At 41.2% G+C, this 143232-nt stretch overlaps 8 protein-coding genes, 1 long non-coding RNA gene and 1 other non-coding gene across 16 annotated transcripts; 5 read left to right on the top strand and 5 right to left on the bottom strand.

Moving 5' to 3' along the window:
• Positions 1-20322: 20322 nt before the first annotated feature.
• LOC135438465 (ras-interacting protein RIP3-like) lies at positions 20323-20893 on the bottom strand. Its single transcript, XM_064696792.1, has 2 exons — positions 20804-20893; positions 20323-20661 (listed from the first exon to the last, which is right to left on the bottom strand). Exons 1-2 carry the CDS (start codon positions 20891-20893, stop codon positions 20323-20325), a joined length of 429 nt encoding a protein of 142 aa, XP_064552862.1.
• Positions 20894-25436: 4543 nt separating this feature from the next.
• Positions 25437-26401, bottom strand: GILT3 (Gamma-interferon-inducible lysosomal thiol reductase 3). Its single transcript, XM_064696678.1, has 3 exons — positions 26070-26401; positions 25700-26008; positions 25437-25634 (listed from the first exon to the last, which is right to left on the bottom strand). The coding sequence occupies exons 1-3, from the start codon at positions 26346-26348 to the stop codon at positions 25530-25532; spliced, it is 693 nt and encodes a 230-aa protein (XP_064552748.1). The 5' UTR covers positions 26349-26401; the 3' UTR covers positions 25437-25529.
• Positions 26402-33980: 7579 nt separating this feature from the next.
• On the top strand, positions 33981-92373 carry LOC135438266 (uncharacterized). 2 transcript variants are annotated; one of them, XM_064696520.1, is made up of 16 exons: positions 33981-34135; positions 35410-35603; positions 48500-48529; positions 62114-62181; positions 64119-64265; positions 64618-65561; positions 69570-70382; positions 78185-78439; positions 83643-83767; positions 85012-85090; positions 85702-85794; positions 87192-87435; positions 89809-89889; positions 90244-90356; positions 90896-91036; positions 91114-92373. In XM_064696520.1, the coding sequence occupies exons 5-16, from the start codon at positions 64230-64232 to the stop codon at positions 91310-91312; spliced, it is 3123 nt and encodes a 1040-aa protein (XP_064552590.1). In that variant the 5' UTR covers positions 33981-34135; positions 35410-35603; positions 48500-48529; positions 62114-62181; positions 64119-64229; the 3' UTR covers positions 91313-92373. The 2 variants fall into 2 exon arrangements, with proteins under 2 accessions (XP_064552590.1, XP_064552591.1); XM_064696521.1 differs by lacking the exon at positions 33981-34135 and having other exon boundaries at positions 35281-35603.
• On the bottom strand, positions 71784-73122 carry LOC135438442 (putative odorant receptor 83c). The gene is made up of 4 exons (XM_064696770.1): positions 72356-73122; positions 72112-72301; positions 71896-72051; positions 71784-71840 (listed from the first exon to the last, which is right to left on the bottom strand). The coding sequence occupies exons 1-4, from the start codon at positions 73120-73122 to the stop codon at positions 71784-71786; spliced, it is 1170 nt and encodes a 389-aa protein (XP_064552840.1).
• LOC135438797 (putative odorant receptor 83c) lies at positions 74421-75759 on the bottom strand. The gene is made up of 4 exons (XM_064697289.1): positions 74993-75759; positions 74749-74938; positions 74533-74688; positions 74421-74477 (listed from the first exon to the last, which is right to left on the bottom strand). Exons 1-4 carry the CDS (start codon positions 75757-75759, stop codon positions 74421-74423), a joined length of 1170 nt encoding a protein of 389 aa, XP_064553359.1.
• A 2911-nt stretch (positions 92374-95284) lies between the features above and the next one.
• LOC135438315 (uncharacterized) lies at positions 95285-97795 on the top strand. Of its 2 annotated transcripts, none has more exons than XM_064696595.1 (6): positions 95285-95362; positions 95883-96102; positions 96602-96676; positions 96736-97141; positions 97203-97339; positions 97404-97795. In XM_064696595.1, exons 2-6 carry the CDS (start codon positions 95895-95897, stop codon positions 97715-97717), a joined length of 1140 nt encoding a protein of 379 aa, XP_064552665.1. In that variant the 5' UTR covers positions 95285-95362; positions 95883-95894; the 3' UTR covers positions 97718-97795. The 2 variants fall into 2 exon arrangements, with proteins under 2 accessions (XP_064552665.1, XP_064552666.1); XM_064696596.1 differs by lacking the exon at positions 95285-95362 and adding an exon at positions 95631-95641.
• A 1093-nt stretch (positions 97796-98888) lies between these two features.
• Positions 98889-99009, top strand: TRNAL-CAA (transfer RNA leucine (anticodon CAA)). Its single transcript has 2 exons — positions 98889-98926; positions 98965-99009. It is a non-coding gene; the product is annotated as a tRNA-Leu (tRNA).
• Positions 99010-106664: 7655 nt separating this feature from the next.
• beat-IV (beaten path IV) lies at positions 106665-123808 on the bottom strand. Of its 3 annotated transcripts, none has more exons than XM_064697007.1 (7): positions 123191-123808; positions 116646-117083; positions 111794-112443; positions 111605-111740; positions 110142-110275; positions 108087-108315; positions 106665-108021 (listed from the first exon to the last, which is right to left on the bottom strand). In XM_064697007.1, exons 2-7 carry the CDS (start codon positions 116698-116700, stop codon positions 107915-107917), a joined length of 1311 nt encoding a protein of 436 aa, XP_064553077.1. In that variant the 5' UTR covers positions 116701-117083; positions 123191-123808; the 3' UTR covers positions 106665-107914. The 3 variants fall into 3 exon arrangements, with proteins under 3 accessions (XP_064553077.1, XP_064553079.1, XP_064553078.1); XM_064697009.1 differs by having other exon boundaries at positions 111794-112440; positions 123191-123806; XM_064697008.1 differs by lacking the exon at positions 123191-123808 and adding an exon at positions 120555-120888.
• On the top strand, positions 113118-113714 carry LOC135438595 (uncharacterized). Its single transcript, XR_010437904.1, has 2 exons — positions 113118-113194; positions 113259-113714. It is a non-coding gene; the product is annotated as an uncharacterized LOC135438595 (long non-coding RNA).
• A 334-nt stretch (positions 123809-124142) lies between the features above and the next one.
• Positions 124143-126390, top strand: LOC135438591 (uncharacterized). 3 transcript variants are annotated; one of them, XM_064696957.1, is made up of 3 exons: positions 124143-124803; positions 124863-124950; positions 125022-126390. In XM_064696957.1, the coding sequence occupies exons 2-3, from the start codon at positions 124902-124904 to the stop codon at positions 126200-126202; spliced, it is 1230 nt and encodes a 409-aa protein (XP_064553027.1). In that variant the 5' UTR covers positions 124143-124803; positions 124863-124901; the 3' UTR covers positions 126203-126390. The 3 variants fall into 3 exon arrangements, with proteins under 3 accessions (XP_064553027.1, XP_064553029.1, XP_064553028.1); XM_064696959.1 differs by lacking the exon at positions 124863-124950 and having other exon boundaries at positions 124144-124803; positions 125008-126390; XM_064696958.1 differs by lacking the exon at positions 124863-124950 and having other exon boundaries at positions 124145-124803.
• The last annotated feature ends 16842 nt before the right edge of the window (positions 126391-143232 follow it).

Below are 143232 nucleotides of genomic sequence, written 5' to 3'. Positions count from 1 at the left end.
GAGTTTGATCTTCTCGAAATTAAACATCACTGAGAATTCTTTTATATACTTAGTCCTCGCCCGCAGGGTCTTTCAGGCATCGGTGTTGAATTTAATGAATTGCTGGGCGCACGTAGTAGCTGCTACCTTGAGTGGCATATAATGAAAATTTGTGCAACTGTAGCGTAACTTAAATTAGACATTTTATTTTGCGTATTTTAATGTCAGGCGCATGTCTCTACTCGGGATCGGACAAGAGGGGCATTTGTGGGGTCGGGTCAGCAATAGCTTGTTTACCTTATCACGAAATTCATAAATTTCAAGTAACTTTAACGCGTATTCAAGTTGGCTTGTTTGTCTTGGCCAGCGAGCCCTTCGCACTTTGCCCGCCGCTTGCCGTCTGCCTTCACAATATTTCTCCAGTTTGTGCAATAAATTTGTTTATTTGTATGAGGCTGTTGTTGTTGCTGGTGTTGTTGTTGGTGCGCCCTTTTTGTATTTGGTGTTTGTATTTTTTTTTGGTTTTTCTCTGGCTAAACATATTTCCCTGCAGCCAGGCGAGTGTCACACACCGAAACCTAAAGCCGTAAGCTGGAGCGCTGCGAGGCTGCGAGGCTGCGGCCATCGCCTCTCGACCGGCATCCTGTGCTGTTACGTTCCGTTCTGTTCTGTTCTGTCCTGTCCTGCGGTTGTTGCGCCTAAAAGTAGTCAAATTGTGCGGACTAATAAATTTTGTTGGCTGTTGTTGTGGCACTTGTTTCGCTTGCTTTTTGCCCACTCGCCGTCGCCGGCATCCACTCAATTTACGCTGCTGCTGCCCAGCGGCAATTGCTTATTGTTGTTGCTGTTGTTGTTATTATTATTGCTTTTGTTGCTGCTATTCATACGGCAAGCATCGCACATCCTGTGCGCGCTGGCTCACCTTGTTGCTCCAGCAGCACGTCTGTGCCCCGCTCCCTTCCACCGCCTCCATACACAACGCATGCCACAAGCTTTTACCTTTTTGAAATGACATTCATTGGCTTTTACGTGTTTATTTGGAATTTCATTAAAAATGATTAGAAGCTGTTTTGTTTTTTCGTGGGTTTTGTGGGCTGTGCTTCTTTTATGTGGTCCACTTCCATAAGGCCGACAAGGGAAGAAACACAGGGACAGCGTGCGAGCGAGAAAGAGCTCTCGAAACTGTGTCTGTCTGTCGTTCTGTCAGTATATAATGGCGCTTTCATGCTTGTGAATTTTATTTGAAAATTTTCTTGCTTTTGGGTTTTTTGGGCGGTTGTCGCTGTCGTTGCCGCTGTTTTGTTTTTCTATTTTTTTGCTTTTTTTTGGCCAGTATTTTAAATTGGTGCATACTTGTTGGCTTTGTTTGGCTGCAGGCGCGCCTTTTTGGTGGCGTGTCTGTTGTCTGGCCATAAATTTTTAATAGATAATATGCGCCAGGCATGTGAATTGGGCTATGCTGGACTCGTAAAGCTTTTAATCGTCGCTTATTGTTATGTAGATTGTTCTGCTAATACCGTTGCCACGATGGCGACCCAACTGCAGCTATTGTTAGCTGCCATTGACATAGCGCATAATAGCTCTCTCCTCTGTGTGTGTGTGTGTGTGCGCGCACGTGTGTGTGTGTGGGGGTATTTGATCACCTGCGTATGCACGCTTTTGGCCAGTTCTATTTATAACTGTTATGCATAAATTAGCAATGGCGAAGTCAAGGAGATTAGTGTAAGTGAATTTCTCGAAAAGCAATAAGCTGTTTTATCCGTGGGCAGGTTACGTGTGTAAGCATTTGCTCTTCTCTGTCTTTGTGCCTTGACAAATTCAGCTTAAATCCAACAGTCGCCTCATTAAGGAGTTGCATAAATTTGGCTGCAAAGTATGCTAGAGTTTTGAGCTCAATGCATGCGCCCACTTAACGCGTCTGTTGCGCAAATTTTCGATTGTTGAGTCGGCACTTCATATGCAAAACTGCACACGGTCTGGCTGATGTGCTGCTGCTGCTGCAACAACTGTGTTGCTGAAAATCTAGTATTTTTTTGTTTTTGGCTTTTTAGCTACGCTGGCAGCGCTGCAAAGTTTGAAGCGCACTTGGCAAGACATGAATGCGTAATAACCAAAAGCGGAAGCAAACAACCATAAAGCCAAGGCAGCCGCCACGCACTCCATCGCAGAGTCCAGACTCGAGACTAGAGACTCAGGGCCACAGTCAGAGCCACACAGAGCAAAATGAGAGTGAGTCGAAACACAGCAATGGATGGCAGCACATATGCATCAAAAGAGCTAGAAAAACAACAGCAAACAATGCAAATGTATTTAGCATAATGAGACAGGAGAAATGTGCAAAAATGCAAACATTTGCGGGCATTGGATGGGCATGGCCGTGGCAGCAGTTGAGGCAGAGGCAGAGGCAGCAGCCTTCGTATACTCGAATGTGTGAATGTTGCTTGCAAATGGCAACAACATTTCTCTTTTCTCTCTCTCTCTCTCTGTGTGTGTGTGTGTGTGTGTGTGCATTAGTGTGCGCGTTGGTTTTCAAAATGAAAGTCATATGCTAACTCATAACTCAACTTGTTGTTGCTGCCAGTTCAGCATGGCCGTGCCCAGGCGCAAGTTATTTCATTTGGTATTTCAAGTTTGTTGGCATTTGAATGAAGTCATTATGAAAGCGGTAGCAGGCAACCTGCCTGCAGTCACTGGTAACAACTAAATTCCCATTTTTTGTTCATACTGGCTCTTAGGTATGCGCTGCTTTTTGTGCTCTTTATTGCCACAGTCGAAGCAAACGCCTCTAAATAAGCATTGACATACACATACACAAAACGCACGCACTCACACACACACACACAAACACACACAGAGCTACACGCAAACACACCTGAAACAGAATGTAATTAAAGTTGAGTTGCAAACTTTTGCTTTTATTTTTATTAACTTTACTTATTTATTTATTTTTGGAATCTTCTGAGCTTGGCTGTGTGTGTGTAAGTGTGTGTGGGTGTGTGTGGCAGTGTGTATGTTTGCATTTGTGAGTGGGTGTGCAATGTACAGCCCGGCGACTTTAAAAGCACTTTCAACGGCTTGAACTTGGCACAGGCTTACGCACAAACCCATTAAAGCAGCTTAAGAACTTTTTTCTCGCACACGCAACCTGAAAAGTATGCAATGGAAACAAGGCTTCTCCGCCTGCGATCCTTGCGATGGCTGCGTTGCCTGCGTTGCCAGCGCTGCCTTCTTGTACTTGCATACATATAAGAAAAGTTTTACCGCAGAGCCAGACAAACAGACAACGTGCGACTAACAAATGCTGATGTGTGTGGTAGGGGCCATGTTCGGGGAGGCTGTGTGCTGTTAACTGGGCTGTGGGGCAGGCTCGGCTGCTGGGTGCGACATTAAGCTCCGTGCGTGCAAATACCATGAATCTGTTGGCATGTAAAACACTTTTGCTACGCCCAAAGCCGGCACAAAACCAGAAGGGAGATGAAAAAATTTTGTTGCAGCAATTTGTCAGACAGTTTGTTCAGTATTTCTTCGTGTATTTTTTTCATATTCTTCTTCTTTTTTGCTGTTTCTGTTGCTGCAGCAACTGACTTAAGTCGCATTTGAAAGTTGGCAAAAGTCATGCGCTGAGGGAGCAAAGTAATTGCGCTTATTTGTGCTGCAATTATACAAATTAAAAAAAAATTACAAGAAATCGAAACAAATAAAAGCAAACATGAAATGAGTGTTAAATAAATAAAAAGTATTTCATGTGTGTGTTTTTTATATAAAATTATTTGTTCAGGCGATGCAATCACAGTTACTAAAGCTATGGGCTACAGTCCGGGTGCCATTTAATTTATGCACCGCATCGAAATTTATCACTGGGCGAGCATCTTAATGGTTCATTAAATTCATTATTCGGACGACTGCAAAAAAAAAAATAAAAATAAAAAAAGAACAAGCGAACAAAAAATATAAAAATAAAACCAACAAACAAATGAAAGAAAATAATGCACACACAAATACACTGGTGTTTGTGTGCACATGTGTGGGTTCTTTGCGTAACACGTATTTCCTTGCGTCTGCCGCATTTTAATGAGTTTTTGCTTTACGTTAATTTATTTTCATTTGAATTCTTTCGCAAAATGGCTTCAAGGCGCGCACAAAAATGCAATTATGCATTCATTAAAGAAATTAATTGCAAACAATGTTCCGACAAAGAGCAATTCGCATGCGTGGCAATTCGCATTATTGAAAATTCGACAAATAGTAACCTGCAGCCAAAAAGTAAAGCAACAAGCTGACAGTATCTTAGCCTCTATCCCCTCTGCCTCTGCGTGTGCCCCTGACCCGTTTCTGTGCTGGCAGCCTTGTTGCGTCGTAAGTAGAACATTACCAAGGCTTTTATCGTAAATGCCAACATCTTTTGCTTGTAATTTTCTGTTACGTTCGCAACATTCTCACATCACATTCGCATTCACATTCACATTCACATTCTCATTCTCATTCAAATAATAATGGCTGCCTTTTACGTAGTTGTGCAATGATTACGTGATGCCTGCGCAAAAGCACACATATTCCCATTAGATATGAGATTTCAGTTGTTTCTGCTGGCTCTGGCTGCCCTCTTGCCATACTCTAATGTTGATGCGTGCATTTGGCTTTAACTTGAATGTCATACATTTTGACTCAAATTCACATTCATACTTACGTACCCGCACACGCCCACGCACACATTTGTTGTGTTATAACAATGCAATGGTCTTTATTCAGACATTCTTTTTCAGGTTTTTATACCCTTTGCTCATAAAATGGCTAAAAAGGTGTTTAGAGGGGAAGCATCTGAGATCCTTGAATGCATCGACTTTTTATTTTTGCATTTAACTTAAACTGTTTATACGCAAGTTCCTCTCTACCATATGCAGCATTATATTTTTATAATCTAATTACTTTAAATACATGTGTGAATGCAAATATATTGTTATTGAGTTGAGCCTTGAGACTGGCTAAACGGTGTCTCCCAGTCGAATATTTGTACTTTCTTCGTTTGGCTTGGAAGTGAGCAACAGCGACTGGAAAATAACAAACATTATAACGAAACAAGCGTATGATTGCGTAATAGAGTGTACTTTGCTTGTTGCATAGCTGGACGAGCGATGTCTAATACTTATACGTAATAGACCTCCGGAGATGCAACTATAGGGCTCTAAGAATAGGGAATTCGGTTCGCACACAACTGGCATTTAAGCTATGCAAATTGCATATGTAATTTGATTAACTCATATGTTTTAGCTAAAGACATAAATTGAAATAAAAATATTATGTTCTGGCAATACGTGCGACTGCCGAAAATTCAGTTTATACATTAACAGATAGCAGTTAATGGCTCATGGCCAGTTAATAATCCAAGCAATTTTTCTAAAAGGGTAAGCGGGAAGGCGCATTCAAGCAACTATTCTACAACAATTTCTCAGAACCGACTATCACAGCGACGTATTTGTGCCTGGTGAGTGCTACATGAAGCATATTATTACGTATACGGAGCATTGCGCATTAGTCGTGCATTAGTCAGCCGTATGATTGTGTCTGAGCGAGCGTCGCCGCCACTCTTGATCCAACTGCTCCAGTAAAACAATAAAATGCGCCACCGACTGTCACTGCCAGAGCTGCAGTTGCGGGCTGACGGCTGTTGCCACATCACAAACTGCTGTTGCTGCTGCTGTTGCGTGTGTTGTTGATGACGGTGATGAGTTTTGAATGCGTAACTGAAGCTGCAGTTGACGCTTCTGCTTTATAAGCAATACTTGTTTCTTCTTATCACACACACCTAAAACAACTGACACGCCCACACACACGGAGACATGCAGCTCCATATGTGTTCGACCAGCGTCTTTGTGTTAGCTGAGGGCATCTTTAGCCGCTTTGCTGGTTCGTTGAACGCATTTCTCATTTTCATGTCCATTTCCGCAAATCTATGCGAGTCACATTCATTTGAATGTATTTGTCAACGACAAAGCAACCGAAACAACAGAGCAGCAATATTAGAACGACAGAAGCAGCAGCAGCAGCAGCAGTAACGAGCATGACAAACAACCAACCAAATTAAAAGCAAAACGAGTTGGAAATGCTTCAACCAAATGTACTCAACTAGAAGATACCTTATATCCAGGTCTAATGTAATTTCGTTAAGAAGAAGGAGATAGTCACGAGACCCGCTCGATCTTTCTAAGTCTGGATAGCTTGTCTCGAATGAGCTGGACCTGCTCAAGAATACGTATTCTAAGAAGAATGGCCGATGCCAATGATGATCATACCTCAGCTAACACAAATCAGGGGTGCAGGGTATAAAAAAAACGACATGTTGCAAATATCTTAGGGGTATACTTAGTGCCTGATTTTTGTAGTGCGCTGCCTTTTGTCTCTGTTTGGCAACCGACGAGCTGCGCTTAAGTGGACACTAAGCTCTTCTGTACCCGCGTGTGCATGTCAGGGCTTGCAGCTGTGTGCGCTTGCTTTCTGGCTTTTGAATTTGCAGCTAGTACCAGAATTCGTCGGATATGATATGCGAGCTGCTGCTGGTTGTATTGTTGTTTTTGGTGTTATTAGTGATGTTATTTCAAGTTGTTGTTGTTGATATAAAAGTTGTTGTCTCGGCTAGGCGCTGCTGTTGCAGCGCGAGACCATAATAGTTTAGTAAGCTCTCTCTAGGGTATTCAACTGCACGAGATGACGTCTTTATTTCCCAAGGCAATCTTTTGCGACGAGTGTTTGTACACTTGTGTTTGCATCTCTCCCTCATTCTCTCTCTCTCTCTCTTTCTCTGTACGGTGGTATTTGTGCAAGTGAGGACAAAAGTTTGGTTGGCTTTGCAGCGGCAACAAGCAAACACAACCACACAGGCCGCCTGCTGAGTCCTATGCGTCGCTTACAGAGCCGAGAACAACAAAAGTATGCGCCGACAACGCTAACAACAGCGGCAGGTTGTTGATTTTGGTACTCGAATTCAAAACTTCTGAAACAATGTTGAAGCCGGCAGACTTAAAGGCCGCTGAAGCAGCCAGCGGCAGGGCTTTGCATGTTGGAGCGTCGTTAGGACAACGCTAAGTGCAACGATGTCGTTGTGCTGCATTCACTGATTTCACCTAGGTTTGAGCTTAGCTTAAAAATCGCATGCCTCGCCAAAGAATACCCAGAATATTGCAATCAGCAATTGGAAATCGAGATGCAGATGTATGGAAATATGAAAGCATTATGCAATGGCAAAATTATAGAGGATTGAACAAATTTAGGCAAGTGCTGTCACACACAAATAAATTTTCGGTTTAAGCTTATTACGATTAATTTGATAGCACTTGAATTGGTCTTGTAATACCTTGTTCACAGTGTGCTATGCTCCATAAGTTGTATGCTGAGTGCAGTATTTCACTTGCATTCAAACTGGTTTATGTATGCATGCAAAAGCAAGCAAATAGTTAATGATTCAACACTTAGGTGTTGAACTAAGTACTTGAGCCATAGTTATAGTTCTTTTATTGGGGGATTTCTCAGTCAGTGCCCTATTGAAAGTTGTTAAGCGCTACGCTGTGCTGCGCTGTGTCGCTATTGGCAATCTGACAATCTGGCAATGTGGGAACTGGCAACTGGCAACTGGCAACTGGTCTGGTTTTTGCTTTCTGTTTTCAGCTTTTGCATGATTGTTTATCTTTAAACTTGACTCGGCTGGCTCCACAGACTGTTAACGCTCAAGCTCGCTCCCCAGCGAGCGACTTGGGGCTGCACGTTAACTTTCAGTGGGCAATGGCAGCAGCAGACTCTCAGTTGTTTAAGTAGCTGCAATGGCAATGTAAAGCGTGCTACTTCACAGCAACTTTTATGGTCATCCAAAAAGTATGACAACTCAGGCTATTGCTCTTGTTGTTCTGATGCCACGCAGAGCAGACCAAGCCAACGCACACAACAGCCATACAATCGCACGCACACACACACACACACACACAGAGAGAGGGACACATACACATATACACATGTGGCATAATATGAACTGCTGCTGCTTCTCGCAGAGAAGAGTACCGTACTTATTTATATACTTATAGTTTACGGCGCTGCGGGACATATTGTGCTCGAATATATATTTTTGTTCTAATGAAAAAGTTATGACCATCAAATAAAGTATGCTGCTTGCTGTTTGCCGTTTGCTGCTTTCTGCTTGCCACCAACAACAAAAAACCCCAGCTCAAAAGTGAAGCAGCAGCAGCAGCAACAGCTACGCCATTAAGTGACCGACCGTAAGACCTGCAATCGTTGTTGCTTTTGTTGTTGTTGTTATTGTTGTCGCTGGTTGTTGGTGACCTCGTCGAAAGTTGACTCTATTGTGCTTCCTGTTTATGCTGCGCGTTCCCATTGTTGTTGTTGTTCTTATTGTTGTTGTAGCTGCTTTTTGTCTTGTGCGGATTGCTTGATATTGTTGTGTTTGTTTTTGTTGTTGTTGTTATTATCTTTAGCCTTACGCTGGCTATTGCTTTTGTGGTTCTCATTGCCCGGCTATTGTAGCGACTGCTTGCTCTTGTCTCTGTTGTTGTTGTTGCTGTTGTTGTTGTTGTTGTTATTATGGTCCCATTCGTAGTTCGTTTAATTCAGTTTTCATATATGTACACACATGCTTGTATGTGCATATAGAAGTACGCTGGCGAAACCTTTTGCCCACTGGGCGTATACTTTATCATACAATATTGTTTCGTTTTTATTACATGTCACTCATACGTGAACGACTCTAGCGTGTGTGTGTGTGTGTGTGTCTGTGTATGTTTGTGTTTGGCGGAGCGTGTAAAGTGCGTTCTTTGGTTTTATATGAATTTTTTAGAGTCTTTTATGCACTCAGCACGAAAATTTGTTCGCCAAGAGTTTTACCACAACAACAGCAACAAACAACAGCCACAAATTTCTTTTGCCACGTGCGTCGGTTGCTGAACTGAAAAGCTGCAAAGATTCTTCCAACGTTCTAATTTGGTTTCTGGGAACATACATAGACATCTACATACAGATACGAGCTTTATAAGCCAACTAACTACCCAAGTACATGCACACATATTTAAATATATATATATATATATATTTATATATATATACTTTACCCTGCTTGTTTATGTGCCGCTATTCATATATTTTTTAACGACTATTACCATAAAATTACATATGCAAATATACATATTCTAAACTGAACCTAGTACAGTCGGGTAATCAGGATGTTAGGCAGCCTGGCAACTAGGCAGAGATTTAGCTATTTGTCTGCCATGCGTACAAAATCTTCAGGCTGAGCACGTAATACGTGACAATTACTACATTTTAGGTAAAACATGCTCATTAAATCATTTGAGCTTAATTCCTTGGCAAAGGCAACTGCAACAGCAGCAGCAGCAGCAATAGCTACAGCTCTGGCGAAGGCAACATTAAAATGCAAAATCTGCGTACACTAACTAGACTCGACTCGACGAGCTATTGTTATGTTTTAGTCGCTCTATGCCGACAATGAAGATGGCGCTGTTGGCCATTGTATAAGCTACCTGAGTGCATGTGAAACTCAAAGTATTTGTCAGCAGTAGGCTAAGCCATAGTTACAGTAGAGCCGGCTAGGCCAAACCAACTAGTCTCGTTCTATATGTACATACGTGTAGGTAGTATAAACAATGGCGAGCTGGCGACCTGGCGAGCTGGCAAGCTGCAGGCTGATAACAATATACCGCCCTCCGCAAAAGGATTTAACGAGACGTGCTGACGAGGTCGAGAACAACAGCTCTGATGAGTGGTGATGGAGCCAGCAGGAGTGCAACAACTAAACGCTACAGCAGCTAAGGAATTTAGACCAACAAAGCCGACGGGCTGGTTGGCTGGTTGGCTGGCATGGCTGGCAAATGAACAGACAAGGCAGGTCGCCTGCTTGCCGCCACACAGCCAGGAAGTGTAGCATCAGCGACAGTATCCTGTAGTGTCCTTTTGGCGCACTTTGCTTGACGTTTAGCTGGCCCAAGTGGTGCACACCGCCGCCGCTGTCACCCTGCAGCACGTGCTGCTCACTTGAAAGCGTTGCCTACCTACATTACTTATTATGATTATTATTATTTAATGCAACAACAGCATAGACACAGACAACACCATAGCCAGTGCAGCAACAGTTTCTAGCATAAGTACAGCCAGTGTTGAGCACGTGACAGTCCGCTCACGCTCAGCCTAATATCTTTATAACGTGTGAGCTCCTACTCTAGACCAGGATATCATAGGCTCAGCTTTTAATACAAATTTTAATATTATTTTTAATGCGATTTAATCTATTGTGGAGCTGTGTACGACTAGGCAGAATTGTGCGTGCATTGCCATTTATTAAACTCTCACGATATGGTCACGTTGGCATCTGCTCTTTGATGGTGGTTTAGTCTCTCAGCTTCGTTTGTGGCATGCTGTCCATGGCGCGTCGTTCGCATTGTTTTGTGTTCTTTGTTTGGCTCACCTAGGCGGCTGCTCTTGTGGCCACTGGCCTGGCCGCTCCTTGGCTTGTTATTCTTTTGTTGCATGCACTTTTCGCAGTATTTCGTAATATTTGTTAAGTATGCTTTTGAAATTGTGGTCTTCCACCATTATGTCATTCATTCAAGTCGAGCGACAACAACGTAGACAACAAAAGCGCTGCAACAATAACCAAGTTGATGACCGAATCGCAGAGTTCTACTTCTGCTACAACTACCAGCAATAGTTGTAGTTGTAGTTGTAGTTGTTGTCTGTATTGTTATTGTTGCTGTTGCTGATGTCGTTAGACTCGTTATTGAAAGAGATAAAGAGCGGTTACTTAGGCGCACGCCAGTTTTATTGTTGTGGATGCTGATGCTGCTGCTGCTGCTGCTGCTTCTGTATGAACTGGGGCTAGTGCTCTTCCTCTTATTTGTAGTTGCCGTCAGTGTAATAATGTAACATAAATATTACTAATTTCATGAAATTTATTTAACTGTAGTTAAATTTAGTGCAGTTAGACGCTGCAGTATTCGGCGCACACATTGCGCATACGGCGTGTTGGACGGGCACAGCCCACAGCCCGGGGCGTGCTGACAGGCAGCATTTGCAGACAGGCCGGACATACAGAATGAGCCCAAGACAAAGTCCGCTCAAGCTTCGGCCAGCCGGCAAATTCATACTTGGTTACTCCTAAATTTGAAAATCTGCTGCTGGAGCTGGCGCTGGGAATGGGGAAATGGGGCTGAGCCTGACGGTCCATTGCATGTCGGCAAGCGTTCACAGCCGTTGGCCTGACGTTGTTTAAACGCACAGCATTTAGGCTTAAATTGCGGTCGCTTTGGCGTATATCCATGAATTTTACCCTCCATCTATCTCACTGGTTCTCTTCTAGCTGTGGCGTGCGTGTGCTGGTGGGCGTGTCATTAGACAGCGCCGAGCTAAAAGAGATAAATGGCGACAGCGACAGTCGTTGAACTTTTTGCTTTGTAAGTTGTTTATGCAATTCAAATGAGGCACAAGGAGAGAGGCAAATTGCGATGCAAAGGGAGATCAGGGTAATACATTTTATTTGCAATCTTAACCCTAATTTAGTTTGCGAGACTCTAGTGGCTTGACAGTTAGCCAGAGCGCTACAGAGAAAGCAACTGTCGTCTCAATGAAATGAAAATGCACAGCAGCAACAAAAGCAAAAGCAGCATCAGCAAAAAGCGCATCCATAAACATTCGCACACACACACACATAGAGTGTATGGTACGCAATGCGGCAGTGCCGCAATTTTCATTTTCTCAAAGAAGAAGTGCAAGAGGCTGCCAAAAGCTTTACAGGATGAAGCCAAAGTAGCGGCAGAAGGGCCCTTGTACTTTGAGCCAAAGGCCAATGAAAATGACTAATTTAGAGTTTAATTAAAATGCGCTAACGATTTGGCGCGCAAAACAGCAAATAAAACAACAGCAGCAGCAGCAAGAACAACAACAACAACGGCAACATTAGCAGTATCAGCAACAGCAACAGCAACGGAAATGCGAGTCTCGAGTTACAATTTAAGCTTGGCTGTCGCTCAAGAAAATAGCTAGCTGCCAAATAAATAAAGAGACGGAGCATTAAACAGACTGAAAATACAGTGAAATGAGGGCTCAATTGTAGGGAGCTAAGTGCAATCCTTTCAAATAAATATCTTAAGTAATTGCGAATGCAATGTTGTCGATCAGCGAGCTTAAAGATCCTTAAAGGTAGCTCTCCGCGATTTCCTTGGCCCTATTACTAAGCAACGTGCTCGCAAACGAATCGTTCATCAGCATTTATTTTAATCTATACACAATGATTGCTGAAAGTGTTATAGAGCATATGGCAGCCAGGCAACGCATAAATCCTGCAAGCCAGGACCCGCCTTAAGTCTGCAACCTCCAATTATGACTTGAAATGATGCTGGCAAAATGGGAAATAAAGCGATGTTAAATTGACAGCGTATTAAACCCGGGCCGACAATTTTAATACACTCCGAAACCTATTCGGGAGCAACAGCACAAACAACAGCTGCAAATTGCTGGCGCATTGTTGCTGCCGTTGACGTTGCTTAGTGCCCGTCAGTCGGTGTTATTAATCGCCAGGCATTCATAATTGTGGTTGCCATTATAATTGTCATTATGTGCAATACATAGATAGATAGTTGTCCCTGTCAAAATGTCGCTCGCTGTCTTAACGCCGCGACGACCATGCGATTCTTGTTGTGCGGTGTCTTGTGTGGTTTAAAGTGTGTGTGTGTGTGTGTGCTCGTCTCTTTCTCTCTCTCTCTCTCTATCGCTTTCTCACTTTGTATTGTGTCGCTGGGGCAATGTAATTGACTGTGAATAATAACCGCTATAATAATTTTCAGCCACAACACCAAGGATAGCAGATCCAGGCCCAAAAGGCGAGCGATGCCAGCAATGCCAGCAACGCTGACAGCAACAACGACGACAATGTTGTTGATGATGATGACGACGCGCAGACATGGAGCCGCGGCAACAGCGATTGGTTGGTTCGGTGACTGGAATACTCACAAAGCCCAGGCACAATTTGCGATTGACAATCCTATTAATAACAACAGCCACATCATCAGGAGCAGCATTACGAACAGCAGCAGCAGCAGCAGCCACAGCAGCCGCAACAGCAGGGCCTAAATTGCAGGCACACATAAACAATATGCATGAAGAAAGGCTATGCTGGCTTCGGCTCCCCGACCAGAGTCCAAGGATCAGTTCCAGGCAAGTGGCATAGCAATCACAAATGACATTGCTCAATTGCATTTGATTAAGTTAATTGTTTTTGGTCTTATGGCCGGGCGATTAACAATGAAGCTGCGCACAAATTTGACATGAAGTCGACGCCGCTGCTGCTGCTGCTGTTGTCATTAAGGTGGCTAATGGTGGGTGGCTTATCCTTGGTGTGGTGCGGTATGTGCCAAATGTCAGCAGCGTTGGCATTTCTGTATTGAATTATTGACATAATTTACAAAATCTGTGCCTAATGGGCCATGTGACTGCCTGGACTGGGCAGCTATACCGGATATACGCCTAAGTAAATGTGTGCTTGTATCGGTGTGTGTGTGTGTGCACTGCATGTCAAAATGAAATTTATACGGTTTACAGGCAGACAGGCGGGTGAACCATAGGCGGCAACAGGTTAATTTATATTGCCTTCAGTTTTATTGAATTATTATGGCTCATTAATGGCGCTGCCAAAATCCGATTTAGGGCCAAAATATGCATCTGAACCGGTAACTAAAAACTGAACCATTAGAGTGCGCGAATTTGGCTTCGGCCATTGTGCGTACATTGTTTTGGGATTTTCCTGTTGACATTTGCAGCATGTTAGTCAAATTGCTGTTTAGATGCAATAAATTAGTTATTTTTCATGGGCAACAAGCACACGCTGTGCATGTGTCCATGTGCATTGGATATTGGCTGGCCAAACCGCCAACAGACAACCGCAAGTGCCAATACCACTGGCCAGTACAAACAACAACAATGACAACAACAGCAGCAACAACAATAAGCCCATACAGATAACAGCAACAAGGGCAATGTGTACAGTGTAAACCATAAAACTAATCTTATTTGACAGATGAATTAATTAAAATCAGTGAAACGCATCTAGGTGACAACGCAGCCTGGTGCCACGTGACTGCTGACTGGCCAGCTCCGCCCCGGGCAATTGCTTGGCTGTGCATTTGAATTTACCTAGGCCAGGCCAGGACAGGGTAAAGGCAATGGCAATGGCAATGGAAATGGAAATGGAAATGGAAATGTAGATAGGAGTTGCAACTGGAGATGGCATAGCTGCATGTATTTTCAAATTAATTTAACACTGTCAATTTGTTGTCTAGCTTAGAACGGCGACAGGCAGTCGCTCACTTGGTCGGGTAGTTGCAATTGCCCCATTTGGTTGGTAAGCGTTAACTAATTCCATGGAAATGTTGTTGCTGGTGATGCTGCTGTTGCTGCGGTTGCTGCTACTATTTGCATTTGCAAGCCACAGCAGAAGTGGCAGCGGCAGCGGCAGATGCAGAGACAGAGACATAGACAGAGGTAGATACAGAGGCGGAACCATTCGGAGTGGTAGTTTACAGCCCGCAGCCATTGGCGGTGGTGGCGCAACTCTGAGTGACAGCAACAGTCAGTGACATTTAGCATGATTTAATGACACCGCTGCGGGGGCCGCTGTGTGTCCGAATCCAATGCAAGCCAAAGCTGGCTTTGCATTGTAAGATGCAAATCACAATGCGCAGCATGGCTAAAATGTTATTTGGATTTAACGCCAGCGAAAAGAATTGAAAGCATTGTCATGTAGCTGCATTGTCAATTGCAATGGCGCGGGAGGCAAGTGCAAATGCTAATGACTTTGTCTTGTTATCGATGTCAAAGTTTGCACTAATAATCAACTGCGACTACCCCACTCGCAGAAGTTAAACTAATTAAGCGACTTGCTTTTGTCAAACAGCACTAAAAACTGTCACTAGTCGGCGACCCCGTCGTCGTTCCACTCGCTCCTAAAGAGACCACCCGCCGGGCCAAAATAATTAATGAACTGCAGCAGGACTCGACACTACAGTTCAACGATAAGGCACACATGACGCAACCAAGTACTGCGGATACAGTTCCGCCTTTATTAGTCAACAATACTGACCAGCTTGAGGGGCAGGAAGCGTGGAAGCCGCTTGGCCATTTCTGCCCAGTCTTAATTGCCGAAAGAGGGTTACTTTATTTAATTTATAGATACATACTTAGCTGTGAAAATACTTTGCTGCTTCTGTTTGTTTTGCTGCTAACTGTTCATCCAAATGCCGATTAATAAATATTTGGCTAGTCACAGGAAGGCAGATGAGATGTGGATGCCATCAGACCATCAGATTATATATAGTTTGATTATAGTTTGTAAATATTATGGCATCTTTTAGTTGAGAATTCTTGGGTAATATTTATTTTAAAATACTTTTATTTCAGCATATTTATCGATCTACCCTCGAGCGGTTGTTGATGTACATATACTAGATGTGACGGAAGGCGTCAGTTAGACAAGCGTCTGAAAACTATTAAACAGCGACCAAAAGTTCACATAACTCCGGCGGAAAACATGGGCGGAAGGCGCGTGCTGTTGCCTGTCAGAGTTGGGCTGGTCCCGGCCAATTGTTGTTGTCGTCGTTGCTGTTGTTCTTGTTGTTTTTGTTTGGGCGATGGTCTATGGCAAACAAACTATGCAGGCTTTTAAGCATTTGTGTAACATTAATTAAATTTATATTCAAACAGCGAGCGACTTAATTTCTAATTTCCGCCTCAGCTTGTGACCTGAGAACGGTAAAGTTAAATTGGGTATGAGTGGGCATGGCGGGGTGTTGGTCGTGGCGTGCTTCGGCGGGAGGGGGGCTGCCTGGTGCGGCTATGGTTGCGGTTGCCTCAGGCCTGTGGCGGCCTTTGAGTGACTGGCACTTTAAGCCACCTTCCTGGGCGTCATTAACTTTAATGCGGCGCTTTATTTCACAGCAAACAAATGTCATAACAACAGCCCCAGCCCCAGCCCCGCTCGCACCATACACTACACAATAAGCAGTCAGCCCCCAACAAGATGCCCCAACCAGGACGAGAAGGAGTAGAAGAAGTCCCAAAAGCAGCCATCAGCACAAACAAGTGCAAAATTTATGCCAGCCATACTTTAGTCATAATTGTGGCCCTGTTGGACTGTTGTAGTATTTTTGTGCTCAACCTGAAAAGTGTTGACGGCTTTGAAATATGAGGCACATGCAAAAGGTAACAACCCTGGCGATGCCAACAACATAATCAGCAGCCAGGCCCACTCCCAGAAGTGCGTCATTGCGGCACACGTTGACAATATCTGCTGTCGGCTTATTTGCCAGCTCAGCTGCCACGTGAATGTGTGCTCAAGTGCCAGTGCCAGTGCCAGTGCCAGTGCCTGGTGCGCCCACATACCAATCCGCACCCGGGCCCAAGCAATTTCACTGGGTACTCGGGCACAGGCATCCTCAGTTCAGCTCTGCTCAGCTAACTCAGTTCAGTTCAGTTCAGTTCAGCTGGCCTTCGTTTACTAACTTCTTGGCCGGCTTCATTTTATGCTTGTTGAGTTAATAGTTGGCTGCCACCTCTCTGTTAGTGCGTACTTGGGCCCCCAGCTCACCCTATGGCTGTTATTGCTGCTGCTGCTGCTGCTGGTTCTGCTGGTAGTGGTAACTGCAAGTGTCGTAATTTGTAATTTCAGGCAAATGAATTTTTGGCTTTTGGGGGTTGCCGTGTCCTCTGCTGTCATGTAGTGCCGTGCCCTGCGCAGTGCTGTGCCATGCCGTGCCGTGCTGTTAATCGTTTTGACAGGCTTACTAGCGGCAGCTCCACACCAATTGCAGGTAGTATAGTGTTCAATTGACAAACGCTGGTGCCTGGGCTGGCGCCTTTATCGCTCCACTGACAGAGCAGCCAACATCACCCCACCCTGCAGCGGAGTTTTAAATAAACCATAAAACAAGACTATTCACTTCAGTTGCGTTGCGTTGCGTTGCGGTCATGGTAACATTTTTTGGAGCATTTGCTGTGTCTCCTCTATTAAAGCGTTTTATCTCGTTTTTATCGCTTCTTTAGTCCTGGCCCTAGTCGCGACGGCAATGAGCCGCTTGGCTGACTGCCCCGCACTGTCCCACTGCCTCTGCCTCTGCCTGGTTATTACTACTGTCAGTCATCCTCAATTTCATGGGACTTGTTACCGTGCTTGTCTGTGTTTTTTTTTTCGTTTTTGTTCTGCCTTTTAGGCCAGTGCCTATCAGGCCAGTCAGTTGGCGTGGTCACATAAAATAGACAGTAAAGTAAAATTGTCAGCTTTGACAATTGGCCAAAAATAGCCAGGACCGCTTACAGTCACACTAAACACGCCAAGGGACAGATGGCCAGATACAGTGAGTGCAAACCCGAGTGCTGCCTATAATTATAATTAATTTTATAGTTTAGCTTTCGGCAAGGCCTGGACAGTTTTTAAGTGCAAATCTAATGCAGATTATATTACAGCTACTGCTGTTGTTGCTGCTGCTGCTGCTTCCTCCCCTCTTGACGTTATTCTTATTACCCGATGTCTGTCAAGAGTTTTGTTTTCAAACGCGCTTATATTGGACAGTATTGGACAGAGGGTAAGTAAACCGTAGGGAGCGTGTGCAGCCCCAAAAGTCAATGACAGCGCCTGGCACAGCAGAGGCCGTCAACTCGAGTTGAATATAGCTCACGGTGGAAAATTTACTGCGAACTACTGCGAAAATTTCGCACATCAGCTATGATCAACTTAAGACTATCAGTATATAACTGGGATTAAAAACGATAATAATATCTTATTTTGTGTATTATTTGAACTTTTTAGCGGCACTTATCCTACATCATCTTAAGCTAAAGTTTACTCTTGAATTGTTTGGGCATAATTTAAGTTTCGGTTCCATAGTGCAGCGACTTGGAGTGCATCTCATCGTAAAAGTTTTAAGTGTTTGCCAGACATTTTCTCGTTAGTTGCGAGCTCCCAAGTTATTTGGACATTGTCCATGTCCCACTCATTGGCAGCCAGTCACCTCCACGGTCCTGGGTGTAGCTGCTTCAAAATTCTCGTTAAAATCAAAAAATTAGCTGAAAACTTTCAGCAAACAACTCAGAAGCGACATTTGTTTAAGTTGCTGTCTTTGCTGTTGTGGCTGGTGTTGTTATTGTTGTCTTTGTTCTTTCTTGTTTGCTTCGAGCTGTGGCCAGCCTAATTTTCAAATTAAACTTTAAATAGCTGCCCACCGCACACTGTCCACGGTCCACAGTCCACTGTCCACTGACCAGTGCCGAGTGCTGTTGGCCATCAGCAAATTGACCACTTCCCCATTCGTTTCCTAATGCGGCTTAGCCTAAGGAGCGAAGCCTTTAATATGTTCAAGCAGCTAGCCAAGGATCTGAATTTGAAGTGCCGGGGGGCTGGCAAAGCCATTCAATAAATACCACAATCTATTCCATCATGTACTCGTATATATTGCCTCACCATTGACATTGTCATGCTCGTCGAGTATTTTCATTTTATTTTCAATACATATCTACTTTCCATTTTATTTCTTTTCATTTTTTGTTGTTGCTGTTTCTTTTTTTTTTTTTTATCTATATATATATATGTTTCTTTTACGACTATGACAAATAAAATGTGCATGATTTTATGATCTGTTGATATTCCATTACAATTTTGTAAATATTTTGCTGGTGCTGCTGCCGCTGCCGCTGCCGCTGCTGCTGGCGCTTTCTCTGAGCCTTGGCTACTGTTGCCTTTTCTACACGCACACATGCACATGGCACTTACAATAGACTCACAAACACATGCATGCTCGAACAATTTAAAAATGATGTTTGGAACTATGCTGAGCATTTGGCACAATGGCTGAGCAAGTTCTATGGATGCGTGTGTGTGTGTGTGTGCGTCTCCGTGTGCCTGTCTGTGTGTGTGTGCACTAGAGGCACACTCTTGTCTGGCAAATGGCGTCTGATTGCTTTTACTGCCTGCCAGAGAATATCGAAATATTTTTGTATTTTGAGCTTATTTTTTATCCAATATGCATGATGATGCTTATAAAATATATTGCTCATGAATATACATACATATATGAATATGCGGCCGTTGCAAGCCCCTCTCTGCAGCTATGTTTATGTGTGGGTGAGTGTGTATTTTAGATTATTGCATATTATAAGCTTTACAGCTTTAGAGCTGACACACAACCCCGCTCACAAACACATGCACATATGCAAGACAGACAAACGGGCAAACGTTCAAGACAATGAGTCGAGTGCGCTTAAATTTGTAACAAGCAAAATTGCTAAGCAAATTTTTGTTGGATTTTTATTTGAACGCAAATAGCAACAGCAACTTGCATAAATGATTTATTGCCGCAAAGATGGGGCCGCTGTGGTTGTTCCAGTTCTTTTTTGTTGTTGCTTTTACTGTCGGCATTGCCATTGCCATTGCTGCCACTTCAGCTGCCATTTCTAGTTAAGCATCAAAATTTGCGCCGTGACCAAATACAGGCCCAGGACAAATTCGTGTGGCAGCAGCAGCAGCAGCAGCTACCACCAATGTCAACGCCATCGTCAACGCTCGAGAGCATACAGAAAGCAGAGCGCTCGAGACGAGGCCGGGACGGGGGCGGGGCGAGGGCCCAGGCTCACGCTCGTAAAATTTTATATCCAATTTTACGATTTCTGACGCAAAAAGTGAAACTAACCATTTCGACATTAGACATGAACACATCTCGGCCATGGGTCGGCGCCGGGCCGTCAGCTTTGGCTTTGACAGCGCGGGGAGGAGGCCGAGAGCAGGACAGCGATTCTCTAGGACTTTGTCGGGCGTCAACGAGCGAACAAACGTCAAGGATGCTGTGCATATTCTATTTTTTCGGATACCCTGCACCCATACCCCTGGTTTGTCTGGGTCACAATTTTTTTTTTATTTTTGCTTTGTTTTTCGATTTTGGTGATGACAGCCAGAGCGACATTAAATGCCCCGCTTCAGTTGTTTGTGCCCGTGCGGGGGAAGCCAAGTGCTCGTCTGACCATTGCCAGCTGCTCTACGGGCTGGCACATGCCTGGCCATTGGCATTCGTCTCATATTGATGGTCATGGCGCCACACCGCTACAGCCCAAAAACGTTGCCGGCAACAGCGGTTGCGGCATTTTATGGTCATGCGAGAGCAGCACGATAAGTAGAGGACTGGCTTGCAAGGATAGTGCTAGAGAGGCTAGGGAATCGGATGCAACAGCCCTCGGTACGTGGATTGTGTCCTTTGACTGACCGACGTCGTCGAATGTCGTCCCTGCGGCTGTGTTGACTCAACATAGTCGCAAGTGCCCACTGCTTTGCTTGGGACGCTCCCTGTCCCAGTTCTCGCATGTATTTGGCAAATCAATGGCTGGCCGGGTGTCATTAAACGTTTGATCGTTTAATGCCCTCATTTCTGCCCCCTCGCCCTTTGCAGGCAGCAGCTGCCACTGCCACTGCCACAGCCACTGCCACTGCCACTGCGACTGCGACTGCTGCTGTTGCCCGTTGCTGCTCCTGTTTCTGTTGTTCTTGGTGAAGTATGTGCTGGGTTTCAATTGTCGTTGGTGCTGCTGCTCCTGTTGTTGCTGCTGTTGCCGTTGCTGTTGCCTTTGCGACTCCTCTCGTTGCTGTTTATCGTTTCGCACTTCCGTTGGTCAACTTCCTGCAGCGATTGGGAAAGCAGCGACAAGGGGCCAAAATCAATTGGAAATTAATTTCATGCTTTGATTACCGGTTGTGTCGCACGTTTTATGACCTTGAATACGACACATTTGTGTCGTCACCAGCGTTGCCCTTGTGTCCTGCTGTCCTGTTGTCCTGTTGTCCTGTTGCCCTCATGGCCCCCGTGGCTGTGTCCATTTCCTCACTAAATTAGCCAGGCAATGGCATGAATTGAAACGAATCGACCAGCTATAGTTAGAGGCTGGAACCCTCGCACACATTTGTCGTCTTGGCTCTGTTGCTTCAATTTATCAAACACTACGGCTCATTCGTCCTCGATGCCTGTCAGGTGGAACTTCCAATGGAAATGGAGAGGTGAGAGTGTTAAAGGAAGTCGAATAAGCCGGACAATTGCGGCTGTGGCTTGAATCAGAATTGGGCCAGTGACGGCTACGTGTGGACCACGTTAATTGAAATGTTTATATGACTTTTTATGGCCTGCCAAAAAGGCTCATTACATTTACGAGATTTCAATGCCCCATTTTCGCCCCCATTTTCGAGCGCTGATTAAAGCAATTCGCACCAATACGTCTTCTGTCTAAGGCAGCAACTGGAGCACCCGAATGCCATTATGCGATTACCATTCAATTGTATATATGTATATACAGATATATATATATATATGTTATATGTATTTTATTAGGTGCGCATATTTTATATATAGTGACTATTGTCGTAGTTTATATGTAAAAATATTGCACCAAATCAAGTTTGTCCGAGTTTGGCTAAAGGGCTGTTGCGGCTGCTGCTGCGGCTGCAGCTGTCCCGCTGCGTCTTTCACCTTTTTGCATCCTTTGTGTCAGCAAAAGTTTTCTGCACGTTTGTGCAAATCCATTCAATATGGCTGCCGTTGCCGCTGTCGCTGCACAGGATAGCTCGAGGAGCCACTTCTGCTGCTCCTTTTGCGCACCTCGGCAACATTCTTGGACTGCCTGCCTGCCTTTCTCCTGCCTGCCGCCTGCCGCCTGCCGCCTAGCATCTTGCACCTTGCCCTTTTGGCGTCCGTCGGCTCATTCGTTTATTCAATGCTTTTCTTCGATTTTGCAGCACAGTTGGATTTTGCCTTTTATCAGGGGCAGCAGCAGCGCATGGTGGGACGAGCAAACGCATTTGAGGATAACCAAAAGGTGCTTTTATATGCTTAATGGAAAATCTAATTTATGACCTATGGCTTTTCTGTTCGTTGCGTTTTCTTTGCCACGTCGTCGTCGTCGTCGTCGTCGTCGTCGTCGTTCATCGATGCCGCAGACATTTGTGCTTTAGATTTGTATTTGTCCTTTTGCAGCTGGAGCTAGAGCTGGAGCTGAAGCAGCACCAGCAGCAGCAGCAGAGCCAGTCTATTCTGAAACAAATGAAGATTAATGCGAATCGAATGTGCTGCCTGTGAAAGTGCGGCCGTCAAAGTGTGTGTGTATGTGTGTGTGTGTGTGTGTGTGTAGAAAGGAGTGCAAGTCCTAGCTGCTGCTGCTGCTGGCCACACTATTCAAAAATTAAACATTCCGAATGCATTTATAATTTAAATGAATAACCCTGGCCACATTTTTTTTTAGTTCACTCTTTGGTGCCAAATCAAATTGCATGCCATTTTTATACTTCAAATGAGCGGAAGTTTTGGCGCATAAATTTGAATGTAGGGATGGTCCCAAGTCGTTTCCTCAATGCCCGGCTGATGATCATTATGATGATGGCGATAATGATGACGATGATGAGCTGAAAGCGACGAGCTCGACGCCCACATAAGGCACGCAATAAATTGGCCAAAAATTATGTTTCGCAAAAGTTGCCGCAAATTGCGCAATTCGGCAAAAAGGCAACGGCTACTGGGCTACGGCGGCAGCGACAGGGGCAGCAACAGAAGCGGGGGCAGGGGCAGCGACGGGGGCAGGGGCAGGGGCAACACCAACTGCAATGCATTGCAATTGACGTCGATTATCGCGCCGAAAATAGTTAGTTTGTTTGTTCAACATTTTCGTTTTACGCTGGGTCTATTGGTCTTTTAAACGTTATCGAAAACTAACCAAAAACTCCAAAGCTATCGAGCGTGTGTGTGTGTGTGTGTGTGTGTGTGTGTGTGTATGTGTGTGCCTGGGTGAGCTCAAACAGTTATAAGCCCCTTCATGTACATTGCTTGCCAAGTGTGTGCGTGTCTGTGTGTGTGTGTGTGTGTGTGTGTGTGTGTGTGTGTGTGTTTGAGTGTGTGAATTGTGCAGTGCCTGCCAAAAGTTGCAGTTGCAATTGCGCTTTTTGTTAGCGGGTCGAGCTTTGGTCTAGCCAGCTCTTGCCGGCTCTCCCTCCCTCCCGCAGCCGCCTACGCGCCCGTTGCCGTTCCCGTTCCCACGCCCGGCAGCCAGTTCAATTGGGGCAAAGCGGAGCAATTAAGTGTAAAAATGCGAAACACATACGCTCAAAGTGCACACACACACATACACACACACAAGAACACCCTCTTGGCATTTTTGGCCCTGGCTGGCGCTTCCACAATCGTGCCACGCCCGTCCGTCGCCGCTGTCCCACTGCCCCCTGCCCGCTGCCCGCTGCCCGTTGCCGCAGATGCCACGCATGTGCCATGGCCATGTCACCTTCTAAACGAAATGAGCAGCAAATTGGCAGTAAATTTGTTTGCTATTTTTCTTCTGCTATTCTGCTGATGTTGTTGTTTTACTAGTTCTTGTTGCTGTGGCGGCTGCTGCTGCTGCTGTTTTTGGTTGCTGCAGCAGCCTTTAGAAATGCAACAGTTTTTGTTTTTGTTGCATTGCAAACGAGTTTGGCGTGCACTGGCCAAATAGCCCTGGGGATGGACTACGGGTACGGCTGTGGGTGTAAGGTTGGGTGCACGGGTGTGGGTGTGGGCGGTGCCTGCTGTTGCAGTCGTTTAGGGCAACACGCAAGCAACAAAAACGCGTCTCCATCACCAATGCTATTCGGCTAGGGCCCACTTTGCCACCACTTAAACTTGTTCTGTGCGCAAATTTAATTTTTTCGCAGCTTTCGACCAGCTGAGATTCGAATTACATGGCATAAAGGCGGTGGATGCTTGTTGCAGCCATTTGCTGCTGTTGCATATGCAGCTGCGATTGCCGTCGCGACGTGGTTCTGGCTATGTTTCTGGTTTTGTGCAGCCGCCCAGCGACATCGTCGACTGCAATAACTGGCAATAACTCGAAATCAAAACTCAGCAGGCAGTCGGCAGTCGGCAGTCGGCCGTCTAGGCACTCTGTCATACACTTGCTGTGAACACGCCCTGTGCTGACCCCGCGACCTCAGCCCCGAGCTGCCGGCCAGTGCCCGGCGGTGGTCTGTCTCTATGTGGACATCATTTACTGCTGCTGCTGACACGCGCTTGAAACCTGCCCCGCTGGGCATTTCGATAGCCACAGGCAACAAATTGCGCAAGTGCCGAGCGCGTACAGTGAAAACGATTCAAACGTTCGTCTGTCGATTTGCGGACAGACCCCGGACCGGACCGGACAGTCCTATCGCAACTATCTGCGCTATCAGCTATATCAGCGTCGACTTGACGCTATTGTTTAGAGAACTCAACTCAGTAAAAATAACTGGGCAGCATGCATTCACATGGCACAGGGCCATTGCCAGTGTCCGTTCGCAGTAGCCGACCCATTAATTCGCCTTTCATGCCGGCACATCCCCACCCCATCCCCATCCCCACCCCCCTTGCTCAGCAGCTCGAAGCTTGTTAACCCAACGATTCGACGAGAAGTGAATTTGCGCACAAATCGATTGGCAAATTATTATGTATGGGCCCTTTATAACTAGCATGTTGAATGGCTGGCCCGAGGTGTTCTCCGACAGATTGCAAAATACTGTAGTGTCGGAATCCAAAGGGGCGTATCGAAATTTGATATTTAATAAATTATTCTTTTAGCGACTGCGAAAGCACGCTCTGTGCTTATCTAGTTAGCGGGCAATTTAAGAGATTAACATAACTGATTCTTTGAACTATAGGTCTAAATATCCCCTATTTATTTTTTAATTTTTATTTTAAATGAAATTTATATTCAAACATGTCTTTTACCTTCACTACCTAAAAATACGTTACATTAATTCTGTTATGTGCTGACCGTTATATACGCAAGGTTGCCACTTAGTCAAATAAACGTAGCGCGTTGCCCATCAGTAAAAAAATGAGTGCCTTAAACGTCTCATAGCAGCTTGCTTTTGCCTACAGCTCCACCCAGCTACTAAAAGTATAATGGTATAATATTGTAATATACTTAGCGTCTTCTATCTGAAGAGCTAAAAAAAATACAGGGTTTAATTATTTAGATCATACGATATTCAAGGGAAATATACCAATATTAGGTCTACACTTCGCTGTGTGAAACTTGGCTGAAATCTCATTTGAATTCGTTCCGTGGAGGGTTCGTTAAATGAATCGCTTTTCGTTAGGAAATTGCCCTAATCAGAATTACTTCGCTCTTAACGAACAACTACACACTTTACGGAACGAAACCCCACTAAGCAAAAAGACTCATCACTTAGCAGAACAACTCCACCTTTAACATAGCACCTCCACACTTAGCAGAAGCGACGCCACACTTAACAGAACAACACCACAGTTAACAGAACTCCAGCTAACTTTACTCCTCACCTGAATAAACTACTCCACAATTAACAGAGTAATGTATGTAGACTTTCTGAGTAAAATAAGAAAACATTTCGGTTATTAATTCGATGCACTTTAAAAAATTCATGAAGTGGTTAATAGCCAAATCTAATTTGGTTTACAGCCAGGCTGAACTAGAGATATGCTTGTTTAGCCACAAGTGGGCAGTTTTATCTGAAACTTGCGCTCGTACTGACGACAAAAGTGGGCCTCAAAGTTATAGCGAATGCTGCTCTGCTCGTAGGCCGCAAAATGCTGTGAATTATAGTGAGTGATAAGAATAATTACAGGTACAGGTCAATTGCAGCCAGGGCACTCACATTGTCAATCACAATACTGGGCACAAAGGACAACTCGAGTTCCAGTGTCTCTTTGCCGTAGGGCAGAAGGATATCGGGCGTCTTGCGCGTGTGCTTGCACTCCTTGGCTGCCGTCACATTGAGGCGCAGGTGGGCGGCACACCCATCAATGCTGTTGCCATAGGTACGCAGCATGCAGTAGATCAGATCAAAGGCCTGACGCAGCTCCAGATGCTCCAGAACACAGACGTGCAGGGCATTCAGCTCGCACTCTTCATCGCCGTGCTGGCAAAACACTTGCAGCTCTCCGATCTCAGTGTTGTTGTAGAACTGGCAATACGATTGATTAGATTTGGATGCTCTCGCAGACTGGGGTAAGGTATCTACTTACTGCCGCCTTGCCAAAGGGATAGAGCTTCAGTTCGGTGCGTGACCACCAATCGTTGTCCAGCAGCGCGTCGTACAGTCGACGCCTTATAAAGTACATGCTATCCGGGCAGAGTGCCTCGTAGTGTATGGCCAGTGGTAGCCTGGGTAACGTCGGGGTCGCCGTAGATGTGGGCGTCTCAAGCGTAGTTTCATCCGCCAGCTGTGTTTGACCAGAGACACTAGGTATTGAAATAGTCGCAAGCGATAAGGCGGCCAACAATGCCCAAAATGTTTCATCCATTGCCAGAGACCGTTGCGGTGCTACCTTCCAGACTCACAAATGAAACACAACTGTTCAGACAGTATATATAATCCACATGCTCTCCCGTTTCCACGGCGCTATGCAAACTACGCGTGGTCCACAATACTCATTTTATTATCTAAGTATAAATACAAATTTACGTCCGTGTGTGCGCATTTGTACTCGCTCATGCATGTGTGTATGTGTGTGTGTGTGTATATATTGAATACGTTGATTAACCCATTAAACAATGGGTTGCATTTTAAATTAATGTTGTAAAATCCATTATATCACGGACTGGGAGAAGAACATGGGCTCAAAATAAAGCTCACTTGTAAAAAACCTATAAAAAAAGTATTATTTAGTTGAAGTCAGCAATAACTCATAAAAACAATCAATTTTGTATCAATTTAATAAAACACGTAAATGGCATACAAACATCTTCGATGTTTTAATCTACGTCTGTCTCCTTCTATGCAATCTAGTCTCTCTCTCTCTCTCTTCTGTTGCAGGCAGTACATAAGTCGAGCTCGGCCGGATCGAACCACTATATCAACTTGGCATTCCTACTCGATATAAAAGAGTTTTTTCTTAATCAAGACATCGAACTACCTTATCATTTAGCTCTGTAGGAGGAATCGGTCGAGTTTTTGTGTGACAACATTTTCTGTTTTTCAATATACCTTCACCAATGCCAGCAATTACGAGCTATACAAATCTTCAGAATTCTACGAGTGTATTTAAACTTCGACTTGCTCATGACAGTCGTCAAATAAATCAAATAAAACCATAATGAATAGAAAATAAAATATTATATATTATTTAAAGGCAAGCTAGACTCACACTTAACATTTATGTGACTAAATGTGGGTTAGTTAGATTATTTGTTGTGAGATATATTTTTATATGACATATTTAAAATTTGCGAAGCGCATGAGCGGGTTAAGTTGTGTGAATCGTTTGACGTCAGATTTGGTAGCAGATACGTATGCTTATTCATGCCCAATTATGCTTGTCCACGGTGCCCACGGTGCTGGCCATTAACAATTCATAAACAATGAAGACTTCATGCGCAACAAGTTCAGTGCACTGTCATGTCGCGCCGGCGCTAATTGACAGACAGCTCCATTTTGGAAGCGAAGGCCGGAGTAACTGTTTCTGCGGCCCAACCGGTTGGACGACCCACACGCGATATATAAAAGGAGCAACTGTCGTTGGCTCGAGTGCCATTGACCAGAGCCTGACCAGAGCCTGACCAGAGCCTGGCCAGAGCTTGGCCAGAGCTTGGACAATTTCAATTTCTAACTTATTTACAATGGATTTAATTGCCATTGAATTCTTCAAATGGCTGTCAGAAGCATTTATGGTGCGTGTTTCATGGTCAAGGCTTGCGCTCAAGAATGCCGCCCGACTAGCCTGGCTAATTGTGTGTTGTGTGGCAACTAGCAACTGGCAGCTGCCCATTTCCACCGGTCAGCAGCCAAACAGCCAACTAGCCATGCAGTCCAAGACAAGTTGGCTGCAAAAAGTGACAGTGTTTTTTATGAGGCGCCTTGCAGATTTCCGCACATTAATTGGCCGCTGTCCGAGTGCGAGTGCGAGTGCGAATCCGACTCCGATGCCGACTCCGGCTCTGAGTCTGTCTCTGAGAATATGATCCGCACCGGAGCTCCAATGCGTCACTGCAGCAATTAACCCAAATTGCGTTTGCTGTCCAATTGGGCGGCAACTGAAGCTCTCTGCACGCCCAGGCACAGCTCCAGGCCCACTCACGAATATCGTTTATCTCTCGCTGGTGTTGTCTGTCCCAGTTTCTGTAGCCACCGCTGACTCCTCCACTCCTCCCCTCTGCCACAGTTTGCAATTCCGATTTGCATTTGTGCTCTGGCTGTTGCTGTAATTTGCTTTTGTTGCTTGAGTGTTGCTCGTGTCGCTTGCTGTCTGTCTTATATTTAAAGTGCTGTGTTCTTTTCATACTCTGCACAGATAAAAATGCTTTAAAAGGTTTAAGTGCGCAAACCAATAAAAGACAACTCGAAGTGGGAAGTCGAGAAAGTCCAATTAATAAGCAAGGGGAGAAATCTTCGCGTTTTTCTGCCGGAAGTTCTCGATATCTGCAAATGCAAATACAAATACAGCGAAAACTCTTGACTGCGAACATTACAGGGCAGCATCTAGTCGAACATACTCGAGCATTCTAACTTGTTGTTTCGTTGGTTTATGGCCAACGCTGTTCTCATTGCAACATTTTAACCGCTAGTGAATAAAGGCAACATCGTGATGTTGTTGTTGTAGCTGATCTTGTTTAGTTGCCAAAAAACAAAAAACGGGTAAGTCATGGACATTAACCTTTGTGTTTGCAGTCGGACACAGACGCAATAATCAACATGCACACGTATACATATGCATGTATTCGTGACAACATTGTAGAAATAATGCGTGCTTTTGTGGACACGACTACACTCACACATTGAGAATCCGTTTTATTTTGTTTAATATACTCAAAGTTTGTTAAAATCCGATGTTCTTTTGTTAACTTTGTACTTTGCATAATAAGCGTTGGATGTTTGCTTATGGCATGCCGTTTTTTATAAAATATATATATTTAAATATTATAATACAATGCTAGCTCCCATAACCGGACACCCACCATCGCAGTGTTTATGTCCGGTTGTGGAAGACGGCGCTTATAGGCGAGGTGCACACTTGATTGGAGTTGAACTAATAGAACAATATATGATTTTAAATATTATTTATTTCTGCGGGCTGCGATTTGCCAATATTGAACATTCATAAATAAAAAAGTTATAGGCAATTAAATTATTAAAAAACAAGAAACTAACTATTATAAGTTAAAATGCATGCACCGACAATAACAACACAAACATAATTACATTTTTTTTTTTTATAAATCAATTCTATATTTTTGCGCTATTTTAACGCTTTGAGGTAGTTTAGTGTTAATTTACTTGATTTAAAAAAAAAGAAACGAGAACGAAGTACAAGAACTTACTTATAGGCAGCTATATGATATAGTGGTCCGATCCGGCGGGTTCCGACATATATACTGTCTGCAACAAGAAGACGGACCTGTGCTGAGAGACTTGTTCGCATGGAAAACAGTCAGAGGGACAGACGGACATATTCGCTAGGCTGTTGATGCTGTTCTAGAATATATTTACTTTATAGGGTTGGAGATGCCTCCTTCTATGTGCTAAACATTTTATGACAAAATGATAATACCCTATACAAGGTTACATAAATTGCGACGGATTAAGGTACAAAGATCTTCAAAAAAAAAAAAAAAAATATGCAAAATCGTTGCCATTTTCAATACTTGGGGCATGAGTATGTACAATGTGTCAAAAGGGGAACTACCTTTTTAATGGGACAGAAATATAAATCAGAGTTGTTGGAAAAACTAATTAAAAATGGTTTACAATTCTCGTTTGAGTTTCATTGCATCTGTTCACTTATGAGAGATGTATAGGTGTTGATGAGTGTTCAGTTATTGGAGTGTTCGGTAATGGGTTCGGGTATATAGTTTATGATTCAAAATTGCAAATCTACTCGCAGCAGTAAGATGAGATCATCTGATCATTTCTCACAGAGCAAACTATAAAAGCGTAATACAATTTAAAAAATGTATATTTTTGGTAACAACACAGGTTAAGCTGGGCCTTTTTTGCCACCTGGCAACTCGAGTGTTAAAGGCAATTCTCAATGTGGCTTCGCATGCGGCTCTTTGTGGGTCACGGTAGACCAGTTTTCGCTGGGTAGGAAGAAATTGGCTGCTGCGCATATCATTTGGAACAGCGCACTTTCCCGTTTAGGCTCTTGCGGCGCAGTGAATGCATTTTTTTTGTTTTTTTTTTGGCTAGCTGAAAAGAGCTGATGCACAATTTCACAAGATTTACAAATTAGTGACCGTTATACGCTTAAAGGGGGCAGCGGCAGATGCACATGCTCGTATTGTCTAAGCCCCGGGAGATGCGTCCAGTGCACGTTTGGGGCCGTGCTGGGGCATAACATAACAATAAGATGCGTCTCTAAGCCGAAGTCTTATGCAAATGACGTCTCTCTAAATGCCCAATTTCCGCTGATTCAGCGGCATTGTCAATTTCGGATTCTCTACGGCAAACAGACGCGAGTGCCGAGACTTATTAGAGACTCGCTGGCATAACTCAGCTGGGGCTTGCCTCATCGCCATATTTCTTGGGTGTTACATGATGACTGGCAGCGGCTTGGCCGGGCTTGGCTGTCTTTCGGTTTGCGTGCAAACCTCAAATAAAAATCGAGAGAATGCATTTTTCGGCAGTCGAAGACTTGCGGATGCGCTGTAATTGTGTTAAATGTAAACACAGACTAGGAGCTTGACAGACCAAGCTGCATCTGTTGCCTCTTCTTTATTGATTAAAACTCACAAGTTGAATATATTTCTGGCGAGTGACAAACATGTTACCGAAATCAAGCGGACCCTTTTTGCAGAGCACTGACTACAAAGTCTTGCCGCGCGAGAAACCGAAACCGAAAACGAAACCAAAGCCAAAGCTATGGGCCAACTTAATGACGCCACAGCCAAAATGCATTCTCCATATAAAGCTGCTGGCGGCTCCTTAACAATTGCTGGTTGGGCGGCTCTAGTGTGCTCTGGTCTGGGGCTGGGCTGTGATTCAACTTTGACATTCAATACCCTCGACTTGTCCAAGCGTCATTAAAGTTTTCGACAGCTTTTGCATTTGTGTGGCGCATTCAAAGAATTTCATACAAAATATGCGCGCTCCACTTAGGCAACTTGAGGAATTGGCAGAACATCAACTTGAATCGAATCTGTTTCGCATTTTCAGAGCAAGTGGCACTGACTGAAAACTGGTTCTCATATCTTCGGTTAGCGGTTAAGTGCCATCTTTCATCTCAGCCATGTTACGTGAAGCATCACTTTTTTTTATGGCACTTGCCACTGGAGGTTGCAACCGCAGTGAAAACAGTTAGTTCCGATGCCAATAACCTGTATCAATGTGCTGGGCAAACCTGAGTTCAGTTACAAGGTACGTGCCATATTCTACGTACCTTCATGCGATTATAGCTGTGACGCTACCCATAAATTATATGTGTTGGTACAGATAGTGCAGCGCGTAGTACACAACACCTTTGGAGCATGAGCTAAGCGGCCCAAACTGGACACAAACCGACGCAGATAAAACGCCTCTGGCTGTAAGCCACCTACATGTGAGATACGCTGAGGCTTATTTATAATTGTCACATAATTGTCTTGTGGCAAAACATCGAAAATAGCAGCTGACTCAAATTGAGAGCACAGCAACCTAATCGGCTGACGCCGACTGATACTGACTTGAGTAGGGCAACTGCTGCTTGGTCGTTGGGTGCTTTTTTTAATTGGATTTTGAGCGCGCAGAGCTAACTGCAAACTAAGAGCTGAAAGATACAAATACTATGCTTGCTCTACATGCTAAACAAACGAAAGGCTAAATACAAATAACGACTTTTTCTAGTTTCTATTTAATATACCCTTCAGAGCGTACTTTAACTATGTCGCAAAAGATGCATGCATATGTGGAAGCTTAGAATGATATGTACATATCAAATCTGATTTAAAGCGTTCCAACTATCTCTGCTTTTCTACGATCTACTTTTTATTTTGATACAGTTTAGACAGTTTTCAATTAAAAATGTCTACCATTGTATACTTATATACCTAAAATTAACAAACAAAAAAAAATACGCCTTAAAATGACCGATTATCTGATTTGAATTAAATTTCTCAAAATTTTAAATTAATATAATATTTATATATAAATAATTAATTTTTAAAAATATTTTCTTAAGATTTTTGAACAATTATATCTACTTTGACATTTTCTACTTTTTAGATAAAAAATTTCAAATCTTCGGAAAATATTTTGTGCTTTTTAGAAAAAAAGTTTCTTATACCATATGTATTTAAAAAAATTATTCTATATTTTATAGATATATTTTCGGGTTTTTTATAAAAAACTTTCTACGTTCCAGACTTTCTACTTATCAGCCTTTTTTTATTTGTTGTTTTTTTTTTTTAGAAATATTACAAATTGCTTTTATAAATGTTTCTTCTAATAAATGCGGCGAATTCCCTTAGGGCAGAGTTTGAAGGCCAATATCTAAAGATAAGGGCAATTTTTCACTTATTTTTCCTGATTGTGGCTGCAAACAAAGGCGTTTGGTTTAATTTTTAATCTCTCAAAATATACTTTTTACTTCTATCCCATAAATTACTTATTTCCCATATCATATTAAGTGAAATACGGTCGATATATGACTGTTATATTTATACGTTCGACTTTTTATTTTAATATCGATTAGATAAGTTTTAATTAGAAATTGTTTGCTTTTTTTAAAATAATCTATCTAAAGATACTTTTTACACACCTATTTATAAATCTCACCTAATGGAGCTACTTAGTCTTAGGTGAAAATGAGCGTATTTGGACTTCGGGCTGCCAAGTTTCCGTGCCTATATGTTTTCCCATTTGCTTGTTTTTGTCAGCAGTGAGAATAGCACATATGTTATGTTGCTTTGCCGGGCAGGTAAAAAGCGGAAACGCCACGCAAAAATTTACGAGCATTGGCCGGTGGCTTCTTTCGGCAAGGCTGGCGGCGTTGATGCGTTGAGCAACAAGTGGTCGTGGTCAAGCCAACGTCGAGTTCTAATCACATTAGCACACTGACCAACAATGGGCTATTAGAACAAACGTTCACGACCCGGCCATAATTTTGCGGCTGTGCAAATACATTTGATGCCCAGGCAAATCCATTGTTTGGCTTAGCACGGCTCGAAGGTGTTCACAGGCCACAGCCCACACCAATGAGCCATTGCGCAAGATTTATAACGCCTCTGGCCGGGGAATCTTCGAATCTACGTACATAGTATCTACAGAATACAAATTACTTGGAGCTTCCGTTAGAACCGGCAGCGGTAACGGCAGCAATTGCTTTAAGCCCGGCGCAAATGTGGGTCTAGGTCGCCGCGCAGAGGTTGACGTCGCCTGCGGCCACATTGGTCGAGTGTGTAGCCAACTGTGCAGTCAGCTGAGAAATTCTTTGACGTCTATTTTGGTTGCCAGTTCGGTTGGTGTGTGTGTGTGACACAAATTTTTTGGGGTCTTCGGTCTGGCGAAAAGCAAATTACAATTTGCTGCCAAGTGACGATTTTTGGGAGTGTGACAGCCAAAATAGTATCTAATTGTGTGCTTGGGGGATAGCAATTTCGGTGCCGCCTCTGGCACAGGCAGGGTCGCATCTGCGCCCCCGTCGATTGGAAACTCGTTTCCGTCTACCTTGGCTTTGTTTTTGTTCATGTTGATTACAATTATTTTCAATTAAATGTGAGAGCATTCAAAAGCTTTTTCACAGTCTGTTTACATTTTGTGCAAGCCAAACAGCTGTTTTGGTGAGCGTGAGAGCGTACGCGAGTCGGCGGGAGAGAGAGCGAGAGCGTGAGCGCGAGCGCAGATGAGAGCGCTGTAATAAAAAGCTAAGCCCCTGCAAAACTTTTGTCAATTGATTGAGCGGCAGCCCCAAACACCAATACTGCCGCAAACTACAACTACACCGACAACCACTGTGCATGCCGAGGCATCACACGTAGTAGAAACATCGCAAAGCAACGGAAAGCAAAGCAAAGCCAACAAACAAAACTCAGAGGCCCGCTGCTGTGCCTCAGTCAGTTGTTATCGGAACTTGCTGCCGCTGTCATGTCCGAGACGTAGACGCGCACGGTTCGTTTGCTGGTGGGTTTGTCTGCTTTGGGTCTGTGCTGGGTCTGGTCTGGTACGGTGTTGATTGCGTTACCTTACCTCTTTTTCGTTTTCTGTTCGGTTTATGGCCGCGCGCGCTCTCTCTGTCTCTCCCTCTCATCATCTTACATCTCCCACGCGCGCTCTCTTGACATCGTACACACAATATATTTTATAGTTGCTTATTTTGTTTGTGGCAGCTGAAAATGTACTAAAATAACAAAAAGCTATTGAATAAATCTGTGCAGTGCATATATAAATATATATACATATTTAAAAATACAAATTTTAATTGTCTCTATTAAGTCGGATTGTTGTGAATGCAAACGAATTCTACCTATGCACACACAATCACACTACGTTTAATAATCAATTTATACAGCGAAATCAAATTTCTTTGGTGCGCACCTCAAGTTCACGGCTTTTACTGTAGCTGTTGTTGTTTGGTTGTCAAAACACCAATTTCGTGTGTACTTGCGCAAAGTGAAATTATTTGGCGCAGTGAAATTTTTTATAAGAAAAAAATCAATTTACCTCCGGCCGTTTATGGAACTCAAATCTATCACTATTGCTCAGGAATACCTATGTATAGCCTGCCGGTGTTTTTGGGATTCGGTACCATCTGATTGTCTTTTATCATGGTATCTTATCGTTTGTTGTTATACAGCGTACTAAGCCTGACAAGCTGAGCATGAATGAATGAACGAATACATAGATGTGTATGTACGAGTACGAGTATGTACATATGTATGTACATATGTAGCGATGAACTGTACAACCGTGTCGTACAAGCTGCTGTTATTGTGCTGATTGCATAGTTGTTCAATTTGTATACATGTTTGATTGGCTATCTTTATCTGCGCCCATCGTCAGCATATTCGAGGCTGATAACGCAGTTAGCTCTTTAGTCTTTCGTTAGTCCCTCGTCTATATTTCCACAGTCTTATCTGCCTGACCCGCCTACGACCTGCCACCGGTCAATTCAATGTTATACTGAATACGTACCTATTGTACATTGTGTAGATTGTATGTACATATGTATGTACACATGTACACTGAGATCAGTTGCTTGCGGGGATTTCGCGTGTGCGATAGTCGCCAGTTTTCACTGTCGTCGTTTAGCAAATCGTCTTGCAAAATGTCTTCATCAGTTGAGCTCGTGTGCGAATGTAAAAGCTATAATCATATGCAAACGGCGCAGAAAACAAACGCGAGTGCATAAAAAAATAATAATTGTATATGTGTTTTTAATTGCATTTAATTCAAAGCGGAAATACACACAAATACACATATACATATATAAATGTACAGATGCACAATAATAAGAGATTGTTGCAATATAAATAAATATAATAATAACGTATTATATAAAAATACCAAGTGCAATAAAGGAAACCAACAAAAAAAAAAAAAACAACTAACAAGCTAAAAGTTATAATCAGAGCTGAATCCATATCGAGTGGTAAGTTTAATCATTAATTAGCTAATTAACCAGTTATCGTATGCCGTAGCAATTCCCAGCACCCACGCACACACCGTCATAAAAAACAGCTAGAAAATCAATAAAAGTTGATATTTGACGTCGTGCATACACGAATGCACCCCGCCCCGCGACGCTTTTATATTAGCAACAGCTGATTGCACAAGTTGCTGACAAAATGACCTCCTACCTTTGCTCAAAGTATCCCCCAGTCGACAATCGTGTAACCTTGGCGCGCCCAGCTTGAAGGAGCGGCAGACGTTGTGGGCGTGTGTGATAGCTGTTTGTTGTTGCTATTTGCTTTGCTCGCTTTTCCGGCGCCTTATTAGTTTGTCCCCAGACGACGCGACGCTAGCTTGTCACACATGAGATACTTTCGCTGGGAACCCAACACGCTCCCTTTTTCCTTGGGCTCTCGAGTGTCCCGCCCATTTGGTGTTCTGGTTGTTGCTGTCTCTGGCTTAAGTGGACACTGCTCGGCTCTCAAGTGCAGCATTTGGTTCTTCATCATGTCAATCAAAGTCGCTGTGTGCTCTTTGTGTGTGCCACAATTCGCTTGTCTAATCAGGCCAACTTTTAACAACAAACCCACACCAGTTCGAAACAACAACAATAACAAGAGCTTAGCTTGTTTTGACGTTAGCAGCTCCTGCGCAAAGCTTATCCTGGCGCTGCTCTCTCGCTCTCAGTTTGATTCTCTCATTTGCAACCACGTGATTTTCACATGCTCAGCTGTCGGCTGCACTTTGACTTTCGTTTCTTAGCCCCAGGGCGCAAAAAAGCTGACTCAAAGCTTTAACGGTAGTTGCCAAGCCAGCGCATGCATCAAATGCATCACCGTGAGCTTCTGTTCTTGTATTGTATGTGTATGCTTTTGCATTGCACACTTGTTGATGTCATTTGGGCAAATTTATTTTAAGGTCCTCTCGTGTTCTGCAAAGAATTTGCTTGTTGATGTCATTTCGGTCTTCTCGTGCTCTGCCAGCAATTTGATCTATTGTGAACATATGCATTGAACATACCATTCAGTTAATAAATCGTTTATGAATGGAACCGATTTAAGCCTAGATGTTCAATTTTCTATCACCATTCAAATATTTTATATTTTTAGTATATTGCAAAATTTGTTATTATATTTACTCGTGTCACAGAAGAACGGCCACGTAAATTATGTTTTATTGTAAATCAAAATCTTGTGCTGAAGGATGTGGTTTTTAGTTTTACGAATCGAACCAAAACTGGCTCGAATCGTGAAGCATTAGTTTTTGTTTGGCCTGCAGCCATGACTAACAGACTTGTTGTTAGCAGTTGTGTTTGTTTGTAGGGTCTGTTTGACGTTTATTCAAACTGTATTATTTTCTGATATAACTCTCGAGCAGGCCTCGTCATCACATTTTTGCCAAATCAACGCTAATTACAGTTATTTCCCGAGTGCCAGTTGCTTGGGCCGCATATGTTTGTTTACCTCTGGGCATTTGACTTTTGCCAGGTGCACTTTCACTCGCCTCGATCGCATTCTAAAGTGAAAGGAGCTACTTATACATAGGCAAGCTGATGCTGTTGCCGCTTTGCTGCTTTCTAAATGATGGCCACTTACTCTGTGCTAACAACAAAGTAGTTGGCCATGAGAGTGCCATTCACAATAGCCAATACACACACGCTCATTCCACATCCATCTATTCATAAGAAAACTTATCGTATATCTTTTATGGGCTCGCAGCGCCCACATCATTCATAAACGATAGTTGAGACCGGCAAAAAACTGACCAGCAACATTCTATTTCAATTAGTGTAACTGACCTATGCCATTTGCTATGGCCTGAAGATTAATCGGCACGTTTTCAGCACATTTTTGTATGCATTGGCCTTTTGTTTATGCCCACAAAAACTGGCCGAACGCATGACCAATCCAAAGCAGCAAACGGTAAACAGTTCAATGTCTAATGTATTTGGCTTAACTGAATCGTTGGCATTCACAGCAAAAACCACAACGACAACAACAACAATATACCACGATGACAACAATTTCACATGAATATGAAACTCTCGCACGGTCTGCTTTGTGGATATTCGTTTCTTGTTTCCAGCTTGATTTCAAATTTTCGTAGTGTTATTTGAGTTTATCTGCTGTGATTTTCATACGCCCCCAAACAGTAAAAAAACACGATTTACTTTACGTTATTCATAACTACCTAAGCGTGGGATCACTTGTATCAGATTTAGAAACACAAGGAGGGTGCGATGTTTACATTAAGATAGTCTTTAACTTAATTTTTAAAATTTGTTGTTTCAAATGGATTTGTGGTTCGAGCACAATCAACTTTGAAACACAGTAAATCTATTATTCGAACGGATAATTTAAAGTAATTGCCCAAATTATCTAACTTGGAGCTTGCTGTAAATGTGATTGTTACTAAACTCAGTCGGAACCACTCAATTTTGAGGCACGCAAAGTCATGCATCCGCAATATATCATCTTCGAATACCTCATTGAATGTGTCTGAAAGTGCCGCCAATTTCCATTACATCAATCATCCTTAATGCTATTTGCGGGTATTTGATTGCATTATATTTGACGAGCTGCCCGCTATTTTGATAAATATAAATATTTTTCTTGTTTTTTTTTTGCTGAAAAGTTGTGTGCAATAAAAAACTGAATACTGTACGAGGCAGCACGCGGTGTATGTAAAAGCTTAGTAATTTATACATTCGTACAAAAGCCCATACATCATACAATTTATTAAATGTGTTTTTGACATTGACGTCTAATACCTGCCGCGACTCCGTTGTCGGTGTCACTGTCGTGTGAAGGCCCCGCTTACCGTTAACAGGTTGATACCGCAACCCGCCCATTGCCCGAACAACGTGCCAAAGGTATTCGTTTTTACCATACCTTCATACGGCAGTTGATTTCTTTTTTCTTTTCTGGCTGATTGCTCTTCGACTAACTGTTATTTTGACGGTCGGCATAACATAAAAAATGCAACCACGCAGAATTATACAACCGAGCACATTAAATGCATGGGACGTACAAATATATCTTGAAATATTTTATACATTTTTTGGCCAACGCTTCAAATTACACTTAAAAGCAATTTTTGTAATTACTTTGCAATTTATCATTAATTTTTGTTTATTTTGTATTTTGTTGTTGTTTAAAAGAGCTTTATTTGTAGTTTATAGCACGCGAACTTTCTAAAAGCCCAGAACGGTCACATAGTTTCGCTTAGTTGCCAGGATTTTGCATAGAGGGCGTTGCCTGTTGAGAGCTTTGACAGGCAGCGCTTAAAATGACGTTTGCTGAAAGCTTCGTTTCTCCAGGACCTGTTGCACTCAGTTGACTTTATCATATGATATCAGCGTATTAAAAGCCAATTTTCCCTTATCAGCTTTTATATGGCAGCCAACAGTGCTGTGATAAACAGCTGGCTGATTAGCTGATAAGGTACATGAGTTCTGTGGCCCCATTGCAGTTGCGTCTGAGAAACTTATCATGTAATTTTGATAAGCACTTGAGTGCATACGAGCCTGTACATATGTACTATGTGGACTTATTTTTGTGCTCGATACATCGCGTGGGTGCGCTGTGAACGTGCGCAGCAACAACAATAGATGGAGTCAAAAAAATTAATAACAATAATAATATGTGAAAAAACTGCAGGTAGAAACAAAAACCAAATGATGTTTGTCATTAAAATGAAACAACTGCAATGTGAGCAAATGTCACGTTTATGTAACAGCAGCAGCCCGTTTTCGGCTGGGGCTTGCTTTGGAAAATGAAATAGTCTCGTATTAGCAACAAATCTCATAAACAATAGAAACAAAAGGCGAATAACAATTGCCAATTGCCGATGTTAACAAAAAATGCGCACAAATTTTGGCTTGCTGTGCAGCTGGAAATTAAATACTGCAAGCGATATAAAACTGGGCACCTAAAGTAAACCCCAAAATAAATGACGTGACATCAAAACAGCAAAAACAATAAACAGTGCCAGCCAAATGTAAACGACACAGAAACGTGCGAGCCGGTTTTTTGCATTGAATTTTGATGATTGAACGAGCATGAGTGAGACACACAGATACAGATACAAAGACAACAAATATATAGATACATTTCGTGGGTTTGTGTAAAAATAAAAACTTATCGGGGCATCTAGGCAGTCTGTTTATATTTAAGAATCAGAAACTCGGAGAGGGTAACATTTGTATTGAATTGATCGTTTTGTCTATATAATGTGATAAATTGGCTGCTTGAGTTCGGCTTGGGAAAGTGCTAGAGGTCAGTAACACATTTAATTTTTTTTTATATAATAAAAGAATTAAACAAAGGGAAATTCGTTGCTTTTATTATTTGTTAAGCATCTATCTGAATATAGTCGTAGTTGGTAATAGGAATAGAATGTGTTTGGCATTTCTTTCATGAAACCGGTTCAGCTCCAAGCCGCATTTACAGATCTCCGAATGTACATAAATGGTAAAGAATCAGCTCTCGCGTTCTACATAAATTTGCATATTTTTTAAGAAAGACAACGGCCAAGACAACATCGGCCTGGCAACTTTTAGTTACTGTTGCAGACGAGTTTACAGCTGACATGAAAAAAAGTTCGGTGAAAAAAAAACACCCAAAAGTGTGTCAATGAAATTTCGAGCATTAAATTGCAATGGTCGCACCGAAAATGCCAGACTGCCTGTTGTGTGGCGTCTTTGAGTTGCCAACTTTTTTGATACCCTTCCAAGGCAGCGCGTCAATTTGCAACGCACGAAGGACGGCACATTATCAGCATTGTTCGTACTTTTAATTACAGCTGCATGCAATAAATAACTATTATCAACTATAGCCAACTATTGACACACTTTATGAACAATCTTATTTGCGACTTTCATTTTAAGCTCAGAGCGACCTGAGTAATATTCTCATATGAACGTGATGCCATAAACATTTGCTGAGATCAAAATCTAACTAGAGCATAATTAGTAGCATTTATGAGTACAACCTCCTTTTCATATGAATCACAAACTTGTTTATTTTAATTGGTTGCTTAAACGACCTCCCTGCCCCGAGGTTTCGATGGGCTTTGCGTTAAGCGTTAAGCGAGTATCTATGATTATTTTAACAATTAGCTTGCAGTATTTGAATTTTGTTTGCTAGACGAATTGTGCTCAGGCATTCGACTTAGCTCAAAACAAGTTAGACTAGTCGTCAACATCGTCATTTTACTAAGCGTCGCACACCCTGACGAGTCTACATCCATTCTTTGGCCATATCTGTTGTGCGAGCGGTAGGTACTATTAAATAACTAATGTATTTAATCTGAAATTAGTATGCATAGCAGCGCATCGCACTATAGAGACCAGGAAGCCGCAGCACATGCCAAGCTGCCAGGCTGCTTTGTATTCTTTGCTTGTCAGCTAGTTACATTTGTTGTATCATAGCGCACTTGAGGTTCGTCTTGATTGCAGGCAGTTGTGATTGGCTTTCTCCGCCTATGACGATGCAGCGCCAAGCTTTTCCCTATATAGCTTATTATTGGTATAGCTTAGCAAAGGGGAAAATATTTCCGTTGCATTTAACGATATGATTTTAATCGGACATTGCTCCCATTATACTGCATTATAGCTGCATAAGCTGTTAGACTATCAAGTGCCCATGGGCAGCAAAGTCATCCCGTTAAAAGGTTGACCTAAGTACGTACAACTTTACCCTGTTGCAAGTGTGTGAATCATCAATAGAATAGAAATTCATCTGTCTCATTGTGGGCTTATTTTCTAAAAAGCTGAAAAGAAAATTAAAGCGATTTTATTGTTGCTGCTCTTGATATTATTATTGTTCCTGGCATTAAATTGCATGATTAAACAGAAATATAATTTTAATTGTCGCTGGCAAAATGTGAAAATCATGGCGAGTCTGACAAACCGAAGCTCAATTGTTGATTTGGCCCCTTCGCTCTAGTTTTCTCTAACTGTGTGCGGCTCAAGCTAATGAAGCGCATTCAGCGAAGCTCAAATGTGTTGAGTATTTTACAAATGCTTATAGTATTGCTCTGTGCCAGTGACACAGAAGCCAGATACAACTTAGACAAACATAAACAAACACACACACACACAGACAGACGCACGATCCACACATATGAGTACACAGCAGACGTCAAAGAGAAGTTTCTGGCTATTTGTTGGGTCTGGTCGAAAAGGTTAATGGATTATAAAACTTAGCCCATGCGCTTTGCCTGGTGAAGAAGATACGCACTATTAAAATCCCCTTTATGTGCATGTGTGTGTCTGCAATTATCATATGGCAGAGATAATTTGGTTTTAGTGGTCCCTTAGAGATACACAGATATGAGTACAATTTTCTCTCTGCTTTTATTTCGTATTATATTTATTTTTCATATTTTTTTGTTGCGCTGTGTTTTGTTACGCTTTCCAGAACATGACTTGTACATTTTCGGCATGGCTTTCATTTTTGGGGAAAGAGTCAGAAGTTTCAGAATTTCACGCCAGCTTTCTGCGCAGCATAAAGACATCTCAAGGTAGACTTATAATGTCATTTATATGAAAAGAGGACCGAAAAGTCTCAATCTCAGTGATGGCAGCAGAAGTAGCAGAAGCAGCAGCTAAACGACCCAGAAACTGTGTCAAACATTTAACAAAAGTGCAAAGCTTATAAACAGAACAATGCCAAATAGGGGCCAGCAAACGGGGCAGCATTTAGGCGGCAAAAGCTGGAAATACAAAGCGTAACTGTTTTTACATTTTTTTGGGTTAGTTTTCTTTTTGGCCTGGCCGAGGGCAGGTGAAAGGGGGCGCTGTAATTAAATCTTATAGAATACTGGAATACTGGATATAGAAAAATAAAGCAACCAAATTGTTGCGCTGTGTTTTGCAACACCGACAAGCTCAACTACAGCATTGGCCATGCTTGAGTTGGCTGTCAAAGTTGCCTGCTTTGCGCTTACGGTTCTTTTATTTCGGGGCTAAGCATTTTGGATGAGAAAAGATACTAGGCGAACCGCAACCAAGCGCGCAACAGCCAACAGCCCAAGCCCAACCTTAAAACGCTCGATTACCGCCAGTGACAGTTGCAGTTAAAAAGGGCGTGACTTAACCCTCGACTTCTGCGTCCCGCGCTCAGATATCAAAATATGTCGCAATATACATATTCTTTGCCTACGGCTTTGGGCTAACCCATTGCCACAATTCAGACACATTTAATTTGATTTCCGTCCGATATGGTTTTTCTTTTAGCACGAACCCGGCGGTTACATAGCGAGGTGTTGTTGTTGTTGCCGTGCTGACTGATTGATTTTGGGTTGGTTTTTCTTTTTTTTTGTGATTTCGAATTGCAGCTAAATGAAAATGCCTGCTGCGTCGTCTCTTTTCATCTGCTGCTGTCATTCAAACTGTTAGGTTTTCATCTATGGGTTATATTTGAATGCGCGTTGATGTCGCACGTTGTCCAATTCAAATTAAGTGCAGTAAAGCAACCATTTTGGACGATACAAATTAAGATGGATGCAATGAGCACTTTACCAACTTTCAATCGAACTTTTAACTATTTAAGAGGCTGATCTAAAAAAATGGTTAGTACTTTTCCATACAAAAACAAATAAAATTTGTTTCCATGGCCTATAAGTGTGCTTAATTTAATTTAATTGCTTGGCCGAATTGTAAATATTCATATTAGCACAGTCATTGACAGATAATTTTGTACATATACATATGTATACATATTAGCGCATTTTGTGAATAAGTTAGTTTGGCTTGAATTTCAAACCGACTTTGGCCTGTGTTGACAAACACATATTAGTAGTACATACATACATATATACATATATATATACATACATGGTACGAAGATGCCAAATTAGCACATTTAACTTGTTTGTTTTGTAATTTGGAAATATGAAATATTTCAGCAAGAAAATAACCCTGAACTATTTGGCAAAGTTTTGTTTTTGTTATTTAAGACCGTCAAAAAGAATTGCTTAGTAAGCTGCCTGCCACAAGTTCAAACGGAAACAGCATAAGTATATGAGTAAAACCTTCTCCGAGTTCTCATAAGATGAACTTGTTTGCACTTTAGTTTTCTAATGTTTTTATCAAAGTGTGTAGTCCAGCTATGTTATATGTACATATGTAAACTTCCTAATTGCTTGCTTTGATCTGGAGGCATCTGAGGTCACTTATTTTTTTACAAAACTTCATTTTGAATGCCTTTAATTTGATGTATGTTCAAAATTCCAAAAAATTTTTAATCAAAGGAAAAAATACTTGCATAACATTATTACTGCGCATTTGTCGGAAAGAGTAAAATTTGCCGATACATATATGCAAACATACTTGTGCATATCGCTTATAATCTGTACAAATATAAGAATTTTTTGGCTTTCAATTTAGTGCATGTTTGCCCGGGCATGAAATGGCAGTTTGAACAGCGCATGTCAGGCAAAAATTTCATTTCGAGTTGTAAACAACAAATATTTTTGATATACTTTTAAAGTTAAGATAAATGTTAACTTCCGTTTTGGTATTCATTTATTGGAAATACATTTAAATTATTCCTGCTGGATAGATGCGTGTGAAAATGTGTAAGCAAATAAATACATTTATCAAATGCTTGAAAACTTATAAATAGGTATTACTCGGAAGTATAATCACGAAACGGATAGTAAAAATCATGATACTAAGCTTAGCCACCATTAAATGGCCTGCTGCACATCACGGATTTATTTTGTCAGTGAATAAAAAAGTGCTCTTTCAAATATTTATTGGATATGTACACTAAGTGCTTGGGCTAAGTATATATGTATATATGCGTATCCAATTCATACTTGGGTAATTTAAATTCAGATATTTTTAGCTTTCACATTTGAATATCCCTTCACATATAATGCCGCTCAGTTTATAAATAGAATTCGTCCCATTTAGCTGGCCCCGTATCTTGTGTCGTAAGGCTATTTAGCCTTCACAATGCTGTAAGACATATATAGTACATAAAAAATGCTCATTATTCTAATTTTCTGTTTTTTAGTTCAGGGCTTTTGCTTATGTAAATTGGGCAGGGCATTGTAATTGTCTTAAATCAAATCAAAATACTTAGCCATTGAGCGATTCGCTGAGAGCTTTTTAAAAATAGATGCCTCTATTTATAATGCTCTAATTTGGCCTGCAAGCGATTCAGTTGCTGCTGACGAATTTATTTCTAGTTCAAAATTTAATGCAAATTCAGTTTGGATGAAATTAATTTTAGAGTTAGGGAATTGTTTTTGTTTGCTTTTAATTATAAAACCTCAATGTTGGCTGACGCGGACAGCATGTTGATAGCCATAGATCGTTCGTGGTGTTGTTGCCGCTTTCCGGCTCTGCTGCTGTTTATCAATTTTGAATGTTGACCTTTGCCTTCTTCACCTTTTCCTTTGCTCTTTTAGTTGAACTGCATTAAATATATACATAGAATGAACGTTGCGCATTTGCTCGGTGTTACTTTTTGCCTCTGTCTTTACACCTGGGCCATTGTTGTTGTTACTAGCAGCTTGGCGACAACAGCCACGGTTCCCCAAAGAGAACCAGAGAGGCGCAAATAATTGTTTTATGTTTCTTGGGGTATTTTCGCTGCGTCTCGGTCTTTCTCTCTCATATCTTCTCACATTTAGGTACACTTTTAAAAGTTTTGGTATCGCGGAAAAAAAAAAAGATTTCAGTTCCATATCAATTGATTCAGAGCCACAAATGCGAGACGATCTGCGTGAGCTAATTAATTTGAAGTGCATGGCATAAACAATGCCGTTATTCATTGATTAGTCACCGCTCTATGGCAGGCCATAAGGCTGATAAGCGACAGCGCACTTAACCTAATTACGTAGTTGGCCAAAAGATGATAAAATAATTGCATTTAATTTAATTTCATTTCAATTCAGTTGTGAGTAACGCTGAGAAGTTGAGCACAAAGCGGAACGCAGCTAACTAATCATTTCATCTGGGATTGGCAGCTTCTGTTCGTCTTTAATTTCGTTTTCAAGCAGCCAAGATTTCTACACAGTCTCTGTTCGTTCTGATTTTCTTTACTTTCTAATGGGACTCAAGTTTCAATGCAAGTTAAATTAACGTCTGCATGTAGCGAAAGTTGACGCAATATCAGGGAAAACGGGAGAGAGTTGCAACATAAAGAAAAATTGTTTTTTATCCTAGGCTATTGACCATTCCGATTGCTTTGCATGTAGTTAAAAAAAGAATGAAGCAATAGGAAAACTGTCTGAAAAAATAAACTGCGTTGACTTCAACTAAAATCACAACTATAGAAACTTATCAGCACAAAAGCTGTGACAAGTTTAATCAGAATTTTATTTTTTCAATTACATGAGTTATCCAAACGGTTATCGCAATTAGAATACCATGAATAATGGCAAAGTCTGCGTTTTTATTTTTTTATTATTTTTTTTTTTATTTGTCATGCATGGCAAATGGAGGATCTATGATTGACATTGCAATTTTGTTGCAATCCGGCAAAAATAATCAAAAAGTTTGCGACACTTTGCGTGTGGAAAAATGTGTTTTCATGAATTGTTTTATTTATATATATTTTTTGTAGGTTCGTTATTTTATTGTTATGTGTGTGCACAGATTTTTGTTTTCGTTCATCTCTTTTTTACGTTTTTGAGTTTAAATTGTTTTTCCACAACGTTGCCTGGACAAATTAAAAATTGGTCCTTCATGTTACGTATACGCAACTCTGCCTGTGGACTTAATTGATTCTTGTTTTTAATGACTCTCCAAAATTTAACAAATTTGACTACGACGTTTTCGGATTTTATCATATTCTGAAATACTATTAATTTGGTTTTATTTTGTAATTTAAATGAATAAAATATAGTTGAGTGCACCATTGAAGAGGATCTACTTTTTTTTTAGTTAAAAGCTTATTTTTCCAAGTTTTTAATGTCAAATTTTAATAATGTCAAAAACAAGTCTGCGCATTTATTTATTAAAAATATTTCAAACAAATTGGACATAAAAAATGTTTATGATATTTTTGTTTGCCATCAATATTGAGTTTAATTGCATCATATATTTTCAGATTTTTCAATGAAATTCGCCGTTGCATAAGATATTAATGGTTTTTATAATTGTGTTTCTGTTTTTGAACAGAAAAAGTGATCATTTTTTAAGTAGCTTTTAAGTATGGGACTGGGAGTCAAATAAATATTTTATAAATTAATATATAAATCAAATTGTGGTTTTCTTGACAATTATTACAACAAGTTTTTATCGTTGCACTTAACTCTGAAAGCATTGTAGCGGGAATTTAAACTTTTAAATCTTGGCTTTGTGCTTACTTTTACTTAGACCTGAAAGACAGAAAATGTCTTTGCATATTGAACTGAGCACTCCATTGTTTGATTTTCTTGGTAAATGGATTATTGTTGTTGTAATTAATGACATTGCTATCAATTATCGTCGTGGTGACAGTTTGTTGTTGCTTTCATTTAATGTCCGTTAAGACTTTATGGGCTATAAGTCTGTTTGTGTCCGTCACATTGTATGGCTAATTATTAAGTGAAACATTATTAATATAATTACCATCACGTTTTGCTTAAAGCCTATATTTAATCAACTAATTTTCTTATAGTCTTGGTCTTACAAATATGATTTTTTGTTACTCAACAGCTCTTTAATTTCACAGCCCAAGACCTTGATCTGGTCTTGAGCTAGCCCATGATACATATTTAAGCTCATTAAATGCAAGAGTCGCATGTCAAAAGACATTTGAACTCTTGCCCATTTTAGTTGCTATCTAGACGGGTCCCAGCAGACCTTAGCTTCCGTCTAGGCTGGTAATTATTTTTATGGCATTTTAATGTCTTAATTAAACAAATTACTTAAAACCCAGCGATAGTTCAATTATGTAAACAGCAGCAGTCGCAACAGTATGAGACTGACGCTGACTCTGAACCCAAGCCATGCTGGCATTCAAGATGCAAACAATTAAATGTTCATTAAAAATAGAGGCAAAAAGAATTGCGCCAGAAGATTAAGAGACGCAGTAAAAATTGTTTGGCTTTGCGGGCAGCCGCATTTGCAGCAACAAAGAATCTAATTGTATACCAAGTGCAAGTGTAATTGTAATTGTGGGTGTATGATTGCGAATACTTAGTTGGGTTGTGTAAGTGTATATGTGCATGTATGGGAACGAGTGCATTTTGTGCGCCAATAAGCAATTCGCAGACCTAGAGGCGAACGCCTTGCCTCACTTGTAAACTAATTCAATTAACCACTAAGCAGCTTAACATTAAGTGCCTTCAGTGGCTGTGTATGTGTGAGTGTGGATGTGGCTGGTGCTTTGAGTAACTCAAAAGGTTGACCCATAACTCGTAGCTAGACCGACAACATCAGCAATGTCTTAATTAGTAAGGCGCACGTATCAAACTTCAAGGCATCATGTGGATTGCACTTTAAACATTTGCCCATTGGCTTAAGTTATGCAATGTCCATTAAGCCGATTGTGTCATTTGCCAAGTCGTCGAGAGCTGACAAAAAGAGTAAGACTTTTGCCATTATTTACTGGCTACATGGGGGGTTTGATCTTGAGTTGTATATCTGCGCTGACTTCTTGACAGCTTTGGCTGAGTTGTGAACATTTCAAGGCACACTCGAATTTTGTTCATAGCTTCGACTCCAGCTTAAACTGAGAGTTTGTCTTTGCACTCTGACTTATTGTTTAAGCCACGTCAAGTGCACGAAGCTCCATTTGTGGCTTTTGGAGTATTTTGTTTTGTTTTTGTTAGCGGAAGCGTGCCGGCTTTAAAGAAAAACTGGGCTGAGCAGTTAATCAAATCGCCCGACATTTGCATATTAATCATGTTTGCTTTTTGTTCTCTTTGCAGACAATTGCCGTGTGTGGTGGAGTGAAGTAGGTGAGTAAAAGCGACCAAAACAATGCTGTGAAAAAGTTACACACAGACTGTTTTGCAACATTTACTTACAGTACTTATCAAACAGAGTCAGAGAATTGACGTCAACCAATTTTGGCGCACTATCATAATAAGTCGCAGTTTCGGTCGTTCCCACAGTTGTTCTTTTTTTATCTACTTGCTTGTATCTGATCTTGCAAATGTGGCAAATGCGGTAGTTCTCTCAATTGTAAAGCTTATCTAACAAACAGGTACTTGAAGTGCCTATTTGCCTCTTGATTCACACTCTTTATTAAATAAGCAGCAATCCGATAATTAGATAGCCGACACATGTGTACAAGTATACGAATATGAAATGCATTGTACTATTGGTTATGTGCGACTTTTGATTTGTATGGCTGCCATAAAAGCATTTTATCATTTAACCGGCGAATTTATTTGCTATTTTCTATTTGCCGGGCCTGGGTCCGGGTCGTTTGTAATCGCCAGGGCTTTGCAGCGTATCAACTGAGGCATTAGCATGTCAGGGGCAGATAAAAAATTGCGCATGGACAATGGAATTAAGTACATTTGTACAACTGTGTATGCCAAATAAATACCAAATAACTAAGTTTAATATTTGCTAGCCTCAAATTTGTCTGTTTTCAACTGACGAATGCGGCCATTTCTCTGCGACCTTAGAAAATGGGCCACAAAAGATTTTTCCAAAATTCAAAGTAAAACGCAAAGAATATTTTCCAACTGGGCAAATAAAGGGTTGGAACAATGAGGACTTTAGCTAATCGATTTGTTTAACACGGTAAATATTTTGAAGACATAAAGGTAAATACGCAATTTAATCAACAGGTCCATATGTTCGGCATATACATATGTGCGTCAAACAAACATATACTAAAAACATTTGCTAAAATTATATTTAAATGCTATTTCGTACATTTAGTCATTTATGAGGTCGGAGATACCGCAGCCAATATATATTAGCAAATAAATTTGAAATTAAAATAAATATCTGCACTTACTAAATGAATGCTGATACATTTTAATGGCAACAACATTTACAGGCGTTAATCTAATAGCACAATTAAAACCACCAATTAGCCAACTTTCACATGCAGCCATAAAAACAAATTTTCATTTTATCATTTTATTTAAATGCAGTTCCATTAAGTATGGCATAGAAAGTGCAAGCTAATAGAAATCAATAACAAACAAAGCCAAGTCGCTTGGCTGTCGGCTTATCAGCTAGTTGTTGGCAGCAGCAGCAGCAGCTGCTTAGGTAAATGGGTGAGTAAGTAAATATTTGTGCATATTTGCGCTGACATAACAGTATTACACATACGCCATGTGGGCCCAACCAATAGTATATACAAAGCTTGGCCAATTGCTTGTGTGATTTCAAATGTTTTAAGCGTTTACCTAAGAAACATGAAATTATCTGAGAATTTAGTAGCTTCAACTGTCTGTTAAAATACTTATGGTTTCTTTAAGAATAATATATACTACAAAATACCAATTGAAAGCTGATTTATTTACTTAAGCAAGCACATATTATATTTTGCTATGTAATCGACTTAAAATTTGTGCATTTGAGCACCTCTTGGCCTATATTCTGGTTTCTCAACTCGACCCATTTCCCCTAAGGCTGAGCAACTTGTTGTTAACAAACTTTTACAGCGCCGAAATTGAAAACGTGTGCGAGGTAACTAATTTGATGCTCAAATATTCTAGTCAAAACTTGACTTTTACCACTTTTTTTTTGCTGCTCATACATGGTTATTATTGTGGTTGTTGTTGTTGTAAAACAAATAATTGCTTTAATGTTGCAAAAAGTTTCACAAGTTGGAAATAATGTGTTTTTCAGCATGCATTAATGAAAATGTTCGTATGCAAAATCTAAGTGAAATTTGGCAGAATAATTTAAATAAATAAATGCGACACAATTATGCAAATGACCAAAATGGACATGCCACGCCAAAAGGTCAGCTAAAATAACAACAGCAACAAACAACACAAACAACGTAATTAAGCCGTTGTTGAGCCGCCCGCTTGCAATTAGCAGCGAGTGTTTTTGGTTTTTCTTTAAGCCGCTCCCCCAAAAAGGTGTCAACTTATTTAGCATGTCGAATTTTGCGAAACATGAAAAGCTACAAGATGTGTTGAAAAAATATGCTAATTTTAATGGGCTGGCATTGGAGCGGGGCCGTAATTGAACCAAGAGTCTCAGCTTGAGGTCGCGGCTCAAAGCCCAGCCAGCCACCTCTTCATTAACATTTGGATTGAAGACATTATTCGGTTCTTGTTCCTTTGTCAGCGCATAATTGGCGTGAGAATTTGGTTGCATTTCTTTCTCTTGGCTACTTCGTTAGTGCTTGTTAATTTTACTTGAGTTGCTTTTTATTAACATCAGAGTGGATGCTTCCACAATATGTTTGAAGATTGCTAACTGCAATGGAAATTACCTTTTTTCAAGATTCATCTCGATAGTGAATGAAGAGTAGTGGCTAATAACATATTTCCATTTATGAAAGACAATGCTGTGATAATTGGCAATCAAACATAAAATACATAAGTAAGTACTTATGGTGCTTAGTAAGGTATGGATATTAATGCTAACATACTTAATTCACACCATTGAATCCTATCACCTATTCCATGAAGTCAATTCATGTTTGGAGCACTCCTGATAAAAATGACATGTCTCTTGACAGTTTGTTTATTTATCCTTTCGAATGTGCGCCTGTGCACAAGCATAAACCGTCATAAAGTAGCCATAATAATCCTGGAGCCTATGTCGACAGGGATTTACTGAATTTTTATTGACTCACCCGAGAAGGCTGTCAGGCAGACAGCCAGTCATCCAGTTGGGCCACTTAAGCGTCATTCAGAGGCAAGGACAATGACAGGCACTGGCCTCTGACCCAATAAAAGTCGTCATCATAATTTTGTTGACTTGACACATAAGCGCCGGCTAGCAGGTTCGCAGAGCCCATAAATGCCCATTGTCCGCGCACATTATTCGCACATTTTGCCACAGTTAATGGGCGTGGCAGCTGGTAAAGCTTTCACGCTCTTGGCGTCTGTTGTCAGTCAAGCGTTTGCCTAATCATTATTTGGGCTTGCGGCTGGCGCTATTCAAGGATCACCAAGTGTTGATTTTTACTGTTAGCGAAATAATTTTTTAATTAAATTTTTACGACATGCGCGCCCACAAAAACCACATTTGGCCATTGCCCGAAAGTAAATATTGTGACTTGCCTTTTTGTAGCCACCACAAAATTATTTTTAAATGGCCTGAGCAGCAGGACAATGACAATGCCGATGCCTTCACCGTTGTCTGTGGACAGCTTTGCGTGTTTTGTACATTTCTCTTGTAAGAAATGATACAAAAAAAGAAGAGAATAGTAAATACAGTGTACCCTTTGTTTTTATTTTTTTTGCAAAGGAGCTGGTGCGTGTTCGTATGAAATGCACAAAGAGGACAAAATTGTGTTGAGCGTGTAAAAGGGGTATTTGTTTGAATTATATTGGTTATACAGACGGTAATAAATTTTCCGACATAGAATTTTAATTGACTTTGATAGCGATTTTCTAATAAAAAATTTTATAAAATATTTAAAGTATAAAATATCTTATCTTAGCAATGGGTTCAAGGATATTTTAATGTTGAGTTGCGTGGCATTTCGTGTATTTTATTTTTATATTTGCCATTCGACTGTTTTTTTTTTAACAAAAACGTAGTACGCCGATGAAAAAACGTCGTTGCCATTCATTTTATTGCTTTCTATGCTTTTAGGTTCTAGTTTAAGTTTCAGTCCTCAACCGTGAGGCACAACGCATTGTGTTGGTATTTTATACGTTTGTGAGTTTAAGGTTAGCTTGGGGTCACTCTGAAACATGAATTGCCCGTCTGGGCTACAAAGTATATAAATGCAAATGTGCAAAAATGTTTGTTCAGTCCTTATTTGTATGCGTGTGCAAATCTTTTACAAAGGGTTAGTCGACCGAACTGGCTAGATGGGTTTTCCTTTGTCCACTTGTAGTCTACTCTCAATGTCCCCAGTTCAATTCAATGGAAAATAATTGAATTGCATATATGCACATTACGTTGACATTCCAGAAATTATGCAAATTGAAATTCAATTGGTTGGAAAATGCTACGACCCGCCCACACACTGCTACGCCCACAACATTCGTATCGGTTAAAGTCTAACTGCCTTAGTCACGCATTCAATATGCCCTTCATAATGCCGAACCAATTTGAATGTGATTTCCATTTCGCCTACAATTCAATAACATGTAAATATCCGGAAACCATTTGTAACGCTAAAATCAGTCTGCAGGTTTTATTTGTTACCTAAGTTGGCCTTTCCGTTGCCAGTCGACAGTTCTAAATCCGCGAGTATGTTTGTTTTTCACACAGTTATCCTTTTGGGTTGGCTGGCGTTGCCATTGGCCCACTCGAAAGAGACCGACATTGCCTTATTCAATCAACCAATCATTTTAATGAGTCAAATATTTGACAACACATAAGCCGTGGTGAGCCCCATAACCCATAAACCGCACTCTCAAATGTATATATAACATAAATTTTGTCAGTTTCTGAAAGTGACACAAGTTCGTCCTGAAGACGTCCTAAAGTGTAAATACAAAAGTAAATAGTTTGTTGGTGCTTAAAACTTTTAAAAATTAAGAATTTAAATAAAATATCTTGAATTGAAATAAATATAAATTTACATTCAACATATAAAAAACATATTAAAAACATGTCATTTAGAGGAATTGTTAGCTTTCAAAACATTTTATTTCCACATGAAAGCGTTCGAATTTTCGTTTTCAATGATTTATTGGTGCTCCAAAAGGATTACCGAGGTTAGGCCAAAAATAAATGCGAGGCCAAAAGGGCTAAACCACAGAATTGTTCCACGCACAATTCTACTACCCGTAATGCGTGTTTAGGCCGTAATAAATACACACGCTTACAAAAACGGGGTCGATTGTGCAATTGAAAAGAACCGTTCAAACAATGAGATTGAGCCATTGTAACGAAAGGCACATCATCAATTTCAGTTAATTTGATTAATGGAAAAGTGTAAACGCAGCTGTATTGATTTTTAGTTCTTGCTTGGAAAGCAGATTGATTTGCCGAGCGGTTAATCAACTGTGGTCAATTTGTGTATGCATATTTGGTAGTTAACTGTATTGCGAGTTGTGAATCCTACCGCCCATAGATTTGAATTGTAAACTAATTATGGCAAGCCGGCAACATTATGGGCTTCATTTCACTTAATTGTGGTGTGCATGGGATTGCAACTGGATCCTTGCACAACAACAGCTGAACGACAAGTCGATAATTTGCCTGTCCATACAAAGGCAAATACAAATTTTGATGGGAAAAAAAGAAAGCAAAAACTTGTTCAGAGTCTAGATAGTTGATTTACCCTCTAATATAAGCTATTCGATTTCTCTAGAATGCAATCCTGTGGGAGTGCATATACAAAGTAAGCTTGACATAAATTTGATTACAAAAGTTGCTATTTAAGATTAATATTGGCAAATAAAACATTAAGCATATCGAACAATATTACCTTCCTGAAAAATAAATTGCTATGTTTGTTTTACAGGGTATTGCCGACGTTTTAGTCGTCAATTGCATTGACTCTTCGCTGGCCAGTTCGCGTGGCCAATTACCTGGCAGGAAAAGCAGCTTAAACAAATAATTTGTTTACACAAGCGACAAGGAACTTTTGAACTTTTCCGCGACTTGAGCCAGCCAGTGTCATTCAGGCTGTTTGTCAGTCAGTCAGTCAGTCAGTCGGCCAGTCCACTGACAGACGTCAGTTGGGCTACTGCCGCCCTGTTGCCTGTCTCAGTTTTTGGCTCTCCGACTGTAATTTTGTTGCAAGTTGCGCGTCACATTAAAAGCATTTTGTGTTTTGGCATGTTTGCCTTTGCACCTGCCCTGGCCACCCACCTCCCTTGACAGCTGTCGGGTTGCAGCTAGACAACAAACAAATTGACAGATGACCTGACAATTGAATTCGTTTGCTTTTATTTTTAGGCATCTTGGCAACTAAACGACTTCAGTTAGTGGAGATTCAGCTATGAGGCACAGCTTGTGCGCCAAATTCGATGGACGCAATTAAAACTCAGCTGCTGGAAATGCCAGCAGCATGCAATTTTTGCTGGCCAAAGTCAATTACTGCCACAGAGAAACAACAAAATTGAATGTGCTCTGTACTATGTATATTCGTGTTTAAATTAAAGCGCATCCCATCCCAGTTTTGTCTGCCTCAGGCTACAGGAGACCGCAAACTTTGTGTGCCATGCCCTGTTACTTACTTTGCTCAGCAAATAACAATTTCAATTTTGCGATTCGAGCAAATCGCGTAAATTCAAATTTTGTGGCTGCGACACCTAAGGGTAGCCCCCAAGCGCAATTCAGTCGGTGTTAGATATTTTCACGCGCGCCGCGCTCGTTGAAAGTTTTGCATTGTCTGCCTTGGGCGCACCAGCTCGTGGCGCTGTTTGTAAAAGGCTCTCGCGCCATGCTACAAAAACTAACAATAATGACAGCAAATCAATATCATCGATATGGCTCGGGGGCTTATCAAAGTAAAAGTCTGGATTGTAATTCAGCGCAAGCCGCAAAAAACTGTGTGATTTGCATTCGTCGCCTGTTAGCCCGAAGACTATTCGAGATTGTCATGGCTGTGCCTGTTTGATGGGTCGGTAGTTGTTTTTTACCTTATTTGCTGGCTACCAATACACACACAACCATACACACACACTGGCCACTCATTCGATCACACCCTGCACACGCATTCATTCACTCAACCAAGCATTCAGTCAGTCATGCAATGAAATGCAATGCACTTGAATTGCAACAGAAGGAAACTTGCTGCAGCTATTTATTACCCACATGCCAAGGGACAGGCAGGGGGATGTTGCGGTCTTCCCTCGCACAGATGCGAATACTCAGTCAAGCATTCAGGCGACAGTAGTTGCAATTGATTGCAGTTGTTGTTTGTTTGTTTCTGGTCGTGCTTTGTGTTAGCGCTGCACCGAACTGTGATACGATAGTTTTGTGACCTACTAGCATATAGCATCAAATAGAATATATAATAAAAAGCAGATAGTGTACACCCTCAGAATCAAATCCATTATCAATATAGCTTTGTGCGCTACGCCAACAAACGTACATACTTGAACTTCCTTGAATGTAATTACATTTAGAATGGTTTACTTTTTCATTTACCAACAACATAAATACCTCTTAATTGTTTACTTACAGTTTCTCCTTTATGCATTTGACATTTATTTTATTTGCTTGAACATGCAACATTGCCATGTTGTTGCTTTATGTTGCAGGTTTCGGCACACATTGTTGGACACCGTGTGCCATTTACAAGCCTCTTGCTCAACTCCGTCGCTTTACGACCACCTCGAAAAGGCTGCGTCCTCAACGGGCTCACATAATACTCACATACTACGGGGTAACATGAGATCAGAGACTTAGCAATGCGCGGCTGCTGTTGTTGTTGCTGGTGCAGCTGCTTCTGCCTTTGCCCCCTGTGACTCGCCGACGCATTGTTGTGACAAAACACATTGTTGTTGCCGTTGTGCCACATAAGTATGTATGTCCCGCGTGTCGCCTACGCTACTCGTAAGGCCAGAGCTAGAAAGTGAAATTTTCGCATACGCTGCTGCTTCCGGCTCGCGATGCTCAGTTGCTGCAGTGATGAGAGTTACGTTTAATGTTTACCTTTGCAATGATGCCACCAGGCAGCTGTCAGTGGCTGTTGCAGACGTCAGTCGTTGCCACTCGTCGCCTCTCAACTGACAAGTTGCACGTGAAAAGTGAAATTGCTGGCAGCGCTGAGTAGCGCCAAGTAGCAATTGCTTCTAATTGTTATGGCTGCAAGTATTTGGCTTAGAGGCTTCTCGACCAAACTGGCATTTTATGGCAGAATTTAAATTGAACTTTGTTCAACGCTTAAGTGCAATGCAATTAAGTGATAAGCGCGGAAAACGGTTAAGCAGCGCGTATGTTGAAAATGACAAATAATTCGAGGGATTTATGGCGCCGCTTGTGTATAGTTAAAATAATGTATATGTAAATTGGCATATTAACAGGACGAAAGCGGCCAAAGAAATGATAGCGATAAACGCAAATAAAGCATTGACAACAGCACACGCCAACACACAGTCACACAGTCACACACACACACACACATACACCCATACACTCGCTAAGCCCTCCGTGGAGAGCAATTATGCTGAGCGAAAAGCGACAGAAATGACCAACGGCAGGAAAGCGAATGTGTCCTTTATATGTTGGCGCTTTGCCGGTCTGCTTTATTTTCATTTAATGCTGCATTTCCGTATCTGCGTTGCGTATACGCAATGTGTGCTTTAATAACTGTCGCCGGAGCTGCCGTCGATTGGGCTGTCAATTACATTTAAAATTCGTTGTCGTTAATTTTGATGCTTCTCGGTTGAGGCAACGCAGCGCTTTTAAACAGATTAAGGCCACGTTTCGCCAGCCTCGTCTTCTGGCTTGTTCATTTAATTCGCCTGATTTTTTATCTGTTGGCCTTATATTTTCACAACGGTCAACGTCATTAAATTTTACCTTTATAAATGTCCCTTCGGTCATTGTGAAATTGCGTTTTTATATTTGGCTTTAGTCCGCTGTCATCTCTCAGCAGCTAAATTCATTTGGCTCGCAATCAGCAGCAGCACCAGCGACAAATGTTTACATATACATAAAGATAAATTGGTTCTGTCCAAACGACAAGCCAGAAACTTATAGCGTCCTGCTCTGACCCAGTCTTACTCAGGTGTAGCTGCATCATCAGAAACCAACTCACTTTTTTTTATTAGTTTAAAACTGGGACAGGTTTATTTACTTGTGCGAATTTTTTTTGTGCTCTCGCTTCGCTTGTTAATTTGATTTTTATCTGGCTTTTATTTTTTACTGGCGCCAGTTGGCAACTAGGCATCTCATTGCCACGTCACGTATACGCCACGCTGTCACCTTTGTTCATTTTATTAGGGCCTATTTATTAAGGTCCTGCCTAGGATATGGGATGCATTTGTTGCTTGTAAACCATCGCGAAAAGATTCCCTACTGTTCTCACTTAATTAATTTAATTAATATTACCTGCCTCAGAGCTGGGTTATGGGCCAACTTTCAGCTCGTTTACTAAGCCATCAAGGAGTTTAACGTGCTTTGCTTGAAACTTACCAATTATGTGCAGCGCTTTAATTACTTCCTGGCCCAGGGCATCCGCTCCCTGGCACATTTTTATAATAATGATTCCGGATATTTGAGTAGTTTCGAGCATAAGCTGCCAACTACTAACAACCAACAACAACACCAAACAACAACAACAAACAGCAATAACAATAATGCCTCTTGGGCGCATCTTCGCCTTTTGTGTGTAGGGCAAGCAAAAATATCTGAGCAGAACGAAGGCCATGGAAAGCGACAACAGACATGCACAGTGGAAAAATATGCATTTTTTATGCAGATACTTAAAATTGTTGAATCTGTTGTGATGGTTGCGTCTCCAATTTATAATTGAATTTAATCATTAGAAAAATACAACTCTCCAAATATGATATTTATGCGTCCATGCGAGCTCAATGACGGTCAGCCTTGAACAATTTTTAGAGTTTCTTGTCATTTTAATCCATTGTACTTCGTACATCTTATGTCACCAGTAGTAAAAGCAGAAGCGTTTCGAGTCAGGGTCTAATGATTTCCGCTAACTTCCGGTCGCATCGTCAACGTCTCAATCTTTTTAGTACGATTCCAATGTAGACGAAATTGCGTAAGCTTAATTTGAAGACCAAAAAAGTTTTTTTATGAAACATGCAACTAAATCTAAGTTTTGATTCAATTTTTGCTGTTATTGCTAAGTGCATTGTAAATTTAATTTAATGTATTTCGAAAACATTATTCAGAGAGCGACAGAACTTTTAATCAATTTGTTGTGTCAGTAAATCGAGGCATTTGACAGTCGTAAACTAGTTTGTCTGCAAATGAAATTATATATAATAATTTATAATTTATTAATTTACAGTTGATAAAAAAATGCAGAAACCAAACACTGCGAGCCAAAACGCACTGCAAACAAATTCAATTAACTCGTTTATACAACAAATATCTACGAAAATTTAATAATATACGACTGTGGCATACCCTTAATTTTAAGTAGTAGTTTTGTAGATGGAATTCATAGACATAAGCTAATGCGTTCGTAGCTTAGAACGTTTCTCCCATTGTTTCAATAGAAAGGTTTCAGCTTAGACGGTCGATATATGTATATATGTATTTGGCTAAAATAAAGTCGACTGAGCAGGATATTAGTGTATTCTAGAATATGTATAAAAGTACATTTATTTCACATACCATGTGCCAACGAATAGTCCACACAATGCAGCTCGCATGCAACAGCCAAATTACGACAATGACAACAATACCAGCAACAGCAACAACAGCAACAACAATAACAACAACAAAAAACAATCAAACTCGTTTTGAGTGGTTCCCATAATCAACAACGCCAACGTCGTGTCGTGTGAATTTTTTCGAAACATTTTGGAAGATTTCTTGCTGCCACAATTGCACTGCACTTAACTGCAAGTACGAGTAGGAGAAGGAGTATGAGTACGAGTGTGAGTATGAGTATGAGTTGGCCGCTGACTGTATGTAGCTGCTATTTTCACAATATTTCACGGATACGTGCGCATCGCTTTTGTTGGTGTGGAAAAGCGCGCTCTGCCGTTAAATTGCGCACAATTTTTGCCTTTTGGCTTAACTAACTGAACGTTCAGTTGTTTGCATTTGCCGAGAGCTGATGGCGAGTGCAGCATAGCAGAAAATTATGAGTTAATGGATTTTGTTTAATTCTTATACACAATTGCAGACCGGCAATTATCACGTATGCAACAATTTGCAAAAGCGTTAAATTTGTTGACAATAACGAACACGTGTTGATGCATTCAATCGACAGAGCATGAAAGTGTTGGCATATGTCAGTCCACAAACAACAAATAATTATATATGTAAGCCATTCAGCAATCGTTTAATCTGCAGCAGTTTCAAGTTCAATGTTATAATAGAGCAAGGCACCATGACAGGAGAGTTAAGCGCTCGCTTGACGCTAAATACTTGGTTGAAAATGGCACTGGCATTGGACAAGCTAGGAAGTTAACAACAAGCAAAAGTTCAAATACCCAATTAAGCTATTACGTAAATTAAAATAAAATTATTTTTAAGTGCCCTATGATTGCAAAAAAAATATCAACTTATTATTCTGAAAAGCGAAATTAAAAATTATGTATTGCCAGCGTAAAGGGACTGCTCCCTTTGGAAGAGTATAGATAACTATCCGTCTATAAAGTCGGGTCCACAAGTTAGGCCGTTTCGAATTAATGTATTTTGATTGATCCGCACACACGCAATGCAAACTCACAATTATTATGGCGTAATGGGTTTCAATAATTAAGCTAAAATAGGCAACCGCATTCGTAGTTAGAAAATTGGAAATAAAACACATTGCGTAAATCAGAACAGAGTATTAAGGGAACTCATTTTTTGTAGAATATAATGAAATATGGCATCCATTAACGTCTGGCTAAACAAAAAACAGGCTTCGTAATTTAAATTTTAAAATGTATTTAAGGCAAATGTTAATCCTATTAAATATTTTATTGTTGACCTAATTATCAACTTAAATTTCCATAACGACGGGAAAATGCCAAAATCCCTGAACACGTTTCATTTACATTAATTTATGCATACGTTATTTTAATTATGTACAATTCTAGCTTTTCCAGCGGCGCGTTAAAATTGTACGTCCATCTTTGTTTTTGTTTTAATTATTTAATGATTACGCACAAAAAACATTTTTTGGGACCATTTACAATTTTAATACGCATGTAGCTGGAATTGTTTTTTTCTGGTATTTAATGAATTAAATTGAATAAAAGTAAATATATAAATCTGGCTTTTGGCCATTAGGCTGCGATTTGCAACAAAATCTGATGGATACAAAAAGAGTTTAATTATATTATTGTAATATTATTTAAAACAACACTTATTGAGAGGATTAACAAAATAAGCTGGAAAGGCAACTTTCTATTATATATTAAAGAAGAATATGATAATTTCTCTTTTTCATGATAACCAGTTAATTATTTAAAGTACTTGTGGCTGTCGCACTCGCTGCAATTGTATCCTATTAAAAATGCTGTCTCATTATCACTTTAATCAAATGCTTACTTAACGCGTCACTTCAGTTGACTTTACTTAGTTTATCCTCTCACCTTTCAAAGCTACGACACATGCTCCTTGTTTAAACAAGTTTCTTAAGTTGGCTTACTGCTTCCTCGTTGCTTTGGACAGTTTTTGTTTGTACTTTTATGTTTTTAGAAAAGCGAAATTGCATATTTGCTTTTATTATAATAAATGCCAATTTAGCTGCCAGCAATTCAATTACGTGAGCACCGTAAAATTTCCCTTTTTGTTTTCGCTTTTTCTGCACAAAACGTGCAATGCCTGAATCTCGTCTGGGCTCATAATCTAAGGCGCATGATCTCGTCGACCAAATCGTGAGGTTCGTGTATCAATGACTGAATCTGGCTTGGGAGGCTCGCGATCTATTACCACAACATAATGAGGCGCAGCCCTCGGGCAGTTGGCAACCCGCACTTAAGCGATAAATTTAGGTTTATAGAAAAATACAGAGGCCTGATGAGCGATGACGACAACGACAATGTTGCCACGTTTGAGTGAATTGGATAATTGTGCATACTCTAAATGGCCTGGTGAGCCATGGGCAGCAGTTTCCTGCAATATTACGACCTTATTGCATTGTCTTGTTGCGGCTGTTGTGCCGCCATCTGATATCTTACGTGATATTGCTTTTAAAAGCCAATGTTAATGTGCGGCTGTTTATCATGGCATCTGCATGGTATCCTATTAATTCACATCGATGCCCATATTCGATCTGGAAGGGCCAAACAGCTTTTGTGCATTATGCGTTGGTTTACTGTGGTTGGAGCGGGTGTTGTGGGAAGTATCTATCAGTTGGCTTATCAAAAGTTGCAGCATAAAAGCTGCCATATAGAGGCCTCACAGTTGCGGCAGATACAGCAACAATGCAACTGCGAAAGCAATAACAATGCCGACTCAATCGCTTGAAGAGATAGATAATTACATTTGACTATACATGAAATGTAGACTTGACAGCTGACATTTCTATTTGGTTTAAATTGCTGACTTGTTGTGTTGTCATCTCCATGGCTTGGTTTAACTTAACAATTCAATTTGTTTCCAATTACATCAAACCAAGCAATCATTTGATGTCTATAAACTATTTCATTAGAGCTGCAACTTGTTTATATGAATGTATCAATATATCAATTATGTATTTCATTTTAATTGACATTTAGTACTCGCATTATAAAGGACATCATTACGAATAGCTTGTTAAGGAAGAATATGAAAAAATATATCAGAAATGAAATCTTTAAAACGTTTAAATCTAATATAACAAATGTTTGCACTATTTTCAGTTGATAATTCATCGTATTTGCATAAACCCGTCGGCCGCATCCAATTGTTAGCTGGTGGAGCTTGTTTGGTAAGTGCTCGTTTGTTAGATTTTGTTTGCCTTGTTTTATTTCGCTTGTTATCGCCAACTATTGACAAAGTCAAACCCTGGCCAAATATCACACGTTCATTCTCACACCAAGGATTAGTATTTGTTGGGCGTCAAAATGCCAACAGCGCTCCATGGAGCTGTACACTCGTCCGGTTGAGGCTGTCATCAGCATGCAACATTTGCAGGGCGGACATTTTTGCATGTGATACCCGCGATAATGCATAGATAGGGGGTGAGTATGCAGAATGCGTGATGCAAAGTGTTGCATGTTGCATTTTAAATGAATATTTTATGGTCGACATCAGCAGCGACGCTGTAAATGACGCTGGCAGCAGCGGCTTGTTGCTGATTGTTTCAGTTGACTGCGTGCGCGAGCGCCTTAAATTATGCAATGGAATCGCAACGCGTCGCATGCGTGTTGCATTTTAATGGGCATTCGCTGTCGCAAGCCTGCTTGCCGTTTTTTATGGCACATGCAATAAAATACACAATAAAATATTTATAGACCTCGCACACTTCAGCGGGGCATTCTTAAAGCCACACTATTCGATCAGGGTGTCAAAAATATTTATCAGGGACATTGGCAAGAGCTAAAAGTGAATGGACAAACAAGTGCAAGGCAAGTGCACTATAGTCGAAACAAAATATATGACTGAGGTAAAAAAAGAATGGCCGGAGCTACTGTTCGAAGTTCATAGTGCCAGGCATTCATCTCAATTTATCGCTCCTAGTCGCGTATCCGGGCAGATAGAAGTGTCGTCTGCGTATATCAGAGTGCCGGCCAGGACATGGATACGTGTGTGTAGGTGTGGCTGAAGCAGATGCACCCTTGGCCGAGCTTGGCATCGATTGCTGCAGCTGACCTCCATTTGCCAATCTGTTGCCACTGCAAACAAGTAATTTCACTTGACATGCATTTTTGGATGCTCTGGCTCTCCTACGTTCTGTGGAACAAACAAACAGATGTAAAGTTGCATCAGATGGAACGACCCGTCCCATTTTCCAATTTTGTCAGTTTGTTTTGCTGTGTGCGCCATTGTTGTTGGTGAACACTTTTGATTATTTTGTTGGCAAAACCACAAAAAATTAAAAGTACTTGTATTACAGTATACAGACGAGTGTTGACCGACATATCCAGGGCTATACGGGACATGGCTTGGAAGTATTTGAATCAATCGTTGACACGTTTAAATTTAGATAAACTCTCTCACACGTGTCAAATAAAGTCGGGGTCACAAATTAAACTGGTAAAAGGAACCGTAAACAAAACTCAAAAGAACTCCATTTGCATGCATGCAATGTTTTCGGGCTGGGTGCATTGATTGACCTTTCATTTTATCAGACTTTTTCTATTCCGCCAATGTTTAATAGAGGCTCGGCAGATAACCACCAAGCGATTTGTATATATTCCTGCGACTGTTTAGCTGCTCTCTGAATCTCCGGCAAGATTGAACTTGTTGTGGTTTTTTGATGTTGTTCCTGATGCCATTTGCAATTTCGGTTGATAATGTAGCTGCTTCTGCTGTTATTGTTTTGCGCTTTGCCACTCAAAATGCGAATTTAAAGAAGCCTTAACAGAGCTATAGAGCAGCTGGAGCTCAAGCATCCACTCGTGCGTCATTCACATTTGTATTGATGTGGCTTTGTATTTTTGGCACTCGTCTGAGATCCATACGCTTGCTGTAGCTCTGTTTGCTATGCATTTGAGAATTGCTTGGCATCAGCACTTAGATGTTCACACATGCTTTCGATTCCATACTATGTTGGGGCTTTCCAAATTGTGCTGCAGTTGCTGTTTTTGTTGCCAACTCTTAGTTTGGGTGTTATCCGCTTATGCTAATCTGTCTTACGTTTCAAATTTTCTCTCTTCTATCTCTGCTCCTTCTGATTTCTTTACCATGTTTGCTGTGTACCAGTGTTTTGCGGATGAAGAGATTGAGCCGACTTTGAGACGCACACAAAATTTCCTGTATCCGTATACTTTGATGACCCCCTGAATTGTTTGCTCTCTACTTACGTCTGGTTCAATGTCACATTCCCGAAGGATATCGCTGACAGGCACTGTAAGTACTACATTTTCCGAAGTTGTTACGCTTATAAACCGCTCCAAACGTAACTCATCCAATTATGTCTGCACATTGAGTTGACCAAAGTTGCCTTTTACGTCTCCTCTGTTAGCCCGTTTATAACAATTGTTACCGTTATTATGATGTTTGCTCCTCTGTCGTCTTGCAGCTGCGTTCTTTACTAACCAATAAATTTGTTGCTAAATTTCCTTGAGCATGATTTGTCTGAGCGTCAGATTTTTTCCTAGCGCCAGTCCAATTAACAATATTAAACGGCCAAAAACAAAAGCCGCTTCAAGCTTTAAAAAAGCAATGAAAATCAAATTGCAAACAATTCACAATTATTCAGGTTAAGCAGAACAGCGACGCGGGCAACGGCGAATTTTGCGCCACCCAACGCAATGCAAACATACGGAATCTGTTTGCGCCTACCCCGGCAGCGCTGGCCAAGCGTAAGGCAGCACGACAGCGCAGCCAGAGTAGTGTCTGCCTGGAACGGGATCGGTTGGAGTCAAAGGAGCTTCAGGAGCAAGTGGGTACACAAGCTCCGCAGCTGGAACACGGCCGATCCATGGGACAAATAGCCAGCTACAATGGGAATAATAAGAACAATGGTGATTACCAGCAGAGCATATGCCGAGGGAGCGATAGTTCAGGCATAAATCAAATTGCAATGGCGAAGAATCAATCAGCAATAAAACAATATAATGGGGCTAACAACAATTCAAGGGGCGGCCAAAGCCGCCAGTACCAAGCCTATGGTGACTACAACAGCGACGAGGACTTTAATGACTCAAGCTTTGCACTGGGTGACTTGGCCAACAAGGAAAACAATGGCTGGCATCAGAGCGCCTTTCAATTGGCTACAGAGCAGCTGCAGGAGCAGCAGCAATCAGTTGGAGCCCCGCCTCGTCGTCCTTCCTTGGCCTGGCAGGAACGAAAGAACTGGCAAGCAATGAGCCAGCCAGAAAATTTTATTAACAGCATCATGGAAAAACAGCAGAAGGAACAGCAAGCCCTGCAGCTTAAGCTGGCTGGAATCTGGGACAACAACAATGTTGACTTTGGTAATGAAATGACCTGGGGCAAAGCAACGGAGAAATCGCAGCCACTGAATCACCTGAGACTGCTGCAGGACTCCCTACCGTTAGACGTTAGTAAGGCGGACAAACACCGTGACATTTATTCTACTGGCATTGCTGCTGCAGCTCCTGCTTACGATTACGGCGAAGATAAGGCTGATGAGCTGCTGGAGAGTCCGCAGGACCAACATCAAAGTTTGCAAAGCGAAAGGTAAATTGACGAAGCGCAAAGGCAAATCGCCAAGAAAAAAACGAATGGCAAAATAATTCTGAGCTGAGTTCCTTTTTAATTTAAATCAATTTTTTAGGCAACATATTTAATTATATGCAATAGAAATCTATGAGTTAAAATTATTCACACGCTTGGAAAAATGAGGTTGTTAATCAATTTGAAATTCCAACTCAATCTAGAGGCCAAATGCTTCATGATAAAAATGGTTCTATTACTAATTTTTATGCACGTAAATGGCTAAAAATTAAAATACGTATCAATAATTAACTAATCCATAAAAACAATGTTTTGAATAAATGGAATTAGGATAACAAATAAAATTGTAAACTTACCCCGGCTAGAAAAGTATTTCGAGTTAAACTGTGCTTAGTTTTGACAAAGTTATGCGAGTGGGATGTCTACAAAAAGTTAAAGGCTTTTGTTGTACAAGTTTTCTTAATGTTGGCATCAATTTGGCTTAGTTTAGCAATTCGTTCAAGTTTTGCGCTTCTACTATCATTTGTATACGCAAGTAGATGGGGCAAGCCCTAACAAAATGAGCCAAATTAGTCAAGTGAGATCCACAAATAACCTTGACACCCCATGGCAAACGAACTGCAACTGCAACAGTTTGTCAGGCATTTGCATATCGGATTGCAGTTCGTTTGATTGGCTCGCTCGATTGGTCGATAAGCCAAATTTGCAGTGGTCGTGGATGTTGTTGTTGTTATTTTGTTGTCGCAAGCAGCTCAAGTGCAACCGCTGACAACAATCCCATAAAATCGATAAGTCTTTTGCCAGCCATTCTCGATGTTGTTTGGCATGTCGACAGCAGCACAATGCCGAGCATTCTTCAACCTCATTGATGCGTGGCAAACAACAAACAGCTGTAGCCGGCGGGGCGTGTACGAAAGGGGGGCGTGCCACTGAACGCATTAAGCGTGTCATTTTTAGCAGTTGTTGTTGCACAATCGCCACTGATTTGATTTAAGTTTGCTAAGTTTGCCAGCGCGTCAAGTTTGTGCGGGTTACGCGTTTACTCGCACTTACAACAAAATTGCACAGCACTGTGATCACCCTATGTGGCGCAACTGGGCTATGGGAAATAGTTTCCGAAAATCAATCATGCGTAGCTGCTGGAATGGATGAGAGGCAGCAGGCAGCAAGCATGGGGCAGGGGGCAGCTGCACTGATTCGATTGGGGGAAAATGCATAATCTTGTTGTCGACGCTGGCAAGTTCACTGACTGAAGCTAATTGAGCAGGAGAAAGGTAGCGGAAAGCAGTTTGTCATTTGATTGAAAGTGAGTTTGATTTATACAATGGGGTCGATAATGAGGGCAGTTGTGTGAGCCAGATGACTACAGAAATGTACATACATCAAACGGAATAGTCTACGGTCTTAGCAAAAGGTATTCACGGGTTACCAACTAGGCCCCCGGCTTAGTCTATACTCCACTCTACTAGTACTCGTAATTAGCGATAAGATATTCAATTGAAGTACTTTGACTAGGTCTATAATTGATTCGTAATAAATGTGCTGCTTGTTTTGGCCAAGTGCTGCTCGTTTCTTATCAATATGAGTATGGGCTCTTTTGCACGTACTGCATACATTGAACTCTCCTGCCCTTAACTCTTTTGATACGCTTTTGTTGTTTTCTCTTTCATCTGATTAATAAAAACAGAGCACAAATTGGAAGGGAAATTGCTGTCACTCACTCAGTCACTGGCGACGTACTTGCTGTCTCTCTAGTTGATGTGGTTGTTGTTGTTGTTGCTTTTGTTTTTGCGTTGTCGGCAATTGCATTAAAGCAACGCTTTTGCCAGTCTTAGCTGTAGTCAACGTTCCCTGGCCCCATCGTTCCATCATTAATATACCGCATCAGTTTAATTTAATGCAACGCAGCAAATTTATTAAACAACAGCAGAAACAGCAACAGCTACAACAAAACAGCAACGTTGTCGACATCGACATGCGGCTATAGCAATTGCTATTAACGCGCCTTAAACCCCTTCCCCTTCTCCTTCCCCCACTCACACTTTCCACTTGTAGGTCGCTTTGTTGTTGTTGTTGCTGCTGTCGCTTATCAACCGTTTGTCATACGATAAATGTACGTAGTATCGGCATATACCCGTTCTCCTGGAGTCTATGAACTCGTCTATGCACTACCACAGAATTTGTTCGGGTCACGTTGCTGTCGTTCCTGTCTGGATTTGACTGGCATTGCCGGGCGCCCATTCAACGAGCAGCGTCGATGTCTGCAATTGATTTGATTGTTGCAGGCATTGGGCATATCTCAGATATCTACTCATGCTAAAGCGTCTGCCTGTGGCCCCTGGTCGCGTCCGCTATCAGCGTCTGCACCCTGTTACATGCTTCTGTCTGAATCTAGCTGTCAAATCGTCGCGCCATGATATGCAACTTTGATAGGCAACATCGGCAATTGGCACGATATTTGATTTGATTGACATGGTGCCTAGCTAAGGCCCGTCGCTAAGTTCAGTTTGGGGCATTTTACAATCTGACGGCACCTTTGTCGTGTTATCTGTCAGGCACTGCTCTAATCAGCAATTTTTGCATATAGCATATGGCTCGTTGCTAAATTTCTATTAAGCTAGCGACTATTTCTGCCAGCTTAGTTATGTCATGTCAGTAGCATGCGGGCCGTAACGTTAGATTCCATTCAATCTGAAAATGCTTGTAAATGTGTCATGTGTCTTCAATTTGCACATGCACGTAGCTGTTATCGTACTTTTTATGGAGCTGCATTTAGATGCTGAAGCGGCCGCAAACATGGCAACAATATTGTTATCGAAGTAGCTTAGACAACGAATGTTGGCTCTTCTTGTGGGCAAGCAACAAGCTTCGTTAACTTTGACCTGCCTATCAACAGCAAAAACAACAAATATAGATACTGTAACCCCGGACGAGCCTGTTGTAGTTATAGTTTAAATTCTGATTGTCTGGCAGCCCCACTCACACACACACCCACACACAAACAAGGCAAAACAAGAGCGCATGGAAAAAATATGCTTCATGCAAACAAACAAAAAAAAGTACATAAAATGTACAGGCAGACAGTAGAAAACAACGACGACGGCAAAGTTAGCGGCACAAAAAATGGACTCTGCCGCATTTCCGGCAGCAGTCAACATGGCGGATGGTCGTGACGCCGCTTTCTGCACAAATAATAAAAAACAACTCCACTACGGTGGCGGCCTGTTCATATTTTTGACACTCGTTCTCCTTGTCATCCCCACAACAATGGAAGCTTTGTAACTTTGCCATGGCGCTTACAAAGCAGGCAAAAAGTGTCCTACAGCTATGTTACTCTCAAAGCGAATGACATCCTTAGCCCTTTTATCCAAACAATCACACTTAGCACGTATCAGGGTTCTTTATTTAATCCGGATCTTAATGAATTCGGCGTCTATCTCGGAGACTAGAGAGTTGATATTTGGAACGTATGTCCGCATATTGGCCCGAATACCCAGCTCATACTGATATATTTTTTAAAATTTTTTTAATGATCTATCAACACTTTAGTGTAAGTATTTCCTCATTACGGTATCAGTTCTTTTAGAGTATATACTGATCGACAATATTTCCACTTTTCGAATACCTTCCACTGTGCTCAAAAAAAGAACATTTTTGATGCTTCAGCTCTGGATCTTAGTATATGCACAAATTAGAATTCCATATTTATGCCCAAAAAAGTGTGTATGCGTGTTTTAGCGTATACAGTTATATATATAGAAAAAAGCTAGATGGTTGGAAACGGCAGCTTGTTACTGGGTTCAAGGTATCTCCTTGTCGGGCACTCCCGACTAGGGAACTCTTATATGTTATTTTCTTGAAGTTTTGAATGAAAACTTGTAGATTGTTCAAAATTGGTTTTTGGTAGCGCGATTGATTGCATTTCACACAACATTCGACTCGTTTAAGATTTGACGATCTCGCATACATATGCATCTGCCATGCTAACAAAATTCTCTCCTCTCTTTGCAGCTGTGCGCAGTTTGCGCCTCTAGCGGAGCGTCTGCAGCGGTTCCGGCAGCGACAGCAGCGTTACAATAGCGCTGATATCAACGATAACGATTTATCAGCTGAACAAATAAGCGTTTCCAATTTGCATGGGCATATCGAAAACAGCAACAACAGCAGCTACTGCAGAACTGCCGGTCGACGTTCCAGCGCCAGCGCCAGTGCTGCAGTTGATGCCAACGCGCGCTGCTCAACTGACGCGTTAGAGGAGGCAGCTTCACAGTTTGAGATCCAGCAGAACGAGAGTGGCAATAAGGAGGCAGCGCCACGACGACGAGTGCTCATCAAGCGGCGCATTGTGCGCTCGACACGCGCCCGCGACGCTGCAGCACCACTAACGTCCGGCTCCCCGCACATGCAGGCGGCCAGGCCAGAGCTGAAACAGGATTGTCATCTCAACTGGCTTTCAAGGCTGCGCAATTTTTGTGCCACCCAGTCCAACAGCAAGCCAGGGGGCGCCTTAGAAACGGCTTTTGCTCCACGTCAATTAAATAGCAGCAACAGCAATAGGAGTGCTTCTCCTTCGCCCATTATGGCCGTCCTGCGTACCATGAAGCTTAAAGAGCGCCTGGCTATTAGCCTGGGAGCGACGCTTGTGCTGCTCACGCTGCTGCTCATTGTGGATGTGCAAATGGACTTCGGGGTTGCGAACCGCCATCTGCTGCAGCAACAGCATCAAAAGCTGCGTTTTGGCAATAACAATGATTACAGCGAGGCTGGCACAGCCGGAGGCGGAGGAATGCTGCACGAGTTCAAACGAAAGTTCCTGCAGAAGAGGTAAGAAACTACTGACAATTTTGTTTTATTTTCGATACAATTAGATTTTTAAGTGTCAGTGTATTTGCCTGAGAATTAAGGCTGTAATCCGGAATTCCAGCATTATTTTTACTATGAAGAAAACCTTTAACATAACCAGTTGCTCAACAAAAAACCGAACCGTAAACCGAAGCAAACCATATTGTTTTCAACAATTGCTTGGTTAATAATTTTAAAAAAAAAAACCTGAAAGTATAAATAACTTTGTTATTTAAGTATAACCTAACCATTGTATTTATCTATCAGTTTTTCCTATTTGCAGTCGAAAGTTATTTAAATTAAAAGTTAATTAAGTTCACGAACGGAACCCAAAGCAGAAAGTTTGTTCCATGAACAATGTCTTTTGGGCTTGCAATGCTGGGAATGCAGAGTGTTTTCTGTTCATATAGAGTGTAATACAGTTTGGGTAAATAATGGTGCCTATTTCACAAGAACTCCTAAGTACTAATACGTGCCTACTTATTAAGAATTTAGAAAAATGCTCTGCTGATTAACTTTCAGTGAGTTCGCTGGCAACAGTTAAATAATAGTTACTATCCGGACATTGCTCCGTGTAGTCGGTCGTCACCGCCGCTGGCACACCTATCGTGAGCCCCAGTCGACTATTGTATATAATTTAATTTTAAAAAATGCAACAAAACTTGCAATAAAACACGGCTGGCCTGGCATTAAAACGTAATTTTCAGCAACCAGGCAACAAAAGCCAGCGGGTGCTGGAATTTAAGACAACGCACGGTCAGGACAAACGTTCTTGGAAACTACGACTCCATGTAATACCAACAACAACGGCCATAACAGACATCTTTACCACTGCATGCACCTTTTTATGGTTACCCCTGCACACACATACATACACCCACAAACGGGCCAATTGGCCAACTTGCAATTGCGCTTTTATGCTGCCTTCGACATGCTGCTCCTTTTTGCCGTATGTGTGTGCGTGTGTTTCAGGGGGGCGCCTGTTTTATTCTGCGGCTGGCGGAAGTCATGTAATAAAACACAAAAATGACGTAGCTAAACGCAAGACATGCTGCCAAGGCAGGCAAGACACGCTTCCACCTGAGCCAACCAACCAGCTAGCTAGAATTTCATCCCACAAGCTCCCAGGTGCAGCGAGTTGAGCTATAATGCGCCAACCGCCTGCTAGCAAGGGAACATAAAAGCGAATGTTTAGTTTGTAAATATTTAATTAATTCATAGTAATTGTAAAAATGTTTTCATATTTTGTTTGGCTCGGTTCATACACCTAATACCAACCTCGAGTAAATCCGTGCGGTTCATCGTGCAATTATAGCGTTAAACTTCTATGTAAGCCTTAAATATCTGCTGTTGCTACGTCTAACTTGATAGTTCAAATAATATCTACTCAAATATAAAATTAACCATCATCATAGTAATGCTATAAATACTCTTGGTTATCTGCAAAAATGAGAAATAAGATTATTAAGTGGCATAATTTGAAGCACTCACTGACCTGCAGAGCAGAGCTAACAGACAGCGGCATCACTCCAAGAAGTCGAATCACACCCGGCCTCTGGCTTTTGACTAGCATAAACAACACGAAGCGCTGCTGTTCAACGCTTAGATCGTAGAACGATATGTTGTACATCTCGTACATAATGTTGTCATTCTTAAAGGGATAGAATATTTCTTATTAATTTAAGACATTTAACTTTGATCTTTCACATACGCAGTTCTCAAGCATTGTGCCAAGTACGCAGTAGAGATACAAGTTGGAAACGAGAATACATAGATAGCAGTAGCCTCCTAACCACTCGCTAGTAAGCAACGCAAAGATTGATATAACAATGCACAAGGCAGAGGATGCAACCTGAACGGATACTAGTACATAAAACATTTCGTTGCACTGGGCTATGAATCTGTAAAGACAGAGGTTACTCGTTGCGTGTGAGATTTGGTCCGATTTTACTCACGTTGAATAGATCTGGTGCCACTTTGCAATGCCAACAAGCATTTGGGAGGTCTGACGATGTAGTTTATCGTTTTGTATTAATTTGACATGCGTATTTAACGCATCCACCTTGAATTTCAATATATCCGCATAGACAAAAGATTGCAGCAGATAGACGATGATAACCATGTCACCTGCATACAGCCCAAGTCCACCAATGACAACGCATACGCTATGCACTCCTAGGGTCAACCAACCACCTAGTTTGGTGTGCACATCTATCCCGGGTAGATGAAAGTGCATACTTAAATAGGTTTGGCCAGTTATATAAGAAGCCACAACCGTTGTGAGGATGATTCCGCAGACGCCAATCACGTAACTGACGCCAACGAAAAACAGAACGCGTCTCAGCTTGTTACAGTTGCGTAAGAGTGCTTTTGGATATCTGGGATCATGCTCCTTTTCAAAGTCCAAATATATTGTCTGTATTTGCAGGTAAAGCTCTGATACTGTGCGGGCAGAAAGGATTCCAACGCATAACTTGTTGATGCCTTGCACCACGCTACCGCTCGTAGCAAACGCCTGTATCAAGAACATCCAGTTCTCCTTGAATTCCTTGACCACTGTTACGATCGTAAAGCACATGTACATCACGATGGAGCCCGTTGTAAAGGCTGTGATAGAATTAAACCGATAACTCGGATCGTATGCATCGACACCAATGCATCCCGATATAAGGCGCACAAAGCGCATAATGTCGCGGAATATTTCACTTGGTCGCGACGACATTGCACACTTTGATGGGCTCTATGTCCGAACAGTAGTTTATATACTCACCAATCTGGGACCTTAGCCAGCTGTAGTTGACACGTCCCTGTCTTCCTTGCAGCCTTGCAAATTTGCTTAACTGCCTGAGAGATCATAAATCAGATGTCACCTGCGTCACGCACGATACGTGACACCTTAATAAGGAATCTCTGTCATTAGTTCAATTAAGTGCATCGATTTAATTGACAAACCTGCCACGCTGCTGGTTAGCTGCAGTTGTAGAATCTGTTCTGGCCCCAAAAACAGTTTTGAATATTACATAAAAGGTTTAGAAGAAGGGACGGGCTTTGTGCATCCATTCCGATGTCTTAAATGTACATGCAACTAAGTGAGATTATTGCCACACGTAATGTCATTATGTGCACGGCTTTTGACGAATGAGAGCCGGACTCCAATTAGAGAAGAGTAACTTCTTAATTAAAAGAGCCCCAATCATAAAGGGTGCCAACTCCAGGGCCCACGTGAAACATGAGAAAACATAACATATTTTAAAGAAATGCACATATTAAATTCATTTTGTATGTCTATATCGGCCTGATTGGGGAATAGGGTTGGGGTTGTTACTTATGAATTATTAATTATTAAATTAGAAATTCAAGCAACATAATGGGAAGCTATAAATGCGAGCAATGCGAGAATTTTATTAATGCTATAATTCGAATCGATCATCGAGCTGATTGAATTAAAGCGATAATTCGGGTCGTAGGCATTTACACCACATGATGCTCTAATAGATATCGCTGGGTGGTGACATTTTGATCTGTGCTGTGCTGTGTTTATAAGCAAAAGCCAACTCGCAATTGGGCTTTCACGCTGCCTTTGACATGCTGCTCCTTTTTACCGTATATGTGTGCGTGTGTTTCAGGGGGGCGCCAGTATTATTTTGCGGCTGGCGGAAGTCATGTAATAAAACACAAAAATGACGCAGCTAAACGCAAGACATGCTGCCAAGACAGGCAAGACACGCTTCCGCCTGAGCCAACCAACCAGCTAGATAGAAATTCATCCCATAAGCTCCCAGGTGCAGCGAGTGGAGCAATATTGCGCCAAACGCCTGCTAGCAAGGGAACATAAAAGCGAATGTTTAGTTTGTAAATATTTAATTAATTCATAGTAATTGTAAAAAAGTTTTCATATTTTGTTTGGCTCGGTTCATACAGTAAATCCGTGCGGTTCAGCGTGCAATTATAGCGTTAAAGTTCTAAGTAAGCATTAAATATCTGCTGTTGCTTCGTCTGGATTGATATTTGAAACATGATCTATTTATATAAAAATTTAACCATCATCATAGTAATGCTATATATACTCTTGGTTATCTGCAAATATGAAAAATAATATTATTAAGTGGCATAATTTGAAGCACTCACTGACCTGCAGAGCAGAGCTAACAGACAGCGGCATCACTCCAAGAAGTCGAATCACACCCGGCCTCTGGCTTTTGACTAGCATAAACAACACGAAGCGCTGTTGTTCAACGCTTAGATCGTAGAACGATATGTTGTACATCTCGTACATAATGTTGTCATTCTTAAAGGGATAGAATATTTCTTATTAATTTAAGACATTTAACTTTGATCTTTCACATACGCAGTTCTCAAGCATTGTGCCAAGTATGCAGTAGAGATACAAGTTAGGAATGATAATACATATATAGCAGTAGCCCCCTACCCACTCGCTAGTAAGCAACGCAAAGATTGTTAGGACAATGCACAAGGCAGAGGATGCAATTTGAACGGATACCAATATATAAAACATTTCATTGCACTGGGCTATGAATCTGTAAAGGCAGAGGTTACTCGTTGCGTGTGAGATTTGGTCCGATTTTACTCACGTTGAATAGATCTGGTGCCACTTTGCAATGCCAACAAGCATTTGGGAGGTCTGACGATGTAGTTTATCGTTTTGTATTAATTTGACATGCGTATTTAGCGTATCCACCTTGAGCTTCAATATATCCGCATAGACAAAAGATTGCAGCAGGTAGACGATGATAACCATGTCACCTGCATACATCCCAAGTCCACCAATGACAACGCATACGCTATGCACTCCTAGGGTCAACCAACCACCTAGTTTGGTGTGCACATCTATCCCGGGTAGATGAAAGTGCATACTTAAATAGGTTTGGCCAGTTATATAAGAAGCCACAACCGTTGTGAGGATCATTCCGCAGACGCCAATCACGTAACTGAGGCCAACTAAGAACAGAACGCGTCTCAGCTTGTTACAGTTGCGTAAGAGTACTTTTTGGTATCTGGGATCAGGCTCCTTTTCAAAGTCCGCATAGATTTTTTCCAGCTGCAGATAGAGCTCTGATACTGTTCTTGCAGAAAAGACTCCAACGCATAACTTGTTGGTGCCTTGCATCACGCTGCCGCTCATGGCACATGCCTGTATCAAGAACATCCAGTTCTCTTTAAATTCCTTGACCACTGTTACGATCGTAAAGGTCAAGTACATCACGATGAAACCTGTTGTAACGGCTGTGATAGAATTAAACCGATAACTCGGATCGTAGGCATCGACACCAATGCAGCCCGATATAAGGCGCACAAAGCGCATAATGTCGCGGAATATTTCACTTGGTCGCGACGACATTGCACACTTTGATGGGCTCTATGTCCGAACAGTAGTTTATATACTCACCAATCTGGGACCTTAGCCAGCTGTAGTTGACACGTCTCTGCCTTCCTTGCGTCCTTGCAAATTTGCTTAACTGCCTGAGAGATCATAAATCAGATGTCACCTGCGTCACGCACGATACGTGACACCTTAATAAGGAATCTCTGTCATTAGTTCAATTAAGTGCATCGATTTAATTGACAAACCTGCCACGCTGCTGGTTAGCTGCAGTTGGAGAATCTGTTCTGGCCCCAAAAACAGTTTTGAATATTACATAAAAGGTTTAGAAGAAGGGACGGGCTTTGTGCATCCATTCCGATGTCTTAAATGTACATGCAACTAAGTGAGATTATTGCCACACATAACGTCATTATGTGCCCTGCTTTTGACGAATGAGAGCCAGACTCTAATTAGAGAAGACTACTTCTTAATTAAAAGAGCCCCAAGCTTCAAGGGCGCTATCCCTAAGGCCTACGTGAAACCTGAGTCAACATAAATATATTTCGCTCGCTTAAAGAAATGCACATATTAAATTCAATTTGTATGTCTACATCGGCTTGATTGGGGAATAGGGTTGGGGTTTTTATTTATGAATTATTAATTATTTAAGTAAAAATTCGAACAACATAATGTGAAGCTATAAATATGTTTTGTTATCAGCAAATGCGAGCAAGAATTTCATAAAGTGCTATAATTCGAATCGATCATTGAGCTGCAGAGCAGAGCTAACGAAAACTCAAAGCAACCGAATCACATCTGGTTTCTTATTTTTGGGCAGACTCTGATAAAAATAAAGCGATAATTCGGATCGTAGGAATTTACACCACATGATGCTCTCATAGATTGCGCTGGGTGCTGACGACATTTTGGTCTGGCAAAAGCGTATACTCATCAGTCTGGGAGAGCAGTCAGCTGCACTTGACACTCACCAGCATGAGCGAGTGGTATATATTTAATATCTAAACTGTTTAATTAACCACGTAACATTACCTACGTAAGTGAAGACCATGCAAAGGTCACCTGCGCTACGCATGACACGTGACAGTTTAATGAGGAAAACTTGTCGTTGGTTTAATTAAGTACAGGCCACATCGAGCATCGATCCATGCTGCCGTGTTGCTACTTGCTATGTGTCATGTTGCGTTACATAGCTGATGCTAATAATGCGATTGACTTACCTGCCACGTGGCTTGTTAGCCACAAACACATAATGTGTGTTTGGCCAGAAAACCAATGTGGTGTATTACATAAATATATTTAAATGGAGCCTAAGTACTTTTGCATTCCTAACTGGTGGTAAATTGCTTTAATGTATACGTGCAACAAAGTAAGCTCATTGTCACACATAATGTCATTATGTCGCATGCTTCAGTGTACGACAGCATTAAAAGCGTAAAATCTGCTGAGCCTCGTTAAGAGGTGTGCGTTATGAGCCCTTCGGCAATGACAAAGACAGTAAGCAAAAGGATCCGACACTCTGAAGCGGCTGTAAAGTTTAAAGCTTGCCGGCAACTGTTAATTGAAAAAGTTTTGCACTTCGCCCGCCGCTGCACATGTACGCACCTTTTGAGTGAAGCCCAGAGACAAGCCCAGAACAGAGACTTTAAATATGGGCATCAAGAGGGTAGATGGGTAGGAAAAAATAACCTGAAATTGTTGCGCACTTAAAAATTTAAGCGACAATGCACAAAGTTTTGTGGCTGAGGTGAAGCAATTTGCAGGACCTGATTTGAGCCAACTCTCAGCGCGTAAACCCTTCGTTTAATGATGCAATATCCGCCTTTTGCATTTTACCAACTTGTCGTAGGCACATTTGAAATTCATTTTAATGACCAAAGAGAGCAGCACTCCAATTACGAGAAGCACACGAGCAGCTGCCGAATATTATGATAACAAGCAGCTGCAAGGAGCTGACTGCAATCTGCTCGAAGCTCAAAGTAAGCCAAACAACAACAGCAACTGAGATGAGTTGAGTGAAAAATGTCATAGATGTAGCTCGAATGGCCCAGTCTAATCAGAAAATAGTAAGGATTGAGAAGTGGACTAACAGATGTGTGGACCACATATATATATATATATATGCTTACATTTTATAAATACTTTTCCTGTTTTTGTTCACTGTTTAGCCAATGACACAACTTAAGCTGGGTCTTATAGAAAAGACCTCTCAGCTCATAATCCTGGTCTTAACAGTCAAATGTGTTAGTGTGCAGAGCATAGGTCTAAGATTAAATGTAACTATAGCGTAGCTCGACCTTGTGGGCAATTCCTTTAACGTGCAACTTGAGTTGGTCGCCACAGGTACTTGTGCGTTGCAATTAGCAGTTACTGACTCGAATATTGTTAAGTATGTCTGGAATGCAAAATAATTTGAGCCATTTTTAAACGCACTTTCTTACAGCAACTCTTCAGGCTCCAAAGAGGCTTCAACTCAGGCTCAACCCTCGGGCGGTCAAACTGGCGGCACACCGAGTGGCCAGGAGGCAGTAGTCGCTGGCTCCACGCTCACCACGCGAAAGGTAACGCCGCACGATCGGTATATGGATCTTCAGAAGCTGCTGGTATCGGACGAGTACGTTCATGTCATAGTTGATAATGCGCCAGATGTGACGGTTAACAATCCCACGCTGGCAGAGATGCTGCATCGCCAAGTTGGGTGAGTCATATTGAGTAGTTAAGTGCTATTGTTAATGGCAGATGAGCGGAAGCTGGACGCAAAATTCAATTTCCCTTAAGCGGAAGGCATAATGCTTAGTGTCTTACCTTCTTGCTTACCTTCGTACTTTGGTTTGCATTGCCAGATTACGGTTTCACTTACATCTGTCTGGCACGCGGGCCGACTGCTGTAATTGTGGAGTTAGCAGCCACCCAAGTCACCCACCAAAACTACGTACATTTTCAGCCTGCCCGTGTGGCGAACGATTGAAGCAGTTACGGTTCCTTTTGGCTTCGGTAGAATTGAAATGATTTTTATTGAAATTTACGCTCCATTTACGTGACACATTTACGTTTTAGATGCTTGCTCTAACGTTAACGTTTCCGCTTCCGTTTGCCTCAGCTCCATCCTCATAAGTGTTGGTGGATTGTTGATGCTGCGGTTGATGTTGTTGTTGCTTACAATCATTGCATGCGTGATGCCACTCGCTGATAGGTTTGATGAGATTTTAGCTCTATGTTACAGTACTTGTCTCAACATTGCGTATACGTAATTTTATATGAGCGCAATCAAATAAAATTGCAATAAAGAAATCAATGCGGATTGGGTACCGCAGTTGCCCCAGCTCTCATTTAATGTAGCGATAGATTTTTCTTCGCTGCAAATTCATTTGATTTCCTTGCACAGTAATCAGCTTAGGGTTTACCTTCTTCCGTTCCGTTCACGAAAAGTCGTGCAGCATTCGCCTTCGCTGCTTCAAGTCAGTCTGGCAGTCTTTATAAAAATTGAAAACGTGGCGTATGAGTAATTTCATTTGCTCGAATAGCTGGCGCACAAAAAAAGTTAGAAAAATAAAAGTAAATTGAGAAAAATGTAAAGTGGTAAAAACTTGTCAAGCTAAAAGTATGTTATTCTTAGCGCTGGCGTTCCGTTGCGGTCTGTCGGTGTTGGCATTAGCATAAAATGCATGATTTTCTAATTTATCGCACATCACCGAAACAGAGCCAAATGTTTTTTGCGCTGCACGTAGCACAAATGCAAATTTCATTAACAAGCGAAATTGCTTGCAGTAAACGTGCAAAAAGACAACAAGGTTCTAGCTATGAGTGTTAGACTTTTAGATACTCTGTGTATACTTCAAATAATCTTGCAGCTACGTTGCTTAAACTGACAAAATTAAAGTAAATATTCCTTCTAACTAAGTAACACAATATCGCATTGTCTTAAATATAGTGCAGGGAATAGTCGCAATTCGATCTATGCTCTGGTTCTGCTGTTACTCCTTTCGTCAGTTATATCTCATTAAAATTCCGTTTCGCGGGCTGGCATTGTTGGCTACCACAGTAGACGCGTGCCGAGCTCATGTGGCTTATGCCGCCTTCTGCCTTGCCCCTTTATTGTCAGGGTGCGGGCTGTGGCAGCTTTGTCAGCAGTTTTGTGACAGTTTTTCCAAGCATGCAACGACGCTCAGGTGGCTTTGGCAAAAAATTCAGCTTAAAGAAAATGCAATTCTGCCTAAAAATTGAAATATGATATATGACGAGCAGCATGGTAGCTGAGTAGCTAACTAACATAGTATAAGCCGCGCTCTTTATTGGCTAAAATATAATTACGAAAATTTTTCACGTTTTGATGATTCTGCGTTGCTGCTGCCACTGATTTACCATAAGCCGCAGGGTCCTGCGGCCGCCCTGCCGTTATCCCATCACGTCTTCTCATGGCGTGCATTTAATTAGTATGACAAATTTTTAATTAGCCCGCAATTGCGACCACGTTGAGCTGGGACAGTAATCTTATTTCAAACGAATTACAGCCGAATAACAAGAGACAAAAAAAAAAAGGAAAAGCTCACTAACCAACTGCAAGTTAAGCAGCTGTTGGCCCGGCCCGCATCTGACTGCGGATGGCATTGCGGTTGCCAGAGACGCGTCCTAATAAAAGACTATGCTCAATGTCGGCGAGTGTGTTAAACTAAAGTACGCTGACATTTTGCCAGCTAGCATGGATATTCCTTATTCAGTTGCCGTCGCAGCAGCAGCTGGCTCGCTGTCACTGGTTTTAATGTTCGCGCTCTGCCGCGGCTGAAGTTTATCCTTGCTGCCTGGCAAACGCAACAATATAAGTTTAATTTTCGCTTTGTTTGCGTTGTTTTTGCAACTCAGTTCAAAGTGTCCGCCTGTCGGCTGTCGGCTGTCGCCTGTCGCCGCTAGAATCTTGGCCGCGGTTGCGTTGTTGGGCTATTCGCTGGTTGTCTGCTTGCCACAATTTCGCACGCACAAAGTTTTTCACTTTCTAAGCACTCGGCCAAGATCTGGAAGTGGTTGTGCCCTGGTGCAGCTGTAAACGGAATCGGAGATGGCAAAGTTTACCGACGTTTTCTTATGCTGAAACAATTATGGGGCGGAGGTAAAGTTAGAGCAAACGTCTTAGGACACACCCGCAACATGCCGGCTGATAGCAAATAATTGCAACAAGAAAAATAAAAACGTTGACAATAATAAATAGGCCAAGGGTAAGGACAACTACTTCAACTGAGAGCTAGACCCTTGGACAGAGTTTGCCAACCGAAAGGTTTGATTAAAGTTAAATGTTTTATAAATACAAAAAAAAAAACAACTTTAAATTCTGATATTTAACTTTTCAGTTAAATAGTATATTTTATGAAGTTGAAAGAGAGGATAGTCGACAGCTTTATATTTGCGATTCAGTGAAATTGAAAAATGTTATTATTAGTATTGATATCTAAAATGAAAAAATATAGGAGCAGTTGAATAAGGCTTTATTATATGTTAATTAAGTTGACATTGAACTTAATGAATATAAACGAGAATACAATCAAAATGAAATTTCCCTTTGTGCAATCTGCTTGGCTTTCCTTTAGTCAACAATAACAAAGATTTTCATCTTGTTGATATGCTTCTTCCCTTAGCTGTCGTAACGAGGTTTATTAGCGAGCTTTGTTTAAAACTAATAAATGAACAAGTTCTGTTGAAAGAAACTAAAAAATATGTATAGTAGTCTTTGAAATGTTATGATCGATATCAATAAAGCTGCGCTCAATAGCAATCAGTTACCAGGGAGGCCACTAACAATATGTTGACATGTTATGTAAAAATCTTTGTAGCTTGTTTCTATTATTGTCACCGACTTGTCAACGTCTTGTACAGCAAAATATACGTGTGCTTTAGTGGTTGTGTTTGTGTATGTGGGCCAATTGCCACGTTCAGGTTTTCATATTTCTTGGTTATAGTAACTTCTGCGTAATATTTGTTGCACATACAATGCAAAATGGTCTCCTACATTTCTGTTGATAGCGTGAAACTGATAACAAGGGGCTTTCGTCAAGCAATGCGTCAGTATTGTTGAAGAGATTTACGTAATATCTGTTAAAGCTTCAAGCCATTGGCAGAACATTTGAACAACCCGCCAACCTCAACATATAGCCAGCTGGGCAGCGTCTTGTGATTAGTCAATGTCTGAACGAGCTGCTTCATCAATTACGCAGCTCTCCAGCTGCCCCATTGCTTTCTGGGGCATTTGACAAATGAAACATGCACGGAAATTGGATTCGGAGTCGCCAGTGTAGCCGCAATGTTCTGTACTGGCTCAAATGAACTATAACCCCTGCTGGTGTGTCAAGTGTCGACCACACTTAGCAGCTGTGCCTGCGACCTCAACATGAACCGTCGTCAATTTCTTGGTCATTCCATGACAATTGCCATCTGCTGCCAAGGCGTAACCAAATCAACTGCTTTTAATTGCACACCAAGCTAAAGCTTTAAAAATTTAAAACGCCGCATGCAGCTCGCACATTTATCACAGTCTTTGAACTTCTGTGCATACACTTAGCGCACTCATTACTAGGCAGTGCAGGTAGACAGGAAACTGCCCCCATTTTCATAAAAAGTTAAAATATTGAAAGTCATTTTGCGTCGGTCTTTGCACACGAGGGTTGGCTGTTCAGACAGTTGTTTCCTTCCTGCCACCCAGAGCAGGTGCAAACAGCAGCACAGGAAGCAGCATTAAAGCGCTGCCTGCGTAAAGTATCACAGACGTCATCTAGCAAATTATGAAAAGGATTTGAGCCAGAGCACCAGCACCAAGTTGACTCTGGCCCAACAGCAGCAAGCCAGCCAGTTAACCAGCTAGACAGACGGTCAGACGGCCAGACAGGCAGGAACAGCAATCATTGTAGTTGACAGTGACGACAACGACAAAAAGGTAAACGATGTAAGGGACGCTGGCCATGGAAGTTACGTGAGTGCAGCCAAGCTGGCTGCTAGCCTCAAAAGAGTTAGACGAACGCTGACTACATTATCTTGATAAATATGGCACACAATGCCGTAGACACTGCCCGTTGCTCATGCTGTGCGTGGTTGGCCCTTTGGCAAGTTTCGCAGCTTGACCAGCAGCAACAGCAACAGCAACATTTCAACAATTCAATTTGTCACTTGCTGTGTTTCTTGGTATTTATTTAGTATTTCTTCAGGGCTGATAATTTGTTGCCCGTTTTTGTCAGCAGCCGAAAAGTATGCAACTGCAATTGGAATAAAACAGATTGAGCGCATTTAACTCGCAAATTTCAACCGGATTTAATGCTTACTCAGGTAAACTAAAGAAAACTGCTTAAATAAACTGTTTGAATGTGAACGTTTAACGACAAAAAAAGGCGCAAACAAACTGTGTGTAAAAGAGTAAGAGTTTAAAATGCGATAGAGATCAACAGAGGGAGAAAGGAGGGACTACTGCATGCTGGTAAATGTGGTAAAAGTGCAGTTTGTTTCATTTTTTACTGGCCATCGCCTGCTGGCAAAAGCGGGTAACGCACTTCAAGAAAAATGTTCAAAGGCAATGCGACCATTACATCGAAAAAATGCTGTGTGCTTTGTGTGCGTATGAGTCAATGCAGGCAAAGCGGGAGATTGCATTTGAAAGTCAAATTGGCATGGCAAAAACACAGAGAGCGAAGAGTGGAATATCGAAGTTTTCCTGCATCAGCTGCCGGCTGCCGGCTGGCGGCTGCTTTGATAAATCATTGTGACAATCATTACAGCAACTTGATACTCATTTTGTGGCCCACGGCGTTCTCTTAGCATGCTTATAAGCGCTTCCGCTGTGTTCTTCAAGCTGGCTGATTGTCGGTCTTAATGCTCGGGAAACGACAGCTGACTAAAGTTTCTTTTATTTCTTACTTACATTGCAGAGCAAACGCTAGCAATTTGGAACGCTTCCAATTGCGCATTACGAAGAAGGAGCTATACAGCGAGCAGGATACCCTGGTCGATGCGGTGCTACGTGACATGATCAGGCTGCCAATACAGCACGTGGGTAAGTGCTACATATGTACATATGTGCTGCTCAAACCCCAACTCAGCCTCGCATTTGAAGCCATTGTAAATCCATAAATACTCGAGCGCATGCCGTCCCAGCATTCAAGTTGAGCTGCTTTTGTAAACTTATTTGCCCTTTGGCTGGTTGCACATTTAACTTAATTATGGGAAGGAGCGGCACAAAACTTACTCGGATTATAGAGAGCCGCCAAGGTGGCAGGCAAAACTATTTTCATTTGAAAGTTTACTATGGCTCTAATTTATTAATAATAAACTTTTGCAGCATGCGCACAAAAAACACGCAACAACATTAAAATGTAAAATGTACAAGACAAAGTGCAAAACTCATTCTGCGTTCGCAGCGCCAACAGCAACAACAATGACAACAATGTCTCATACGCTTTAAGGAAGTAACTTTTGCATAAATTGACTGAGCTGAGTGTTGCTCACAATAAATCACGCATACGCCACGCTAACTGGGATATGCTGAAATTGAAATACCCTAAAGCCAATTAACTGAATGATGCAACATTCTGGGCATGTGTATATATCATTTGTACTTTTTCAGTTCAGTTATCTATTGAATTCTTTTATAAAAGTCCTCGATTATTTCATTTCACTAGTAAAAGGATATCTTCGTTCTCCTTAAGTTTCTTTTGGAATTTAAAGGAATTTGTTGGACGTCGTGTTGAATGTTTCTCGTATTGCACATTGTATGTTTGGCTCTGGTTTAGCATTTTAATGGTGTTTGTGCAGCACAGGATTAGGTTTTGCTGTACTTATGGTCTCTGTCTGTGCACACAAGAGATTTCTGCCTTTAAATAAATTTGTGTACGGCCAGCAAAAATATGGTTTTGATGTGTCTATTATTGTGTTGCTCAGTTCGACAGACAAAAGCATAGCATTTTAGTTTCATTGTGACCACTTTGCGTAAAAGTAATATTTTTGTTGGCTTTATGCATTTTAATTGCAATTTAGTCAAGTGTAATTTGGGCATGCTCTTTCGTTTAATGCAATTTCAATGACTGCCATATCAGCAAAAGCCGCTGCTGTTTTTGTTGCTTCTCTTCGCCTTCTTCTTCTTCTTGTGGCTTAAAATATATGTGCAACGATGTGCAAACTGTGTGCTGAGCTGCAACCTTTAAAGCCACAAACTGTTGTTTCAATCCAACTCAAGTATGCGTTCTTTTGCTTTACCGAAATAATTTAATTGTTTTCTCTCTGCTCTTACGCTTTCCACAGTCCAAAAAGAGGGCGGAACACAGCTGAAGCTAATTATTGAGTATCCCAATGACATCAAGGCTCTAATGAAGCCCATGCGGTAAGTGCGCGAACACACATGATTTTTAAGCGTAAGTTAAAAAGAGCGAAAATATTGATAGAATTCACATCGATTGCAATAGCTACTTGTCAGCACTTCCGACCTGGGTATATATAATTTACCAGCCCTGACATCGCTGTGGCCAGCAAACGGTCGCTGCAGTGAATTCAATGTACTGAAATGCGCTTAAAATGGATTGCAACTTGACTCGAACATTTATACGCGATTTTTAATGAGATTTCAACGCGGTGTTTGGCCAGTTTGCACGGGCCAAGCCACAGCAACCGCTGCAGTTGCCAAAGTAAAGTGTAAAGTGTCCTTTTAATGTTCTTCATTTGCAATTTAAATGAAACGTTTTTTGAATTACGCTGCGGTGTCGCAGTGCAAGTAATTAAGAAGCCATATAGTAATCAGTTAACAGCGCCAACGAACCGCCCATTTCCGTCCATTCATCCGTCGAGACGTCCGTTCTTCTGTGCGTCCGATTCTACGGTAAAAAAAGCCGCTTCTCGCGCTATATGCAAATGCACTTAAATGCAAATGGTGCCCACACTTTAAATTTAATTAATTATAATATGCATTTTTGTGCCTTTTTCCATCTGTTTTTCCAGGTTTCCAAGGGACCAGCAAACGTTGCCCAATCATTTCTACTTCACAGACTATGAGCGCCACAATGCCGAGATTGCTGCCTTCCATTTGGACAGGTGAGTTTTCGGCTTCATCCCAGCCACGTTCACAAATGCCATTGGAAAGTGCAGTGAACTGTGCAAAAAATGCAGTTGCAAATTATGCAATAAAAATCATCGAATCGCTCGCATTTTCGCATGCGAAATTGCCGCATATTTATTTTAGATTTTATTTTTAATTGCATTTATCACATTGAACGAAAATATTTATGCAAATTGAAATAATAAATTAAATGTACTCTGGCAGTAGAATGCAATAATTAAATGTAAGTCTCTGCATAGATATGCGCGCGAATAAATGCTCTATCAGTAGACAACCTTTATTTTAATTTAATTGAAAATAACCGAAAAATGTGCATTGCCACAAGCATTGCCTGTTTTAACGAACAGGTTTCATTATTATTTTATAATACAGCCAGCAATTTCGGCTGTGTCCTTTAATTAACATTAGTAACAAGCCCTAAACCCTTTATGGATATAAAACCAAAATCCGCTTACACTCTGCCTGTTGCCTTGCGATTAGGAGTTCAATTTGAACACCCAAAGAGCAGAGTAAAATCTGTTGGCAAATCCAATTATGTTTATTATTTATGAACATTTTGCACATATCCCAAAAATGATTTGAAATAGGCAAAGAATTTATCTTAAATAAGAAAGAAATGAATGCGTCTATTATTATAGCCAATTAAATAGCACAGGTTTCCAAGTCTTCTGACAAATCTCGCCCTTATTTAGATTTTAATTGTAAATTGATCGCCTTATAATCAGAGTCCTGCAGCATCGCTTTAGATTTAAAATATACATCAGAGCTTTTAAAATTGTTGTGGCAGCCACACGCACCCATAATCAAATCTCCGTTTGAAGAGCTCCCAGGGTACAAACTTGTTGGCCACACAATAATGGAATGCTGCCAGAATTATGGCATTTCACTGGTAACCACGGGCGACATTCCCCAGACACTGAAAATTTTTCATGTTCCCAAACAATTTTTGGGCAGTTCATCTACTTGGCCCCCTCCGCTGGCCAAAACATAAGCGGCGTGTCTGACAGATACTTGCAAATGGTTTTTCCGCATTCCCTATAGAGTCTACAATTTGTTATAGAATTCGCAAAATTTGGTATTACGTTGCATTTAAGTTATAGATCTACAAAAACTCGAAATAGTTCTCTAAATAGCCTTAAAGACAAAATAGTCGTGTTGAAAAGGTTGCTTAGCCTCATATGTGATTTTATTTAAATATAATGTATTGTAAGCTCTTAAACTACGACAATGTAGAGTATTTCAAAAGTCTACTAACGGTGTATATAGCATTCGTTTTCTTTGCACACGCACTCTAGCAAAAATGTTTATTTACCACTTATTTTTCTCACAGCGCTCATGGCATAAACATTTTTTTTATTTTTTGTGTTTTCAGAGTCCTGGGCTTTCGTCGCGCAATGCCCGTGGCTGGTCGCACGCTGAACATAACGACCGAAATTTATCAACTGGCCGACGAAAATTTATTGAAGACATTCTTTGTTTCGCCATCGTTGAATTTATGCTTCCATGGCAAGTGCTCGTACTATTGCGACACTTCGCATGCCATTTGTGGCAATCCGGACATGCTGGAGGGCTCCTTTGCCGCATTCCTGCCCAGCTTTGAGACCTCCAATCGCAAGGTAGGTCAGCAACAAACAACTCTCGGAACTCAACAGCTCACACACTCACATACACGCATACGGGTCTCATGTTGGTCAACCCATAAGGGACGCATATAGTAGGCTCCGTAGTATGCCCGACTAAGTGGCTTTTGATTAATGCATAGCAACTCCTAACGCAGTGCTAGATTACACTTAATATTCTCTGATCGCTAGAGTCTTTCGCTTCCATTACTAATTTCGTACGCTTGGTCAAACTAAATATAAAATCACATTATTTACTAAGCATGTGCTCACATGCGAGTGCAGGTATACCTGCAACAGGTAAGCTCTCTGGCTACTTTACGTAATATAAGCTTTATAAACCCTGCTCTGACCCTGATATTCCGATGGTGAGCAGTTCATTTAGTTCGCTTGGTATGTTGGCAGCACCGGCTAAAGATAAGGGGACAATTTAACTAGCTACTTACTTGGAAGGCACTTCATTGCTTTATTGCTTGTCCTAAAAACTGGCATTTAATTTGCATAATTTGTTCTATTTCGTATCCCTTATTCGCCTCAGCACTCGGCCTGGTCAGTCTGCAGTTCCGTCCATTTATTCGTTTTGCCGCCTGACGCTTGAATTACTTAAAAACAAAAATATTGTATCAGTTCTTCAGCGGCTCGTAAAGCGTAAAATTAAATATAAATGCAGCTTCTCGGGTGGACGTTAATAAATTCTAGAGTACACTCCATCAAAAGGGTACAGCGGCAACGGGTTTTAAATGCAAATCAGTGCAAATTTAAAGCAAAACCTGAATCCAGCTACCCCACCAGAAGAGCTTTTATCCCTTTGACCGAGTCTCTCAGCATTTTTTTAGACAGATTTGCCGCAGCTGAAACATTTATATACATATTTCTTTTTTTGCACTTGTGCCTCAAAGGAATTATTCTATTAATTTTTTTTCTACTTGTTTTCGGCTTGCCTTCCAGCAATTAACAAGTGGAAAATGGTGAAGTGTATACCAGAGATTAAGCGTAAGCAAAGCTGTAAATTATGCACAGGAGATCATTTTACTTGAGAAAGCAGCACAGAGGTTTTCCCATTGTTTTTGTTGCAGCAACCTTTTGGCTTTTATTCACTTTAACTGTTCTTTGAAGTCGCCTCGAGGCAACCGTCTAAAAAAAAGAACAAACAGTTTCGCAACAGTGGAGAATTTTAATTATATTGCAAATTTGATTTGCACCCTCGTTAATTGCTGTGTAGAAACAAAGAGAAGCTGACGATGGAAAAATTGTATTCGTGCTTTACTGAGCTGTGAATGGCTTAAAATATGGCTATACTTTATACAAAATAAATTCACTTTATTTCGATTTTATTTGAATAATTGAATATCACATCTCATTTGACATATTTCATAAGCTAAACATCTTACTAATAATTTCGGGTTGATAATTTAGTTTAATTTATTTAAATTGCTTGTCATAAACTTTCATCCATGCGAATTTTCAAGCATTTCGCTAAAACATTTAACATGCAGCAAGCCAAATAAAACTCGGAAAATGCTTGCCTCATACTCGTCTTGCCACATTTTTGGTGTTTTTTTGTCGTCCCAACATTTTACTGCATGCCCTTGTCTTTTTGTGGGAATTTAATTTCGCTTGATTTATGCACTTTATGCGGAGGCGGAGGGATCTGCTTTATATGCAAACAATCCTTTCCCCGTCGTCGCATTGTTGCCCTTAACTTACCTTACTTTTACGTGTTGGCTTTGTGTTTGCTTTTTGCTTCTTCTTTGCTGCATCTACTTTGGTGCGCTTCCTGGTTTTTTTATTTGCTTTTACGCCTCCTGCTACATTTTGTGGCCCATGTGGGCTTCCGGTCATTACACAGACATGCCACGCCCACGCAGCGGCGAACTCGCAGCGATTTTATTATTATGATTTTTATCTCAACCTTTCTTTTTAATTTTTCTACATATTTTTGGTCACTGCATTGTTGTTGTTACCCTCGTGCCCCTCCCACGAACATAAAATGCTTCGCTACACCAAAACGCGCTCCTTGCCATTGCCAATTGCATAGGGACGGAGGGTAAGTTGCGGTCGTTGAGGTCCGGCATAAAAGCCGTCGCGAAGCCAAGCAAAATGCTGGATAGCGTTTTATTACGTTTCTTAGTAGCACGGCAAATAATTTAATTTCGCTTATAGTGCAGACGGGTCCCAAGAAAATCAAGCAAAAACGAAGTACAAAAATACAAAAATAATATTGTCATATTGCGGGGATGATAAATAAATGTTTTAGCTGATGCCCACCCGACGCACACTCGTGGCATATTAATGCTGCGCAGCAGCTTTAGATTCTTACACTGTGCAGCTCAAATTGATATTGATTTTATTATCCGTCTTCTTCTACAGCTCTGGCGGCATCCTTGGCGACGTTCCTATCACAAGCGAAAGAAGGCTCAATGGGAGACAGATGCCAATTATTGTGCCCTGGTAAGTAAACCGTTCGCCAGTTGGCTACTAACTGAGAGAGACGGAGGGCGGATGGCGGACGGCGGTCGCCTTTTGCTTACCCCAATTTTGTGTGCCATTTTCATTTCCACTTCCGGTTGCGCCCGCTACGCTTTGTCTGCAGCTCTTCTTGCTGCGGTTATTTTATTTAATTTGCATTTAAGCTTGAGTGGAATGCAAATGTTTTCATTTGTTACTCTTGCTCCAGCTTTTGTACTGGCAATCATTCCCGACTTAATTAACTCTTCGACAGCCAGCATCATTTGCATAGCATCAATTCGGTTGCATAGTTTCTTTCCGACTGATGTCTCATTTAGCATTTGATTTTTGTCACAGGTACGCGATATACCGCCCTACGATGAGGGCCGACGTTTGCTTGACCTCATGGACATGGCTGTATTTGATTTTCTCACTGGCAACATGGATCGTCACCATTATGAGACCTTTAAGTGAGTATGGGCGGAGGGCTCCTCAGCCTCACAAGTGGGAACTTTGCGTAGGACCTAATGCGATTGGCTTATTTCCGCATAAATGGCGTTGTTGGCTCCTTGCCTACAATGTGGCTGCGCGTTACGTATACGCTTTATATCCGCCTCACTGCTGCTGGGTCTATATTTGGTAAGGGTGCCACACAGCAAGCTCAACGGCAGGAGCAAATGCCTCGGAAAGATATTTGCATGCATGCTGCAAAAAGCAGCAAAATCTGTCTGCTGCTCAAGACAGCAGCCGGCAACCGCATCGTATCAACATGCATTCCAAAGCTGGCAGGTGCCCTGCCTGCCACGGTGTTTGTTATGCAGGGGAGCGTTTGTTAAGCTAATGGCATTGGCATTGTCAGTGGCCGGTTACACCCGATTGCGTTATGTCAGGGCTAAGGCCGATGCTTGGCGTTTGTCTCTAATCACATTTGCAGGAAATAAGGCTTATGCAATGCTAAACACGGGTCGTATGCGCAATTTGACAATAATACTTTTGCTACCTTTTACAGAATCTATGGCAACGAGACCTTCCCACTGCACTTGGACCATGGACGCGGCTTTGGGCGTCCCTTTCACGATGAGCTCTCAATACTGGCGCCAGTTCTGCAGTGCTGCCTAATACGAAAGACGACGCTCACCAAGCTGCTAGAGTGAGTTACCCCAAAGATATATCTAAGTCGTATGTGTTACTGAGCAATTGCCTACTGTTGTGTTTATATCTTTCAAGATTCCACAATGGGCCCAAGCTGCTATCGCAGGTTATGCGCGAATCGCTTAGCGAGGATCCAGTCAGTCCGGTGCTCTGGCAACCCCATCTGGAGGCGCTAGATCGACGAGTTGGCATCATTCTGCAAAGTATACGGGACTGCATTAAGCGAAATCCACCCGGCGAGCTTGATGGGTCCGATACGGACGTATCGTCATAGCGCTAAGCCTCAAAACAGAGTTAGAGTCTAAACTTAGCTGTAAGTTTGCGTGTCTTGTGTACTGTCTAGATTTAAGATTTGAAATCGTGACAGGGACCTTTGTAAAAGGTCGCGCTGCCCAGCGATATCCTTGCAGCTCCGTCTGCACATACCAAAAAACCAAACAACTAAGAGCAACCAAACAATTTAATGTACTGCATGTCCCGTGCATTTTTTGGTTCATTTTGTTAAGTATGAATGTAACCAAGTTAGCCGATGAATGGAATCGAATCGTTATGTGGTCTGATGTAAAATGATGTACCTTCAGCACACTGCACATAGCAAAAAACAAGAAATCACACACTTCCTGAGCAGCTAAATTGTGAAGTAAGTACTTCCACTTACTACGAAGACAACCACAGTAGGTGCCAAAAGCAAAACAACACATATACGAGTGCGAAGCATTGTACTCGATCTTAATTGATTCTTAGAGCAAAACAAAATTATACTTACATTGCGCTAGAGTGAAACTTCTTGAAAAGACTATAACAAAAAACTATTTGCTAAATATTTATTTATAATTTTTTTCATAACCTTTACAACAACAAACATGTATATTTATGTATGTACGTTTATGCAACTGGTAAATTGCCAGCAACGGAAAAGAACGAAAACAAAAATTGTTGGAATTTTAGTTGGTAAGTCTTAAGAACTATACGATCGATATCAGATGTAGCTTTATCTGAATGCCTAAAACTGTTCCCCAACCTGCAAGCGAGGGCATGTTGTGTTTTATAGCTTATCTCATTAGTTAATTGAATTAGTTTCAGCCTAAAAAGATGTCCCTTAAGAGTTATCGACTACTGTTAGCAACTAATTATGACTATCGAGTATAAATATAGTTGATTTCGTTTGTTTTTAATCTTACAATTTAAATCGTACCTAATGTAATTGCAAGTGACGCCGTTTGTTGTTGGCCAATTAAGAAAAAAAAAAACTAAACTAGAAATAATACATGTTAGACATAGCAAAAATTTTAGTGAAAATTTCAGATATTGAATAAAAAATACCAAAGAAAGTAATCGAATGTTTTATTATTTAATTATCAGTTACGCTGGAATTGTTAACGTGTGAACTCAGTTAAGTAATAACCTGCCTTAGTAATTATTATAAAGTTTCTAATTGAAAACTGTATAAGTTGAGACAAAAATAAGGTAAGAATATTTGAGTTGTGTATAATCAAATAATAATTTTGATTCACATCAATTAATTAAATTTCATTACCGATTTTGTCAGTAAGAAAATTTAAGTTTACCCGTAACATGACCCACATTTCAAGCCAGCGAATTGAGTTTTTGAAAATTGTTTAACACGTCTGCAATGAAGTTGTACATAGACCCTTGAAAAGCTTGAAGCACAACATATTTTTGTATTTTCTTTTCGTATAAATATTTAGAATTTTCTGAAACACGTAATTAACATTCTTATTGTAGAGATTTGAAAATATGTTTGAAGTCGATCGGACAAAATTTAAGCCTTCGCCAATCTTTTCGCACCTACGGGTGGAATTTTGCATAGCAATATAACTTTTCGCTTTTTTTCATATGTTACCTCCGCGCGGAGATATGACGTTTGAAAACAACATAACTCCGCCGTTGATATTGGCGAGAATCAGTCGTTTTAAAGGAAAAGCTCTGTCGATCTAAAGAGGCATAGTTTCGTAGGAGTAAGTTTATATATACACACTAGCGGGTATAACCCGGCCTTGCTCGTGGCACGTATGTTATAAAATCAATGTTTTCAAAAAGCTTTGAAAATGATTTTGAAACGATCGGACGGGAATCAAACAACTTTTATGCAAATCGGACAAAACTTAAAATTCACCAAAAAAATCTTTGAAATGCATTTTCCACCGAAGGGATTTAGATTTTGCGACAAATGTGAAACACGTCTCAAATGATTTTTCTTATAGATCTTTGGAAATAAATTTGAACACAAAACGTCACCCACCAAATCTTCGACCCCCATTTGCATCAAGGAGGGACATATGTTACCTCCGCGCGGAGATATGACGTTTGAAAACAACATAACTCCGCCGTTGATATTGGCGAGAATCAGTCGTTTTAAAGGAAAAGCTCTGTCGATCTAAAGAGGCATAGTTTCGTAGGAGTAAGTTTATATATACACACTAGCGGGTATAACCCGGCCTTGCTCGTGGCACGTATGTTATAAAATCAATGTTTTCAAAAAGCTTTGAAAATGATTTTGAAACGATCGGACGGGAATCAAACAACTTTTATGCAAATCGGACAAAACTTAAAATTCACCAAAAAAATCTTTGAAATGCATTTTCCACCGAAGGGATTTAGATTTTGCGACAAATGTGAAACACGTCTCAAATAATTTTTCTTATAGATCTTTGGAAATAAATTTGAACACAAAACGTCACCCACCAAATCTTCGACCCCCATTTGCATCAAGGAGGGATGGATTTTTCAAAAAGTGTGAAAAACCCCTCAAATTAATTTGAACATAGATCTTTGAAAATGAGTTTGGGGCCGATCGGATGGTAAACAAAAAACTTTCATACAAACGTTTTCCGCCAATTTACCACTGTTACGGGTGGAATTTCCCAAATCGCTGAAATACGTGTTCATTATGTTCTTATGTAGAGCATTGAAAATAAGTTTGAAGCAAATCGGACACAACTTAAAACTTCGCACAAAAAATCTTTGAGTCGCATTCCACCCGAAAAAGTTTGAATTCTGCGAAAAGTATAAAACACGTCTCAAATGATTTTTCTTATAGATCTTTGGAAACGAATTTAAGCGCGAAACGTCACCCACCAAATCTTTGACCTCCATTTCCACCAAGGAGGAATGGATTTTTCAAAAAGTGTGAAACACCCCTCAAATGAATTTGAGCATAGATCTTTGAAAATGAGTTTGGGGCCGATCGGATGGTAAACAAAATACTTTTATACAACCTTTTTCCGCCAATTTACCACTGTTGCGGGTGGAATTTTCCAAATCGCTGAAATACGTACTTATTAAGTTCTTACGAAGAGCTTTAAAAATAAGTTTGATGCAAATCGGACACAACTTCAAACGCCGCCCAAAAATTCTTTAAATCGCATTCCCCCCGAAGAAGTTTGAATTCTGCGAAAAGTGAGAAACACGTCTCAAATGGTTTTTCTAATAGATCTCTGGAAAAGAATTTGAGTGCGAAACGTCACCCACCAAATCTTTGACCTCCATTTCCACCAAGGAGGAATGGGTTTTCCGAAAAGTGCGAAACACCCCTCAAATGAATTTGAACAAAGATCTTTGAAAATAAGTTTGGGGCCGATCGGATGGTAAACAAAAAAGTTACTTACAAACGTTTTTCGCGATTTTTCCACACTTGCGAGTGGAATTTCCCGAAACCCCGTCTTAACGTGCACCTACATCATATAAGGTAACTACAGTGAAAATTTCAGCTTCCTAGCTCTTACGGTTTGGGCTGTGCGCTGATCACCAATCAGTCAGTCAGTCAGTCAGTCAGTCAGTCAGTCAGTCAGTCAGTCAGTCAGTCAGTCAGTCAGTCAGTCAGTCAGTCAGTCAGTCAGTCAGTCAGTCAGTCAGTCAGTCAGTCAGTCAGTCAGTCAGTCAGTCAGCCAGTCAGTCAGTCAGTCAGTCAGGACAAACAGTTTTATATATAGAGATGAATGTTTGTATGAATGATTTATTTTGAACTGAACATCTGCTGGTTCCAAAAACGGAGAAGTGTCGTTTGTCGGAATCGGCGGAGATATGTCGTGCGAAATTACGTCGTTACCTCGTGGAACTTTCGCATCGAAACCTATCCGTGGGTCCCACTGTGCTTTACTTCGATCGACGCTCACTCAGCTGAGCACAGACTTTTTTACTCTCTTGGGAAATTTTCTCTGCTGGAAACGAACGGCGCCCAGCGCCCACATGGGGATTGCAGCCAGCTGTTACGTTCAGTTCATTCTGAGTTGTGAGCGTAGCAAGTGCGGTTTTTTGCAATTGTTTTTTTTGTTTTGGTTTCCGCAATAAGTATCTGCTCTTTGTGAGTTGTTGTTGGTGTTTTTATGTTGTGCGAATGTGATATAATTCTTTTACTGTTCAATTAATATGTTTAACAATTTGACTGTTGTCAGTCATACTTGCGGTGGGGCTATGTATAAAATAAAACACGTGTTGGTCTCGCCAGTAACTTGATGCTTACATACGCATATGTAACAACACGTATTATACGTGGGGGCTTTGATTATTGTTTTCGATTTCTAACTTTTAACTTTCAAGTGTTCATTTATAAGTGCACAGACCTGACTTGACTGGCATCCAGGTCAGCCTCAGACCCTAATTGAATGTCGCTTATCAATTTGAAATTGATAATGCAAATATTTGTATTTTAATTGACATTTTCCTTGTATAGCTCAGTTTCGCCTTAGCCGGCATGCGAGTTTGTCTTAAAAAGTGTCAGTTTGACTTAAACAGTGAATGCATGGCGAGTTGGCAGAAACGACATATGCAAATTCAAGCAACTCAATTTTCAATTCAACAATTATTCACTACGCAATTTGTAGGAATAGCATAAAATGTCTGCCAATATTGTTGACCTGCGCTCGGACACCGTCAGCCAGCCCACGCCCGAGATGCGGGAACGCATGGCAGCCGCTGTGGTGGGCGACGATGTCTACGGCGAGGATCCCACTGTTGCTGAGCTGGAGGCGGAGACTGCGGCACTTTTCGGCAAGGAGGCTGGCCTGTTTGTGCCCAGTGGCACCATGGGAAATCTTTTGGCTGGTAAGTGGCTCGACGTGTACATAAATAACACTGGTCCGCAATTTAAGACCTGAATATCTTATAAAGGGGGCCGCTGCCTCGGACACGTAAATGCATATTAGTTTAAAGTGAGGTTGGGTCACGCCCCCTATATATTGCGCTCTGGCTGGCTGATGTTTATAAGCTCAAGCAATACGATTTTTGTGGCTCGTCAGTTAAAGTGAAACTGAAACTTTGAACGAAAACAAAAAATGTTTAGAAAAGACGCCCATATCATGCATCAGGCTCATTATCGTTAAGGTTGCGGGCACATTCATAAACATAACAGTTATTTTTATGTACTTTAATGTGGGGCGTGTGCAGAACAACAGCAGGAGATGCGAAGTGAGCTTCTTGGCTGCTGAGGAACCCACCCAGGTTAATATTTCTAATGGAATGGCCATTTTATTAAAGTCGAATACACTGAGAACCCTTAATTCAATGTTTCAATTGACCCAACTCCTTAAACTTTTGCTTGCAGTTATGGTTCATTGCAACCGGCGCGGCTCGGAGGCCATTGTGGGAGATTTATCACACATATTTCTCTATGAACAAGGTGGGATAACGCAGAGCAATAAATTACAGGTGCAACAGCTACATTCTTATCCCACTTAGGTGGAGCTGCGCATTTGGCTGGCGTGCAATTAGCCACGATAAGGAACCAGCAGGACGGCACCTTTAGCTTGGAGGAGTTGCGGCACAAGATACGCCAGTATGAGGACTGCCATGAGCCGGTTACCTCCTTAGTTGTTGTGGAGAACACCCACAACATTTGCGGTGGCAAGGTGATGCCTCTTGCATATCTGGATGACTTGGTGGCATTGGTACGTGATTCAGGCCTGGGCATTGTTCGAATCGGCCTGCACATGGACGGCGCCCGGGTGTTCAATGCGGCAGCAGCTTTGGGCGTTAGTGTTGAACGCATCGCCCGTGGCTTCGACTCAGTGTCCGTTTGTCTGAGCAAGAGCTTGTCCGCGCCGGTGGGCTCCGTGCTGGTCGGTTCTAAGGCGTTTATTACGGAGTAAGTATCGAACGCATCTGTGGATATCCAGCTTGCCTGATCATCTGCCTTCCCTTTGAAGAGCTCACCGACTTCGCAAAGCCTTGGGTGGTGGCATGCGGCAGGTGGGCATCTTGGCAGCCGCCGGCCTGGTGGGCCTAGAGCAGGTGGTGCCGCTGCTGGCTAAAGACCATGAACATACCTTGCGCATTGCAAAAAGTAAGTCCCTTAACCATTTTGCTTGCATCTCTTGATTCTCATATTCACCATCAACAATAAAAAGGCATTGACCAGCTGCGGAGTCCTAATGTGACCGTGGATTTGGCAACTGTGCAAAGCAACATTCTGCTGGTACAGATCAGGCAGCCCAAGCTGACTGCCAGTCAGTTTGCCGAACGTCTGGCAGTCGTCGAGCCGGATGAGTTGACAGCTGGTGTAGCCGGCAAAAACGGAGCGGGTATCATAGTCAAGGCCAGCGCACGCAATTGGGAGTTTATGCGTCTGGTGTTCTATCACCAGGTGGACGACGAGCTGGTCGAGCTGGCTATTAAGAAAATCACGTACGTCATCAAACAGTACGATGCACGTTGGCCCTGAATCTTGTACCCCTTGAACCCTGCCAAATTTGTATTAACAGATAACAAAAACTAGAATAAAGCCGGGAACACAAAATAATTAGATTTTATTTTGGCCATTTAATTAAAAACCAAAGCTGCAAACTGACAAAATTCACATTAGTGCTTCTTGAGTGGCTCGAAGCTGCGCTTACATTCACGCATGACTGCATCCAATAATAGGGAACGCTGGCCGACAGTCCCGATGGACTTCTATTGCCATTGCTGGGCATGGAGCTGTCTGCATGAATGCCCCACTGAATGAAGTAATAAAATTATTTTTAAAAAATCATTGTCAATTTTGCGATGCTCATCGATTTAAAAGCATGCGCCGTTCCAGAGCCCAGTGGAATCTAGCTGGCAGCCAAAGCTAGCTCCTTCTTGTCGGCGGACGTTTCTGATTTATAAGCGTACTTACCATGTGATTGCTAAGCGGCTGCGGGGACAGAATCCACATCTCGGCAACTGTGGAGCAAATCGAGCAACATATAATAGATTGAGGTATCTTGGGTAAGATGCCTTTTGTGCTGCTCTTTGCTTTGAAATGTTATATACCGTACATAAAGCATTTAATAAATTGAAATTATTATCAATACACGAATGAAGGTCGTTTTCTATCTCCTGTCAGTCCGTACCATCATCCCAAATAGCAACATTCAACAATTGTAAAGTATACAAAGAAAGTTATCTTTTTACAGAAAGTATACTTAAAATTATAAAAGCTATATGAAAAATTCTACTGTTGCATCAAAACTTTTATTCGAATTCTGAGAATCTACCACCGCTCAGATAACGTTACAAAAACTAAAATACAACAAATTAATTGGGCATCCTTAGAGTATGCTTTAATTTCCAACTCTTTAAATTATATGCCTGAAAAGTATGCAACAATTAAAAAAACCTCGTCACCAAAAGCCCACACGCTTGAGCTTTTAGCTTGCGATGAAGAGAACGAGAACAAAGCCCGTCTATAAATAGCCGCCAGACATGCAACGCTGACGACGAAGTTGACGCGCGAAAACGCGTGTTTTTCTTAATGTTTTTAATGCTTTGAGAGAGAGAGAGAGTATATTAATGTAACTTTAATTCCATTTTTGTACTGTAAATCCGTTTGCTCCCTTAATAACGGTGCTTTGGCAGCAGAAGTTCAACATGTCAGGATGGCCGAGCGGTCTAAGGCGCCAGACTCAAGATTAACAGTCTTACATTTCATAGAAATGTTGATGAGTGTTCTGGTCCTCTCTGAGGGCGTGGGTTCGAATCCCACTTCTGACAAATTTTTTAAAGTTATTATATTCTACCCTAATTTTGAACAAATGTATGTAACAGGCAAATGGAGAAAACTCTGACCACATGTACTATATAAATATTCTATAGTAGAGTGGAAGACAGTAAAAAGTAAATATGTACTTGCAATTTGCAAAATAAATATTCTCGTATAGATCGAAGATTATAGGAGCTGGACTAGAGTAGAAACTATAACACCCTTAATTGTTTTTAATCAGACATATTTTTTCACAATAATCATTAACATTAAGTTTCACACATTTGTTTTTATTAATGTGTGCATAAATTGCGAATTATCAACAGTTTAAAGCACTTGACGCTGATTATCTTATTAATATAAATGATGAATTTTACTTGACTATGTCATGTGCATTTGAGCCAGTAATACAACAGAATTGATTCGCCCCTATAAAAGAATTAAGTCTGATTGGAATCATTAAAGTTAAGCTCATAGTAAATTAATTAAAGATTGACACGCCTGACATTTTCATTTAAATAACATTTTAATAAACTCAACCGGAAATTTTCAAAATACATATTCCGCATTTTAGTGATCGTTAGCATATTTTGTATTGTGTTATGTGTATGAGAAAGGTTTTAGCTCTATTGGCAGCCCGTTGGACGGCACGTGCCAGGACCTGGCTTTCTTAATATTGCAGCAAATACATGATGTATGGGCTCTAAAGCCTTCGCTTCTCATGGCGAACCGAACTAAAAACGCAATTCCTCCATTATGCCAACACTGTCGTGTTACACCTAAATGACATACAGTCATGAAATAAAGTCGTAAGCTCGGCGCTAAGCAGGCCTGGATATCAGCCAAGGACCCCCAAACTAAACTAAAAGTAAATGGTGCTGCATAAATTGAAATTTGCATAAAGTGCCGCGTCAAACGATGATTCAATAAGCAAAAATTAAATGCGGGTTCCATCAGTTTTTTATGTGTTTTTGTATTCTATTACTTGGAAGGCATTTTGAATAGGATGGGTTCCTGGTCCGATGTAATTTAATTAATTGCATGCGCGCATAGAAAACTAAGCTTTCTTTTATTTAATCAATGGAAAAGAAATTACACGAGTCGAAAGGGAAGAGTAAAATAAAGGAGATACAGAAAGAAAGGAGAAAATGGGCAAAGGCCGTGCTGCTTTCGTGTTCCATGCTCCTGGATGAACATAAATTGTTTCTTGCCAATTTCAAAAGCCAACAAATTGATGATGAGCTAATGCTAAATAATATGAGCTGTAAGAGTGTTCTCTAAATATTTACAATAACTTAATGTGAACTATATTTATGTGGAATGCTTGTGATTGAATATTAAATAATTAATAACGAATTGAGCAAATGTTTGCTACACGCAAATATTGTTTATCTTAATTCGATATAAAAACTTTCTCTGCCTGCATTTAGTTATGGGAACAACGAAACTGTTCACAATATTTGTGAACAAGGAATTTGAGAGCATTTGTAGTCTACCCTGTACCCTTTGATTGTATATACGATTTTCATAAATAAAACTAAGATTTACAGGAATTCATGCTTCTATTTGAAGTATTGTATTTTAAAGTCGTCTGGGCAATACAATTTCTCTCTGGTAATACTCTGAATACAATTTAAGCCTCTTTCGCTCTCTTCTCAATTTCTTGTGAATTTATGCTTAATTACACAAAAATCATTAAATGTTTATACTAATAAGAATAAGTGTTAAATTCGCTATTACCCGGCCACGGCCTATTTGCTAGTTGTGCTATATTTGGCAATCTGTGTTAGAAATTTGAATCCATTTATATTTATTGTGGCACTTCTATGAATCGGTTAATGTATGTAAGAAATATGTTAATATATGTAAGAATATGTTCATGCAAGAAATTGAAAACAAGCCACAATCAAAGTAGACAAAAACTTAAAGCGTAAATATTGTCGGAAATGCAAACACATTGTGGCAAATGCGCAAGGGGCGCTCCTTAAATGTATCTCGGCTAGCCTGCCATGCAGCAATGCACTCACTTATGTTCATATATGTATGTGTGCATACGTATGGATGAGCTAGCGGTAGCTGGTCGACTAAGTAAGACATTAATTTACTAGGTTGAGCTTCCGTCTTGCCTAGGCTCCCACATGCATCAGTCACCCGCAGAAGGGACTGCGTTGCGTGTTGTGTGTAGATTTGAAGCGCTAAACAAATGAAAGCTTCATGACTTGAATCGACTTTCTTCATGGGCAATGCCATAAAGTACACGTGGCACAGGGCAACTGCTTGCAATAAACGTCTGTTCGGGGTAAAGCCAAGTGCTGGCAACCCTAGTCCACGCCCAGCTCTGATGCGGTAGCCGAGTGGACGGGGGAGCGACGCGACGGCTCTGCGCATATTTTATGGCAACTTACTGAGAACTCGCACCGGGTTCAGTCGGCACAAGCATTTGGGCACAGTCGGAGGCAACTTAATTAGCAGCTGGCTGCGACTTCGATTGCAACTGCAACTGCATTGCACCTGACATTTAACATTATTACGCGACGCCTGCTGCTGCGACCAGTCGAATATATTACGATGCCCGATTCGTGCTGCCGGCAGCAGGCAGCTCGCAGCCATTGCATGGTGCAATAAACTTGCCCTTTAAAGTTCTGCTGTTCGACGATGTGCCGCGTTTGAACAGCATTAACCGTAATGTGCACAACATTGACGCCATTTGGCATGCCACACCCAAAGTGGCCGCCCATCAAAAGGTGCACCAGCCGCTCCACTAGAAACCAACGCGAGCCTCCATAAAAGTAAACGCTGGCACATTTGTGACTTTGGTGGGGCAAAAAGTTTGCGTGTTTCATTGCATTTCTTGGCATTTGCTGGCGAAGAGAGTAGAACAGACGGCGGCACAGTCGGCCTTTGAAAAAGCTAAGTTGAGTATTCGATGGGAGCAGCTAAATTACGATTCATTTGAGTTCAAAGGATTCGCCCAATATGCGTAATGAATTAAAGGTTTTGCCCCAAATTTAAAATCTTCTCTTACGGCAGCTAAATAAGACTCAATTAATTTTTTAAATTATAATTAAGATTATTTAACGATAAAATAACTGTCCGAGAAGGGAAGGGTTTTGCCTTTGTAAACGATTTGACATTAGTTTTTCTTGAGGTAAGGCACAAAGTGGATGGCGCTGGGCGCTACAAAAGGACTTTTATGCACATGTATGTTTATTATTGTATAAATCAAGGGATAAGCTTGCATATTAAGTTGTTACTGCTCAGTTGAATGCGGCCGGGATCCAGGCTAGTTAGCCCTTGTAGAGGCGCACTACCTGAACTAAACGAACACTCGGCCACCACATAAATTCATATGTAAAATTGTTGTGCTGCATAGTTTAAGGATTATAAAATGTATTTGCAGCAGCAACAATAACGAACCCAGCAAGAACAACAATAGCAAAACCTGTGGCAATAATATCGCAGCCAAGCGCAACTTTTTTGTCCAATTCAAACTTGAGCGTGGCTTGAAACAGGGATTCGTATGTGTTGCGTATGTGCATGTGTAGGTTGGGGTGTTGCGATTGTTGCATTGCTGTTATATTTCAATGGCAAACTTCACCGGACATGCTTCATAGCTCTAATTATACATGCGCCTTCCTAGAAGCGACTTCCTACGAGAGGTGCACTAAGAATAACAAAAGCTATTGGGGTTGCTTCTGTTGTTGTTGTGGCTGTTGTTGTTGCAACAATGTGTATGCATGTGTGTTTTGTGTTTCTTGCTGTGTGTTTGTGTTTAGAAGCAACTTTGGCCCTCTGCCAGCGTCTGCAGTGGTGAAAAGGAAGCGGGTCGTATGTGCAAGTTTGCCCATTTCTTTTATTTTTATACCCAATACAAGCTGTGTGTGTGTGAGTGCAACTTTAGTTTGGTTTGAACTCCTGAGGTGGCCCGAAAACTTTGCATGTCTGCTTGGTAATTCATGGATTGCTGTTCATGAGGTGGTGGTTTGGGTCGTCTCTCTCTTGATTTGATTAGCCGACAACCAAAACACAGTTCGGCGGACCAGTAAATAAATTTATGTACATTTTCCAAGCATAAAATATGGCATTAAAATTTAATGTGCGACTCTGAGCACGCAAAGAGGAAGAAGCAGAAAATAGTACAAAAAAGGCAGCATATAAAGACATTATTCGAATGTTGAATACAAATTGCCGACTAAATTACAGGCTGGCTAATAAGCCGTCCAGCCCAGTTGATTACGTGCTGGCGTCTTCTATTTGCCACCCTGATTAACGAAACCGCATTAGCATATTTTCCTATTCCAAAAGTTTTGACAAATCATTTTATTGACAATTTTTTTATGAAGCTCAAATGAGAAATGCCTGCTTGAAGGCGTGCCTACGTCCACAGTGCGCGAGCTTAAGATTGACGCGCCATTTACGTGCCAAAGAAACATTTTTCTTTCTTCCGCGTGTCTTAATTAACAGTCCCACATATCAAACCATTAAAAATTGCCAGACCAAAGTCTAGGCATGAATTTATGTATTCTAGATAAAGGCTGCCAGTTAAGACGACAACAGTGCCATTGTCTTTGGACTAGTGTGTGCGATGGTGGATGCTAATGAACTGCGCCAGCCAATGGGGAGGTAAGAACAATGCCACGATGCTGCAAACAAGGCCAAAAGTTTGCACAACAAACTTATCGATTTGGTACTATAATAACGCACAATAGGAAAGAGCACGTAGTTTTCAAAGGTTAATGGCTAAAATGTGTAAAAGTTTGCCATTTTCGTTTTTGAATATGCTTGAATATATCTAGGCAATTTCCTCTTTTAGACGTTTGCATTTTAAAGTGACCGAGTCATTAAGCCAATTGAATACTGTTGTTCTGAGCTCGAGCCCGATATTAGCCAGTGTATTTGCTCGGCTCGGTTGATATTGCATTAATTTAAACTGTCATTTATGAGTAATTTTAGGCGAAAATAGACGTTGGCATATGCACACCATCATCTGGATCCACATAATTTAATGGAATTTAACCTTGCCATCGTTTATGTTTATAATGCAGCTTGTGTGCTTTTTGTTGTCAAATAGCCACATCATAATATGCACCGCTGGGTGGTTACCTGCGCATTCAGGGTGGTACTCTTTTGGTGAGCATGTGGCACTCGTTGTATGCTAATTGCCGTATAATTGTGGGAACGTTGTGGGCATGCTGCTGTGCAGCCAGGCGAACAACTTAATTGGTCCAGCTAATTGCGGGACGGCACTTGCTACGAAATTGATTTACAAAGTGGGCTAGCAAAGTAAATTTCAAGCTCTACGATTAAGGCCATCAGCAAAAGCTGAACGGGGTCGTCCCAAAAGCCTGTAGCGAAAACTGCATCATTTGGCTACTAATTTGGTCAGTTCTGCCATCGACTGGTGTTCTGATCATTCATAACCAAACGAGCGATGTTGCATGCAAATTGCGGCCAAAATGCGGCCAACGGCTGTTGGAATCCTAACAATGTCATTACGCCAATGACAGAAAAGTTAAGTGACGCCGACGACTCTCCCGTTTGGACCCGCAGACAGTAAGCATCGCATGGCATGCACAATGTTACTGCAAGTACTTTTGGAGGAGGCCCGGCTGCAGTCCCTATAACATCATTATACAGCCAGAGAGGCCCAAGTTGTTGCGACTTTATTACCAGTTTTACTGACGTTTTTCATTTTCGTATTTATCGTTCAGCTGGATGCGAATTTTCTAATTGGCAAGCGAGGAAACCACTGCCGTGCACTAATGGAGATTTTGGCCGGTTATGTGATTGCATTTGGAGCGTATGGGTGTTGGCCTTCGGCAGAGTCCATTTGTGGAGCTTGGCTTAAATTTATGTAGATTTTCAGTCAAGACCATTCAGCCATCTCATGCTTATATTTCATGCGCCTTCCATTAGCCGAATCCCTGCAGTTGCAATGGACGAGATTGATTTATACAATCCATGCCCGCATGCCCTCAGCGTTGGATGGCACGCGGACTCTTCGTTGGACATAACGTACTCAGTCGTACCAAATGGAAATTGAATCAATATTATGCAAATAGTTACCGTGGGGGCTGGCCGCTTGTCCGTGTGCCAAGGCTTCCGTCTCCACATGTGTCGCTCTGCTCCCTTTTTTTCAATCGTCGTCATATTATATCGCTGTATTCCATTTTGCTTCGCTCCGTGTACCATAACAGTGCATATTGATTTGCCATTAATGGGTGAAATCGGCCTGGAGCGGGCAAGTAAGTCACCAAAGCAGCCAGCAAGGCATACAATCGAGGCATCTATGTTATGCATGTGAATGCCTGAATAGTTTTCTACAGCAAATTTATGTTTTTTAGTGTATTTTATTGTTATCTGTTTTTCAAGCCTATGGGCTCAATCTGCAAAAGCAAAGAGTATTGGTATTGTATGCAAATAAAGACTTCTGTAGAATCTCAGAACATAAAAGTGTTAGGAAACAGTTTTGCTGGCAATTTTATTATATTTCCATCTTTGTCTTATAATTTCCAAAAACAGGGCTTTTATTATTTCTGTGCAACATGGTTTAATTAAAATTTCGCTGAGAAAACTCATCAGAAACTTTTCGTTTCCACGAAGCCGTCAGAATTTTCCGTGTTCTCATTAATCATAGCTGTTAAAAACTAATTTAATGCACCTTAAATTAAATGCGATTTCTTTTGTTGTTGTTGTTGTTGTTGTCGTTGCAGTGCTGCAATTTAGTCATGCACTTCCGCATGACGCACACACACTTATTTAAGCACACGCACACCCGAACGAACTCGTGTCGATTGGGGCGTCATAATTACCAACAACCAACATCGGCCCATATTGCGGTTAGTCCGCGACGCCTAGCTGTGTACAAAATAAATTTATTAGCTATGCAATCATTGGCAATAAATTTTTGCCCACTTCCTGTTCGGAGCGAAAGGGCCGCTTACGTCTCCAGCCAACACGTTCTGGACTCCTTTAAATGGCGCCGCTTATGCAATGCCTGCTATATATTAATCTTAGCCGTCCTGCAAAGGTGCAGGAACAGATTAGAGTGGTCTGAGCACTGTCGGAAGAGGTTTCCTGGCCCACGCACGGGCGCGGTTAGTGGGCGCGTTCTTTGACGCGCTTGCGTGTGGTTCTCTTTGTTGCCCTTTCTTTTATTATTTCTGTTTCCGTTTTTTCCGCATTTCTGCGAGACTTTTGCGTGCGCTTGTATTTATGTGTACCGCATAAAGTTTACTACATCATCAAATTGGGAAAGTCGCAATGGAAACGCTGTGCGGCAAATAAACGGAAAATATTTTTACGCGCGCACCGAAGAGTATGCACGGGGTTTTTTTTAGTTGCAGCCGCCATTTTGTACGTGCGACTTCCGCTGCATGTGTCTATGTGAGCGTGCGTGTGCGGCGCAACGGGGTTTTTGTTTGCGCAGAACATTTGTACGTGGTATTTTAACTTTGCTTCCATTGTGTTCTATATAAATTTTATATGTTTTATTTTGTTGCAAAGAAACGGGTGTAGCAGCAACACCTGTTCCGAAAAAGTTTACTGCGGTTATACAGGCGTTAATGTTTGTTATTTAGCCAGAGTGCGTGTCAGCTGTAAATAAAAGCAAATATGACTAAATATGCTCGTGTGAGAACCGACCCAAATACAAAAGAACTTGAAGTTTGTTTTCACATTTATATTTCAAACACTCAAGAGAGAAATAGACAGAGTGAGCTTGCTTTATTTATGCCACATTATATGTAGTTATCTTAGTTGCCGCTTTTGGCATGTCATAGTTTTAATTCGATCTACTTTAAACAAGTCAAAGAATTTTGTATTTCGAATAAATTGATCTAACCATCTCTACTACAAATAAAACTGCTTAATGATAAATTTATTTTCAAATTTTGAGTACTTATCGTATAATAAACCCTCTTACGTTGTTCAAGGGGCGAGGGTATTTTTGCACTCAATCGAAAACAAAAAAATATGTATTGGGGTTTTATTCAATTTGTGGTTGTTTTATTAATTTAATTTATTTCCCTTTTGTTTTTCATTTGAGTTCTCATCTCTTTATTAAATGGTATTATAAGATTTTACAAAAATAATATGAATTTAATAAACTTGGAATAGTTGAGTTTAAAACTCTTTGATACCCTTAACTAAATATATTATTTTTAGAAAAGTAAACATATATGCTGTCTTCAAACCGAAAATGACGCAAATGACATTTCTAAAGCAAACCAAATAAATGTTATCTGTATGTGAGGGTGTGTGTGCTAAATTTGAGGCTTGAATTTCGCTTTGGTTTCATTGAATTATTTACACAGAAACTAAGCTCAACTATCCGTTTACTGTGTGAAAGGTTTGGGATGTTGGAATTGTCAAGCAAAAATGCTTTTAATTGGATTTCGTTTTGCCAGAGACACACATGAAGCAAACATTTAAATAACTATTTTTGTACGGTGTTCGTAGTACTCCTCTTTCACCGTCTGCCATTTTCCTCTCGTCTAAAAGTTAACAGTTAATGATAGATATGCATTTGCGCGCAAAGTGAAAACTTTACGCTTGTATGTGTGAGGGAGACACGATATTTGCACTAGATTTACCACGTTTTGTCTAAAGTTACGACGCGTTTCAATTTAAAAATGGCTCTTTATAAATATAATCTGTATGTATCTGTGCGTGGATATGTCTGTAATTTATCTTTGCTTTTTTAGTACTAGAACACATACAGACACTTACTTTTACTGATTGGGCCATCGATTTGAGTGGTTGCCGGGGAGTTTCCTGTTTTCGGTTATCGCTTAGAACTAAAGATTTTACACTTTAAGTATACAAAATCACCATTTATGCTCTGCAATTGCAATTGAATTGGATTGAATTGAAAATCATGCATCCGCCCGCCTTAAAATCCACTCGCAAGTCACTTTAGGTCAGCTCGGGCTTGAGCAGCCACTGACCGATGCGCGCCAGGATGATTGTAATGGTCAGCAAGCGCAGTAAATTGCTCTCAGCTTGGCCAGCCGAACTACGCACTATGAAAGGCCATAAAAAGCAATTAAAATAGGTTCCCACTAAAGCACACGCGGTGTACACTTACCCAGCAGCATGGTCTCGCGATTGTCAATAATGCCAGGACGGCGCTGTAGAATGCTTTCCCTGCCGCCTTTCCACAGCACCGGCGATATGCTAGCCAGGCACTTGACGCGCATTTCGCCGTCATGAAAGTGTCGTGGCTCCAACTCCAGCTGCAGGCCCAGTATCGAGGTGATTAGTCCGTGTTTGTGCACAATATCGTTGTATTTGTGAAGGTACTGCTCCTCTAGTATCTGCAAGGTAAGCCCAGACATGTGCATTGTTTTTAGTAAGGTGGGAATGTCTGACTCTCTCTCTCTTTGCTTATTCCTATTCGCTTCCTCCGCATGACTGAACACAAAGTTAAACAGCGTTTTCCTCTATGCCCGCTTTTCATTTTCTTCTTAAGCACACGTATGACACACACAGCGTATGAGTAACGACAACAACTATGCCGGAGTATTTCAGACGTGTCTGGCCAGCGCTCAAAGGCTGCGTTAAAAGCAAATGACTCTTTTGTTCGCAATGGAATGCTTAGATGTCTGAATTGAAGGTTGCAATTACCAGGACAGGCAGACGCTTTTTAATTTCCCCCTCTAAATGCTGCTGTTGTCAGATGAGGGCATGATGCACTCGCAATATTCTAAAGCATATGGTGGAAAAAAATGAAGTCATTTGCTCAGACCTCAGCGCCATAAATAAGAGATATACGAAGTGAAGATACAAATTGTAAAATTGGAAAATAAATAGCCTGAACTTTTTGCTTCTATATTGGATTTGGAGTGAGATTGGATTGAGCGCGGATGCGGGCGCCGCAGTTTGGCACTTTGCAAGCGAAATTGTTGCAATTTGTTATGCGATTGGGTTGTCATTCTTTATGACGTCCATAAAAATTACAAAGCTCCTGAATTCCAAAGTTGAAAGCGAGCTTAAACTTGAAAGGCATAAATTAAACAAGCTAAAATGGTCGCAATTGCGTCTGTGCTAGGCTGACATAAAAACATGCTGCAAATGCCAGCAGCTGTCCTGTGTCCTGACACAAAACATTGAACAAGGACGAGCAACTAGACAGGCCCTATAAAACGGGGGCATTTAAAATGCCCATCGCATTCCTAGTCAAAGCCAAAGACAGAAATAGGATCCAAAACGAGTTCAAAATGGTTTTTTTAGACATTCTGTGGCCACAACAAGGACAATGCAAGAATAACAAGTTTCCTAAAATATTTAAATATATATATTCTCCTGTCTATTGAGCATTTATTGTTAGGTGCAGGACCCTAAAAGCAGGGAAGTGTATTTAAAATTAAATAAACAATCTTTTTCAGACGTTATTATGAGAAGCTGGTAGACAAATCTTATTCAATAAGCATTTAAAGTGAAGTAAGTAATCCCCATCGGCGTGGTGCAAATAAGCCGAGAGACGTGCCTAATCGTACTTATTGATTTTTCTTTTATTTACACAAGTGGACACAGAAGGGCGGCCTAGGCAGCACTGGGCTCAGCAGCACCAGCAACATGGTACAATGAACTAACTCGTACCTTAACGCCTCGATTCACACAATTTGAGTAGCATGTAGTCGACAACTATAAAATGCATGGGGACCCAGTCCCTTGGTTGCCTCTTTATTCTTCATGCTCAGCTTCGGATCGGCAGCCGTTTTGTGTTCCGGCTACAGTAAACGTGTAACGAGCTTTCAGCTAGATGGATGGCCCAGCTACACCTACAGAAAACTAACAACGTGCCATAAACCATTCCAAGGCCTGTGGACAACTGCAGCGGTTGGTGGGGGGAAGGGCGAGGGAAAGGCGCGGAGATAGGCAAAGCTGGAACCCCAGCCCGGTACATGATTTTTGCTCGTGAAATAATTTCTGGCACCTACATTGGCAGCTGTGCCAGAGATTTGGATCCTTCTCCTGTACCCACTCGACCCCTTGGACCATTGTTGGGAGTTTAAATATTTACTGTATGCATAATTTAAAAATTGTTGGTAGTGGCAACTTATGTAGGAGGGATCTGCCGGGTTATTGAAGGCGAGTTTACCCAAACAACAAGAAATTAACAGAAAAAGTTGGAACCTACCGGCTGCTCATTGATGAACCACTGTAGATGCGATGCTGGGTGTGATTTCCCAGATGTGCAGTTTAAAGTTAAATATTCACCGATTTGATACTGATGTTGCTGCCCCCTGATGTGTGGACCGTCGCGTGGTAAAACTGCAAATGAAAATCAGCCAAGAGATTAAATATAAATTCATAAATACATACACCGATACACATACATAATAGAATAAAGCTATTTTTCATTAAAAGCACAAAACGTAATATTTGGCCAAGTACTCACGATTATTTCACCATTATTGGTAAAGCAATCAAGGAGCTAAAATATTTACAAATCCCAGTCTAAACAAATATATGTAGTCTAGCCTTGTTCAAAATGATTTTTGTTGTTTCAAATAATACGAAAAACCCACAGGTTTAATAAAAAAAAAAAGCTTGCATAAAAGTAGTCAATATAAAAACGGTAACAAACACAAAATATGTTGTATGCGGCCAAGCTGCGGAAATATCCATTAAAATGGCATTTTAACTTATAAATCGTCGGCTTGGACCTATAGCTATAACTGCCGACCGTTACCATGCCAAATATATTGATATAGCCAGCGCTTCCGTAACGCCCACTGTTCAACCCGTGCAGCAGTTTTACATATTCCCTTTACAGCTGGTGTTGTCCATTTGGCTTAAACAAATACATGCATGAACATGCCTGTGCACAATACAAAAAATATACTGAATAACACTGCATGCGATAAACAATAAAAAATAAACATTCGTGAAATTACAGATAAATGCTATTATAGAACCGCAGCTTATGAATGACTTTTTAAAAGCATTCCAGACGCTATACAAACAGCTCAGGAAGCCGCATTTACCGCTCTAAAAAAAACTGCATTAAATGATGTGTGTGTGCATGTTCGTGTGCATATGTGTGTGTGGCCTGTGAGTGTGCTGTTTTGTGTATTCATTAGTGTATGTATGTGCGACATTGCACTTATTGTTATAGTCCAGAGTGTATGATTGGTAGATACCCTTAGATGGCCTTAAAATGGCATTACACAGATATTTGTACTTTCTACATATAGCTACATATATATTTCCATGTAAAATAAAGGTTTAAGTTTCAGCAACATGAGAATAAATAAAGTAATTTTTTTGCTTGTTTAAAATGTTGACTTTGGAGGTAAAAACAGAAAGTTAAGCAAATATAGCGACTCGAATGCTAACACCAACATAAATGGCCAACGAACCAAACAAAATGGTTTGTCAACATATGTAGTGAATTTATCTTAAATACATATACTAGCTAAATGACGCATTTATGAAATTTTCATAAATAAATAAACCTATTTGTGTACCAATTCAATATTTGTCTGTATTTGCAAAAGAAATTTGTATGCAAATATATGCTTAATGTTGGCGTTAGTCGATAAGCTGGCTTGGGTTCTACATAGAATACCAAAATAATATCTGGAGGGCTTTACTTACAAACAATGTCCAGGCGACCCTCGCCTTGCACTGACGAGAAATTTGGCGCCTCGGCGGAGATTTCACAGCGGTAGAGGCCGGTGGAGTTGAGGGTCAGACCGCGCAGCAGCACGCGGCTGGCATCCGACAGCTCCTCCTGTAAAAGATAGTTAATGGTCTTGGGCGAACACTGAATAGTTGTTTACGTACAATCACGCGCACGCCTTCAACGCGGTAGCTGGTCTTGGGCGGACGCGCCTTTGGCACATAGCGATAGAACTCCTCGTTGTCTTTGTACCATTTGATGGCGTACAGCTCCTCGCCTTCCTCCTGAGGCTCCTCCTCCTCCTCGCTCTCATCGTATCTATCTTCCCGTCCAAAGTCGGGTATGTAGGAAATGGAACCGCTTGAGGTGCCACTGCTGCTGACACTGTTACCGCCGCCTCCGCCTCCATTGTGAACACTGGCGCCCACACGACTGCCCAGATAACCAGATGCTGCACTGCCTCGATAGACACTGTGGCCGTAGGGCGACTTCTCGGGCGGCGGCGGATGGTGTCTATCCGTTTGACTTTGATACTGCCTCAGTGCCAATGGCTGATGCTGCTGACGATGCTGTTGATACTGCCGCTGTCCTTGATGTGCGCGTCGATGTGGCTGCCTATCAAAGTCCGCATCCACGTCGTGTGCATCGCCTCCGCCATGTGAGAAGCGATCGCGTCCTCGATGTCCACTGCCAATTATTTGTGGTCCGTGCGTCCGATTTAGCTCGTATTGGCATTCCATAAAGGCCGACTCCCCACGCATCTTGAAGGCGGGTATGGAGACTTTGACCATGCGCACGCCCAGTGCGAAACCTGCTGACGAGACAAATTAAGCGCAGCTTGCATTAAAGAGACTATTATTAAAATGCAGTACCAGGTCATGTCCCAAGGTCTTGAAGCTGCAGCTAAACGAAATATTTGATACTTTCAGTCAGCCAAGTGTTGCACGGCCCCATAGACTTTTCATTGCGTATTGCCGTAATTGATTTTTGCCAACTGATATCGGTTCTGGCTAAGTGAGTAAAGTTCTGTCAGAGTATGCATGTAGCACACAACGCCAATATTAATTCATAATTTATGAGTAAAAATCAGAAAAATTGGATGGAAAAGCGATGCATGTAGGCAATCTTAAATGCTGCCAATGAGCTTCCCTTTTTTATTATCCTGTATCTGCGCGGCTCGTAAATATTCATAACTGACTACGTAATCGCGCTTTATCCTTTGTAAAATTATGACGCCGGCTGCCACGTCGCACATCCTGGCCACAAATTACAAATAGCGAACGAAGAGCGCCAACAGGATATTGGCTCGCATCCTCGCCAACCGGTGCTGCTGTTGTTGGGGCCATGTTCATGCAGCGTTAAATTAGAAAATCAGCTTTCTGTTTTGTCCTTTTTTAAAATAAACAAAAAACTCGACTAAAATTTAACTTTTGTGGCTTGGCTAACAAAGCAATCGCAGTGCTGCCAACGTTTAACAGCTCCTGTTCAGCATGTCACAGCAACACATTATAAAAATTAGTTCAGCCATAAACTCATTTAAAATAATAAAATGGATTATTATTCAGGCACGTGTAAAAAATTAAATATATTGAAATAATATTCAATGACTAAAAATGAGTTCGCGTACAGCTTTTGGGACAACTGTCAGGATTAAAGTCTTGTAATCTTTTAAAAATATACAGATTTTCTGTGTGGCAGATTGCTGCACACATACTGTGTATGGGTCCTCTGAGATGGGCGCATCAAGTAACAGTTGCTTTGTCAAAAATGTACATCTGCACACATTGACACAAAGCAGCAGCGTTGACAAAGCAGACACATGTCATTTTGTCTGCATAACAAAGTACATTAATTAAAAGGAAAAATACTTAAAAACCCGCATCCACATCAGCGGCAACAGCAACCAGAAGACAAAAGCAATGCCTGCAGAAACGACATGGACAAAATGTCTGGGCTACAATGGGGAAAACAACAGAAAGTCTGATTAAAAGCACTGGAAAAACAGATATTATATAAAATGCTGAAGAGATTGAATGGAAAATAAACAATACACAATTCATTATTATTAGATGTAAATACATCACATACCAATCTCTTGACCTGTTGAGGCTTTACTTTTGTAAGGCTCAAATGCTGCCATCAGTTGCTTAATGCTCTAAATGCTCAGAGCTCTAAATTTAAACAGCAGCGGACTTAACTTTGCTAGTATCTGAGTTACTTTGCCTTCTTAAATTTATAGAAATGATGCCCGATGCGGCGCTCTGTTGGCATGTTTATCTAGCAGAGGTAGCAACAGCAGATGGGGCGAAAAATCCGGCGAACAACATAATTCAGAATACATGATTAATTATGTATGATTTTCTTCTCATTAACGCATATTGGAACAGGCTATTCCCGCCTGAGTACCTGTGGTCTGCCATCGTTCTCTGTAGCAGCCGTGTTTGAAATTGAACGCTTAGCATAATTCGATAACATTGTCAAACAAGGGGGAATGAACGCTGGAAAAGTGAAAAAGCGAGCAAAGCTACAAACGGGGATAACAAGCAGCGTAAAATAGGTTTAAGCGGGGGCACCAGCGAAAAGCATCGCTTACATCACAGAGCGCTAAACCGAAGTGCGTTGCCAAATAGCGCATAATGAAGGCCGCCATTAGAAGATAAAACTGGCCAAAAACCTATCAAAGCGGCTTACTTGGACGGCCAACAAGCGGGTCGACCTCGGTGTCTGTCAGAACGGCCATAGTGAAAGGGAGTGAAACTTTAGACCACTAATGAGTTCAGTGCCTGCACAGCAATTATTCGGCCCTAGTCGGGAGAAAAAACTTTTTATCTGCCAAACCGTTTAACGTGAAATTCTGTCAGTCCCAGGGCCAATCTGCAGCAGACAATGGCCTGCTTGGCAGCCTATCAGTAAAAATGTACTAAAAACTGTCAAAATGTTATAGGTTCGAAAACAACAAATTCTGTGATAGATATTCAAATGTCAGGCAATTAAACGTGATGCTCATTAAGGCCTCTCTTATTGCTTGTTGGGCTTGTAGTTGTTGAGCAGATAAAAGTGTCTAGACTTCATTAACATGTACATTTATCATTCTGCCCCTTATGCATAACGATGAGGTATTGACATTTTAAATTTTCCCTTGTGTATTTAAACAGCGTTTAAAAAACAATTAATGTTATTCTCAATAACCGTGAACTTGATGGCGCCCGAAATAAAATTAATTTACTGTGGACGCTGCGTGACCTTGCCCTAAATATGCAAACGATCCTATTGCAAAATATGAATTTAATCTAAGAGAAGTTATAATGAAAAAGGCTTTAGGTTAGTTTGACGCAGTAAGCGAGCAACAACAAAAGGTGCGCTGGAGACCGCGCAAAGTCTATAGGGGCCTGTGGTGTGGCAACTCATCAAAACAACAACAACAATAATATAAAAGAAAAGGTTCAACAGTTTTCAGGCGCTTAGCTAGCTCAAAGGTAACACTACGCTACACATAGCATACTCATACGCCCCGTTGCTGTGCGATTGCGTGTGCATTTTTGCCGCAACAAGCGAAGACAACAATAACAAAAAAAAGCAGAAGTCGGTGGAAACGCTTCTGATGTATTCAAGTTGACACAAATCTGGCGCAAATCCGCAAACACAAACAGAAAAAAAAAAGCAAACGAGAACAAAACAACAACAACAACGACTTCAACAATGCAACTTTAAACGGGTCTGACATGACGAGCGATGCAAATGTGTATAAAAGTGTGTTCGCTTACACTGAGAAGGTGCGTGTTGTTGTGTGAGAGAAGTACTCTTGACTCGCAGCAACGCATTTATGAATAAAATAACACTAACGACAGCAACAAGCGTCTGACAAGCGATGCCAAATTAAAAGCGAAATAAAAAAATGTTTGTGGCATAGAGAGGAAGGGAGGCGTCATTGTAGCTAAGCTTACACATAATTGAAAAAGTAATAACAATAAATGCAGCACCAGGATGAGCCAAGTATGACCGTACCACAGAGCGTATAAGTAATGCTAACTACATCACGGAAATTGTAAGATATCATATGATTTGATGGCACTTGAAATTAAATACTGCACTCATGCAACGAGATACAGAGAGAAAGAGTAAAATATAAGAACATTTGCTGCACAAATTGAATTGGGCACCGGGGACGGATGTAAACCCGCCGCACGTACGTTCGCTGACGCAACACGAAATTGCCAACGTTCTTGTTGCTCGTGTGGTAAACGCAGCGTGGTGGCAGGATGGGAGCGAATGCGTCACACCCCTTAACTGGTTCATTTGGCATGTGTGTTTTGTGCGCACTTTGAGTACGATTACAGGTTTGCAAAATGAAATGGAATTTATGCCAATGCCAATGCAACAGCAGCTGCAACTCCCTGCTGGGACGCGTGCGTCACCGCCGCAGCACATGTGGATATGCATATGCCTGATTTCTGCAGGGAGCTACAGCTTCCAGCCAAATATTTATCAACTGCAGCAAAAACCGAGCTACCTGGCCTTCACAGTTGCAGCTATTGTAACTGCATTGAGTTTCAATTGAGCCAACTTCAAGCTCAACAGGCATGCAAAAATTCTCTATAAAAATTCTCTTACAAAAAACCCTAAATGGTCGTCAGGTTTATATGAGTCAAGGAGCCCTATTTGTAAGAGCAACACGTGCGCTTCACATGGAACATAATCGAAATAAGCTAAAGGACCTGCCGCTACGGGGAGTTGGGGCATTGTGTATGGCTGTACGAACGGGTATAGTTTGTTCTCAGCACACAAACAAGCGCAGCCAAAAATTACACATGCCACAGAGACAACTGTGCGTGGGTGTGTGCACGTCGGGGTGTTAAAACGCCACAAGTTACTCGGCAGTTACAATTCGCTTTTTATTGACTTGCAAGGTGTTGAGAGGCGACACCACGCGTCGACTGTTTGCTCAGTAGCGAATTTAGCAAATCCCGTACCTTTCCCCCACCGACATCTCCCGCAATTGGAAATTTTGACACTCACCTTGTAGCAAGCAGCAAATGAGCACAATGATGCGCATATCGCTTGTGTGTTTCATATTGATGACATAATAATTCCTTACGCCAAACTTGTGATACAACGCCCTACGTTGAGCGTGGCGCAACAATTGGTATGCGCCTTGAGTCAAAGTTATCTGCGACTTTGGATTTCTTTGTGGGATGTTTGGTTGAGATTTAAGTGATTTTGTCTTTTCCTTTTTCAACAGTTCCTCGTGTTAGTTTTTGTTTCATTTGCTTATTGGATTTGTTGGCATGGCTGTTTACTTTCGGCTTGTTTTGTTTGCTTATTGTTTTCTGCAACTTTTCGTATAAATTTCAGCCTGTTGCCATTTATAGTTGGCATTGTTAAGAGTCTCAAGTAGAGAGTTCCAAGTCCCATGTGTAGACACAGCTAGTGGCTCATTAAATGCGAGTCTGAAGTCTGCAAAGAATATAAATGGACTTTAATAAACTTTAAGTAGCAGCATTTCAGCCTAAGTTGATAATTTATGGAAATGCAGAATATAAGAATTCAATATGATGAAATGTACACTTAAATAGGCCAATAAGATTTTGGAAAATAAAAGTGAGTCCTATGGCGTGCACATATCTTATGAATTATATTATTGCCAGCTTTGATTGTTATTTTTGTTTCTACAACATAAAAAATAGATAAGTGCAAGTGGGCGACGCCGTAATTTCAACACAGTGAAATTATTTTTAGTCACGAGCTGTTCAACTATTATTGATTTCCATTGACATTTAAAGGACTCTGATAGCAATTGTTTTCTTGACAAATGTGGAGCATATGTCAAAACTTATTGTTAAGCACAAGTACATGGTCATATTTAACCAATGCATTTAGGCGACTCAATCAAAGTCAGCTTGAAATCCAAAATGCTTAACAGTTATTTATCTAGCGAAGTATGATAATGTGAACATAGAGTGCTGTATAAATTCATCATAGAGCATTTGAGAACAATTAATCTTTAAATTCACAAATATATAAAAAATGAAAATAAAATAAATAAAAGCATAAAAACGGTTTGCCAAGTTAAAAATAATAAATAAAATACTCCCTGACTTTTTAAGGTCCCAAGCTTCGAAATCAAGGGACATTTGTAATGCTTTTGATTTTAAATTAAATACAAATCAGAAGTCATCACAAAGCAAAAAAAATGTGTGGCAAAGGAGCGAAAATGTAAATGTTAACTAAAACGTGATGATGTCGATGTCGACTTGGTTCCTGTTGCCCTCGTCTCTCGTTTCATTTTTTTCGCATTTGGCAAATGAAACTTTCTGATGCTTTTACCCACAGACGCAGATGAATTTGTCTGCTCTAGTTCCTATTGCTGCCCCGGCGGGACACTATGCGCAGTTTCAGAAAAGTTTGTAGAGTCTTCTAAAGTTTATTTTGTATTCCAATTGCTTTTGTTGTTATCAGTGAACGAAAAATGCTGCGCCTGCGATTATGCAGTAAAAACTTTTGCTGCGCCGCCATTTTGCATTGCAAAGCGCGGGTACCCAAATTGGGCTGCGCGATGGGCGACACTACGTGACACGGCGCGACGAAAGTTTCTGGATTGACGGCATGAATGCATGCATAAAAGGGGAAACAAGCGACAGGAGTGCTCAATTTGGTCTAAAAGACTAAGGTAATGCAGCAAGCAACATTTTTCCGCTGCATTTTCTAGGAAAGTTGACAAACTCTTAAGTTTCTTAAATATGTGCAAACATTGCTGCAACAAATGTTATTCATCTTTGGCATTCTGTAGGGAATTGAAAATTTCAGCTTCGTAACACTTTAAATACCGATTCCCATGCCGCATGTCTGTGGGAATATTTACTTTTTTTGCCTGGCTATGGTCCGGCAGGGGTTGTAGCTCTGTTACCATTAGAATGCAGCTGCAGATTCACAGACGACTGCAACTGCTGTTTTTGTTTGCCTTTCTCCTGCCGTCTATTTACCCACAACTCTGGCCCTGTCGTCGTCTTCATCAGGAACTTTGTTGTGGTTGTTGCTGCTGCAAAAGTTATTAAAGCTGCAGCCGCACTTTATTATTGTAAAACAAGCAAGAGCAACAACCGACAACTTGTCCCTCTGGTCTGCCATTGAGTTTGCAGTTGTTTATCTTTCACAATTGCCTGAACTTTTTGGGGTCATGTGTTCGAGTTTTTGTGTGCTGATTTGGTTTACCAAATATACCTCAACTTTGTGAAAGATAAAAAATTGCAATTAATTGAAATTATTGCTGCTTATATGCAACATAAATAATAAATAAGTGGCTGTTCAAGCAGCAATGCACTGACAAATTAAATTTACGCGATGACCCACGAAGTCCCACTTGCACTCTCCGACCACATGTCAAAGATGTCAAGCTGCTGCCTATTTGTGCATAATATTGATTTTTGGTTTGACGGACGACTGGGGACCCACACTAGATATTAACAAATTGACACACTTATGCTCACAAATACACAAATACACACAGGCATATATACTCCCTATATGTAGAATTTGATTATTGTATAAATATGTATGCTTGTCGTTGCTCGTTTGGACGGGGCTGTGCGGACAGAACGTGCATTACCAAAAATCAGATTATAATTCAAAACTGCAAATTGCTGTTGGCATAGGTCAAAATGTTTGACACTTAATCCAATTTAAATATAAATTTTACATCAGTAGGGAATACAAAATTAAGTAGATTGCCAAAATTGGCTGAACGTCAGCTTTTATAATATTAAAATGAAGCGGGCCATCTGGCTGACAGCCGTATTACAATATTTAGAAGTATTTTATTACATATAAAAAGCTAAAATTTTGCAAACTGAGTTCAAGTTTTTAATTGTTTCTATAAACTTAGATATATATTATGAAACTCGTTATTTCTTAAGATAATTTTTAGTAAGCTTTAGCTTGAATAAATCAACTCTATAACTGATCGCCTATCCATAATGTATCGAAGAATTTTAATCATTTGTATATATGAGTTGTATATTTATGAGAATATCATATGTAGGGCGGTCAGTTATTAACAAAAGACATTTGACTGAACTGCGTGGGCCATTGACTATATATTGATATCCATCTGCCAACATTTCTCAATTGTATCCGCTTTACGCAGATAAAAAATATATTGTTGTAAAAAGTGTAGCTGTCAAAAACGTCCGAAACGTGTCAAATTCATGATGGCCCATTGAAATATGATTGTGAGTGCAAATCCATCTGAAATCGTGAGACATTGCTATAAATTTTATTTTATAGTTGGCACTGGGGATAGTGCTTAGAAGCTGTGAACTTTAACGACTGTTGAATATAGCGGCAAACACATAACAGGTACACAGGCTCAAATATGTGCTGCAAAGGCTCTAAAGTAAACATAATGGACGTGTTTTTACGTTTCAGTTGTTAAATATCACGCTTGCATATAAAACCAGCTTAAAAATGCATGCATAAAAAAATACTTTTGTGCTATGTGGGGGCAAAGTGTTTACAGGATTTTCATGGTGCGGCAACGTGGAAAATTACCCAAGCCTAAACTAACTAACCATAACATAAATAAATTATGATTATTTATGCACAGCTACGTATGAGACCTAATAAGCTGACATTTAGGTACACACACAGGCAGCCTCTTTTAGTGCTGTTAACCTATTAAGAGTTGAATACTTGTTCATTTTTTGTTAAATTCTGACAGCTGACATAAAAACTAAAAACTCAAAATGTCTTTGGTGTGTGGAATATTTTGAGCATATACACTAAAATTAAATCAACGTCACGGTGAAAACCTCATGCAAAATATATATTATACAAACAGTCAGGAAGACAGCCAACTATAAGAGGAAGCGACATTCATTGGCAAAGAAAGAACTTTAATTTTTCATGGCAACGACACCATATGAGTTTTACCTGGCGTGCGTCTATGGTGATTCAGGTGCATGGCACATTAAATATAAATGGGTGCACAGCCCAATATAACAGCAACAACAAGACCTCCAACACCAAAAAGCAACTCCGGCAACTCGCTTGCCAATGCTGAGCTGTATTGAGGCAGATGCACGTCTCAATGCTGGGACACAGTACTCCACAGTTCGGTTTTATTATTCTTTGTCGCAGCCTCGGAGATTACTACAATACTTAAAGCACGACGAGGCTCTCTTTTTTTTCTTGGAAAGTAAAAGAGACAACAGCTTGTTGTTGTATTAAGAAAAATATTTTTGGTATATGTCACGTGATTTCTTTTTTTTTTGAGAAATTGCTTTATTGTGACACTTTCTACGTGGCTTTCTAAGGCTTTCAGCTAAGTACGTTTCCTTATTAATCGAAAATTTGGTAAACAATTTTAATATATGCTACCGCAGTTTCAATGCGGTGAGAGCATACTATTAATTAACGCGATCTTATGTTTAATAATAGTTATGTTTACCCAACACACACAGACAACATCCAGCATTTCCATACCAACGATTTGTGGTTGCGGTGAGAGCTGCACGACGCCACGTCCCAAACTGTCGTCGGGCAACCGCAGACGCACTTCAGTAGGCAAAGCCAAAGGCGGGCTACCCTCAGAAGAGGTAAGCTTCACGCATGGGTGTCACATAAAGTCAAAAAATTAACTATTTCATGGAAGACTTGTCGCTCAAGAAAAAATAAAAATCAACACCATCCTTATGCAAAAGTCGTGAGATTGCCTTTCGCACCTTGCGCTTAGATTGCGTATGAGTTATGAGCTCGTTCATTTTGCTTGATATTATTAGTCTTGCGTGTAACCTTAAGTAAATTTTATTAACGACTTATTAGCGTGAAGCATGAGGAACTTTGAAGCTCAGTTGCTTTTAAAATTAAAAGCAAACAGCTGGCGTTCTATTTGTGGCCACCGCTCTGGTTAAGGAAAAACAAATTTACGCATTTTTGAGGGAATACAGCAACAGGCAAAATGTGAGTGTCACGGCCGCTTGTCTGCAAATTATCTAAGCCGGAAATGAAGAGCAGTGTCAAAAGGAAGTTTGACTTAATGTACTAATGTAAAATATTTCGTAAGCGTTTGTTAAGCAGAAACAGCTTTACAAATTGTGTATATCTCTATATATAAAACTGTTTGTCCTGACTGACTGACTTATTGACTGACTGATTGATGATCACGCACAGCACATACCGTAAGACCTCCGAAGCTGGAATTTTCACTGTAGTTACCCTATGTGATGAAGGTACACGTTAAGACAACGTTTCGCGAAATTCCACACGCATGTGTGGAAAAATCGCGAAAAACGATTTGTATGAAACTTTTTTGTTAACCATCCGATCAGCCTCAAGCTTATTTTAAAATGTCTTTGTTCAAATTCATTTGAGGGGTGTTTGCGATTTATGAAATTTCGCCGCAACAATCTTTTTGAGAATTTATTTTATACGTGCCACGGGCAAGGCCGGGGTGTACCCGCTAGCAGCTATATATATTACTTAATGTTTATATATAAAAATAACCTTTTGAGTAAACTTAAGACACATTTATATACATATGCATTCACAATATATTTCATGCTCGCACAGTAGTATAACTAATAGAAGATAGCTTTTCAATATATATATATAGATTAAATTTGACTTGATCAAAAATTATTACTGAAACTTTTTTACCAAGCCCACAATTCCGTATGATGGGGCCATGTCTGCATGACTTTGAACGATAAAAACTTTTACTAACAAAACGACCAAAAGAAGAAAAATGTGAAAAAAAATGTTTGAGACATGAATTCTTGGGGAAAAATGACACATAATTTGAAAAGTTGCGGCACGGAAAGTGTAAAAAATATTTAAGTTTCGCTCAAGTGGCATATACATTATTGAAAGAACGAAGCTGACGCCTGTAGCTTGAATGTTTATGGAATCCTGAAAAGGTTAATTATTCAGCCACGAAGTTGCTTTTGCTTTAATAATCAATCTAAAAGCAGAAATGGTGCGTAACTTGTGACTGGGCATATACATTTATATTTCTATGTACATAAGAGTATATCTGACGATAAGTTAAGCCATTGTGTTCATATTAACGACAAACATTGTTTACTGTTGTTCAATGGCGAGCTAACCCCTTAATGTACGCCATTGTTAAATTTGCATATATTTTCGATTGAATTTTAATTGAATTTATGACGAGGCGCTAAATTGTTTGCCTATGTGGCGCTGTCTGCCCCCCTTAATTTATTTATGTTTTGTTTTGGCGAAGCAACCAAATAATTTTTGCCCCCTAGAGTGTGCATTGTTTATCCAACACTCCCGGTACCCCAACCGCTGGCCCAGGGCTGAGGTCGTTGCAACGTTTGCTAATGGGGTCAACGGCTGCCTTTCCAGGCTTGCGAACAACTGGTAGTTGGGCTGTATGATCGCAAATGTTTCGTGTAATGGGTATCAAGCTTTAAATGCCTTTCCGATCTAGATGTCAATATTTTATTTGATTTACTCCCTTGCCGCAACATTGTCAGTTACTGTTTTTATTTACCGCCAACGCATTATATACCATTTTTGTTTTCCCTTAAGACTTAAGCACTTACATAATTAACTTTTATATTTGGCTCAGTGCTAGGTTTGCTCAGACCTTGGCTGCCAATGCTTCATTCACAAGTATCCATCTACTTTGAAATGTACTTCGTGTGCTTCGATTTTGATCCAATTATTGTTGTTGTTCTTTGAATTCCGCTGTTGGTTAAACTGACGTTTTTGTACTTTTCACACAAATGCTATTGCCGACTTTTCTGTTTCATGTCGTTTAACTGCCTGGACGTGTAATTTATGTCGTGACTTGCATCAGGCAGCCATCAAGCTACCATTAGACGTCATTCGTCAGCGAGTCTGAAACTTTAATTGCCCGCTCACTTTGAAAACAATTGCACACTAATAATTTTCACGCCTGGGCTACTGAGCTGCAGTTCACTCTTGCGTTCACACACACTGACGTGGCCAAGGTAATGGGCCAAGTTTTACGAAAGGCATTATGCCAACTTGTCGAATTTACGTTGGTATTTGGCAGCTAATTCCACAACCGCAGATTATTGTTAACATACGATCGCATCCTGTTGAAAAAGTCTTCGGCCAACCGCTGTCACGTCCGCGCCGTAGACCTAACCGATTCTGACTGAACTGTTCCTGGCATGGGCGCATTTAACATGTTCATAGCCGAGGAGGCGCACAACCTACAATCGGCAGTAGCCGGGCAATCGTCCACATTCAGTTCCTCGTGTTCCTTGCCATCTTCGGTTGAGCGTTCGGTTGGCATGAGTTAAGCGATTCGTGAGCTTTTTTAGTACACAGAGCGCTTTTGTATGGCCCGCTCATATCGTATGCGTTTTTAAGAGAGTGAAAAGAAGAGAGTAAGGATGTGAAAGGTACAGCATTAAGAGCGTGTGAATAGTTAGAACAAATGACCAAATTACGATAAAATTTAACCTCAGGTCTATCTAACGAAGTGGGCCATATTCTAGGCTAAGGGCTGAGGCCTTTGCCAGCTTTGTCATTTAAAATTTTAAGTCTTAAAGGCTCCAACTTGCTGGCATATATATATTTTATTAATTTAAATTCTTCTTGTAAGAGATATGACCAAATTTGACTGACCACGCTTTTCCTAATGTAGCAGCCAGCAACCAAGGAATAGAAGGCACAGAAAACCACAGTGGGACACACGCATTGTGCACCCGTGTCTATGTGTATGTTTGCCTGATTGTGTTTCTGTGTGTGCTGAGCGGGCGTTTCAAACGTTGTGGCTTTGCAAAATTCTTAAAAAAATATAAGAAAAAAGAAATATAGCACACAGAGCTGACGTCAAGCAGAGCAAAACCAGGAACAGCAGCCAAAACTGTTAACCTTTTGGGGATATCAAGCATTTACGGCAGCTCGCGGCAACAGTAACATTTAAGTTTTATCAGAACAAAATAAAGTTTTGCTGTACGGATTGCGCCGCCCACAAAACCAACACAAGAGTAAGGCAGAAGGCGTCTGGCAGCCACAAGTGCGCGCGCTTTCCCTCAAAGGACGCTTGAGGACTTAAAGCAACATTTTTTGTTGTTCTCCTGTTCGCTAAAGTTGCTTATCCCTTTCAATTTGATTTCTGCCAGAGAACTTAAGAGGGATTTAAATTTAGGTACAGAAGCAGTAACTATTCTTCGTTCAGGTGAGTCGCAAAAGTTGACGGGTGACGCCGTCTAGACGCGTTTTACATTATTTCCGCAGCAATTAAATGCAAATCAAATGTGACGACTGTCAGCTGGTATGAAAGCACGTGAAAACCGCTCACCATATGCGACATTCAGTGAACCATGTGAGCATCTAATTTGATTTGCATTTAGCTGCCAAAGGGCAATTGAATGACGTTTAGCTCCTTGCTCACAGCCACAATGAGCAAAAAAAGGAGCCGCATTGGAAGCAAGACGGAGCCATCGAATGTAGCAAATACTATTTCGCCGGCTAAAGGGAATTTCTGTAAATGTTCCAATAATGGTATTACCAATGATCGACTGGCCGGCATTGAGGACATTGCCCAGTGCGACAGCTCGGGCGTGCCGTTCATTTTGGTCGATGGTGTATGTGTGAAGTCACGACAGCAGCTGCAAGTGGCGCTGTCAAAGCGAGAAAAAAAGAATATAAAACGCATCCAGAAGAAATGCTGCGTGCTTCCTTGGTTGGATCACACGAGCCCAGCAACAGATACGGTACCTATCACAGAGTCGGAGAAAGATGCTATGGAGGAAAGTGACTTCCAGGCAGATCTGCAGCAACTACAGCTGGACATGCTGAGAGCAGAAGGAAACCCCACACCATCTTTGGCTACAGGGTCGACTACGCCTATTGCGCATGCCACCAGTGTCGAGGATCTAGTGCCGAATAGGTCAAGAATGGACGAAATCCGCGCACAACTGGAGAAGCTGCGCGAGCAGCAGCAAAGCGATCCGGTTACACCCACCCCACTGGCAGAGAAACAACGCATAAGGAGGCAAGCCACGTTTGACATTGAGCGAGATGCGCCGATTGAGACGTGTGCTTCAAGCATCTCACTAGACTTCCAGACCCCCATCCTTTCCCAACAGCGTCTGATTCGTGCCACAACGATCAGCCAATTGCCGACAATTGACACACGACGGACCTTACAAAGGATGAACAGCGCGACCTGCTTGTGCAAGAAAAGCACCTCCAGCATGGTGCTGGGAAGTAACAAGTCCTGCACATTAGAGCCTCTTAATACTCAGAGATCGCCTGTGTCACCCATTGTCAGTCAAATCGGTGATCTGCTCATGCAGTTGCCGCATCAACAGCAAGAGAATCTTCCACGAAACAGTGGACCCTACTCATATGTGGTAACCATTTCGCCTAGCGTAGGCGGCACTAGCTGCAACGTAGAGCCGCTTCCATTAACCAAAACACGCTCGCTGACGTTTCCAAATGCCTCACGCTGTGTAACTGAAACGATTAAGAGAGATTCGCCCATAGATATAGGTGCTGCCCCATCAACCCTTCAGCCCAAGTCACGAACATTCCTAAAGATGCCTAGATTATTCAAGAAAATAAAGAAGTGATTGGCAAACAATTCTGACGAGTTTATTCGCAAACGGCAGGATGAGTAGTTAGACATGATGTCTCTTGGCCATTTCATTGCTATTCAAACTTGTCGTTATTATCTATTGATCTCTCATCAGTTTCAATAGTTATTCGATTAAGATATTTCTAAATAAAAAAAAATATTTAAATGAATAAACACAATAAACACTCGCCACACAACAGACATGTGGTCAAGAGTTAACATTCTCTATTGTACGCTAGATATTAAGGTCTATGAATGAAAATTAAATATTATTTTCCTCCATATTTTTATGAACAATATATTACCCAAGCTCCCGTTTTTTATGCAAATACTAGAGACTCGCTGAGGCGAGTTCATTGGAGGCCTAATAGCTGAGCACAGTTCACCTGCCACGCACTTGTCGCACTTGCATTGCCCATTTCCGGGGCAGCAGTGCCAGGGTACAAGAATGTTTCTCATTTGAACACGTTTGCTTAATTGTGTTAAAAGATCCTTGAGCAATGTTTTGCTACTTTGCCTGAGCTCGATTCTAAAGTGCCCTCGAGCTTGACCAGCTCTGGGTTTTCGTCAGCATGGCTTTGCAGCATCTCTCATTTCCGGGCCCCTACCAAACTTATGACAGATTTGGCAAAACGTCAGCCAAGTGCTGTTGATGTTGTTCTTGTAGGACGGGCCTCTCAGTACCGAAAATAATTTGGTTGGGCTCAAATTGCAAGATTGACTGCTGCTCGGCTGGACTGCCGGCAGCGGATCAGCAACAAAGACAAAACTTTCAATTAGTTTTGATTAAATATATAAACAAAAATTCTCTGTGGTGCGTGCGTTCTTTGAGGCTTTGTCAATGAAGTTGGCCAGCAAAACCAAATTAAAAACAACATCTAAATTAATACCAAAGCTTCTAGCGAAGGGCGTGCTTGCGTTCACTCAAAGAGCTGACAACAGTTGGAAATTATTTGACTTTTTCTCGCATTTTCCCTAATAAATTTCATGATTTACTGCGACCAAACAGGAAACTACGCAGAGGACAGTCGGCAACAGCAACGAGACGTAAAAAACAATTTCGCCACATTGTATGTTTTTCTAGTCGTCGAGTGGGCGTTGGAAAGCTGCAGCTATATAAAGTTTGCAATTAGATTTGGTAAAAGTAGCCACAGCATCCGCGGGGACAAAATTCCAGCCACCCAGCAACCCCTTTGGCCACCAAACCCATGCGAGCAGCACACAGCCCAATTTTGAATGCAGAAACTTTAATCGGAACGCCGACAGCGGCGCATTTCCGGCGTTAGTTGATTTTTAGACTGCATTTCCTGCAGCAACAGCGGCAGCAACAGCGGCAGCAGCAGTAGACAGCAGCGGCTAAAACACGAGAGCACTGCGGTCGACATCATCAAATTTGCTGCTTAGCGTTTACCAAGGACGAAGGACACAGGCCGCAGGCCGCACAGCAAATGTCAGTCCAGCCCCCGCTTTAGGAAATCTGTTGCCGAGGGGCCTTTAATTGCGGGCACAGTCTGGGGATTTCTGTTTGAACCCCACTAGACCTCAATGAACTTTCACTCGGCCCGCCTTTGAGTGCATCAGAAATTACATAAATTTTTGATTAGCTCGCTTAGTAGATGTGCTGAGGCAGAATTGCGGCGGCATCTTGAACTTCCCGTTGGCTGACCAGAGTTTGACTTTAAGCATTGTTGCAGCCTCTTGAGAACCCACGTGTTAAATAATTAAACTTCTTTTATGTAAACAACAATATTTATAAAATATTTATATTTTATTTATACACCTAACCATTGTGTTAAGTCATTGCAAAATAAATAAGTCACGCAATTAGAATGCATAATAGTAATTATGCCATAAATTTCAACAGTCTTCCTACCTTATGGAAATGACTATGGCGGTGAGTTCCTGTCCCTGCATTGTTGCCGGTTGCATCGAGAAATGAGAATAAATTGCAAGTCGCCCGCGTGCTGTGTTTTGGGCTTCCGGCGTGCTCCACGCTAATGGCGGCACTGGGTACTGGCCCACGTTTACATATTTGAGTACAAGGTTGAGCACTTGATCAGCGAGTGCCAGGCGTGGGCGAGAGATATACATCCTTTGTCAATGTGTGGGTGGGTTTGTGTGCGCTTGTGCGACAGCCAAGATTAATAAAATTTATTATCATTGCGATAGTACAGCCAGCAGGCAAAACAAACTAGCAAAACACCCCACATATCTATCTGCGGGGCACACATGTATTTATGTGCCCGACACTAAACCAACAGGGAAAACATATCAAAATGAAGTAAAATTCATTTTACAGTACACACCAAGCTCAAACTGAAATTGCCATGCTGCAGAATTGCCTTGAGATCCAACAGCAGGATGGCGGAAGTTCGACGCCCAAGTGGCACCCGCGATAATAGTGCTCGGCATGTGTGCTAAAGTATTAGCATATAAACATATAAACACTCACACACACTGTCAAGCTCAAGTTGCGCATGTGTGTGTGTGTGTGTGTGTGTGGCAAGTGTGAACGAAGAACTTTTGACTGCTGTGGCGCTATCTAGAGACACATAAATATGAAAATGCAGGCGGGACACGAGAGCGGGCCGAGCTGCATGACTGCAGCCAGGAGTGCGAATGTGAGTGCTCGTATAGCCAGCATAGCCTGGCGAAAAGCGAGTACCTAGGCGCTGACTATTCGGTGCAAAAGCGTCATGCCACGCCCATAAGCAGCGCCCACACACGCGAGCACAGTCGCGCCATGCTGTAGCATTTGAATGTTATTGTCGCACACATACGAGTCCGGGAACACTCGCCCTGGACAAACCCCGAACCCGGAACAGTAACAACAATAAACACATTAGAAGCGCCACTCAGTATTTAATGGTGTTTGTGCGAAATAATAGCCCAGTACGACGCAAGACCCAGAAGCAGTACGAGCCGCTCCTCATGGCGCCGTAAATTCAAATTAAGTCGCCCAAGTTGCTGACAGTTAAAATCTTCGTGGCAAAAATGTGGAGCGCAGCCAGGAAGTCGAGGTTCGGGCTCCAGCAGCAGCGGCGGCAGCAGGCGCAGTTGCAGTTGCAGCACAAGATCAGCTGCAGGCGCTACCCAGTAGTATGTCACCATGTATATTTGTTGGTAAGTATATGTGAGCATTAGTTAGGACTAGTTTGGCTGAAGAGCGACAGGGTTTGTTTTAAATTTATTGCCCCAAAGTGCAGTCCTGAAGGCAGCACCAAAATGCAGATGGATTAAGTGCGATTTGTGTCGGAGAATGCAGTTGTGAGCAGCTGCCATATTTTAATTTTAATTAAATATTTTCCACAAGTCTCGACGCCTTTATCACGCCACAAAATGTCAAATGTTCTGGCTTGACTACATCCAGCCCCAAACTGGCCAAAGGCTAACACAATTTTAAAGAAACTCGTCGTAATAAAAAGGAGTTTTTATTATTCATTCAATTAACTTTAACCTTGTCAGCAAGAAAATAAATTTCTTTATATACACATTAAAAAAATTTCTTTATATATACATTAAGTTTAAATTAAAATTTATTGTGAGGTGAAAGGTTAAATGCATCAGCTAGTAAATAACAAACTCGGAAACTATTCTTAGATTCAGATTCGATTCCAATTAGGAATGAGTGAAAAAAGGGACAGGACACAAATTGACAGCTGAGCGCAGTAAGCAACAACTGACGCAAGGACGCCAGAGACCCAATGCATACGAGCAATAAATAGCTGACAAATGTAAAGCTGTGCAACTTTATAATGTAAGGGGCTGAGATATGGTACAATTTGCAGATTGCGGTGCTAACAATGAATCTGAGCAATCAACTAAATGGCAAAGAGCAAAACACATTAAAGCAACAAAGCTTTTTAGCGGTCTTATATGTAACGAATCATCGGGCATTACACTCAGCTGGTTGTGACAAAGGCAAACACTTGACAGGACATGAAAAAGGCTTGCCAACTGAAATGCTATTAGAAAGTATGGGTGTGCATATGGGTGTATGTGTGCGTTTGAGTGCGGGCGAGTGCAAACAAAAGCCCCAGAGGCTTTTAAAATATACAACTAAGCGGCACACGAGAAGGCGACGGAAAAGCGCACAAGAAACGCCACTCTACATACCAAATTGTAAATATTTTCCTATAAAACAGCAGTCGGTCTTACCTGTTTGCCGGGAAAGCGAAACTGTCATCCCCTTGCCAGGCCGCCGACCATGGAAACGCATCGAGTGTGAATGAAGTGAGCACTTGTGCGTTTTGCGGCGTTTTAGAGCTGTAAAAAAAAAAAACAAAATAAAGCGAAAAATGTATACAACAAAAAATACACGAATGTCACTCGAAATGTTTTTACATTTACTGTGACACTTTGCGGCACCCATTTGATGGTCGTCTGGCAGCGGCTGTTGCAGGTGGAGCTGTTGTGTCAGAGTTCACGTTGCCACTGCCATTGCCTAATGGTAGCTCATAATTGCGTTATGCTGTTTTTAGCATTTGAATTGTGAGTATCGTTTTTTCTGCTGCTGCTCTTGCTGTTGTTGTTGTTGTTGCCGTTGTCGCAAACAGTCAAGTGCAGCAGCGTGCAACAAATGTTCAATGCAAAGGCAAGCACTAAAGCCGCAGCTGCAAACTTCAAGTGGCGTTTGCCGTTGTTGCAGCGCTTCAGAAAGTGGCTTCAGCTTAGGCTTTGGCGCATTAAAAACTTTACTCACCGGCAGGCTGGTCTGCCATGTCCCACGCTGAAGGCCACTTGCATGGCGGTGATATTAAAAGCCGTTTTTCAGATGTACTTTATGTTATTCTATTCCAACTTTTGTGCACTCGAGCATGCAACATAAACAACGTACTTTCTTGAATCAAATTATTGTGGATGGTGCCCTTTTAAAGGTGGGTAAGGAATTAAGAGCAGTTTGTTGATTAGAAATCATTTGAATAGAATTCTAGGATTAACATTTACCTCAAATCTAATAAATAATATATTTATACTCTTTGTAGCTACATTTTCATTTACCGCAAGTTTTCTTCTGTTAACCTATAGCAAACGACTATTGCAAAAAAGCAAATCGTTTAGGAAATATTAAATTTAAGACATGCTGCTAAGAAACTGGCAATTTAATATTAAGTATACGTCAAGTGGCCTGCCAACTGGCTGGCTCTGGCTTACTTGAACTTCTTGTTTCTCTGCATATCTGGGGCCCAGCTGCTCATAATCAATTTAGATGCCGGCCAACCGCAATATCAACAACAACAATAATGGCCACACCAGCCTTTACAATTATGTGAGGTGTGTGTGTATATTGCGCATTTCCTTTTTCGCTTACCCCTCAGTACCATACAGACTGTGCTGCGGCTTCTTGGAACAAAGAACACAACACGCTGCCTGCCTGAAGACTGCATCTTGGCTGGCTGGCTGGCTGGCTTGCTGGCTGGTTGGTTGGTTGGTTGGTTGCCTGCCTGTATGGCTGCGGGACTGGCTCGCTTTTTCATGTTGTTCTTTTTTGACGTAAACATTATGATGCATTCGGTTCAGTAATTTTTATTGTATTTTTTCTCATTTTTCTTAGCCTGCCCGCTGGCCAGTTGAGTCTGAAAAGCTGCGCTGTTTACTTGGGTCTCAGCTTGATTTTTGAGCTCTGCTCTGCTTTAATATTGCAAACATTGTGCAGGGTGCTCTAGCGTCCTCATCGCTTTTATGGCCATTTTGCTGTTTATTTGGTTTTATTAAAAATACAAGCTTCCACTCCCGCACCATACATCGATGCCTTTTCACAGTGTCCTTATGCAGCATGGCATTTATTTTGTAGTTATTTATTATGTGCTAGACTCGTTTTGCAAACAATTTCTGTTATTATCATGCTTATATACTCAACCAACACACGCACACATAATTATACATATACAAAAAATTGCATATTGTGCCTAGAAGCTCTTTCTGCATTGCTCACATTGTTCTGGCCGCCCGGAGGCAGATGAGGCTAACATGTTTTTAATAGGAAAGTAATTATTTATTACTAACGGAAATGTGTATAAATTGAATTTAGGCATTCTTGCCCAAAAGCTTGTAAACTGCAGTCTACTCCGTCCAACCCGCCAATCCCATACTGTTTTCTTCTTAAACTGAAGTTCTCAATACTGTGTTGTGGACTAGTTGCATTCATTTTCATTACATCCAGGAATGTGTGGTCTTCTGTTTTACTTGCTGCTTTCGTTGTGGTTTTACTTTGGGTTGCCTATGCGAATCGCAATAGCTTGTAAAAACAATTATAAACATATACACATTCATTCCATACAGCATAGCCCTTCTCAGTCATTCAATTTCTATCGTTGCTTTCGGTGGGTTTTGAGTAGAAAACCAATTTCTATTATTGATTTGAGTCGAACGTTACGGCTTTCACCAAATACAAATTTGAGAAATCTGTTACCTACAATAATCAACTCGTTTCTGATTTATTTTCAGCATGTGATAAATGTCACGCCAGGAATACATCTAATTACATCTAGTGGAAAATGCAAATCCAATTACTATTAAAGGCGTTAAGCAACAAGTGTCTGTATACTTGTTTACCTCATGAGGACCACAAGGTTGGTAGCATGTTAAAAAGGTGCCTGTTTCTGTGCTTAAATATAATACGTTTTGTATAAATGTATATATATATACATTTACTATTTTTAGACGAGGATGTGTTGTCTGCTTCCTGTCATATACCACAACAATTCTCTGTGAGTGATGTTGTCAGCTGACAAATACACACACAAATACCCACACTCTCACACACACACGCAGCTATCGTCTCTTTGGAGCGTGTTGAATACTTGAATAGTATGTGTGTGTGGGTGTGTGTATGTGCGCTTGTGTGTTCAGACAAACCTTTGATGTTTTTATTAATGGATTAATTTTATCTGATGTGTATTTTTTATAGTAATGCTTTGAATTAATCGGAAATTAGTTCTTCTAGCTTAATTAATTAGTTTATTGAGTCTTTTAAGCGGAATCAAGTTTAATTGCTGCTGGAAATTCTGCTGATGTTCAGCAGAATTGAGAACTGAGAGTTCTCAGTTGAGAGTGATTGACGTGTTTTACTTGTGCTCCAAGATTTTTATATATTTTTGCGCTTAAATCCTGTTTTTTACTTCCAAATTTTGCATTTTTTGTGCTTTATTTAAAAAGCTTTATAACTTGTGCAAAGTGTTATCTGTTGTGCAGCGTAAGTCTGTTAATTATTGCTTTTATTGAACGCGGCGTCAGTTCCGTATTGTTGTTATTGCCTGTTTTGATTCTTTTGCTTTGGTGCTCCCCTGTGCAAACACTTGTTTGTGCGTGTGTTCGCTGCTGCAAATTTATTCTTGTGCATCGCGCTCTCGCAAATTTTTGCTGTTGCTTTTCGCTCCAAACAATTTGTTTGTGTACGAATAGTTATTTTTTGAGCGTTTACTTGCTCTATTCTTTTGCACTGTTTTTCGTTTCGCTCTGCGCTCTCGCAACTTTTGCTTACTCTTTTAGCGCTGGTAGTAATTATGTCGTGCTGTAAGAAACCTTGCACGTTCAAGCAGGCTGATGATTCTGCTTTGCCGCAATTTGTTAATTGCTGGCTGTGTGAGAATATAATGCATGCTAAATGTGCAGGTCTTACTGGGCGTGATTGCGACAAGATCGCTGCAATTGCCAAGAAGGGCTGCGGCGGCTTGCGTTGGTCGTGCCCAGAATGCATCGACAAGCAAATTGATTTCTCCAGAATGTATAAGTCTGTGAGAAATCAATTCTTAAAACTAAATAGCGTGGCTAAGCAGCTCTCGAGTAGTTTTGATTCGAGCTGTGAGTTGCTTAGCAAATATAAATTCGAGTCTCCAACCAATCGCCGGTTGGAGCCTCAATTTTTGCAGTTGCCCTCTCCGTCTGTCCAGACACCTTTGCCTGTGTTGTCCCTTCCGAGCAACTTGGATTCATCTCCAATGTTGTCATTATCGCCTTCTCCGAGCGACTGCCCAAATATTACCCCAATTTTATCCCGTGAAATAGTCCCATTAGACCCTGTACCTGAACCTGTCCCAGTTAGCCAAACTGCCTCAGCCCCCTCAGCTCCTGGCCGCAAAGGTAGACCTGCGCGCAATCTTGCCCAGATTGTTAAAAACAATCATGGTGCCTCTTTAGCCCCACCAAATCCTGTTCTCCCTGCAGCCCCATCAGCGCCTACGTTAACTGTTGTTGCCCCTCGTAGGCAAGTTTTTGTGTCTCGACTTTCGTCTGACACCACCTCTGAGTCATTGGCAGCCTATATTGCTAGCAAATCTTCTGCTAGCGTGTCAATTACTAAATTTAATTTCTCCACTCCTCGTGAAATATCATCATTCAAAATAAATGTTTCACATGATATGTTCCCTATCATTTGTGATCCCAAATTTTGGCCTCCACACATGATTGTTCACGAGTTCAAGCCAAAAAAGCGTAACCAGCCTGTCACCCTTCCAGTCCCTTCAATACAGGGTACCATTTCTGCCCCAAAAAACTAACTTCCTCTTCTGACCAAGTCTCTATTCATTATCAGAATGTCAGAGGTCTCATTTCAAAACTCAAAAATCTTTTCATTGCCAGCACTTCCTTCGATTCGGATATAATCGCATTTTCAGAAACATGGTTAAATTCAACCATATCTGATTTTGAGGTTTTTTCGAATAATTTTATTTTGCATAGAAATGATCGGCTGACTCGAGGTGGTGGGGTATTAATTGCCGTTAAAGCCACTCTCCAGTCAGAACTTTTCTGTTTTAGTACGCCTACTGACGCTGAGATTGTTTCAGTCAAGGTGTCTTTTCCAACACGGAATATTTATATTACATGCTCTTATGTTCCTCCTTCTTCTGATATTCAAGTTTATATGAAACATATTACTTGTATTAAAGAAGTTTCTTCACACGTGCGTGATAATGACCTATTAATTGTGTTGGGTGATTTTAATTTGCCGAACATCTCTTGGTCACTTTTCACTGCCGAAAATTATTTAGTGCCCTCAGCACAGCATGACTTTATAGATTGCATGCTTGACCTTTCGTTGTTTCAAATCAATTCAATTTCTAATCATTTGAATAGAACACTTGATCTTGTATTTGTTAACGACTACCTTATTTCTAATGTATCTAGGTCCCCTCCTTTATCTCTTCCTGAGGATGTATATCATCCTACTTTAGAGGTTGCAATGTTCAATTGTAATCCTCTCATTTCGTGCTCATCAGCCAATAAGCCCCGCCGTTGCTTTCGCAAAGGAAACTATTCCTTGCTGAATCAGCTTATTTATGCAACCGATTGGTCTTTCTTATATGAATCGGTTGACATGAATACTGCTATTAACTTTTTTTATAACACCCTAAACTCCCTCTTAGATATGTGTATTCCCAAGTCAATTCCTTCGACTACCTCTTCAAAGCCACCTTGGTTTACTCTCAGATTAACGAATCTAAAAAATATAAAATCAAAATATTTTAAAAAGTTTAAAATGTCTGGTTCGTGTATTGACTTGGCTAAATATTCCATAGCCAAGTCGAACTTCTTTCTTCTGAATTCTCAATGCTATGAGAATTATCTAACTCGTTGCAAAAGGCAATTTTCCCTAAATCCAAGACAGTTTTACAATTTTGTAAACTCGAAGCGTAAATCTTCAAGTTTGCCATCTTCTTTTTCTCTCGGGATGGATAAAGCTAGCAATGACTCTGATTCTGCTAACCTCTTTGCTAATTTTTTTCAATCAACTTACTCTTCAGTCTGTCCTAATAATAATTCTTACCCTTATTCTATTACTTCCTCTAGTTCTATACTTCCCCCTATTATTTCCCATTCCTCTCTCTTTTTAGCTTTAAATTCTTTAAAATCTTCTTTCTCTCCTGGGCCTGACAATATCCCTAGTTGTCTACTCAAGGAGTGTAGTTCTTCCCTTGTTTATCCATTGCTAAAGCTTTTTAATCTATCCCTCGATTCTTCTGTCTTTCCATCTCTTTGGAAAGAATCTTATATCATTCCTCTCCACAAGAAAGGTGGAAAGTCTGATATACTAAATTACAGGGGCATTGCAAAACTGTCCGCTATTCCTAAATTATTTGAAAAAATAATCACTTCGAATTTGCAGCATTTCTGCAAATCAGTTGTTTCCCCTGTTCAACATGGATTCGTAAAGAATCGGTCTACTACGACCAATCTGCTTGAGTTTACTTCCTTGGTAAATGATGCTTTCCTTTCGAAAATGCAAACTGATGTCATTTACACTGACTTCAGTAAGGCGTTTGACTCCGTGCACCATGACATTTTACTTTTTAAACTTGACCGAATAGGTTTCCCTCCGTCTCTATTGCTTTGGATTAGTTCTTATTTAAAAGGTAGGACCCAAAGAGTAATGCTGAGGCTGACTACCTCTAAACAGGTTCACGTTACTTCTGGTGTTCCTCAAGGTAGTCATCTTGGACCTTTACTCTTTACTCTTTTTATAAATGATCTTCCCTCTGTTATATCCCATGCCCGTGTACTCATGTATGCGGACGACGTGAAACTTATCCTATCATACACCAATCCCCTACACCATTCTCGTCTTCAAGACGATTTGAACGCTATGCAACTTTGGTGCTCGGCCAATCAATTGCATCTGAATTGTTCAAAGTGTATGTTTATGACATTTAATCGTACTACACCTTATCTGGTCAGTTATACAATCGACAATACTCCATTGCAACGTATACTAACAGTTAAGGATTTAGGCGTTCTTTTTGATTCTAAACTCTGTTTCAATCTTCACATAGATACCATCGTTAATGAGGCAAAAGGTGTACTTGGATTCATTAAACGATGGTCTAAAGAGTTTAACGATCCTTTTATAACGAAACTTCTGTACATCTCTCTTGTTCGCCCTATCCTTGAATACTGCTCTTGCATCTGGTCTCCGCAGTATAACAATAGCCAGGATCGTATTGAATCTGTTCAGAAGCAATTTCTACTTTTTGCCTTACGAGGTTTAAATTGGGACCCTAATCTTCGGTTGCCATCCTATTCCAGCAGGCTGCTTCTTCTTAACCTTCCGTCGTTAACCAACCGTAGGACAATTCTCGGTGTTGTCTTTCTACATAAGTTGGTTGTTGGCGATATAGATTCTCCTTTTCTGCTAGGGCGTCTTCAATTCTCTGTTCCGGCTAGACCAACCAGAAATTACCGCCCCTTATTCCTATCTACGTGCACAACAGACTACGCTATGCACAATCCTTTTCGCGTGCTATGTAAAAATTACAATAGTTTGCATCACGTTTTCTCTACCGAACTTTCTCTACCCCTAATAAAATCGTTGCTTTCAGGATACCTTCGGGAAGTCACTGACCATTCCCAGCTATGAGCAGGGGCATAGCTTGCCGGACAGGCTGTAAATTTCCCCCACCGGGTCGGTGATTTCCCATTACTTTCCCAATACTATGTCTTCATCCTATCTACCTAACACTCTGTATATATAGCATACAGTTCTTTACTTTATTAACAATCTTTTTACTTTCTTTTCTCCTATTTATGATATATTCTTAAATAATATAGCAAATTAAGATTATTTTTAATTTTACTTAAGAGAACTTTTTCCTACTTACACCCTTCTTCTTAGATGTAGGCTCTAATAGCGTCACTGACAAAATTAGCTGTGAAAAGGGGCACAGCTGGCCGGACTGGCAAATAAAACACCTCCATCGGTCGGTGATGCTATTAGAAATTTGTGTTCTCTATCTAGGCTTTTAGCATCTAAATTTCATAATTGTAAATATAATGTATTGAATAATTAGGAAGACACTCGTTTTGTCGACCACTAATAAATAAATAAATAAATAAATAAATAAATGCAGTTAATATTAAAAGTGTCTATCCTCAATTTTATCTAATTAGCGAACTAATAAGCGAACATAAATTCGCATACAATTGGGTACTGATCAAATTTCTCAGGCAATATTAGTAACGGCATAAAGCTTCTCCTAAAATATACGTGTAGTTTCTGCAGAAAGCGCAGCAATATCCAAAACGCTTAGTAACGCCATTCAGTGCATTCGGTAACTATGCACTTACCAAGCACCTAGATATATACGATACCAAGGGCATGTCGTCTTATTGATAGTTCTCGAATATGCTTGGAATGTTGAGTACCCACCCACCGAACGCATGATAAGCTATTTAATACACTAAACGGAATTTACATTGGAATTCCTGAACCACGTGAGTGACTTTATGCGAAATATGGGCGTCGCCGGGAACGCAGGCAATCGTTGTCACTGACATGCATAACTCAGGGCGCGACTCAAATATTTGCTTCCCCAACACAGTGCGGCATAGCTGAGGGGCGCGAAGAGTCCGTGTCTGATTATAATATTTGCATATGTCAACCTTTGGTTAAATATGTTTATGATGTTCGCCATACTTACAGATGTATGTGCACAGGTACATATTACTTATATTATTATGTGTGTATGAAAATTAATTTAAAACACTTTATGCAGCTATGTGTGTGCAGATATGCAAGCTTGAATGGGATTGCAGGTGAATGTGGTTATCAGCCATCAGTTGCAAAATAATTAAAATAAAAAGCGCATATTCAATTGGTTTTTTGTTGTAAGTAAACTGTAGAATCTAAAATATACCTTGTATCATCATAATTATAAATAATCATATATTTACAATGAAACAAATGAACATGCACAGTCCGATGGACATATATTATATATGTATAGGATTAGATATTTAGGGCTTCTAACGCTTGTTACATACATGCGCACAAGTAAAGCACACCCTCTTACAGTCGTTTCTTGTGTACAGGGTATTACCACGAATTCGTTAGTAAATCGGATTTTATTACCGCATAAATTATATAAGGCAATCGTACATAATTAAAACTACATAATCAAGCAAAAATCAATCAATGCATAATGGCAATCGCTTTTTTGTGCTATCTGAGCCTTAATAAATGCCAAAAAGTGAATTATTTAAAGCTCGCCAGGATTCACAGCCTCCTGCACAGCAGCAGCAGCAGCAGCAGCAACTAATTGCCAGCGGGCTTCTGTTTGTGGTCTGCCGAGAGCTATTAAGGTTTCGTTCGCGCCGCGATAGTGCCGCACAGCAGCAGCTGGCACCTGGCAAAGTTTCGAATCACCAAATTGAATCATTTCAAAACTTGGCAAAAACTTGCCGAAATTGTTTTTATAATGCGCAACTTTTCGCTAATAGAGCAAACGAAATAAAAAATATAATATAAAAAAACACTTTTTAGTTGTTGCCGTTGCAAATTAAATTTATGCGTTGCGTTTAAGCTGCATATTTTTTCAGGGTGCAACTGCGATCCAGCGCAGTTGCTGTCAGCGACAGTAACAACATGGATGAAGCGCCAGCTACCCCACGGGGGGCGTGTCGGCAACCGCAAATAAATGCAACTGGAGGCAGTAAGCTCATATTTTTTTGCGACCGCAGCTCACATGCAAGCAAACCCACACACGCTTCCACATAAAAGTGCTATGAAAAGATGTGTTCGTGGCTTTCAGGCATAGCTCGGGCAGATTGAAAAGGTTCCATCAAGCAACATAAGTGTCAGAATTTCTGAACTGATATGGGCTATCAATATAACAAGAATATATCTATGACAACAGTCAAGGATTGTTGTTTTTTAAGCAATACATGGACGAATGTCCATGCTTGTGATTGGGCTGACAACTGGTCTGATTATGCAAAGTTACAAGTTCATTTTGCTGACTTGGTAAAATGATTTGGCATTATTATTGCAATTAGTTTTGCAGGCTGATAGGAAATTACTCGCACAGCACAGGGCCAGACTAAGCAGCTCAAGCAATTTCCTTGCCACAAAACAATTTGATTTGAAATATTGAAATATTGCTATCATCAGAAGACATATGCATGTATTCCGCTTGCATAAACAAATTACTTAAATATGTGCATTATGACACTTAATTGGCTCTAGTCTTGGAAATGTACGACCTAAATAGCTTGAATAGCCTTAAGAGAAATTTGATATTTATGTAACATAAATTATGGGCCAAAATATTCGAATAAATCTCTATAATAGCCACTAGAAGCAACATTTAACCTGCTCTTACTGGCATTTGCATTTGCATTCGCCCGAGAAGAGGCAGCAGTTTCTTGGCCGAGCTGAGGCGTATGTTGGTTGGGCTCGTTCAGGCAGTTGCATGCACTCAGCTAAATGAAAACGTGCACGATGTGCCCAAATAGTTTAGAGCCATGCAACACGAGGCGCTTTATTTTGTGGGCAAGCACGCCAGCCGCACAACCTTACCTAAGCAGGCAGAAGCCGCAAGAGAAGCGCTGCTTGCAGCTCGCAGCTGCAGCAGCAAAAGTGCAAGATATGCAGCGCATATAAAATAGTCCGGCGCATACCTAGTCCTAGTCTGGAGCTGCCCCTATTTCGGGGTGAAAGTGTACTGGTTATAACAGCGCGGCGTCAAGACAAAGCCAGCAGTGTACGGCAGAAGTTGGTAATATGCAAGAGACGCCGCCCGAAGCTGCAACATCAACAGAGCAGCTGCACAGGCTCCTCGTCGTTGTGCTGCGTTTGGTCTGGCATACAGTTTATATATATAAGTGCATATGCAAGTCGCCGCTTCCGTAGCCTAATTTGATCATTTATCAAGTGTGAAATACAAAAGCTGGCAGCGGCAACCTACGGTCGACGTCAGCGTCCCTTCAGCCCGCCAGGCACGCTAGTAAATCAAAAGAGAAGCCCCCGCCGTCGACTGACAAATCTAAACAGGCATGTAATCATTTTAGCTGAGGTCTTAATACCGCAATGCTGTCACTGTCTATAGTCGCATACAGTTAGTTATAAACGCAAACAGTGCGATGCGCTTCTGTGCGTGCAGTTGAGTGCACATGCGGCGTATGCGCAATATTTGCAATGCACATTGGCCGTAAGCAGCGAGGACTCCAAGCTGTGTGTGCAAGGACTTCAGCTTTCTGTTGTTAAATTATTAATTATTTAAACAAATATAGGAAACTGTAATTATTAAACTGCAACTGCTGTCCATTTTTTGGTCTAAAGCTCATAATGTCAATCTTTTACAAGGTCTCACCTACTATTATACATTTAAGGCACTCAGCCACTTTTACTTTGCGTTTGCTCTCATTTGCAGCACTTAACTGCAGCTTCGTCTCCGCCTTTAAACGACCAGCAGCGCGTCAACATAACATTTTGCGCTTTATAAATATTTGAGCGCTTAAAAGCTAGAAGGGATCATTTAAAGTGCCAGAGAGGTGGAGTTGGGGTGGTCCCCTGCCCCATTTGCGCTTTTAGTCTGGGAGTTGGCTGTTGCATGGCCGGCAGGTACTTAACAAAGCAGCGGCGAAAATCGCACGAGGTAGGACCTAATATTGAGCTTGTTTAAAGTAACCAAGGCTCTCTTTAATACGTATCCCCATCCAACTTATTTGTTCGTTTTCGTGCATTTTAAATTTGGGCTTATACATTGTATATGACAGCAAACGCAGGCAACCGCATCGAATGCATTTAACCCATTGGAGATCTCATTTGGATTTGCTTGGCTTGCATAAAAACAACAACAGACAAAACCGCTGGGAGCAGCAACCAGCAGCAGCCACAGCAAAGGCCGCAGAGCCCGTTCTGGATTTGGATTCAGATTCTACGGGTGGTGCTCAGCCTTTCTGTGGTGAATCTCGCATTAGTTGGCATTAGCCTTGTGCCAGTTAAGGCACACTCTACGCAGACTGCTTCTCCGGTTGTTGGGTAATTTTGTTATTGTTCGTCGTAAGTATTATTGTGCCCAATGCGGTGCAAAGTTAGCCGCTTTACTCATTGTTCTGACCTAAGGCCACACAGCTTTTGCACAACTTTGTATGCTCCGCACACTTGACATGTTTTAAATTTCAAACAACCGTTTGCCTAAAGTTCAGTATGGCTGCCACCCCAGAGCACTTTTTATTCTTCTTATTTTTTTACAGAAGCCACTAAACGATGAACAAGACGCGACTGGAAATCGCTTCAGCAGCTACAAGCTAAGCGAAATCGGGCCAGACGCAGACAAACTGTGGAATTTATGAAGTCTGACGCCTGTCCACGGCTTTGTGAGAACAATCGCTTTTCAAATTAAAAAATATTAGCTGCTTAAATCATTAATAAAGTAAGCCCTTATTAAAATAGCACCATCTGCCAGCTAACAATAATTTGTTATACAATGTGCTTAAGGTAATAAGCATTAAATGTCTGATAGCCCAGTTAATAAATGCCACGCTTATCGGATGAAGGTGAGCATTGACGAAATTAACTTAATTTATAAGTCCAAATAACGCACTTTTTATATGTTAAGTTATAGTTATTGTTAAAATACATTTCAATACCATCAAATTTGTTATGGCGTATATCCATTTTGCTACGACTCACGCAAGACATTCAAGCACAATAAAGAGTACAAAATCCAATGACACATTTTTCGTTTTGATGCTGGCTGCTGCTCTTTGTTTGCTGCCCCGTGCTCAGGCGTTGTCTTCCTCAAATGGCAGCTCGCGCACATCCTGGAGTGTCACATATCTCGACGCAAAAGTAAAAAGGCAACTGCGGCTTTTATTGTTTCCGCTGTTGACATTATCACGGTGCCGACACCTGCCTGCGCTAGTTGGCAAGCATTTTAATGTTGTGACTTTAATGCAATGCGACAGCTCCCCACCACCAGCAGCAGCACCATCATCACCCATCGCCCACCCAAACTACACGCAACAGCACCCACATCCATATCTATTCGCGTATTTGTTTGGATGTGTGTGTGTACAAAGTCAATAGCGCGCACACCTCAGTTGCCACATTAGGATAATTAAAAGCGTCCTTCGCTGGCGCTGCTGACTTCAAGAATTTTCCAGCGGATTAGACAATGAATATGCAAAATAAATGAACGCTGAAAACTGGGCGAGTTGCTTCACTAACAAACTGTCACTGCGTAATTGGGCATCAGTCATGTTAATACAAAACAATCTGAAGCTGTAGTTACGAGACCCAGCAGATAT

This window comes from Drosophila montana, unplaced genomic scaffold (assembly GCF_035044405.1).
Source record: "Drosophila montana isolate Dmon_TW-CO22-7 unplaced genomic scaffold, ASM3504440v1 contig_3848_1, whole genome shotgun sequence".
NCBI lineage: Eukaryota > Metazoa > Arthropoda > Insecta > Diptera > Drosophilidae > Drosophila > Drosophila montana.
Note: the sequence above shows the minus strand (reverse complement) of the source record. Positions and strands in the feature narration are given on the sequence as shown.

Bases quoted from the DNA above. Each gene is read 5' to 3' on its own strand.
- LOC135438465 (XM_064696792.1), bottom strand. From the start codon at position 20,893: ATGGACACAGCCACGGGGGCCATGAGGGCAACAGGACAACAGGACAAC. The intron at 20,662-20,803 runs GTGTCGTATTCA...AACGATAAACAG, and splicing joins ACGCTGGTGACGACACAAAT to CAACGAGAGGAGTCGCAAAG.
- GILT3 (XM_064696678.1), bottom strand. From the start codon at position 26,348: ATGGATGAAACATTTTGGGCATTGTTGGCCGCCTTATCGCTTGCGACT. The intron at 26,009-26,069 runs GTAAGTAGATAC...TCGTATTGCCAG, and splicing joins ATCCCTTTGGCAAGGCGGCA to TTCTACAACAACACTGAGAT. The intron at 25,635-25,699 runs GTGAGTGCCCTG...TATAATTCACAG, and splicing joins CCAGTATTGTGATTGACAAT to CATTTTGCGGCCTACGAGCA.
- LOC135438266 (XM_064696520.1), top strand. From the start codon at position 64,230: ATGTCACATTCCCGAAGGATATCGCTGACAGGCACT. The intron at 65,562-69,569 runs GTAAATTGACGA...CTCTCTTTGCAG, and splicing joins CAAAGTTTGCAAAGCGAAAG to CTGTGCGCAGTTTGCGCCTC. The intron at 78,440-83,642 runs GTGAGTCATATT...CTTACATTGCAG, and splicing joins ATGCTGCATCGCCAAGTTGG to AGCAAACGCTAGCAATTTGG.
- LOC135438442 (XM_064696770.1), bottom strand. From the start codon at position 73,122: ATGTCGTCGCGACCAAGTGAAATATTCCGCGACATTATGCGCTTTGTG. The intron at 72,302-72,355 runs GTGAGTAAAATC...CTGTCTTTACAG, and splicing joins TGGCACCAGATCTATTCAAC to ATTCATAGCCCAGTGCAACG. The intron at 71,841-71,895 runs GTCAGTGAGTGC...TCATTTTTGCAG, and splicing joins CTGTTAGCTCTGCTCTGCAG to ATAACCAAGAGTATTTATAG.
- LOC135438797 (XM_064697289.1), bottom strand. From the start codon at position 75,759: ATGTCGTCGCGACCAAGTGAAATATTCCGCGACATTATGCGCTTTGTG. The intron at 74,939-74,992 runs GTGAGTAAAATC...CTGCCTTTACAG, and splicing joins TGGCACCAGATCTATTCAAC to ATTCATAGCCCAGTGCAATG. The intron at 74,478-74,532 runs GTCAGTGAGTGC...TCATATTTGCAG, and splicing joins CTGTTAGCTCTGCTCTGCAG to ATAACCAAGAGTATATATAG.
- LOC135438315 (XM_064696595.1), top strand. From the start codon at position 95,895: ATGTCTGCCAATATTGTTGACCTGCGCTCGGACACCGTCAGCCAGCCC. The intron at 96,103-96,601 runs GTAAGTGGCTCG...TTTTGCTTGCAG, and splicing joins CATGGGAAATCTTTTGGCTG to TTATGGTTCATTGCAACCGG. The intron at 97,340-97,403 runs GTAAGTCCCTTA...AACAATAAAAAG, and splicing joins TACCTTGCGCATTGCAAAAA to GCATTGACCAGCTGCGGAGT.
- beat-IV (XM_064697007.1), bottom strand. From the start codon at position 116,700: ATGAAACACACAAGCGATATGCGCATCATTGTGCTCATTTGCTGCTTG. The intron at 110,276-111,604 runs GTAAGTAAAGCC...TTTCATTTGCAG, and splicing joins GGGTCGCCTGGACATTGTTT to TTTTACCACGCGACGGTCCA. The intron at 108,316-110,141 runs GTAGGTTCCAAC...CTTACCTTGCAG, and splicing joins GGTTCATCAATGAGCAGCCG to ATACTAGAGGAGCAGTACCT.
- LOC135438591 (XM_064696957.1), top strand. From the start codon at position 124,902: ATGAAAGCACGTGAAAACCGCTCACCATATGCGACATTCAGTGAACCA. The intron at 124,951-125,021 runs GTGAGCATCTAA...CCTTGCTCACAG, and splicing joins TGCGACATTCAGTGAACCAT to CCACAATGAGCAAAAAAAGG.